The sequence below is a fragment of the Ambystoma mexicanum genome, chromosome 2p (assembly GCF_040938575.1).
Source record: "Ambystoma mexicanum isolate Mex_15411 chromosome 2p, UKY_AmexF1_1, whole genome shotgun sequence".
Classification (NCBI taxonomy): Eukaryota; Metazoa; Chordata; class Amphibia; order Caudata; family Ambystomatidae; genus Ambystoma; species Ambystoma mexicanum.
The window spans coordinates 697939965-698084143 of NC_090923.1; positions in this window are offsets into that span (position 1 = coordinate 697939965).

Sequence of the window (144179 nt, forward strand, 5' to 3'; positions counted from 1 at the left end):
ATTTTGATTAAGAATGTTTTGCCAGAACCAGTTTTGCCACTGTAGTATAGGTTTGTAATTTTGGCAGGTGCATTCTTTGTTTTCATGTTGTATACCATGTGCAATTTATTTTGTTACTTCTTCAAAAATGCTACATTGCTCATTGTTTAGTTTTGATTGTAGTATAGTTAAGTCTTCTTTATCTTCATACTGACACATGGTGTTTTCAACTTCTGTCATAGCTAATTCTGCCTCATTTGTTATTAGTGGCTCTCCTAGTGGTTCTTGGCTTCCTGTTACAGAAGGTTGACTACTGTCAGGAGTCTCCTTATCTAGTTGGGCCTGGAGTTCTTCTTCGTGTTGCTGTTCATTGTGTAACATTGTTTAGTACTGTGTAAAGTTCACATCAGTTATAGTGCTTTCTTTTGCTTTGAAAGCGTCTTCAAAGGAGTCATAGTTATCTAGAATTTCTTCTTCTTTTCTCCATGGTTTAAAGAGTTATAGCAGGGACATGTCATATAGTTCTTTATGTTGAGGAGTCTTTAATGACAATTTGATCTGATTAATTAAATTTGGTTTAGTGAGTTTTACTAAGCTGCCTTCACAATTTGTCACTCTGTATTTACCTTTTTTTTCATCAGGTTTTATATTATTTGTGTATGTGAAGTTTTGGGCTATGTGGTATAGACACATGGGGCCTCATTCCGAGTACGGCGCTAACCAATGGCGCTATTAACGCCTTAGTTGACGCCGAACCCGGACCGGCAGCGCCTTGGTGGATGGCGGAATTACCGCCCCATTCCAAGGGTGGCGGGGCGGTAATTCCCCAATCCCCATTTACCCTTCCCCATTCCCATTTTTGCCCCATAGGGCATAATGGGAGTGGGGAAGGCGTTAATTACGCCACCGTAAATTACGGTGGCGTAATTAACATCAAGGTCCCTTGGCGCCATGGTTTTTACCACCTGCTAAAAGCAGGTGTTAAAACCTCCATAGCGCAAAGGGAACTCGGAGTATGGCGGTAAGGGATTACCGCCACCGCTCTCGTTAGCGGTGGCCGCTATCCCTTACCGCCATACTCGGAATGAGGCCCATGGTTTCCAAAGTGGTACTTCTATTTGGGTAGTATGTGTCTAGTAAATTGTTTTTTAAAATGTCTTGGTTGTTGGGATCATGTTTGACTATTGTTTCTATATCTTCGTATGGTTTTAGAACTATTTTTCTAGATTTAGCAGGACCTAGACTTAGCCATACTATATTTTCAGATTTTCCATACAGAGCAGTACCAGTTAAGCAATCTCTTGCTTCATAGGAGCCACATTCTTTATGGGAGAGTATTTTTATGCCCAAGCTGTATAATTTTTGAGTCAGTGTTTTGTCTGATGACAGGTCATGCGAGAGGTCTTGGAGCTCTGTTTTTTCTGCTTTGGTTAAGTATGCTGTAACATATTGTGCAACTGCAGTGGAATTGCCTGCAATGTACTGCACATCTATGTTTGCATTCCATAAGTGGGCAATGATTGCATTGTAATCATTGATATATTTTCTTCTTCTGTTCTTTTTATGTAATATGTATTTTTAGGTGATTTACCTTTAACACTATGGGCCTCATTACGACCCAGGCGGTAAGTTACCGCCTGGGTCGTACCTTTACCACCATGGCGTAAACTACGTTTACGCCATGGTGGTTGGCGGACTTACCGCCCCATTCCGAGGTTGGCGGGGCGGTAAGTCCCCAATCCCCATTTACCCTTCCCCATTCCCACTTTTGCCCCATAGGGCATAATGGGAGTGGGGAAGGCGTTAATTACGCCACCGTAAATTACGGTGGCGTAATTAACAACAAGGTCCCTTAGCGCCATGGATTTTAACACCTGCTAAAAGCAGGTGTTAAATCCTCCATGGCGCTAAGGGACCTCGGAATCAGGCGGTAAGGGTTGGCGCTGTTTACGCTGCCGTAAACCCCTTACCGCCTGGGTCGTAATGAGGCATTATGTCTAACTGAAGACATGAAGTTGTTCACTTGACCTGTTTTTGTAACCGGTCTAGGGAAACCAAAGCAGCATTTGGTGTAGTATTTCCCTTTGTTTTTGTATTTGCAACGAAAATATTTGCCACATTTGTGTCATTGAAATTGTAAAATGTGTGCATGAAGATCACTATTTGTTGCTTCTGATGGAATTTCACAAGTGACGTATTTTTCAATAAACTGTAAAACAGTGGCGTCACTGTCTTGACCAAATTTAGGAGCATCTTTAATCCATAAAAGGATGTGGAGATGTGGTGCTCCTCTGGCTTGGTATTCTTTTCTCCAAAAGAAGTGTTGCACATCTCCGAGGGGAGGAGCAGTTTTATGACAAATAAAGTGTAGCATAACAATGAAGCGATGGTTAAAATATCTTGAAACATTAACAGGATCTAGATAACAAAGTTGTCCAGGTGTTAGTGTTACGCTCACCTGACTCCCACGGAGGCGCTGGCCTGGTTCGCGCTGCTGTGACCTCTTCTAAGGTGATGCGCAGGCTTCGGAAGACGGACTGGACCGGGCCCCCAAATCTGGCTTGTCTGGCTCACAGAAGTATCCTTCTTAGGGTCTGGAAGGACGAGCTCACCATCCTGCTTCTTATGCAGGGGCACGTTGGTATCCAGTTACTTCACTGGATTTTCGGATTGGTGAGAACCAAACTTGTTTGGCTTCCAGGTAAGTTTTTTGATAAGAGGTTCCCCTTGTTTCCATGCATTAATGTACTAATGCTAGTGTCTTTTTCCCCATAGGGGCCGGGGTACGGAATGCCGGGGAACAGGCACCGACCCGAGATGAGAGGTGAAATCCTTGTAGAAATCAGGTAAGTATTTAATGAGCGTTTTTTGGTAATGTCTTTTCATTCGCTCATTAACGCTGATGTCTCTTTTTCCCCCTAGGGGCCGGGGTCCGGAAATGCCAGGATGCGGCGCGGACCCGAAATGAAGAGGGAATGAATCAACAGGTAAGTCTTAACATGGAGATTTAGCTTTCCTTATTCCCTTCTCTCTCTCACCTTTTGTTCTGGTGTTTTTCTCCCTAGGTGCTGGGGCGTGACTGCGAATCCGGATGATCGCTGCTGAACATGGAGGCGCCCTGTAAAGGTGAGTGGAATGCGGCGCTGCAGCGATCGACGCAATGAGCTTTTAAATTAAAGTCTTCCTTTTCAGGATTGTCGGCGAGATGTCTCCGGGATGCGGATTTAGCAGGTAAGGACTTTTCCTTCTTCTGTTCTCTTCTTCTCTTCCTTTGCAGGTCATCCAGGATGCTGGCAGGCGTGGCAGAAGTCAGGATGCAGGAACAGACACGGTGAGCGTCCAGCTGCTAGATGCAGAACAACGCGAAGCACGTGTGTCTGTTTGGGTGGGGTTTAAATAGCCTTGGAAGAAGTTCCAGGTATGTATCCTTCCTCCAATCAGGTATGTATCCTTCCCCGACCACGCCCGGATGGTAAATTAGTCCCACAGTTACAGTAGTTCCTTTCAGGCCTCAAAGAGGCCGGGATCTTGCAGCATGGTCTGCATCAGGTAAGTGCACCCAAGCATTCCCATAATGAGCCTGGCGCCTATGGCGCCAGGACTGATGTCTTTTATGAGCCTGGCGCCATAGGCGCTAAGACACTTTCCAAAGGGCCCCTATATGGGGTTGCTGGGTCCTTCCTTGGGGACTGGATGTCCGCTTTCGGGGACGCCAGGCTTGAAATGGCTCCCCGGGAGCGGGCATCATGACAGTTAGTATATCTATGCTTGTTTTGTTTTTGTTTGATATGCGTAGGAAATTATATAAATCTTCCCATGCATATCCTGCACAACTTAATGTAACAAACCAAGTGGGTGGGCCAAGATTTCTTATCATACAACGTACATCTCCATGACGTTGAAACCAGTACTCTTTAGTACCATGCATATTTGCTAATAGATTTGTAATATTTGATTGTAAAACCTCATCTTTTTGTTGCACTTTTTGTAATAATTGTGTAGCTGACATATTTTGAAAGTGGGATCCTGATTTTAATGTGTATGCAACTTCATAACATAAAGTTGCTAGTTCACTTTCAAAAAATAGGTGGAATATGTATTCCACATTTTGTCTAAATCTGGGATCTTCAAAATACATCCTTAATGAGCGGTATTCTGATGCTGTTATTTGAATAGGTCTATCATCATACCTTCCTCCTTTGCCAGTAGGAAAGAGTAGAGGAAAAGCATGTGCTTCTATACTTTTTACCCGTATGCTGACTGGTGATCCTTTTGTTTGACGCATTTGGTACGTTTCTAGTGCATCTTCTACATTGTCATTAGAGTGCAATGGGTGAATTGTATTATGGTCTAAAGTATTGCATATTGTAGCAGGATCTAGGTGCTCAAATTGACCAGCTTCTTGTGTCTCTTGAATTATTTCAGTGGTATCCCTCAAGTTTTCTTCAATATTATTTTTTTTGTAGTATTCATTATTGTCTTTTAGACTTGTCTAACTTTATGTAAATCTACCAGTTGTTGCCAAATGTTTTTTGTCTTTTGTAGGTACAACATTTACTAAGATAATTAAAGATTGCTCCATTGGACGTTGCACTCCTAGAGTGTGCACATTTTCTTTTATATCTAATGGTAAATGCACTACTTTTCCCCGAAAACCTTTCACTAATTCAGAGGGAGGTAATTTTGCTGTTTTTGATTGAAGGCGTATTATTGCTTGAAATGGATGCACTGTTTGAATTATGATGCTCTCATATAAATTGAGTTGTTGTAGGGGTTTTGGTAGTGGAAATAATTCCAAATTATTTGTGATAGCACGTGAAGGAGTTTGGTTGTTGTCAAGTTTTGTAGTGCAGTAACTGCAAAGTATTAAGGGGTCAGTTATTTTGCAGAAGAATGTTATTTAAATTGGCTAGTGCTAAAGCAGGACTTTTAGCATAGTACAGTTTGTAGACTAGATTTCTTATAGTTGAATGATGTGTTGGTATCATTTTGATATAATGGAAGGTGGTTTTGCAAGTAGGTCCTGAAATGCAGGCCAATGAATGTCCTTGTAGTGCTGTGTACTTGCGCAATGGACAGGTATCCATATTTTGCAGTAGTTTAATTTTGATTTTGTCTTTGCCTTTCACATATTGATTGAGGAATTGGCATAAAGACTTGAAAGATTTTTTGGGAATGTTACACATTGACGTGCATGGCCATTTGTATACTAGATGTTCTGATTCAGTTGAATGGAGAGGTAATTCTAAGTTTTCTGGGGATATTTTTGTAAGCAGTATTTCTTGTTCCATTGTGGTATTATTAACTTTTTCATAACCTCGTCCACTGCTATGTATGACAATTGTACTTGTTTGCTTTTGTTTGTATGCCTCTTCATTAAAGTATGGTTCTGTGCTCGTAGTGTGACTCCATTCACCTCCACAGATACTTAAGAAGTTATTTCTGTTGACATTTTGTTTATTGAGAAGTCTTTTTTGTAATTTAGTCATTAGTTTTGTTAGTGGTTTCATTTTGTTTAACAATAAATAACTTTCTTTAGAGAAGGATTGTACTGTCTATCAACGCTTCTAAAATTAATTTCCTACGATAGGTTTTAAGGGTTGAGCCTGATTTCTCTCCTGTTTTTATAAGATTTTGAAGGACTCTATGACGGAACATTTTTGCTAAAATACTTTTTTGGTATGCTTACTTTGCACTATATCACGATTTATAGGAGCAGTTTTATCTGTAGAGGTAGCTGATTTTTTGTTAATTGTTTTGTGGTTTGTTTTACATTTTGATAGAGGAGGCACAGTTTCTTTAGTTGAAGCTTGTTTTGTTTCGCTAAATGACTGTATTAGCTGTTTTGTTTTAACTTTTCTTTTACAAATTCTGCTAGAGATGGATGCTTGTTTTGGACACTTCTATTTTCATTTGCTCTGCTTCACGTTGCTTTCTACGGACTTGATTTTTGATAGGCATTCTTTAGGGTCTGTTGAAAAAATAAAGAAGGCATGGGTTGGGGTGTTCTCAATGTACGTGTGCTGTGTGCATGAGTGTCTGAGTAAGATGATAAAGATGTATGTAATGGTGTGTGATTGTGCATTGGGCAACTACAACTAGTTGGGATGGGTTTTCTTGAATTTATGTGCTACTAATCTGGGGTTCAGATGACAGAAGAAAGTAAGCTGGTGGTGTGGAGAAGTAGAAATAGTAAATCTAATGGTATACAATTAAAACAGTTGTTTGTTCTATAATATCAAAATTCTAGGGGCTGAGTTGGGTCATTTCTGTGTCGAAAAATATGAAATTGTGCGCCATTCTGCCTGTAAATCTCTGTTTAAGAAATGGGGATTTGTAGACAGAATGGTGCACAATCTCTATTTTTAGGCACAGAAATAGCATGAATTAACCTTACAGTGTGTTTGAATAATAGTACAAATAATATGGTTGTATTCAACTTACTTTTTTCCTGAAATGAGAAGGTTTCTTCTTAGTTGTTCTTTGTACTTCAAATTTGTCTGCTTCTTTTCAGGAGAATCGTCTTCACTGCAATTGTAAAGGAAACAAATTAGTAATTGTGTTTGTATTTAGCACTGTTTTTAATTTAGACATTGATTTTTTTTTATTGATATTGACCCTCAGCACCTTCCTCAAAATCATGAAAACTATCTTATTCACATAAGATGTGTCGCACCAGTTGAATACATATCATATGTTCTTAATGCATAAACTGTATTATAATGACTAACTGTACCAACCAAAATATCATTTGTATGCCTTGTGGAATTCATAATGTACCACTGATTACCACTATTTCTGTAACTAAACTCTTGTAAGTAACAGCGCCTCAATGCCATGGGCTGCTTGTGCAGTATATAAATATAAGTAAATACATGTTTATGTTTTTGTGCAAGTATTGTTGTTTGATATTTTAACATACTGTGTGCATGCAATTTTGTTTGAGTATGTTAACTCTTCGTATTGTACTTTAACTATGTTAGTTCAACATGCTTTGAAAATGTGCATTTAGAAAGAAATTAAGTAGCAGATAGGTTTGGAAGTGACAGTTGATTTTAGGAGATGGAAAAATGACAGTAAATTCATTTTATAGATTATACAAGCTAAAAGTCAGTTAATCTGTTTATATAAATTTATAAGAATTGTACATGTACTATACAGAAAATATGCATAACTGTAGTTTGTGTTCATGCATATGGATATGCAGGCAGCTGCAAGTAGAAATCTTGGAGACTTGTACAGTATTTCTGGTAGAATGTGCTTTCCAATGATATGACACTTGTACTCAGACAGATTAACAGTACATTTAAAGTACTGATCTATGATGATGCAGTTAGATGTAGAGGTCTTGGATGTGATTTCTGGATGTTCATGTGACTTCTTAGCTATATCCAATGAGGGAATGGCACAGAAAGTGAAATGGAAATGGTAGAAGGACTGTCCATGTTACGATATGTCCGCAGACATGGCGGTAGTCCGCGGACATCGGGTGTTACATCTGGGGATTTTGGGTTGGGGAGCAATGCAAATGAGAATGAGCAGAGAAAGGGATTGGTCAGGAACGTTTAGTGGGTGTGTTGTGCCAGGAGAGAGTTTTTTAGATACTCTTTTTGCTAAGAGAAGAACAGGTAGCTATGGCTGTGTGTTTCAGAAAACAGATTGTTTGGATTTTGGGAGACTCATGGATACATTGGATACATTGGTTGAAGGTGCATGCAGAAAACTGTGGAGTAGCTGTAGATCTTGGATTCCCACATGTGGAAGTGCACTTGCATGGAGTACGTGGAATGAAGTTGTTGGACTTGCTACCTTGGAGACAGAGCAACATCCAGACATAATTGTAATTCATTGTGGAGGGAACAGTTTAGGACATGTGTCTGGAATTGCTTTGCAATTTTCAATGAAAGAAGGACTTGGGAAGGTCAAGGACATGTTTCCAAATTCTCAAGTATTTTTTTCATGGATTGCGCAGAGACAAATGTGGCTTCGCTCTTCTTCATTTGGTCCACAAATGGAGAAAGCAAGGCGCAATGTCAATAAGGCTGTTTGTGCCTTTCTAAGATATTTGTCATGTCCTCTTTTCACAATGAAAATATTATTTTTCGTAGTACATCCATTTTTCACAGAGATGGAGTCCATCTTACTTATGCTGGCAATCAGATTTGTCTGAGAAATGTACAAAATGCATTGCGACCTTTTTTGGAATTACAACATCCATTTTGTAGTAGGTGTTGAGCATTTCACATTTTTACAACCTTGCGAATGGCCCCGGTGTGGAATGACTTTCGGTGTCGCTTCATGGTAGTTGTCCCAAAGCTGTATGAACCATGCCTCCCCCGACTGAGTACCATTTTGCACTCGTTGCAGGTGACTTGGTTCACACGCGCATTAGGACCATTACCACGAATGGTAAATAACCGCCACACCCAAGACTCACGCCGAGTGCTGGTAGTAGGGACTTCCACTACCTCATTCTCGTCATCCTCTTCATCCTCCTGTGCATCCTCACTCCTGTTCCCCTCTTCAGGCCCTTGGGGAGGTGGTGGTGGTGGAGAGGGTGGGGGTGGTGCTGAGGCAGATGCAGCACCAGGTGGCATGAGTGGAGCCATGGAAGCCATCAACTTGGAGCTGAAAATCTGCAAATTGTCAGCAAAATGTGCTGTGTTCTGTAGGATAGCCAGCAACACAATGAGAATAAGCTCTAGGGCGTGGTCTTTTATAGGGGTGCATGTGCGCCGTTCGCGGACATGCGCGCTGTCCGCGGACAGATCAAACAGATAAAAGGGTTCAAAAAGTCACAAAAAGTATGTAGAAACTCAGGATTACTATGTGGGACTTGTTCTATGGTGAGTTTATTATTGAAAAATATTGTAGATTACTTGAAAATGTAGTTTTAAATTCTATGGGGACACGAACAGTGTTCACAATCAGAACATACGCTGATCGTGGGCGTGGTCAGATGATAGGTTCGCAAACATGTTCACGAAGGGAGCGGGTGTCCGCAGGACAACAAATGCACTGAAACTGTTTTGCGCATGCGCGTTGGTGTTCTACTGACACCGTTCGGGTCCTGAAGTGATTAAAAGTGTGTCACAAGTAAAACGGACAGTTATGGACAGGCGTTTGTTCTTAGAACAGTTTCAACTTGCCTTTGAACAATATGGACAGGCATAGCGTCCTCAGGACACCCCCATTTTGTTTATTTACAAACATCCCAGAACACTTGATGTGTTCTTAGAACAGTTTCAACCTATCTACGAACAGTAAGGGCAGGTATAGTGTCCTCAGGACACCCCCATTTCGCTAATTTACGAACATTTCAGGACACAACACAAAAACAGGAGATTTGAGGGTTTCAATAGGATTAATATGAAAAAGGGATGGAAGTCTCATCAAAACGTTTTGGTTCATGGAGAGGGTTTGGGGATAATTGAGTGGGATATGGTGAGGTGGGACAGGTACATATGGGACAATGGTATGTAGTTGTTTGTTTCAAGTGATCCTCCACAAAGTTTTTTAAATTATTAAAATTTGCCAAGAGTAGGTCAATTTTTTCTTCTATGTGCTGAAGAGCCTTATCCAATACTGCTTTTTCTTTAGTATTTTCAATTTGTTTATGGTATTTACAAAAATATATATATGTTAAATGTATATAAAATAATATTTATTAATTGGTTTATATAGTAAAGTGTCTACCATTAGGTTCACTACCTTCTGACATTTCCTCACGTGGGAAATGCTCCTCTAGCCACTCCAGAGTGCTAGACATTTCTGTGAGAAAAAAACATAATATCATTTTTTTTTGTATCTAATACAGAAGGTTTACAAACATATGAGTAAAATGCAGTACACTTACTAGCTTCTGGTAAAATGTGTTCTGAGTGGTCTGTAGATCTGCTGTTGCTCTTAGTTGTGGAGTTTCTGTGAGGTAATCATGTTGGAAGCCTATCTTTCTTCTTTTGGTATATTCCATTTTAGAACATATTGTATTTAAATGAATGGGTAGTGTGTTATATATATATATATGGGTTACAATTCTTATTTATTACTACATATAAGGTGGATTTGTGCTGGTTTGTGAATTTGTAAAATGTTCATATGTTATGATATAACAATTAAACATGCCCCCCAGACTTTTTGGGTAGTGGTGCTGTTGTCCGCATCTGTCCGCGGACATTAAAAGAGTTAACGGACATCAAATTCAGTAGAGGTGGTTCAGTATGTTTTATGTTAGTTGTACATAAAGTCAGAGTTATTAGTTTAGTTGCGCTACTAAAAACCTATGAAATTCAGTAAAAACATATTGTTAAAGGGACGTTATGGTTAAGTTGCGCTACTAAAAACCTATGAAATTCAATGAAAAAACTTAGTTAAAGGGACGTTATGGTTCCAAGTAAAACCGAAAAACCTGTGAAATTTGCCAGTTATGGTAAGATAAGCAACCATAACTCGCGCCACTACCATGCACTGCTAAGACTAACAACCCACAACATCAATGTTTGTATGTTTTCAGTTCAGTTAATTCTCTGTATTGGAAATGTTGCCAAAGGTTGACATTTCCTATGCTGCCAAGTGTTTTTAGTCATAGTTTGTGCCCTAAGGTTTTAAAAATAGGTTAACCTTTAACTGGTGTTAACTGAAGAAGATCTCTGAAAACTGTAATGTGTTTTCCTCCAAAGAGTTCTTCATAGTCTGTTTTCAGGACCTCTTGTAATCTGAGGTGAATGAAGGCTAACATTAGATTGGAAACCATGCTTAGCTGATCTATTAGCAGCATTTTAATTGTATTATCTTTGTTATTCTACCTGATATATTTTCTTTTTGGTTTTATGGCTGCCTTGCCTTCCTAAACCATTAGGGGAACGTGATTTTGTGCTCATAACATGATGTGTTTATCTTAAACTCACCTTTCTTTTATTTTATTGTTCCTATAGATATTGCATTACTCACCCCATTTTTTGCCTTTTCCCCGTATCTGTTATTCTATAAGGTTCAGCAGCATCTAGATTTTATGTTAAAACTTAGGGTGTATAATGCTCCTATTAACACCCGAGCAGACATCCATATTTACATATGGATTCCTATGATAGGAAGATACCAGATTTTATATGCACTTGCACTTTTATGATTACCAATCCTTCTGAGTATTTATTGCTGCTATGCCGATATGTCTACATAGATATGTAGTTGTATTTTATGCTGTAGTTATGGGTTGCTTTTCTTATGAGATCTTCCATTATTGCATTTGCACTGTATGGCTCTTCGTTGAAACATGTTTTAATTTGTTGGTTGCATTTATTGATTGTTTGTATTTATTTTGCACTGTCAATAGAGGCTCTATACTGATAGTGCCACTCTATATATGGACCTGTCTAACTGTATATTGCTGCTATGTCGATATGTTTACTCAGTAATGCACTTGCACTTTATGTTGTAGCTATGGGTTGCATTGCTTTGCTGCTACGTCGCTATGTTTACATAGAAATGCACTTGCACTTTATGCTGCAGATATGGATTTCAAACTCTCTTTGACAGTGATGCTCTCATGTTTTAACATTTTAAACATTTAAAGTATGTTTCAAATATGTAATGTACTATACTGCAATCCTCAATTTACTTTACAATTGGCATATGTGGGATTTCACTCCAGTCTAACATGGCCACCCTGGTTTTACGGCATAGCTGTTGACCTGTGGAGATAGGCAGATGGGAGAGTGACTACACTGCAATATGTATAGTAATTGTTTTTGGTGTAAATCCGTCCAGTAGTTTTTAAAAAAATGACAAAAATGCAAGTGAAAAAAATGAGTGATATCTGTGTTCGCTTCGCGGACACAATTCCCTGTTCGCTCTGCGGACAGGACGATGATTGGGCAAGCAGCTTGCGTGATGTCTGCAGACATCTGACGTGCTCTATCATTGGATGCGGTGAAAGCGTGCAGTGCGTCTGGCTTCAGAGACGCCCGCCATCTTTGTTCCTCGCATGAGAGGCTTTGTCAGCAGGAGCGGGATCTGCCGCCTGCACAGTAAGTCCGCCCGTGTCTGTCTCCTGTTCCTTCCACCCCCGCTCATGCCCTGTGTGTCCTTCTTGACTCCCCCACCCCACTCATGCTCCGTGTCTCCCCTGTTCCTCCAGCCCCCGTCCACGCCATCGGCACACAGTGGCCAGCGGAGGGCCGAGGAGTGGGATCTGCTGCCTGCACACGAACGCTGTGTGTCTCTCTCCCTCCCCCCACCCCCCACTTATGCCCCGTGTGTCTCTCTCCCCCCACCCACCCCTGCTCATGCCCCGTGTGTCTCTCTCCCTCCACCCCACCCCCGCTCATGCCCCGTGTGTTTCTCTCCTTCCCGCCCACACCCCGCTCATGCCCCGTGTGTCTCTCTCCCTCCCCCCACCCCTCGCTCATGCCCCGTGTGTCTCTCTCCCTCCCCCCCACCCCCGCTCATGCCCGGTGTGTCTCTCCCCCTCCCGCCCACCCCCCGCTCATGCCCTGTGTGTCTCTCTCCCTCCCACCACCCCCGCTCATGCTTCGTGTGTCTCTCCCCCTCCTGCCCAGCCCCCACTCATGCCCTGTGTGTCTCTCCCCCTCCCGCCCGCCCCCCGCTCATGCCCTGTGTGTCAATCCCCCTCCCGCCAACCCCCAGCTCATGCCCCGTGTGTCTCTCCCCCTCCCGCCCATCCCCTGCTCATGCCCCATGTGTCTCTCCCCCTCCCCCCCACCCCCGCTCATGTCCTGTGTGTCTCTCCCCCTCCCGCCCACCCCACGCTCATGCCCCGTGTGTCTCTCTCCCTCCCGCTCATGCCCCGTGTGTCTATCCCTCCCTCCTGCCCACCCCCCGCTCATTCCCCATGTGTCTATCCCTCCCCCCGCTTAAGCCCCATGTGTCTATCCCGATCTGCCGCCCACCCCCCCGCTCATGCCCTGTGTGTCTATCCCTCCTGCCGCCCACCCCCGCTCAGGCCCCGTGTGTCTATCCCTCCCGCCGCCCACTCCCCGCTCATGCCCTGTGTGTCTATCCCTCCTGCCCACCCCCCACTCATGCCCCGTGTGTCTATCCCTTCCTGCCCACCCCCCGCTCATGCCCCGTGTGTCTATCCCTCCCACCGCCCATCCCCCGCTCATGCCCCGTGTCTCTAGCCCTCCCGCCCATCCCCCGCTCATGCCCCGTGTGTCTATCCCTCCCACCGCCCACCCCCCGCTCATGCCCCGTGTCTCTATCCCTCCCGCCGCCCACCCCCGCTCATGCCCCGTGTCTCTATCCCTCCCGCCGCCCACCCCCCGCTCATGCCCCGTGTCTCTATCCCTTCCGCTGCCCACCCCCCGCTCATGCCCCATGTCTCTATTCCTCCCGCCGCACCCCCCCCACTCATGCCCCGTGTGTCTATCCCTACCGCCACCTGTCCCGCTCAAGCCCCGTGTGTCTATCCCTCCCACCGCCCACCACCTGCTCATGCCCCATGTGTCTATCCCTCCCGCCGCCCAGCCCCCGCTCATGCCCCGTGTGTCTTTCCCTCCCGCCGCCCAGCCCCCCACTTATGCCCCATGTGTCTATCCCTCCCGCAGCCCACCCCCGCTCATGCCCCATGTGTCTATCCCTCCTGCTGCCCACCCCCCGCTCATGCCCCGTGTCTCTATCCCTCCCCCCGCTCATGCCCCGTGTCCCTAACCCTCCCACCACCCACGCCCCTTGTCTCTATCCCTCCTGCCGCCCACCCCCCGCTCATGCCCCGTGTCTCTATCCCTCCCACCGCCCACCCCTCGCTCATGCCCTGTGTCTCTATCCCTCCCGCCGCCCACCCCCTGCTAATGCCCTGTGTCTCTATCCCTCCTGCCGCCCACCCCCTGCTCATGCCCCGTGTCTCTATCCATCCCGCCGCCCACCCCCTGCTCATGCCCTGTGTCTCTATCCCTCCCGCTGCCCACCCCCCGCTCATGCCCCATGTCTCTATCCCTCCCACCGCCCACACCCCGCTCATGCCCCGTGTCTCTATTCCTCCTGCCGCCCACCCCCCGCTCATGCCCCATGTCTCTATCCCCCCGCCGCCCACCCCCCGCTCATGCCCCGTGTCTCTTTCCCTAACGCCGCCCACCCCCCGCCCCTTCCCTGTGTCTCTATCCAACCCTCCCGCCCACCCCCCGCTCATGCCCCGTGTTTGTCTCCTGTATCTCCACCCGCTCATGGCCCGTGTCTGTCTCCTGTTTCCCCCAACCCGCTCATGCCCAGTGTCTGTCTCCTGTTCCCCCCACCCGCTCATGCCCCATCAGTACACTCCCTTTCGGCGTCGCCGGTTTCGTGACGGGATGTTTTGGCGCGCCACACACCAGTGCACATCGCCTGCTGTTTAGGGAAACGTTCAGTGCCGTGCACTGAAAATGCGAGTTTCAACTTCACCCCACACTATTTTAAAATGAAACTGTTCTAGAGTGGTTTCATTTTAAAATAGTGTGGGATGAAGTTGAAACTCAAACTTTCAGTGCACTGCACTGAACGTTTCCCTAAACAGCAGGCGATGTGCACTGGGGTGCAGTGCACAGAGCAGAATTGATCTGCCTGGCTCACGAGGGTGGGGGCTGTGCTGCTTGGAGCAGACTGCTCCGAGCAGCACAGCCCCCACCTTCGTGGGCCCGGCGGTCTACTCTGCGTGGCTGTGGTGCCTGCATGAAGAACTTGCAGGACAATTATGTGCGGCCAGTTCGGCGCCGCTGCCGTGCCGAACCGACTCCTGCGCTGAACCGGCCTTGCCAAATCGTCCCGTGCCAACTGGCCACCCCGAAATGTCCTGCTCCGTGCCCCGTGTCTCTCTCCTGTTGCCCCCGCTCATGCCCCGTGTCTGTCTCCTGTACCCCCCACCCCCTGCTCATGCCCCGTGTCTGTCTCCTGTTCCCCCCACCCCCCGCTCATGCCCCATGTCTGTCTCCTGTACCCCCCACCCCCTGCTCATGCCCCGTGTCTCTCTCCTGTTGCCCCCCCGCTCATGCCCAGTGTCTGTCTCCTGTTCCCCCCACCCCCGCTCATGCCCCGTGTCTGTCTCCTGTTCTCCCCACCCCCCGCTCATGCCCCATGTCTCTCTGCTGTTGCCCCCCACCCCCTGGTCATGTCCTGTGTCTGTCTCCTGTACCCCCCCGCCCCCGCTCATGCCCCGTGTCTTCCTCCTGTTCACTCCCACCCCCTGCTCATGCCCCTTGTCTTCCTCTTGTCACCCCTCCTATGATGCCCCTGTTGAACTCTTGTTCCCCCCACCCCCCGCTCATGCCCTGTGTCTCCTTTCTTTCCCCCCACCCTCCGCTCATGCCCTGTCTTCCTTTCCCCCACTCCATGCTCATGCCCCATGTCTCCCTTCTTTCTCCCCCCACCCCCCGCTCATGCCCCGTGTCTGCACTGTTGGAACAGGGCAGACACGGGGCATGAGCGGGGGTGGGGGCCCCACCTTGCCCTACCCCCTCTCATGCCCCGTGTCTCTCCTGTTAACCCCCACTCATGCTCCGTGTCTGTCTCCCTTGTTTTCCCCCCGCTCATGGCCCGTGTCTACCCTGTCCACCCCCGCTCATGCCCCGTGTCTCCCTTCTTTCCACCCCCTGCTCATGCCCAGTGTCTCCCTCGTGTTACCCCCCCACTCATGCCCCGTATCTCTCTCCTGGTTTTACCAACCCCCTGCCGATGCCCTGTTGTGTTCTCTTTATACACCCTGCCTTCCCTTTCCCTGGTGTCCATCTTGGTAAAAGATGTTCCTTCCTACACCGGGACGCCTGCCTGCGGTGTCCAGGTTTGGGAAGAAAAATCTTTTTTTTACCACCCCGGGTTCCCACTTTGAGAACCTAGGATGCTAGTGGTCTTCCTCCATTGAAAAGGACGTTATGGTTACATTGCACTAATAAAAAACTATGAAGTTCAGTAAAAAGAAATGTGTTAAAGTGACTTTATGGTTAAGTTGCACTAATAAAAACCTATGAAATTCAGTAAAAAAACTGTGTTAAAGGGACGTTATGGTTAAGTTGCACTACTAAAAACCTATGAAATTCAGTAAAAAAACGTTGTTAAAGGGACGTTGTGGTTAAGTTGCGCTACTAAAAATCTATGAAATTCAGTAAAAAAACTTTGTTAAAGGGACGTTATGGTTAAGTTGTGCTACTAAAAACCTATGAAATTCAGTGAAAACACTTTGTTAAAGGGACGTTATGGTTCAAAGTAAATCCGAAAAACCCCTGAAATTCGGCAGTTATGGTAAAATAAGCAACCATAACTCGCGCCACCGTGCACTGTTAACACTAACACCCAGGACATCAAAGATGACATCACAAATGTCATTGATGACATCACTGATGACATCACATGTGTATTTACTTTTCATGAAAACTCTGTAAAAGGGATTCTTATAATGCTGACCAAAAACTGTCAAGGATCATTGGGGATAAATATCATGAGCTAATTAGTGCATTAAGCAATGCATTGATATAAATAGCATTCTATTATGATGCTCTATCCAGTATACTAAGCTACTCATGGAGAAACATAGGCAGTGTGTGCAGCATACATGATGAAGGTGCAATATTCATAATCTTGCCATGTTGAATAGTGAAATGATAACTGCTTTCTTATTAGAGTTTTGCGTACTGTGAAACATGTAATAAGTAGATAAAAAAAACCACTTAATACATAATTATTACAGACAAAACACAAAGAGACAACAACACATACAAATATGAGTATATACAGGGACAGTGAAGTAAACAAAAAAGCAGAAGTAGTAGCAGAAAGAGTTCATAACCTAACTGATTGTTTTTATGCAGATACATTATTGCTCTGTTTCAAAGCTGCTACTTACCACATGTATGTGTATCACATGATGTGACTGCACCCTAAGGAAAGGAGAGTGAGTACAATGTATACAAATATGAGCATATACAGGGAAGGTAGAGTAATAAAAATAAAACTATGAGAAAGTGCTGATAACCCTAATGATTATCTTCATGCACAGGAAGGATTGCTCTCTTTCAAGCCTGTGTCTTCCGCTATGCATATGTTTCATATGATATGACTTGACCCTAAGTCTACAAATATAGTACCTTTTCAATTGCTACTTTCTGACTGTTACTGAAGAAAACTATGAGGCCTAGATATGTCAGTCAACGGAAAAAAGGGAGAGCCAGACATGTGATGTCATCAGTTATGTCATCAATGACATTTGTGATGTCATCTTTGATGTCCTGGGTGTTAGTGTTAACAGTGCACGGTGGCGCGAGTTATGGTTGCTGAATTTCAGGGGGTTTTCGGTTTTACTTTGAACCATAACGTCCCTTTAACAACGTTTTTTCACTGAATTTCATAGGTTTTTAGTAGCACAACTTAACCATACTATCCCTTTAATAAAGTTTTTTTACTGAATATATATATATATATATATATATATATATATATATATATATATATATATATATATATAAATATATAAATTGCTGTCTCTACTGGCAACAGTATGCCAACTAAAAGCAGTTCTTTACAACTTTGGAAGTAAACCCTTCTAAAGGGACGGTCCTATGGTTATTTTTAAAAAGCGCTGAAGAGAATGCCAGTTGTACCTTAGAGAACAGCAACAAGCTCACAAAAATATCTTAATTTACCCAAAAAATAAAGCACTCAAATTTGATTCTTCAGGACCCCACATCTCGCAGTAATTCTTTCTGAATCCCAGTGTTGTTTTGAAAACAGAAGACTACGTCTGCAGAAATGTTGCTTTAAAATATTATGTGTCACGATTGGAATCATATTCTTCAACTCTGACATGCAATGATACAGTTCAAAGTTCAAGAATGACTTTCATGCACTGAAGTCTTTTATTGCTACTTAGTGTGAACAGTCACAGGACCATAACAATGTTTTCAAAGCGAACAGAGTGTGCGAAATGTTCACTGCAAACTATCGCCAAAGGGACTATTATTGTTCCCTAAGGCACAATAAACAATCCCTTCCAATTTCTTAGCAAGGAAAATATGCTCAAGATTGTTTCCTTAAATGTCTGGCAGTCCAGGATTAGATTGAGATCCATTACAATCTTCTAGACTACCCACGTCCCAGGCAGGAATGATGCAAGGATTTCTGTTAGCTATGGTAAGGTGTCATTTTGGCACCGCCCACCCTATCAACAGGGCTAGATTTTATACTTTGATAGGCAAAAGGGCAACCTCTGGTGACCACTGGCCATTGACGTCCTAGGCGGCTTCTTAGAAATGCCTTTCTGTTTCTTCTGACTTGACCAAAGCACTATTTTCCTTTAATACCACATGGTTGCCTCCTTTATATAGTACAAAAATAGTACTCTGCATCCTAATCCTGATCTCTCTCTGCAGTTGGCTTGCTTGTACATGTTCATTGTTGATTCACAGAATGTCTTTTGTACAATTTCAACAGCTCACTTAATGATTGGTCCAAAGGGTCCAGACTACAAAACAAAGCCCCATGGGCCTACAACACCCATGACTTTGTCTGCAAGTGTGGAATGCTTCTGGAACACTATGACTGGCTCCAAGAAGCACATACCTTCCTTATTTGGTTGTCCCCTGTGCATTCATCACAGGTGTCAGCAGTCAAGGGCCAAAAGCAGCAAACAGCATCTTGCTGTTTGGGCCTGTTAGGGCTGGGAAGGGCATTGGGATTGAACACCTGCTCAAGACAGGACCTCACCAAGTTCACCAATTTCCTGGCTTCTACTTCCACCTATAGGCTTTCAATTGACCACAGAGCTTCCGTTACCCCATAGGACCAAAGAATATTGCTGTTTTGGCTTGATTATCTGTCATTTGGTTACCTATAGGCCCCATATAGCCCAACTCAGATTTCCCAATTCAATGACTAAGATGAAATTCAGACAGGAGTCTCTTGTCTCTTACCTTGAATATGTGAGGACGTATATCCTCTCTCTTTCCCCTATTCATGCTTCTTCCATATATTCACACCTTCCTGTCCCTGTCCCAACCTTGGAACACCTATAAAATTCAAACCCTCAAAACAAACATGCACAGTGCCCTAGGTCTGTGGTGTAAATCACGGACACCTTCCCTTCTCCTAGCCTACAATAATTCCCTTGCTGCCCTACTTCACAAAAATAACTGCCTCCCTTTGCAATCGCACCCACAAACTTTCATCTACCCTTCAATCATTGCTCAGACCTCCAAAGACAATATCCATTGCATCCTCCTTTTTGCTAATGACATTGCTCACTACTTTTCCTCTCTAAATTGTGTGACACTATCATAGCCCCCTCTTTCTAGTTCTCTAGCCCTGATTATGTCTACCACCTCTCCCCTACTTCCTCTAAGGTTGATTTCTGCCACCCTACCCCTCTTATTGAATTAAGACCCATTATTTGCAGTGCCAACATATCTTGTGCTACTATCGACCCTTTTGCTCCCCAAATGGTCAAAGACTTAGGGGGTCATTACAAGTTAGGAGTAGCTACCCCCTTGCCGGGTACCGGGTCTGGGTTCCGTGAATGAGGAATTACCGGGTCATCCCGACCTTGGAGGGCCCGGTAATTCCTCATACAAGTAACCCATCCCCATTCTCATTCCCATTTGAGCCCCCCATAGGACTCAAAGGGAATGGGGAGGGTTAACAATGGGCACGTTAATAACAGGTTTATTGTTTGCACCCTGGTCTGCTTGCGGGACCCGCTAAGGGTGCCTGGTAAAAACCAGGCATCCTTAGCGGGTTCCCGTGAGCAGGCTCGTAATGAGGCGGTAAGGGGTTGACGGATCCGGCACCTTTACCGGTGCCGTTAACCCCTTACCGCCTCACTCATAATGACCCCCTTAATCTCAATCACTTGCCATTATAACTCTAAGCTCTGTAACCTCTATCTCTGCTTGACTGTTCCCTGCCTCCTTCATATCTTACACCCACTGAAAAAACCTTCTGCTGACCCAAACGTTGCAGTAAACTATCGCCCAGTTTCTCTCCTTCCCCATTATTAAAAAAGTTCTTTAGGGGTTGATGTTTGCCTGGATAATTAAGCACCTTGAGGACAATGGACTTTGAGATCCACTTCAATCTGGCTTTCATAGTAAACACATGTCTTTAACTTTCGCTCTAATACTCACCACTGCAAACTCTCGTCTACAGTCATCCTTTAGAACTTTTCTACCACTATTGACACTTTCGACCACTCCTCTCTCATTATCACTTTCCAGGGCCTTGGGATTTGCAGATCTTCTCTTCCCTGGATTGCCTCCTACCTGGAAGGTTGATCCTTTAAGAGCTCTTGGAACTTGGAAATCCATTACCCCATCCCTCTCCCTGTCAGCATCCATCAAGGATCAGTCCCTGAACCTCTGCTCTTCACCCTTTGTATACCTGTACTATTAAGACATATCTCATCCTTTGGCTTTCACTAAAACCTTTTTTGATGAGAACACTCAAAAATTCTTTCTCATCTCCCTCCTTCACCCCAACCATCTCAGAACAGATTTCAAACTGTATCATTGCAATTTGTCACTGGGTGGCTATATGCTTCCTCATGCTGAACTCTTCAAAAATGCAAATCATCTTTCTCCCATTATCCAATGCCATCACTCCCTTGCCCTCCCTTCCTTCCCGCATGACCTTTTTGCTCCCTCAGACAAAGCTCACAATCTTGGGGTCCTCTTTGATAGTGACCTACGACTGCAACAATTCATTTTTACCACTGCCAATGCTGCTCATATTAACCTTCTCAACATTAAACAAGTGTCATTTTCTTACTAATCACTCTTCACAAACTATAACTCCATTCTTGGGCTCATCAAACTGATTGACTGCCCAAGCTTCCTCATTGACCTTTTACTCTACTCTTTCATCCCTCTGGACAAAGTACTCAACTTTGCTACATACACTCTGCAACCTAACCATATTCTCCCACTTCTACCTCCTGAAAACATACTGGTTGGCTCTCCATGCACAACTGCTCTTTTTCAAATTCTTTCTCCCAGTCTACGAAGCTATCAATGGTCTTGTTCCTCAGAGACTGTCTTACTGTATCTAATTTTTGTCAACATCCTGTTCCGTCCTATTCTCCTCTGCACTCAACCTTATTATTCCATACCTGTGCCTATTCGCGCTACCGCTCTTTCTCCCCGTTTGTCCCGCTTTACTGCAACCCACTGCCCATTTCAATCAAAGCCAGTCCAAGTGTGGATCTCTTTAAAGCTCTGCTTAAATTAAACTTCACTTACTTGCCAAAGTGGGAGGATCCACTGCCATATCCACCATCCACCCTGCCTGACCCCATCAGTGCCTCCCGTGAAGCTTAATAATGTAATTTTGTATATGTAGTTAGTATTGCTCTTTAATTTAAAGCACTTGCCCCCCTAGGAAAACATTGCCTGTTTAAGTCACCTGTTTTCTTATATAATATTTAGTTTCTGTTTGTTTAATTTTTGTCCCTGGTATATGTCCTAATGTTTTACCCATCATAAACTGCCTCATTACGTGTTCTCATCTGAAGGCTATTGTGCAGGCACCCTTGGTGGGATTGCTTCCGCCGTCTATAAATGTGCTGTCTGATCGAAATTGACATCCCTGTTCTACAAATAAATACAAATACAAATCCATACTTAAACACACTGTCACAGCACAGAACAGCAAACAACTAAATCAGTGTTAGCATTCAAGATCCACAATCACAGGAAACTGAGGCTCTGAGTCTATATCACGAGTTCCACACTTGCATGTCAAAATGGGTTGTGTCAAATAAGTAATTCTCTATTGCTTGCACAGCTTGAGTATTCATCCTGTTGCACATGCTCCTCCATATGCAGGAGCTTGACCATGGCAATTTTGCTTTGCGTCCCTAGCAACAGTGCAGCGATTCCCCTCTCTGCTTTCCCTCGTTTTTTCAAAGCATTTTCTATGCAGAGCAGTTGAAATGTAATTGCAAATAGGTGTGCAAATAATGTTCAAATTGATGCTTTATCTATAGAGTGCTTTCACCAAAGTGCCTTACATCGAACATTTACATACAACTATCACCAACCAACTTAAGTTGGAACTCATTTATCGACATGGGACGGATGAAAGTCTGAGTTTCTCTTTCTGGGATTCAAACCTGCGACCAGCAGATCAGACATAGATCACAGCAGTGAGCGTTCAACCCGCTGAGCTAGCCTACCAACTTATTAGCTATTGCTTTGTTGCTGGAGATATTCACAAGAGCCGGAGGAATTCTCCGCTGTGCTTGGTAGCTTTCTGCAGACGTGTGTTTTTAATGTTGATTTTTCTTGCAAAAACACCTTTCATTAATGATCTGTCAAATACTTTACATGAATGTATTTTCAATGTGTTGCAAATGCATGGCTTTGCCCGATTACAATGCTCATGTGCCCAAATCTTCATAGAACTCTTCCAGAGAAACCCTGCTCGCAGAGAAAAGAGACATGCAGAGATATTTTTTGAAAAAGGTAGCAGGTGCCCCTCTCCAGAAAGAACATGGCATGATAACCTGTTCTGTGGTTTTTTCCCACTTTGAGAGTTTGCAGCCATCACTTTTTGCTCACTGTACCTTTCACAGAAGGGAAATATTCATTTGCATATCAGTCTTTGTCCCGCCCACATAGGCAGTCCAGCATCAAAATGCTTTGGCAATTCCCTTCTGAAGAAGGGTACCAACAGCAACCCCATACACGTGTTTCAGCGTGTTGTGCCTCATCAGTGAGGTGGAGTTGTGCCTCTCTGAGCACAGTGCACAGGGAGTCCAGGTCTGGGTTCCCCCAGGTAACTAATGGTGACCAACCCCAACATATTGCCATCTCAACCCTCTCTAGAAAACATAATTAACCACTTTGAACAGGTAAGAAGACAACCCTCCGCCCAGCCCTAAATGTCGCTGTTACTGCCAGGTAAAAAAGGGAATCAACACTTGCTGAGCGTTGCGCTACCCTAATAATATATTAAATGCAGCATGAAAGGCCAGATGCCAGCAGGCGACCTGTGACCAATGGCGTTTCTACTGGCATAAGCAGACTTGGCAGGGATTGTCGCATCAGCAGACTTGGCAGGGATGGACTGTGACCACTTCACACTGGGGACTTGTCCCCTAATGCCATGATCGGTTAACTCCATTTCACTTGATAACTTCAATGGCATAAGCCACAACTATGCTTGTTAATACCGCACACCATTTAGGGATCTGTTCTCCTCGTGCAGGGTCTTCATATGACTGCGAGTTAGGGGCGGGGTTAATCAGTGAGTACTTGCTGCTAGGTCAACCATTCTTCCCGTGGCCCATTCTGCTCGGTATGTTGTATTTAATGATGTGTTCTAGGCTCCTTTCAGAAACTCAAGTGTGTGGGGGCCTGGACTCACGTTGTGTTGTCATCTTTTGTAATTTGATTGTAATGTATGTCTGGGGGTGGATACTGGCGGAGTTATTGCACATGGATGCAATAACCTATTGTTGTGATGTTTAGTGGGCCACATGTAACGCTATCTCTGCTTTCTCATTGTCGCAGCTGTGTCTGTTCTAGGTACCTGGTCATTACTCATTGCTGTGATAATTTCCCTGGGTGAGCACATGCCTTGTATTTTCTTTGTGTTAGCAGTATCCCTGAGACTATGGGGGTGGTTGGTATGTAAGTAATCTAATCAGTACAATTAAGTGAGTAATTTACAACCAAGCTGCAGTTTGTGTGCTTTACTGAACCTGCAATACACGGTGGGTTGGCGCTCATGCATGTTTTTGTGTAACCAAGTACGAAACCTGTATACTTTTTCCTAGAACCACGAGACTATGAAATGTCTTTAAATCTTCGACCTTTGCATGTTCCAGCACCTGATGAAATTGCTGGCAGCATGGTAGTAATAATGTTTTGGTAAGGTGCTTCCTTGCCATTCGACACCTCTATTTTCTCACTCCAAAACCTACATCCGATGACCCATTCCACATTTGCACTGATTGCGGAATATCTCAAGTTGACATGGCTCATACTGTGCACCATTTTGTGACAAATAGTGGTCCACGGAGTCAAATTGCCAGCGAGAGGCAATCTATCTGGTGTCATGAACGAATTTGCGAATGTTGTGGCCTATCACACCTGCCTATTTGTGAACGACATGCTGCACAATCTCATGTCATACATTTCTCTCTTTCTTCCAGGTGACAGCAACCCATGTAAAACATGATTGCTCACACTCATTTGGCTCCCAAGGACTAACATGAAGACAGGTAAAATAACTCCCATACAAGGACTAGGTACATGATTGCTCATCCGGCTCCCAAGGACCAACATGAAGACAGGTAATATAACTCCCATGCAAGGACTAGGTACTTGATTGCTCACATTCATCCGGCTCCCAAGGACCAACATGAAGACAGGTAAAATAACTCCCATACAACGACTAGGTATATGATTGTCCACATTCATCTGGCTCCCATGGACCAATATAAAGACAGGTCAAATAACTCCCATATAAGGACTAGGTACATGATTGCTCACACTCATCCAGTTTCCAATGACCAACATGAAGACAGGTAAAATAACTCCCATATAAGGACTAGGTACATGATTGCTTACACTCATCCGGCCTCCCAAGGACCAACATGAAGACAGGTAAAATAATTCCTATAGAAAGACTAGGTACATGATTGCTCACATTCATCCGGCTCCCAAGGATCAACATGAAGACAGGTAAAATAACTCCCATATAAGGACTAGGTACATGATTGCTCATCCGGCTCCCAAGGATCAACATGAAGACAGGTACAATAACTCCCATATAAGGACTAGGTACATGATTGCTTACACTCATCCGGCCTCCCAAGGACCAACATGAAGACAGGTAAAATAACTCCCATACAAGGACTAGGTACATGATTGCTCACATTCATCCGGCTCCCAAGGATCAACATGAAGACAGGTAAAATAACTCTCATACAAGGACTAGGTACTTGATTGCTCACATTCATCTGGCTCTCAAGGATCAACATGAAGACAGGTAAAATAACTCCCATACAACGACTAGGTACATGATTGCTCACATTCATCCGGCTCCCATGGACCAATATGAAGCCAGGTAGAATAACTCCCATATAAGGACTTGGTACATGATTGCTCACACTCATCCAGTTTCCAATGACCAACATGAAGACAGGTAAAATAACTCCCATATAAGGACTAGGTAAATGATTGCTTACACTCATCCGGCCTCCCAAGGACCAACATGAAGACAGGTAAAATAATTCCTATAGAAAGACTAGGTACATGATTGCTCACATTCATCCGGCTCCCAAGGATCAACATGAAGACAGGTAAAATAACTGCCATACAAGGACTAGGTACTCGATTGCTCACATGTAGTCAGCTCCCAAGGATCAACATGAAGACAGGTAAAATAACTCCCATACAAGGACTAGGTACATGATTGCTCACACTCATCCGGTTCCCAAGGACTAACATGAAGACAGGTAAAATAACTTCCATACAAGGACTAGGTATATGATTGCTCACATTCATCCGGCTCCCAAGGACTAACATGAAGACAGGTGAAATAACTCCCATACAAGGACTAGGTACTTGATTGCTCACATTCATCTGGCTCCCAAGGAGCAACATGAAGACAAGTAAAATAACTTCCATACAAGGACTAGAAACATGATTGCTCACATTGATCCGGCTCCCAAGGATCAACATGAAGACAGGTAAAGTAACTCCCATACAAGGACTGAGTATATTATTGCTCACATTCATTTGGTTCACATTCATATGAAGACAGTAAAATTACTCCAATATAAGGACTGGGTACATGATTGCTCACACTCACCCGGCTTCCAATGACCAACATGACGATAGGTACAATAACTTTCATATAAGGACTAGGTACATGATTGCTCCCACTCATCCGGCTCCCAAGGACCAACACGAAGACAGGTACAATAACTCCCATTTAAGGACCAGGTACACGATTAAAAGAGTGTTTGACTTACCAAAAAGTTGTTTCCGTTGTCTCAACATCACTGGTGGTTACTTGGTGCATCCTTCAGACAAACTGTGTAGGTTACTAGATGAATGGTGCAAGTTTCAGAGCCTTATCATCTGTCACAGCATCCCTATTCCAGCAGATTATGACTGAAGGTCTGTCCCTAAATGAAGATTTGTGTATTGCAACAAGGTGTGGCAAGGAGGTAAGGAAACCATGAGCAACATGAACAATTTTACTTTACTGATTTATTCAGAGCTACTGTCCAATATGCAGATTGAGAACACTCTGAACAGCTCTTGTGCTTTTTGGTATTTTATCATGTTGGTTTGTTCTGACTCCCACTCCAGAAAGTTCATATAAAATAATCAAGGCAACACTACAAATATTACATGGCATGCATTGAAATGGCAGGTTTTAGAGGGATCTCTGAGATTGCAAGTACCAGGTGGCACACAGAAGTCAGTCAAAAACACCAACCACTGTATTCTGAAATATTTATTTAAACTATTGATGATGGAAGAAACACATTATCATGAATGTTTTAGGTATACATGTGTATAAACAAATATTTATGGACATGGTAAATCGAGGTACGTGCATCTAAGCAATAATCTAGGGGCAAAGCATACCCAGTGCAACTATGAGTCGCTGTACTTTTGCAACATCCTCCATTTCAGGAATATCTCCATATTCACTCAAACACTCAATATTTCAACGTAGTATTTCCGTACCCATCAAAAACAATAGTGCCATCAACTCCTTCTGTGTTACCATTTCACCCAGTAGTGCAGTTGCAACACTTGTTAATAAAGACTGCTTCTTGTGTTGAGCAACTGCACACAAACAGCACAACTTAATAAAAAGGGCCAGAGAGGATCAGACGAATTACCGCCGAAAATACTTGTTAGATGCAACAGGGAAGATGTTCGCTAAAGTAGTACTGCAACCAATACTTTCATGGGTAACAATGATTTTATTAGTCACTTGGCGGCAGCCTTTCTGGCGAGCAGGAGTACAGTGGATCAAGGGTTCAGGCTATCTGTAATCATCCAGAAATATGTCTCTTTGAGAAAGGCATGCCTTTATGCAAGTTTATTTGATTTCAAAAACGGTGTTTAATGGGGTCCCCAGGGTAGCTCTTTGGGATGTGCTCAAAGGAATGTGGATACCAGAATAGTTGTTGCAGGTTATTGATTATCTGGTCACCTATAGTGGGATGGCCATCTACTGTAAAAAGATCAAGGGTCATTCCAGAATAAAGGGACCAGACACAACTGGAAATGACCTAGCTGATCAGCTGGCCAAAACCGGAACCATCCAGGGGGATCTCCTTGAGATCAAGTCCCTGTTGGGGGAAATCCAGGTCACTGTTATCACTAGGTCCCAGACAAATGCTCACAACAAACTCTCAAATGCCCAGTGGAGTAAGGAGACCCCAGATGCTGATTTAATCACAGCTCAAAAAGGGGATCCAATCATGATAAGTTTTATCAACACATTGAGGTTGAAGAAATGTTCAAAATGTTCGAAATCCAAGACAGTTTGTTGGTGAGGAGATCCATATCTAGCTGTGAGCAGTGGGTGGTCCCTACCTCATTCCAAAGTCTGATGCTAAGTGACGCCCATGCCGGTCATTGGGGGTTTCATACTACATTATAAATCTTGCGAGAGGTTGTATACTGGCCACACATGGGTCAGGACCTCAACAAATACTTGAAGGGGTGTCTTGTGTGTGCACAGTTTCAGCCAACATCACTCACACACCGAGCTCCCCTCCAAAAGAGGGGGATGACACTGCCTTGGTCAGATTTACAAGTAGATTTCATCAGGCCCGTGGTTTGCTCCTCTAGTACATGTTAACCGTAACATTCTTGTTTACTAAATTGGTGGAATGTCTCCCGCCCAGCTGCCCTGATGATCAATCACATCTTCTCACATTTTGGACTACCCCAAAGGATTTAGTTAGATCGAGGTAGTCACTTCACCAGCGAAGTGATGACAAAGATGTGGGAAATACTTGAGGTAAAAAGGAAAGTACACATTGCCTACCCGAAGTCCTCTAGTGGTGGAGTTGAGAGGTACAATAAAACATTGTGAGCATACTAAATACGTGTGTGGCAGACTCTGAGCCAAGTTGGGATATCCGATTACCACTTGTCCTGATGGCCATCAGATCTACCCCTTCTTCATAAACCAACATATCTCCATTTGAGCTGATGACTGGACGAAGGATGGTGCTACCCAAGCATCTGCTCTACAGAACACAAGAGCTGACACTAATAAATGCCTCCACAACTCATGAGTATATTGAGAATCTGAGAAAACACCTTCAAAATGCTTTTGTGTATGCTCAGCGGAATCTAGAAAGATTTGCAGACAGCATGAAGACCCACTATGATCTAAAGATAACCAAAAAGGAATACCAAGAAGGCGAGAGTGTCCACTTGTACAATTTCCAAAGGAACCAGACCAAAGAGTGAAAATTCCTGCCTAGCCGACGGGGACCTTTTGAAATTGTGGACAGAATCTCACCAGTTGCCTACAGAATCTGCATCCCCAGGGTGACTTGACAGAAGAGAAGTGGTCCACATCAATCAGCTAAAGAGTTGCCACCCCAGGCACACTTTGCAGCAAATAGAGGAGCCTACAGAAAACCCAGTGGGGGATATAGCTGAAGCATAGGAAGATTTCAAATTGTCACTGAATGCGTGCGTATATCCGACTGCTGTCATCCCGATTGGAGGACAGTTAGTTGGAAAATTGTCATAACCGGTTTGTGTTCTATTTTATAGATTTGCACTGATTATACCATCATTACTAAGGAGGACCTCCTCGGGGACCCTGAAAGGAGACACCCAAGGAAATCTGGAGTGTCACTCCACACCAGAAAAGAAAACCTAAGAGAAGGCTAGAAGTATTGTTCCACACTCCAACCAGAGGCAGGGAGGAGAGCATGTTGCATCGTTCGTTGATGGAAGAAGGACTCATACCCGATTGAACCTGCTTTTTCAAGAAAAGAAAAATCCCACTTGCCCGTCTCCTCCACGACTTCAAGTCCAGACGAAGTCGGGGGGGGGAATCTATGGGATATTTTGACCCACTCAGATGTGCCTCACTACATCACTTTACTTCTTTGGTGCAAAACCAGCACAAAATGGCCGTGCTGACTCCTGTGCACGCCAAGATCTCTAAGCTGCATTTTGTAACAACCGGAAAATGTCTGCACTACCCTGCCACCCACATTTCAGGTGGGGGGACAGAGTACTCACTGCAGGAATGTGCCAGTGTGCTCTGCAACATTTAACATGGAGTAAAGTGAAAGAGGCAGCATCATTGTGCTGAAAACCCCAAATGTCTCTTTAGTGCTCTATGGGGCTAAATTCATCAATTTCTAATGAACCACTGTGATTAAAAAAGGGCCTGCAATGCCCAGGATCATTCATTGTGTCTCAGAGGCACGGGGCTCATTTGAATGACAGCTCCTGTCAAATGTATCCTTAAAAAATCAACCTGAGGCCTTGTTTTCATTTTACATGGGAAACACAGTTATTTCTTTGCAACACTATCAAGAATCAGCTGTCCAGAGAAAGACTCCAAATAGATGCCTGCAACTGTATCCTTGCTGCAAAACTACTCCAGCACTCAAGAAAAGAACTAGAGTTGCAGAAAGTGTATATATGCAGGAGATAAAAACCAGATTTAAAGAAATAGTAAAATGTGTTTTTTTTCAAACTGAAGGGGGAAAATCGCCTATTTAAAGTACATTGTTGTGTAAAGTCCTGATTACTTAGAAATGTAAAAGGTTATTTGACTGTTAAAAATACTGTTATAAACTGTTTTAATTCTATAGGTTTAAAGTTAAGATTTAAAAGGAGAAAATCAAAGCTAAAACCCAGGCTGAGTTGGCAAACTATATAAAAAGAAAAAAAAAACACGGTCTTCCAGTTGCTAGCCCTGAGAAAGGGTGACAGCTCATAAACTTCTGGTACAGGAAAGGCTAATTGCTAGCTTGGAGGCTTTGAATACCCAGGACAAGGGACTTCTCAAGTCGTCATCAGACATTTGTCTTTGCTCAGGCTGAGACAATAGCAGGCTGAGACTCTCACCTGTCAAATGTGAAGGGCAGTAAACTTCAATCAAGAGAGAGGCCCCTCATCCTGATTCAAAGGAATTGATATTTGCTTACAGTTGGGGAAAAGAAAAAAAACTGATGAAGTGACCATAGACTTACTGTTGGTTGTAAAAAGCCTATTATGTAACTGAACTTTAAAGACATTTAACTTTGCAGCAACAATGATGACAAATATGAAAAGTTTATAGTTTTAAATCTGATTTAATGTTATTTCTTTGAAAACTTGGTAGAAGTCATTACTGCATAAGGAACAGAAGTTGTAAAGAATGACAGATTGTGGGGAAAGTATTGATATTGCACACATAACATTGTGTACACATATCTCAGGGGTAAATCTGCATCTGTGTACCAAGTTGGGAAATTTTAGGCCAAGTCTTTCATGGTTAAAATTGCCAAAATGTAATAGAAAGGCAAAACCAGGTCCCACGGACTTGGCGTTTGGATTGGAGTATGACCCACAAAATATGCAACCTGTGTGTCTGATTTTCTCAGAGGTTATAACTGTATTAATATGTATCTGTGGAAAAGTTTGATTTTGGTTCCAGTGGCTAGGGGAGGTTTCTAGTCATTGTAAAAATCATCCTATAAACATGACATCCTTTTCTGTGATCTAACCAACGAAGAGCAAGTTAGAAACTATGCTCTTGATCAATCCTAGCATTTTGGGTGTGGGTAGTATGCCTGCCTCTACCGTATACTTTAGTGATGTCAGTTGGCATGATAAATAAGGGAACCTGACAGCACGCAGGGAGACACTGATTCCTGATATTCTTCCTGATTTCCTGTGTGGCGTCATGTTCCTGATTTCTTCATCCTGCTTGATCCTGATTCCTGATTTTTTTGCAAAGCCAAGGCCAATGCATTGCTGAACTCCTTTTCAGCTAGGCTTCAAATACAAAAAATCCCAAAAACCCAAGGGATGTATTCTGATCCAGTCTGGCTTGCTACTACCAGATGCATGCCTGCTGCAAACTCGCCATACCACTGATCTCCAGTATCCAGTAACCAGAAGGGCCAGTCCAGTGCAGTGCGGTGCTGTCCGGTGACCAGAACGTCCTAGATGATCCTGTCCCACCAGAATTGCCCAGTTGTCCTTCGTTAGACATGATCCGTGTGTGACCAGAACCCTAGACAGTCCAAAATCCTAAATAAAAGTGGACTGTAAGTATTAATAGGAATAATAGAAAACCATAGCATACCTTGCCTTGCCTTGTCCCATCCCAATCTCTAAACCATCCTATCCTTGCCTTAATAACTTGTAACATTGTCGGAATCCTTATTGCAATCCTGGTCTTGATTTCTCTTGCTAAGCGCCATTTCTTAGGCATTTTTATCTTGTGTTAATCTTAAACTATCAATCCTACTTCGAATGATCTGACTGGTTCCGCCGGGGCGGACAATGGGGATCTGATGTTAAAGTCATGAATCAACTCTAGAGCTTACTGTGTCCCTCCTTGGTATTCTGGCCGGAACGCTCTAGCATAGAGTAAAACTATAGTAAATATTTTCTTGTCCAAACTGAGTTTCTTTTCTGTTTTCACTACCCGATTTTTCTAAAACCGCCTCTTATTCAACCTTGCATATCTTCCTCAGTTTAATAGCTAGAGACTCCATTTCAACTCTGGATTATACCTAAGACCTATAGCTACATCCCACTCAAAATCAATGTATTTCACTAGTTTGTCTTAAAATATGTTTGGTTAATTTTAGGTGGGAATCCGCAATTTTGCAGTTTTATATGTGTGATTTTTATTTTAAATTCTTTTTCCATTCAGATTCAAAGTGTTTACTTTTGCTCATACTATGTTAGTATCTTTCCCATGTTGCTCCCATAGAGATTTGTACTGATTTAAGGATTTATGCACACATTCATTGTTTTACCCAGCCATTTCAGAATGTCATTTTAAAGAGTAAGATTTCAAACCTGTTTTTCTCTCTTGTTTTGGGAGGGATGTTGGATTTGAATTCTGTCTTCCATTCCTTATTACGGATTACCTGCTGCTTCCTTATATCTATTTAGAATTGTTTATTTGTGGGTTGAGGAATATTGCAGGGGGAAATCCTATCTTGAGTGCTATCTTTCCAAACAAGCCAAAAGTGTTCTTTTATCTGGCGTTTTATATGTGTGTTGCTAAAGAGTGACTTTAAGTGCATTACATACCTTCCTATCTGTTATTGTCAACACCTTGGTGAGTGCTGCTCCCTATTAAAAGTATTATTTTGATTTGTATTTTAAATAAATAAATAAATAAATAAATACATCTTACCTTTACCAACCAGCCTGATTCCTGGTCCATTGTGATCCGGGGTATTTGAATAAGGGGTGTGATATGAGTGGTATATCACTCAAAATGTTGAACCTATATATATAACAAAATAAGCATTTCAGCTGTGTGCTGCATACTATGCTGAGACCAGGGTGTATCGCCTGATTGAAATGCTTAACATCGGGACATCACTGAGCAAAAGAGAAATGCCTCTCTTCTTTGACCTCAAACCAAATAGAGGACAGGCAACCATCAGGTAAGCCCACCCCTACTAGAATTACCAACTAACTGTTCCTGACAAACGCCTTACCGAAACCTTACTAACTTGTGTTCACTAACTTTTCCTTCCCTGGTGCTCTCCCCATGCTCTAATCTACCAATGAATGTTATTATACAAATTATTTTAATTATTTAAATTGTGCTTCCCAACTGCAATATAACTGAATAATATTGATGCGTGGGGTTATACATATCTGACACATACATACCACCTACTGCTATGTGTTCCATTTGCTCTTCTTGTGATTATATTATAAATTTGTCCCACCATTGAAATGCAAATATACAACATCATCACCATGTCACATCACTCAAAATGGATCTAAACCACTCACTGTCAATCACAATCACCCTGCACTAAACACCTATCATGATAATGCAATATTTGATATTTTATGGACCTGTTGAATCTTGGTAGCCTTGATAAAGACATGTATGGTCGAAGCACATGTCGGCACCATCTTAAGAAGAATGTCAGTATACTTTAACACATTATTGTATTGACAACAGTTTAACTATTCATCAAGAAGTAACCTTGTGGACTCTACCTACCTACTCAACTGAGTGGCCACAAGAACCTACTGTATATCAATCATAGCACGTGCACCACATGAGTAGAAACTAAAACCAAAGTAATAATGGGTTTATACCATGGGGAAGGGGAGGTTTTCAAGGAAGAGGTTTTCAGACTAATCAGGGGAACTTTTGGAATAATCAAGGTCGGTTTCAGAACATGCAATATTTGATATTTTATGGACCTGTTGAATCTTGGTAGCCTTGATAAAGACATGTATGGTCGAAGCACATGTCGGCACCATCTTAAGAAGAATGTCAGTATACTTTAACACATTATTGTATTGACAACAGTTTAACTATTCATCAAGAAGTAACCTTGTGGACTCTACCTACCTACTCAACTGAGTGGTCACAAGAACCTACTGTATATCAATCATAGCACGTGCACCACATGAGTAGAAACTAAAACCAAAGTAATAATGGGTTTATACCATGGGGAAAGGGAGGTTTTCAAGGAAGAGGTTTTCAGACTAATCAGGGGAACTTTTGGAATAATCAAGGTCGGTTTCAGAACATGCAGAATTATGATGATTTCGAGAGGGGGGACTTCAAACTCACCTGCATATTTGCAGCAGAATGGAGATGGGTTTGCTCAGAATCAAACAGTGCAGCAGACATAAGCGCCGAGAGTGCAGCAAGATTTACAGACGCAACAGACAGCATTGAATATGCCACAAGGGCAGTCACAGCATTCACCCATGCTAAAAGAGTAGGGGCTGTCAGTGTCGATGGAGGACATCCTTTCACAGGTACATGGATGAGGCTGTATCCACAATAGGACAGCTCACTGGGAGATTTGATGTGTTCAATGCTATCAGTAATGCCAAATCCTCAAAGGAACCAAGGGTTGATGTTAACATAGGAGGCAATTCTTTTTTGGTTTTAGTAGACACGGGTGCAACACGCACATGTATATGAGAGGGGACATTTTCAATGTCTGGAAATGCCTTGAATACTCAAGGATTTACAGGAGCTACAAGCAGAGTTCCTTTTACTCATGCATTGCCAGTCTCTATAGTAGAGGGTGACATGTCATTGCTATATTCAAGGCAGATACCTGTTAATATAGTGGGTCGAGATTTAATGGCCAAGTTAAATATGACAATTTCATTCACCGATGAATGCAAAGTGTGTTCAACATCATGAATGCATTATTTAAATGTGAGTGAATTTATTATGGCATTTGCGGACAAGTGGCCATACGAGGAGTGTCGTTAGAACCAGAAGTGTTTCACTATGATGTACGCATTTCGTTAACATGGCTGCCAGGCTTATTGGGCAGGACTATGAGAATGCCTGATGTATTCTAATTAAGGCCAACGATACCTATGGATGAAGAGGAAATGTGAATCTTTCCTTTAGAGTTACAAGCAGCCATGGTGCGAGGAGAAATGGCTTTGCTTGATAGGAATGATTATGATGGCAGACAATGGTGCACAGTGATTGCCATTGGCGAAGGTTTCAGCATGACTGACATCACTGATAAGGATATGTTTAGAGATCATCCATCAGATGACAAAGTGATATTTGAGATGAGTATTATTGGGTGAGAGCAATTAAACAAGAGGTTTCTCAGAAAATGATGTTAGCACAAAAATGTCCCAAGTATTTTGAGAGAGACATGGCAAAAGTGCCAACTTCATTATGGATGACAGGCCCCTATGATGTAGGTCTATTGAAGGTGTTTGGAGAAGTGAAGATTAAAATGAAACCAGGAGCAATTTTTCCTTGCGCATGACAGTATCCTATGTCTCGAGAGACAGATGAGGGTATTTTCAAGACAATGGGCCTCATTACGACCCAGGCGGACTTCGCGGTGCTAAATGCACCGCGAAGCATGGCGGAAAGCCGCCGATAGCGCCATGGGGGTTGGCGGATTTACCGCCCCATTCCGACCTCGGCGGAGCGGTAAATCCCCAATCCCCATTCTGCCCTTCCCCATTCCCATTTTTGCCCCATAGGGTATAATGGGAGTGGGGAAGGAGTTAATTACGCCACCGTAAAATACGGTGGCGTAATTAACAACGAGGTCCCGTAGCGCCATGGTTTTCTCCGCCAGGGTCCTAATGAGGCCCAATATCAGCTATGATGGAACAAGGCATCCAAGTGACATCAGAGTCATTGTGTAATACCACAATCTATCCTATGAAAAAAGGGAAAGGGGGTTGTGGCATTTAATTCAATATTTATGCCCGATTAACCAGATTGTAGAGGCAGAGTTCCCTCTCGTTCCTCATCCTGCGACAATCTTATGTAATATACCTGTTGAGGCACAATATTTCACTGTGATTGATTTGAAAAATGCATTTTCTCAATCCCATTGCATAAAGACTTGCAAGATGTAATTTACGTTCAGACAGACTAAGTTAAAAAGCACCAGATTACCCCAGAGGTACTGTGAGTCTCCATCGATTTCCAATAGGGTCCTTCAGATGGAATAAAGCAATATTGATTTAGAAAGTCTTCTGTTGCAATACGTAGATGATATATTGGTCTGTAGCACCACAGAGGAAAAGTACAGATGCAATTCTGTTCAGCCAATGATTATTCTTGCTGACAAAGTATATAAAGTCGATAGAGAGAAGTTACAGCATTTTCAACAAGAAGTGTTGTACATTGGCTAGTTAATTTTGCATGAAGGAAAGAAGGTTACTCCTGAGAGAGCTGAGGCTATTGTAAAAACAGTAAAGCCACAGACGATAAAACACATGCAGATATTTTTGGGGCTATGTAACTAGGTGAGAGCATGGGTCTTTGACTATAGGTCCTACATAATGCTGTTATTGCAAGCTCTGAAGAAAGCATGTGCAACTCAAGAGAACATTGTTTGGACTGAGGAAATGGAAGAAGGGTTTGGTGAATTGAAAAATACAATTTGCACAGCTCCAGTTTTTGGGATTCCTAATTTTGCCGAGGAATTCTTTCTGTTTTCGCACACGGATGGCACTGTTATGACAGCAGTCCTCATGCAGATAACCACGTTGGGGTACAATCCCTTTGCATATTCTAGTGGGATTCTAGACCCAGTAATGAGGGGTCACTTTCTTTGCGAACAGTGTTTGATAGCTGCCGCATTCACTATTGAGAAGGCTGCTAATACAGTAATGGGTTGTTCCATGACTTTATTTGTTGAACATGTATTATATGCCATTTTGGAGAAACCTAAAGGCACGTTGACATCTCAAAGGGCTTCTGCCTATCAAGTAGTCATATTGAAGCCGGCGATTAAAATAGTCTGATGCAGAATAGTGAATCCTGCCATGTTTGTAGCTGAACCACTGTCAGAGGAAAACATTGCATGTGATTGCTTGAACTATGAAGAGTTCTATGATTAAATTCCAAGGGTAAAAGAGAATGCGTTGGCAGCTGGGGAGATTCTTTTTATTGATGGTTCTTCAAGAAGCAATCAAAATGATGGACAAATATATATACAGGTCCCGCTGTGGTAAAGCACACAGCCAATGGGGTATTTCAGGTACTGATAAGTGCATGACTACCGTTTCATTTTTTGGCACAGGCTCCAGAATTAGTGGCGCTGATTGTGGCGCTCGAGAATCACGCAGACCAGGGAGTAGCAGTGTACAATGACTCCGCCAATGTGACGTTGACGGTGCATTCAGGAAAAGGAGGGGCTACCTCCGAGCAGACAGCACTGCAGTGTAGCATGCAGCCTTATTAGACAGGCTTATTAAAGCACTACAACTCCCAGAAGCCATCACAGTCATTAAATGCACAGCTCACACTAAAAGGGCAGATTTTATTTCACGTGGAAATCAAACAGCAGATGAGGAAGCCGAACGTGTTGCATGCTTGGATGACTTTATGTTGTTTTAAACACTGAATGTGAATGAAAGCATGGTGGTGATGGTGAGTGTGTGAGTGTTATAACAACCTGTCTAGAACTTTATTGATAGAGAGCCACCCCACGAGGAGAAGGACTTGTGGACATGGAAACGGTGTTCTTTAAAACCCTCCGAAGCGATGTCGCAACAAGACAGTACTGGTAAACTAGTGATGCCTGTAGCCTTATTAAGGGTGGCGTTGGACCAGCTACACTACCCTGCACACATAACTAGAGATAACCTTGCTGCAACTATTGCAGCAGACTGGTTTGTTCCAAATTCAGTACAACACATTGCATTTTATTAAGTTAATTGTATTGTATGTCAAAGGTTTACTGCTGGGCACACTTTGCACACAAATGGGGGAGTTATTCCTAGACCTAGTGGCCCCTTTCAGCATTTGCATATTGACTATGTCAAAATGCTTCAAGTATGTAATGGATATAGACATATGATTGTAGTTATATGTCCTTTTTCGAGGTGGATTGAACCTGGACCGAGTACACACCCAGACTCTACCTGTGCAGCAAAATTTCTAGTACGAGAAGGATTTTCCAGATGAGGAATATGTGAAATATTTCGATCAGATAATGGCCCTCATTTTGTTAACACAGTTTTTGAGCAAATAAGCTTGTTGCTTGGCATAAAGCACAAGTTTTCATCGGCTTTTCACCTTCAAGCGAACCGTGTCTGTGAGAGACTCACCATAACAGCCAAGTTGAAGCTTACTTTGAAAAAAGGATGGTTGCATTGCCTTCCACTGGCATTGTACACGTTGAGAAATCAGCAAGGGTGAGACCACCATCTTACCCTGCACGAAATAGTGACAGGGAGGCGAATGAGGACACCTCTCTCACTTCTGGCTAGTTTTAGAAGTGATGCCCAGTCAACTGTAGAATTGTTAGGAAAGGAGTTACGTGATTACCTTATTTGTATGACTTCAAATATCCCTGTCATTTCAGATCAGCTCAAGCGAAAAGCAAAAAGGGTGTGGGGCAGTGCAGAACACAGAAGGATATGCTTCAGCAAGGGGAAGTAAAGAGTTATGTCTTCCAAGCTTTTCCCCAGAGATGCAGTCCTAATCTTCAATTTCACTAGAAAGCGGCACAAACCTCGCTTTAATGGCCCTTTCATTGTGGAAGACATCACACCGTCTGAAGTAAGGTGACGTAAAGGTCTATACTGGAGAACTTCTTCACACCCACACCCATCAGAAGCAAGCATTAGGGAAGAACCCCAGCACGGGCAGACTAGATCTATGGTGATGAAGAAGGACGCAGAAGGTTCTGAATATGGGAAAAGAGTTAATTGGACTGTGGCTGATTTTGGGGCACCCTTTTCAGTCATTTAAAAAGGAGTTAGGGGAAGTTAATGTATTCTTGAGCCATAGGAGTTTGTTGACATTGGACAGAGGCATGCCTAAGCCTTGATTGAAAAGGAAAAGATATGCCAAATCTGGAGTTCCTTATGACAACTGAAAGAGGGAGCAGTACCCAGATTCATTTTTCACTGAGTTCCTGTTCAGAGACACATATGGTGGTGCTAAATTACAATGTTTCACAGGTAATTCTTGTAGTTTTCGTGCATACCCTGCGCTTGTCGGCAGAACTACTGGTGTTCATGTTTTCTTGCAAGATCCTAAGAATGGTCCAATTGTGAGGAGATTGCTCATAGCACTTGTTGATCAGATTCTCCAGCTTCCTGAGTTCAGTGGGGAGAACACAAATGCTCCTGTCCCCGCATAATGCACACAGACTGGTCAGCCTAGTATTCTACTACCTGATTGAAGAGTGCCTGCATCTTGTTTGGAGGCAAATCGACTTCCAAACATTCCTGAGAGACCCGAGAAAAATGCAGCGCTTAATGAAATTCTGAGAGATTTTATCATACAAGTGAACGGTACTCTGCAAGAACATTAAGAACTAAATTAAAATTTCTTTCAAGGGACAGATCCAAGGTCTACTGGTTAAAGAACGTTTGTTTCATGCTGAAAGAAAATCATCATGTGTCTGGTGAAAGGCCAATTCATGTCATTCATTGGGAATTTGGGTTCATCATCCAGTAAGCAGGCTGCTGACCAAGGAGAGTTACAGAACCAATTCAGCATCTTCTAGAAGTAGTGCATAAGGTTGTCCCATTAAAAAGTTTTTTCCGTCCTTAAAAAAGAGAAAAGGACAGCATTAGTAGCAATATCGCCATGTCAGATCCTGAGAGACGTCTGCGATGTGTAAAAAGTCAGTGCTATAAGTGGACCTACCTCTGTATGATTTATATATGCATTTTGTTCATAGTAATATTACTCTCACTCATAGACATAAGTGGAGCAAAGACTCCTGTGTATCCTACTATACAACAGAAGTGTACCAATGTGGCAATTACAAGGCAGTCAAGACCTTATGTAATCATTCCTACTTTAGAGATACATATGAGAGCACCTGGTCCTGTGATGAATAAGCTTGGATTACTTTTTAGAAAGAGATCACGTATTGCGATTATGCAAGACATTTTGATGCCCAAAATCTGTGTTGATAGGATAAAACTTCTGTAACTTTCTCCTACACAAATAGTACATGAAAACACACTCAGTCCACTGACAAATGTGTCTATACGTGGTCTAGTAAAGAAGAACTATGCTGACATGTTACATGAGATGGTTAAATAAGCTTGTAAGAAAAGAACCAGACCTAAGAGAAGTGCTTGGGAGGATGATAATTAGCTAAATGATTACCTGGACCGCACAGCACACTTGGGAAATAACATATGGTATCAGCATATGAAAGAAGTGGGAAGGAATTCCCTTGTATGCCTTGTATGTGCACTTCTGCCTTATAGCATGGGGAAGTCTAAAATCTTCATAGTTATTGAAATAGATGTCCAGACAGCACATTGTCCATCAGACATAGCACTTTTGAATGGACAGATCCAGATGAAGATGACTATGTACAGGACATAAAGAAAATAAATAGGGCGCCACAACCAAGAATCATGTGATCAGATATCAAAAAACCTGGAGTGAAAGAAGCTGGAATCAGATGGGAAGTATATAAAAGACTTGAGAGTCCAGGAAAATATGCAGAAGAAATTCATAGATGGAAGAACAGAGGCCAAATGCAGATTTGGGGAACAGTGCTATCAGCTGATGGATGGGAAGAAGGAGTGGTCATCTGCAGAGACTGTGTGGTCATTGGTTGTTCTCAGCCAGTCATTGATATAGTGCAAAATGGATGCAAGCCACTATGCAGATTTAACCGTGGGGGGGCCCAACCAGACTGATACACGTGTCTGGGGTTTCTGTTGGTACTCTTGTTCAGAGGAGAATTGCCTAGCATTTCGGTGCTGGACTGCCCCAGGGCAGGACAAAGACTGATATGTTTGGGATATTTCTTCTCTGTGAAAGATAGTGAGCTAAAGACTCTGGGTAAGTCTCTCATAACCAGGCCAAATGCCTGGCAGAGGGACTCCCAGGACCCCCCTTGTTAATTTGCATATTTAAGTAACTTTGGGTCTCACCCTAAGTTACTAGGGGAATCCAGACGTGTACCCCTTGCTCACTATTGTTAGAGAGGCTCAGATCCACCCTACTGATGAGGTCCAACCAGACTGAAGCACGTGTCTGGGGTTTCTGTTGGTACTCTTGTTCAGAGGAGAATTGCCTAGCATTTCGGTGCTGGACTGCCCCAGGGCAGGACAAAGACTGATATGTTTGGGATATTTCATCTGTGAAAGAGAGTGAGCTAAAGACTCTGGGTAAGTCTCTCATAACCAGGATTAATGTTTGGCAGAGGGACTCCCAGGACCCCCCCTTGTTAATTTGCAAGCCACCATGGCCAAGACTTGCTAAGCTACTGACATAGATCAAAGACAGAGGAGGACCTTTGAAAATAGTGCCTTTGGAGAGTGCAAAGCTGTGCTTCAGAAATAATGGCACAAGAAAAGTTGGAGAAAACCAGAATTGTGACCACATCTTTGATTTACCAGGAATGAAACTTGGAACAGCAGTGATCATTCATCATTATTGGGCTTGTGGATCCAGAGCACATATGAGGTTACCCAAGAATTGGGGAGGATGATTTTCACTGGTGAATGTTCATGTTCCAGTGTTGGTGATTCCTAAAAGTGACCTGAATCTTGACAGTTTGTCAAAAGCCGATGCACAACTAAGTAAGAAGAGATTAGTGGAGCTGATCAATCTAATGAAGAGGGGAAATAACTTCTCTGCCAGGTCAATAGAAGCTTTTGATGCTATCCCGTATGAGCACAGACTGTTCAGTCAGACTTCGTCAGTCTTCACATTGATCTTCATTCCGAGAATCCAGATTGGAGCAAATACAAAATGGCTGCAGATTACCAGATGGGAAATGCTGCAAACGATAAACACAACCATAAAGGAATTCAATTCTATCAGAGAGGAGATGAGAGCCATACGACTAATGACTCTTCAGTAAAGATACATCTTGGACATGATCACAGATATGGATGTAGGTGTTTGTGCAAAAATCAGAGAATCATGTTGCACATTCATACCTGCTCATAATAATAATAATAATTTGGCATTTATATAGTGCTACGAACCCTCAGTTATCTGAGCGCAGCTTATTATCCCACAGTGTGTGGTGATCATTTATTGACCTCGGAAGGATGAAAGGCTGAGTTTGGCCCTGACGGGCTTCGAACCTGTGTTAGCAAGCTCTACACGGATGTCAAAGCGAGCACTCTACTCACTGTGCCACTTGACCGGCACATGACGACGAGAATGGAACCTTGATGGAGGCTATAGAGATGCTGAAGAAGCTACACGTCCAGATGATAGATGAAGTAGAGGACATTGTTGATGACAGTTGGTTTGGATCACTTTTTTCATGGGTTCCGCAATGGATGGTAGACATGTTTAAGTTCCTTGGAGCCCTGATTATGTTCGTGCTTCTTGGATTCTGTGTAATCAAGATAATAATCACACAATACATGTAGACAGCAAAGAAAGCCATAGGGATGAAAACCATGATCAATGTTGAATCAGGATGGAAGGCCAGAGACTTGACAGATGAAGAAATCAGAGACTTTGTGAAGGCCAGTATCCATGCACCTGAGGGAAAGAAATTCCTGTATCCAAAGAACCATAGAAAGTATGTGGGAAGATGGATCTATTGCAGTCCAAATGGACAGTGCATGCTCATGACATGGAACAAAGATGAGCATGTAAAATTAGCAGGATGCCTGAAGGGAATCATAAAGATATGGATCCCTAAGAAGCATTTCTTCAGCCAAGGATGTCTAGATGTGAAGGATGATGGGAGAGTGGGTGATGAATCACCCATATGGGGGAGTATAGAGACAGAGCCAAGTATCCCCACCTGTTGGGAGCCAGATTGTGAGACATGTGTGATAACAGAAAGAATACTGATACCAAAGATAATCCTGGAAGCAAGGTTCCCATTGAAAAAACATACCTGCGTATGAGAAAATATGATGGCCATTTCAATGAAATCCCGGAATAAGCAGAACAAATAAATGACCAAGACGAATCTTGACATAATTCAGATTCGAGCTGATGTACATAGAAGAGATGCAGAGACAAGAGAATGCAGTTATTCTATAAGGCATTAAGAAAGTATCAAGGATAAGTGACATCTTGGGACCAAGGTGAAGAAGCTTATGCCACAGAAATGATGAAGATGTCAAGCTGTTTTACACCTGTAAAGATGCAGAGAAACGCAAGCAGATGAAGTATTCTTGAGGCTAGCTTTGTATTAAATAGATTGCGTTGTGCGCCAATATATACATATATGCATAAAGAATAAAGGATGATTGTTTCCACTACCTGTTATAGCAGAGCTGAACTAAAAAAAGAAGGCCTCTTTTTCAGTGTGTCACAGTAAGAAAACAAATTAATTAAAAGTGAATCTCAGAAAGGCGAGGTTGGATGAGCCATGAAGCCAGGCCAAGAAGCCATGGTCTTATCAGGCTGGGGTGAGCTGACATTGGATACAAAAGTGTTTGAAAGAACAAACTCCTGTTCAGACGGCAAACATAAAACAAGGAAGACGTCAGAGGTCTATTAGAATATAGTATTTTAATACACTAAAGGTTTGAAATCATGGTCTACAGTCACGTGGACAGATGAATTGGGACGAACAGGATCACACCTACGCATGAAGGCAGAGCGTGCCTTCACTCCCCTGATTTCTCCAGATCTAAGAAAACTCCCAAGGACGATTTCAAAGTCTTAATTGCCAGCAGATTTCTGAGGTGTCAATAGATGGATATGCTAATTGGTGGGAAGCTCTGTTTTAGACGAGCTCACCAGCACCTGGAGGTTGAGTCTGCATGCTGCTAGACAGTGGAAAACTACTGACGAAGGTTAGAGTGCCAACCAATTGTAGGGGACCACAAAATTAAGAGTCCTATAGTTTTTAAAGCCAATGGGACGTTGTGTATTTAGTGATGTACACAGTGGCCATTCTGAAGGGAGGCTTAGTTGCCCCACCTGATGTTAAGGAACCAATTACTTTCATTCACTGTCCCATACTACTATAAAACATACACTTAGATATCCCTTTAGACCCAATCACTTTCTCCAACAGGTTTTAGTAGTTTTCCACATCGGATGATGTTAGTGATATGTAGGTTAACATCATCAATGATGATTAATTACTATATAAGATTGCTTTTTTTTTGCAATGCATTGAGAGAATTTGAGCTGAGACATTCGTTGATGTCCTTTGTACTCCCTGTTTTAGATAATTGATATTAAAACAGTCATCCTTTTGCCACCTACATAAGTCATTTTGATTATTGATGTATGAGTAAGGTCTGCATCCCCATCCATCTCCAGGGTATTGCAACTCATCTTAAAGGGCTGGAGATCACCCAGTTCATGGTTGGAGGGAACGAAACGTAACAATTAAACCCAGCCCTACTTGTTTGTTTGTTTGTTTGTTTTATTATTTGTATTGCGCACCAGACCCAAAGGTATCAGGGCACATATCATAAGATAATTTGCAGCTTGGTTACACATCACGATAATATAATACATTATATGGGTAATAGATACATATGAAATATACAGAGCAAACATAGTGTACACGGAGAGAGACATCAAATGGAATCAATGACATGACATAGTCTTAAAAGAGGACAGATACAGAGGATGTGTTAAGATGGATTTCTGAACTGGGACCTAGAGGGGCAAAAGTTCAGAAGGCCAGCCTAGTTTCTTGGTACAGGGTAACCTCTGGACAATCCAGAACAATCAGGGTAGCGATGGAGGCGGTCAAGACTAAGTCTCAAGAGGGGTGAGAGTGACTGAAAGACCTCAATGAGCACACAAAGCAAGGACACTTACAAATTAGTCCAGACAGGTGTTATATTAAAAATATAGACACGTTTATTACAAGGCCTTTGTAACATCGACCATAGCAAAGAATCACAATAATACTAAAGTAAACCAACACATCACAATCAATACAATATGTATACAAGACCGAGGCTTCTAAGGAGTTATGAGCACGTAATATGTAGACCACCTAGATGGGGAGGAAAACAGGCAGTGCAAGTAATCATTAGATCCAGATTGACATCAGAAATACACCTAACTAGGAGGAAGTCAGAGCCCTACGAAGAGAGGAGCCTTATGCTCAAAAGTACCTGCACGTGCTTGTGCCAATGGACAAAATAGGGTCTCTTCAAGGGTCTCAGGCAGTTCAGGAAGGTGAGTGAAGCGACGAAGAACAAGTCCCCACTACTCAAGCAAGGCCTCCACTTGTGGGCAGAGACAGGGTGAGAGTGCGGGATAGAGTCACTATTTTGCAACAGCGGTAGAACAGAAACGGGCTCCTGCACGAGGGGTCACCGGTTGGGGTATGGACTACTCACCGGTCCCCGACACAGGCAGACCCAGACTTCTACAGTTGAGTTCACGTTGCTGGCAGGTTCAGATGCAATAATCAGGACGTCTCAACACTGTTTAGATTCCGTGTATTAGGATGCAGGGTCGAGGGTGTCCCAAATGCAGCAAACGTGCACAGGTTGCTACCCCAGCAGGGCAACAGGGCAACCGTGCTTACTCTGGTCCGGGCGCACTCGTCTCACTTCAGACCTGGGAATGCCAAGTGTACGAAATTTGGTGTGAGGGTGCCGTGGACACAGAGCAAGCAGTAGATCAAGTTTTGAGGGCTTCCCCGTAACGGTGGCGGTGGCAGTGCAAAACGTCCTGTGTAAGCTAGTCAGCCCACTGGTTGGCCCAGGGACACATCCGGAGAGGCTTACTTGCAGGGTTTGATGAAGGTGCCGAGAATAGTTGATCCCACTATTCCAATGGGTCGAAGCGCCTTTGCAGACCTTCTAGGACGATCAGATGCAGAGGGGTCTCGTAGGACGACAGCGGCTCAGGGTGCCAAACCTTCAGCGGGTCACCAGCAGTTCCTTGACTCAGCTTCTTGTTGCAGGATACTTGGCTCCTTATCCCTTGTTCAGTGTGAACTCAGGAGATCGACATGATAGTGGTGTTTCTAGCCTCCTCTTATCCAAAGTTCCCTTCATGCCAAAACGGAGAGGACCCAATGGGAGATCTGCTCACAAACACTCACATCATATGTGGACCTATCACAGACCACGGTGGTCCCAGGCATTCAAGACACTCCAGGATCTCTGGCACCCAGGATGTGTATTGGGAACAGACATCCCAGCCCACATCCTGGAGGCATACACACAAGGCATGCAGAAGCCCGCAACAGCTCTGGGTTTCGCGGGAAAGTGCATGACCAAATAAGGACTGACTCAGGTCGGCTCGACCTGGGGAAAGTGAAGAGGCAAGATGGCCAAAGGACAGGACAAAGAACCTCGTGGCATGGCCATTTTGGAGCCAGGCCACTCGTTTGTGCCAAACGTGGTACGCGCGAATAACATGGCGAATAAGGGTTCAGAACACAAGAGAAACGATAGCTGCCACCAGTCCTGTCTGTGATACACTTGCACAGTTCATAATAAGTCCAGCGAGAGTTTCTAGGGCCTTTGGAATGACTAGAGACCCAAGAGCACGGTAAAGTAAGTTACAGTGCACTCTTGTTTCATGTTGCTCAAAAGCTGCAACATGAGGAAAGGACTCAGGGAAACAAAGTCTCCCAGTAGTGACTGTATTAAGGGCATGTCAATTTCCCCATAAGAATTGAGCGAAAGCCCAGAGGAGCGTGGTGGAAGGCTTTGCTTCTCTGGCAAAGTCTAGATCGGGGTGTAAAACAGCAGCAAAACATTTGGGGGTTGTCACATGGAGAGAAAATTACATACAATCATGAAATCTTTCCTAACAGGATGTAGAGGACAGTCAATAATAAACTTATAGCTATGGAAATAATTTTACAAAAAAGGCAGAGCAGGTTTTCATGGATGTGCGAGCCGGCCTAGATGTCAGAATCTTAGAGCCATCTTATTATACTCTTGCAGAAGTTTATATAAGATTGATCTGCCCTCAGTGGGGTAGGTAGAGAGTTCCACAATTGGGCTGCCTTGACCGGGAAGCTACTCCCCCACTCTAGAGTGAATAAATCTAGGGACTAAGAGGCAGTTGCTGTTAGAAATCTGGTGGTTCTTGTCGAGGATTTCATGGTGAGTCTGTCTATCAGGTAGCAGGGTGCCACATTGTTCAAACATTTGTGTGTAAGTGAGGCAACTTTTAACTTGATTTTGTCGGATGTTGAAAGCCATTTATTAGTTCTTCTGGTCTTGGAGATTTGTTCTCTCCTAGGGATTCCCAGTGCTGCTCTAAGGGCATTATTTGGAAGGAGTGGAATTTTCTTCATAATTTGTTTGTTTGCCCATATGTACATTGTGTTACAGTAATCAAGCTTTGATAAAATAAGCGCCCTGGCAAGGGTAATACAGCTGTTGTTAGACAAGAAAGGTCTACCTGCACTAATCAATTTACAGGTGTATGCTGTAGCCGCGGCCATGGCATTGACCTGCTTATTGAAAGATAGGGTTGAGTCCAAGTAGAAGCCCAGAGTTTTCACCTCCTTGGTGACAGTGATAATATTGTTGTCAATGTTGAAGGCAGAGTAATTGGGGCTCAATTTATTGAGGGTTGAGGTCGTGCCCAGGATGATGATCTCGGTCTTGTCATCATTCAGGCATAGTCCATGGTTGGCCATCCATGCCTGGATGATGAGATATACCCTATTCACCAAGGCCAAATCCATGTCATAATCCCCAGTAAGCGGTAGGAGGATCTGAGTATTATCTGCGTAGTTGGTGTAGGTGATACCATGGTGATCCAGATCATCAAAAAGGGACTTTGTGAAAATATTATATATATAGGGTAGGTGAGACAAAAGATCCTTGAGGCACTCTGCAAGTGATGGGGATGCAGTAGGGGAGAAGACTATCATAGTCCGATTACTTAGAAAGGATTGTATCCACGCTCTAGCTTCTGCTGAAAAATGTGCTGCGGAGTCCAAATGGCTGCATAAGACCCCATGGTCCAGAAGGTCAAATGTGGCTGATAGGTCCAAGAGCAGAAAAAGGGCTCATTTCCCTTTATCTCTAAGTTTGTCAATCTGGGCCTTCAGATCTATTAAAGCTGTTATGGTCCCATGCTGAGGCCGAAAACCGGACTGCTGTGCTCCTAGCAGAAGGTTGGATTACAGATATTTTAGTATTTGTGAGTAGGCCATTTTGTCTAATATTTATAGAAGAAAAGACACTGTGGTAATCGGGCGGTAATTGGTAGGAATCAAAGGGTCTATAGTCTGTTGTTTCAATAAGGGGAGCACCCACGATTCCTTGAGATTAGATGGGATAGTGCCTGATGAGAATGAGGCATTAATAAGTTTTGTGATGAATCGGGCCAGGTCTCTGGCAGCATCGTTTATGAGTTGTGTCAGACATTGGTCGACCTGACAATTATAAGATTTCAGCGATAATTTGATTTTTTCAGTTTCAATTATAGTGACTTTAGAGAACTTAAAGCGCAGTGGGTCAGCACTGATATTGGGTGGTGCAGGGGCGAATATAGGCAGAGTACCACTCACTAGTTAGTGAGGCTTTTTTCTTAGCAATACTTTTTTGTAAGGTCGCAACTTTATTGGCTACTGCTTGGTGTATGTTAGAACACCATAGTTTATCTTTTATACAGTTGTCCAGCAATGGAATAGGGGCTTCTAGCTCTTTCAGGATAACAAATAGCTCCTTCATACTTGATTTGGCCTGTGATATTCTGGCATTATAAGTTTCACATTTAGCTAGGAGTATTTCACTTTTGTTGAGGACTGATATATTACAGGGGTTAATCTTGTTTTCCTCGGATGGTAGTAATCTCCAGGATACCTCACATTGTCTTTTTTCTGTTTGTAAAGTGTTCAGGTGTGGTGGTTACCAGGAATTAAGGTGTGCTTTAGGTTTGCGTTGTCTCATTTTAAGTGGTGCTATTGCATATAGTGAGGTGGACATAATTTGATTATATTCCTTAACCAATGTGTCAGGACCCATATTTTCAGCAAGCTCATTAAGTGAAGGGAGAATAGGAGGGAGTAAGTTGTCATAGGTAATGTACTTTTTATTCCTTGTGGGAATGGGTGGAGCTAGCGATATACGTATAGAAATGGGTTTTTCAGTTGCTAAGGACCATTATCTACCATAGGTTATGGTTACAAGGTGGTGGTCTGTCCAAATCTGAGGGGATATGGATGAAATTGAGGCATTACAGTTGTGTCTGCTACCAGTCAAGTGTTCTTCCTTTGTTATGATAAGGGTGGAGCACTCTCTGGATGAAGCCTAGTCCTGTTAAAGAATTGGCTACATTAGACGCATGTGAGCCTTTAGGGTCATTGAAGCCTAAATTTAGGTCTCCTAATAGTTGGACTTGAGAAGAGTTTTTTAGATTGTTAGATAGGACATTGGAGATATCTTCCTCGAAGTTACCAAATAAGGCCTGGATCTCTATATATCAGATTGATTGTGAGAGTCTGGGATTTGTTTATATTAAGCTTGGCTGTGAGATTCTCACATGATTTAATGTCATGGGGTGCTGCCAGTCTGATTGGTAGATTATCTTTAGCAATGAGGGTAATGCCTCCTCCTCGAGTTTTAGTTCTGTCAGATCGTAAATAGTATAGCCATTAGGGATAGCCAGAGAGAGGGCAGGTCCTGCAGCAGCAGGTAACCATGATCCTGTGATGGCTAGGAAGTCGAGGTGTCCGGACTGGATGATGTCGGATATTTCAGTTGCATGTACGACCAGAGATCTGGCATTTATGAGAGCACCCTTGAGGTTAGAATTGGCAGAAATTGATGCAGGTGAGACTTCTATGCTTTGGGTCTTGGGAGTATAGTGGTTAGAAGACGCATAGGCTGGCTGAGAACTGTGGTAACATTTTCCTTTGATACTGGAGGTTTCAGTGTGTGGGTTAGATCTCTTATTGGGGATTGCAATGGTTCTTGCTAATGGTTCATATAATTTGCCTAGTCTTGAGTGGAGTCTTCCATTTCTCGCATTAGTGTTACAAGGCTGGGAGTCATATATAGGCAGTAGCAGGGAGGCCATGGTAGATTTCACTGATGGTTGAATGTGACGCAGGCTATTAGTAAGGGTGGGTGCATGGGCCGTTCCACCATAGTGGATGGGATGGTGTTGGGGGTCTGTAAACGTTGTCATTATACCGCCAGTAACTATTACTGTGGTGAGGGATAACAAGAGGCTCCTTAATCTGTGCATTTTAGGTATTGGTGCTGTAGGGATCTAATCCAAAGCACGCTAAAGTAGGAAATGCAGAAATTTCTAATTACAATTTATACAGAGTAAGCTAGTTTTTACATGAAATTAGGCTATTTCAATTGTAGACAGCATAGGCTGATTCATATTGCACAAAATAGCTAAGGCAAATATACTCAGAATAGACTAGTTCCAGTACTTCCAGAATTTAGCACGAAGTAGGCTAGTTCAAGTGTATTCAACAGTGTCTGCTTCTGAATAGCACAGGACACGCTAACTCAAATAAACACAAAAAAGGCTAACTCAAATTAACACATAGGAGGTTGACTCAGATTTTCATGATGGCAGGTATGCATTTTACATGCTGCAAGTGCTGGTTCATATCACACAGTGGCAGGTTCTGGATGAACTAAGCTAATTAAATAACGTGTGATCTATCTCTAGTTAATATAATGTTAGTACAGGTGACATAGAAGAATGCATAATTGTAACTAGTACTTAAACATACCTTTGTCAGGGGATTAAGTAGCTGCGTGCAATGGTGAATTCCATTAGTATACGCAGGTGGAACATACGTTAGCATAGCATTATCACAGTGAAGTAAGTTTATTCTTTACAAGTAGATAGGCTGGTTGCAAACTCTCAGACACAACTTTAAATTAGCTCGGTATAGAGCTACATTAGTCTAGATGGTGCAAATCATGGTCATAGCATAAAGTCACAGGTGGGAATGTCTTGGTTGTGGAGCATCAATCCTGCTGGGTCAACCCAGATGTCTAGGGGAATAGTAATCTTGCATGATCAACACAACGTAGTTTTAGAAGGGTGTTTTGCTTGTTCCGCACTTGTACATTTTGGACACAGGGGGTCATTCCGAATTGGTCGGTAGCCATGGTGCTATTAGCACGATGGCTACCTCCCACACCGGGACTGGGTCCGGTCTAGTTGAATGGGGACTTACTGGGTCATTCCAACCCTGGAGGACCTGGTAAGTCCCCATTCAACCAACCATTCCCCATTCCCATTTGAGCCCCCATAGGCCTCAATGGGAATGAGGAAGGCGCTAATAACAGGCCCGCGAATAGCAGGCCCGTTATTAGCTCCCGGGTCCCTTAGCGGGACCCGTAAAGGACGTGTGGTCAGACCACATGTCCTTTGAGGTTCCCACTAAGGGACCTCAGAATTGGGAGGTAAGGGATTACCGGCACCGGTCTCCTTACCGGTGCCCGGTATCCCTTACCACCCAACTTGGAATGACCCCCACAGTCAAGGATAACAGTACTTACGGTTGTTTAGCTCACCGTACGTCGTGCAAAAATATGAGCTGACAGGGGTTAAATACTACAAATACACACAGCGCCCACGTGCGAACAGGCGAAAACATGCCCTTAGGTGGCCTTTGGTGAGCCGGCTCTTCTGCCTGCCGGCGGAAAGTGAGAAATTTGAAAAAGATGGTTGCTCAGCAACCGCGGGGACGCCTGGCCTTGTTGTGGTGCTGCCTCACGCCCGACATTTTGTTTGTATTCAAATGTCGGTGCTGATGCTGGTGCGCTGGCACGGGCTGCACAGGGTGAAAATGGGCAGCAAATGGCTTCAGGAGGGCAATAGCCCGAATTATGGGCTGAATACGAGCAGGGTCTTGAAATCTCAGATGTCGAGCAGGCCATCACACATAGCAGGTGTGAGTCGGGGATACTCAGTGTGGATGGGTCCTCCAGTGCAGGAAGGTGGGGCCTCCTGCCCTCGCCACGTGGATGGTGATGAATGCCAAGTAGGGGCAAACAGGGCCTTAAGTGGCCTTCGGTGGGCCGGCTCTTCCACCTGCCGGCGGAAAGGGAAAATGTTTAAACAGATGGGACATAATACCCATGCCCCACTCAGCAGTTATCTATCTATCTTCTCCAAAAAAGCATGAATTGCTGCAGGCCCAGCTGTCTGTACAGGTAATGGGATAGTGTGTGTGGCTATTTATTGAGCATGTCCCTTAAGAGTTGTAAATGATGAGCAATGGGAAGGTGTAGGGTACATAAAACTGCATGCTGAGGGCGTGGAGGTACGGTTACTGAATGCAATGGTGGTAATTTCAATGCATTTACTTTCACTGTATTTTCTTTGGTGTTCATAGTACTGTTGTAAAACCAAGTCTTGTTGGGTGGAATGGAGGAAATTGGAGTGAGCAGGACCCAGGAAATGGATTTTCAACTGGGGAGCGAGAGGGTGTATAGGGTAGGTGGGGAGCAGGACAGGGATAATGGTGGTGAGTTGGAGGGGGCCACACTAATGGGGAACATGGTTCTATTGTTTTTTTTTTATTTTAAGCGTCGGCCCCTCCTTAAAATATTAAAGTGCTGCAGGGGTTTTACATTGGTGTCAGGAATGCGAGTTGGGGGTTGTGGTAGGGCAATTCCACTACTTTTTTTATATTACATTTTGAATCCCGCATCACTGAACGCGGAGGTGCCTTTAGTATCTCTTGCATTGCATCTTGCCCCCTCCGCCTCCCGCCCATTCCTTCCCGCTCAGACGAGACGCCATGTTCGTCCTATATAATTTTGTGATTATAGTCCCGACTTCCCGCGTGGAGACAAATATTTCTATGCAGCTCTGTAAAAATCCCCACTTACGAAGCCGGCTGCTTACAATTAATGCTGCTTTCTCCGTCCACGGGAGAACAATTTCTGCAGCAAATTACCTACCTCGCTTTGAAGCAATAAAACCACTCCGGGGTCTGCCTGAATAGGCGTAAGTAGATTCATCCCAACCTGCGAACTCATGCGTAATCTTTAATTGCTAGTCATGGAAGCTGTGAAGTGTTCGACAGTCGGTGCTCCTGAGCAGTCTGAGCTCTGACCCAACAGATTGCAGAGGGAGGAAGAGGTGAAGGGGCGTGGGTTGGATTATAAATATATGACATGGGAAAGTCGAGCTGCCCCAGCACTGAGACGGTGAAGAATTGGGCTGCCTAAAAATCAGAAGTCATGACCTGGTTGACAGCCATACTTCACAAGGGACTTAGATGATTGAGAAAGTCAAGGTTGACACAAGCCCTGGCGTCTTCAGATGACTGCCCTCAGCAGCAGTCATGGCAATGCGTTGTGCCACTGGATGGGTGTGATGAGGCAAACCAGACAGTCTCGTGTTCACTGTTAATTAAAAATGCATTGACGTAAATTTGAGTAATCGTGTTGTATACTATTCCACTGTAGGCTGAGCATAATTACAACTTTCCCAAATGTGCCCCTTGACCCACACCCTTTCCCAACCTCAGAGTCTCGTTTCATTCCCAGTACCATCGGCATTGCCGTTTCCAGAAGTGATCGTTTCCAAACAGTCCTTTGTCATGTTCACAGTCCTTAGTCTCCAATCTGGTTTTACAGATACAAGCCATATTATTGATATCATACTACTCTTTTCTTAACTAGCCGCCCGCCTGCTCAAGGGTAGCGACTAACGCCTCAATTATATAAGTATTCCCCATTAACCAATACTTTTGACTAATAGAAAAAAGAAACTATGACAAGTTTCAATATGTTGAAGAAAAGTGAATTGTCCTCCTCTGCTTAGAAACCCTCAATTCATCACTCTTCACTTCCTAAGTGGAAACAGTATGCATGAATATGCATCCTGGGATTGCTATGCCTTGATCCCTATCCACAACTCACTCATGGGGTTGCTTGTGGTCTCATGCAGAAAAGATGTTTAGTTTAGTTTATTATTTATATTGCGCACCCCACCCTGAGGTATCTGGGCGCTTTACAATAATATGCATGTTCATGGTTACAGAGAAGATAGTACACACAACGTAGCAGGAATAGATGGTGACTAGAAACTTGGTGTGGCCTGTCCGTTTTGATGTGTGACCAATCCTATCTGCTTCTGTTTTCTTCCTCTTCTGTACTAGCACAGAGAGATGAAAAAGGGTTAGGGGGGGTTGCCCAGAGCAATCCGAGTGGATATGATCCATTGATAACTTTCCATCCATCACAACTCAGTTTTGCCTAACTCCCTGAAGTATAAAAACATTATCCTCAACATGCACTATCCTTTCTAAAGGGCAGGTGGGTGGACTTGTACTGAATGATGGTGGTCTTCGAAGGGAGCACACGGGTCCCCTGCAACGTGCTGAAGTGTGGCCAAGAGCTTTTGACACTCATAGGGAGCACATTCCAAGGGGATAGAGACACTGTCTCCAGCAGGGAGTGCTGGATTCCTTCTTCTTCACCAGTCCTTCTTTAACAGATCTTCGATGGTGCCCCCTGTGCAGAGCAGATGCTAACCAGTTATAAGACAAGGTGTTTTTTTTTTGTTGTTTGGCCCATTGCCATATTGCTTTGCGACTGTTCTACCCTAATAACCGTATTATTGTGCCGTGTTCGATCAACAGGCTGAGTTACAGAGAAGTGGTGATTAAAAACCTCTCAGCACAGCCATCCCACTTACGCATAGTGATAGTAACAGCATTGCCTGGAGAGAATTGAATGCAATCAAAAGGAAACCGACAGAAATGGAAATGCGCTGCCTAGCATTGTTAGAACACACGCAATTACCGCTGCCGCTGAGGGGCTTCGTGCTCAGATTTACCTATCTAGATAGAGGCGTCTCAAATGCTATGGATGACTTTAGAAAGCCGGCAGGCACGCGTTCCAGAATCCCGCAGTCCTCGCTGCGCAGGCCCTCGGAAACGGAAGTCGCACAGTAGTTATATTGTACAAGCAAACTGTACTCAGGGGGATCTGACTATATTGAGTTCGAATTGTTACAAAAGAACATTTGGTGTTTTTCAAGATTTCCAAACAGTCGTGTAAAAACGTTGACAAAGGTAGGCAAGACTGTGCCGGGTCACAAAGGACACAGCCGAAGTCTCCTTGGCACTGGACAGGAGAACACCCATTAATATGAGTGCCTGAATCTGGTCCAGTTCCTGTGTATAATTAGGACATAGGTCATGGCAGCAGAATAAGAAAACACATTATAAAGAGAACCGGCACAGAGCCAGAGAAAAGGGACCACAAATTCGGAATTACAGATCAAAACAAGCAAGAACATATTAGAAAATATGATTATTCTATTTAAATGCCATTATTTGTTTAAAACGTACATATTAAACCTTGTTATGAGCTCATATCTAATATAAGCATATTATTTATAGAAATAAAGTGCATAATCAAACAAAGTGCTTGTGTAAAAACAAGACGGTCAATTCAATCAAAACTAACATAATGCTACCAAGCTATCTGGACACCAAGAGGGTGAAGGGGATCACCCGAGTGGGGGTCAGAAGCTTCGGATGCATTGGCAGCAATACAGAGCAAGCTTAAAAAGAATCACAAATATATACTCAAAACAGTGATGATTTCCTCAAAAACGAGTAAAGGGGTGCCGTACGTCCTGTATGCCTCTGATTTGTGGGACTCTCAAGGGCACACCATTACAGGTTTAAGCAGACTCTCCCCTTCTTTTCATATTTTGCTACCTGATGGTGCCAGCTGTATCCATCTTCTCTCACGCAATGTATCCATTACGTACAAGACATGACAGAGCTCATTGATCATAATTAGAACATCACTGAAATCTGCCAGGTTGCCTTGACTACTACTTTAGCTATATATATTTTTCAAAAGAGATAGATTGATACAAAAAGAAAAGTCAGTGCAGATGTAGGAGGTTTATTGGTTTAGTGTTGGTGGGAGATATGTATGTGTGTGTTTTAGTTTCATTTTATGTTAACTAATAACTTGCCAACACACATAACAGATCCCGTCAGCATGCAAGGGAAGGCTGAGAACAGGGAGCCTGAGGGGAGCAAGGAGGAGCAAGAGGCACAAGCCTAGCCTTTGATAGGCATAGCCGCAGTGCTGGCCAATGTGCCGGCTCTCGCCGGATCCGAGATCCAGCATCAGATGTGTAGCCGGATCTTGGGATCTGGTCAGCCCCAGCCCGAAAGCGCTCGATGATTTAAAAAAAAAAAAATCAGTTACTGGTAAGCAACGCAACGAATAGCGCTTTGTATAACTTAAGCAAATATAACAGACAGTAATGTAATGTGCTCTGTGGCAGATTACATCACAAAGCCCAGCCAATGTGGGGACTTGGTGATCTAATCTGCCCTGTGAACAGTCACAGAGCACATTACATTGCTGTCGGTTATATTTGCTTAATAATAATAATTTGTCACTTATACAGCGCTACAAAACCACTGTGTGCAGTGTTCATTTATCGACCTCGGAAGAACGAAAGGCTGAGTTTGGCCCCACCAGGAAGTTTGACCCCGCTGGGAAGTAGTGTTCATTTATCAACCTCGGAAGGATGAAAGGCTGAGTTTTGCCTGGATGTTAAAGCAAGCGCTCTACTCGCTGTGCCACTTGACCAGCTGTGTTATACAAAGCACATTTTCCATATCTTTCGAAATGCTGTTGTCTAAAAGCACTGCATTGTACTGAGTGTTGAACACTATACTTAATGTTTTTTTCTTTATCGTCACCTAGCTAAGTGACCTGAGAAACAGGTCACTTAGGTTGGTGCTTATCAGGATGTACTGAGATCACTGTCGGTTAGCAGTGAACTCTAATATTTCCCTAGGGTACTGCTAGGAGATGTGGGGTGGGAAGAAGGCATGTGTGTGTTTAGTCTAGGGTCAGAGTATAGTGAAGAGTTTGGAAAAGAATCAGCATGAAAGAAATTCTACTGTTTTAAAACTATTATTTTGAACATTTACTTTGATCGGAGGTCAACTTCCAGCCCCTCCCCCCTTTGTGAACCCTGCCTCCTCCTCCAATCTCCCACCAGATCCCTTGTGGGAATCCCCTTACACTTTTTTTTCCATTTCCACCACGGGGCCTAGGCAGCCATTTTCTAGAAACTATTGGCATGTAACTTATGGCAGACAGATAAGATCATAAATTGGGACCACCTTACAAGTCCTATGAGGTTTGGCCAGGGATAGGCATCTTCACTGCAGCAGTTGAACCTGTGTTACGTTTCGTATGTCTTCTGTTTAAGGATATCTTTTGGCAAATAGTGTGAGTGTATTGGGCCTTGAGTGGCTATTAGTTTCCCTCCTATTCTCCATTTATTGATATTCAATTTTGGAGACACTCTGAGTGAATTGATTGGAGTTCTCTCTACGCCTGCTAGTAATGCAGACAGTCAGATGGTTCCTGTGCCCCCACTTTCTAGTAACATCTGTGAATTATGCAGCATGACTGTATCTGTATTCTCTTCTCGATCCAAACATATTACTTTCAGTGTTGCTCACATACTCTAGTGGGTATTCATTCCGTAAGGGATATTTGCAGCCATGTTTAGGAGGAGTTAAATTTGTCTGAGGACATTTTTTTTAACAGCACATGTAGGGTACATTGAAATTATGTAGTCAGCTAATGGAGCGTCTGCTTGTTGTGTGGTTTGTTATGTTATCTTATATTTGTATAGTGCACCAGCCTAATCTCCACACTGAATCTGTTGGTTGTCTTCATGACCATCAGTCTGGCTTCGCAGCTGCCAGAAGCCCAGAAACTGCTCTCCTGAACATCCATGAAGACCTGTTCTCCAACTTTGACTCTAACACCCCTTGCGTCCTCATCCTGCTTGATCTCTCTTCTGCCTTTGACACTGTCAACCATGCCATCCTGCTCAACCATCTCTGTGATAACCTGGGTATCACTGGTTAGGCTCTGGTGTGGCTGACTTCTTTCCTCTCTGTCTGACCCTCCCAGGTCTAACTTAAGTCCTTCCTCTCTACTATCTTTTTTCTCTACCTGTGGTGTCCCCAAGGGGTCTAACCTCTCTCCCTGCCTGTTCAACCAATACCTGGCACACCTTGCCCACTTCATCGCCCCTCTCTGCCCCAACTTTCAGTTCTATGCGGATGACACCCAGCACATCTTCAGTCTACCCTCGGGCTCCTCCTCTTCTTCCCTCATCTCTGACTGTCTGTCTGCTATCCAGGAGTGGTGTGCCTCCAATGGCCTCTGCCTTAATGCCAGTAAGACTGAGATTCTCCTCATTGGTACACCCGCTCCCTCCTTTCCTGTAGCTCACTGGCTGGCCTCTCTTGGCACTATTCATGCTCCCACCTGCAAGGCTGAAAACCTTCGGGTCATCTTCAACTTCACAATCTCCTTCTCTCCTCACATCTCCGACGTCTCTAAGAAGTCACACTACCAGCTGCACCTCCTTAGATGTATTCTTCCTTTCCTTTCCTTCCCCCAGAAGCTCACTGTCTCCAGAGCTCTGGTTCTCTCTAGGCTGGACTATTGCAACAGCCTCTTTCTAAATCTGCCTGTTTCTACTCTCCTCACTCTGCAACTTATCCAGAACAGGACTGCAAGACTTGTCCTTGGCCTCAAGCCCAGGAATCGTATCTCTCCAGGACTGAAATCTCTCCACTGGCTCCCAGTGGCTGCAAGGATTAAGTTCAAAACCCTCTGCATCGTCCAAAAGGCCTTCTGGGTCCTGGGACCTCAATACCTTCAACTCTCTCTTCCGAAATACCTTCCTTCTCAAGAACTTCTTTCATCCGCCTCCAACTCCCTCAGGGTCAGTCGTTTCTCCAAGCAACAAGTTGGCGAGAGATCTCTTTCTCCGGCTTGGGCCTCCCTCTGGAACAGCCTCCCTGCCTCCCTGAAACTTGAGGAGAATCATCTTCGGTTCCAGAAGCACCTGAAAGTCTTTCTCTTTGCTTTGGCTTTTTCTCCTCCTCTACCTTGCTGACTTCCTGGCTGACACTGAAACTGCACTGGTTACTTGGTCACCCTCTGATCTCTGATCTCAAGCCCAGGTCCCCTCCCCCGCCAGTCGCACTCCTGCACTGCCTTCATGGCAACCGCCGCACTTGGGGACTGTTTTCTGTATCCCTACCGTCCCACTATCAGCACTTGACACCTGATGTCTGCACTTATCCTTGCACTTGCCACCTGCTGGCCATACTTTTGCTTATTGTTTATTTATTTTGTTATCCCATGTACTGCACTGTGCCCTCTCCCTTCCCCCCCTTTACTTCTCTTCCTTCCCCTTCCCATGCATTTGCGCAACCTGAATGGCACCTGGCCTAGTAGGATCGCTGTCTGTCCTCCCTCTGCTCCCTCTCCATTGTCTCATCTCGCCTTGAAACACTTGTATATAGGCGTGTTACAAATGCCATATCATATCATATCACTACCTACCATAGGTTATGGCGTCAAAATGCTTTTGCCTGTCAAAGGAACAGCATGATAAGACATTTAGTAGTGGTAGGAGGGAAACAGGGAAACAAGTCAGGTGGAAAGCCTTTCTCTCTACTGTTGTACAACAGCCAATAGCCCTGAATCACTATTTTCTTAGTGAAACTGGGTGAAATTATATATTTCCACGACCTGCCTTTTATCTATGGTAGGCAAGGTGAATTCTGGTTTATCAATCATGCCATCAATTGTATACCTATGTTTGTTGTAGATGGAATAGTATGCCCATGTGAAAAAGATGTATGTAGGGTATATCATGTGGCCATTAAAAGTGAGAGTGTTGCAACATTATAGAGCTATTATGAATAAGGATTTTAACTATCGTTCTGCTGTCCACTTTAAAGAATTTCATGAAAGCCAGCCTGCGTTGTTGAGATTTTTTGCCATAGCTCATATGCCTGAACACAGGAGAAAGGGTAATAGAGAGAGGAGATTGAGACAGTTAAAGTCCAAATTATTGTTGAAATGAACACGAAGAAACCTATAGGACTTAATTTAAATGACAAATTATCAGTATGTTTGTTTTGAAATTATGTTTTCTGTATTTCATCTTGTTTTCTACCTTGGTTTTAATAAATTGCATGGCTTACATGTTAGACTAACATGTTTACAACTATTCTGGGTCTTTGAAACTGTTGCACACACTTTAGAATGAATTTTGTCCCCTTAGCATATGCTAGCACGTTATGTAAATATGGTTGAGAGTTCATTCTAAATACATATTCTTCATAGTTTGCTGCTTTTCATGAGAGGCTAGAGATTATTTATTATTATTATGTTAGTTGATTCAGGAGAAGATGTGAGATTGTTGCATACTGGGCCAGAAGTGTTGCTATGTTTTACATAATTTTGACAATCATAATTTTTGGTGGTATGGGTTCAAAATATATGGACATCAAACTGTGAATTTGAATATCACTGTTTCAGCTTGTCGATCAGATGGCATCACATTTCTCTCGGCAAGTCATGAACTATTGCGTAGTGAATTACGTAATGTATATTTATTGATAAGTTGCACTTGCATTTAGCCTGTTTGGAAATGTTTTAATCAGAACAAGGTAGATTGTTGGTTCATCTATATGTGCTTGTTAAATTTTGACAATTGTCTATGTCTTTAAATAATAGATGACAATATTAACTACTTTGGGATTAAATAAATATTAAAGGGGAAGTTAACTCAACATTTTTATTGTCTCAAAAGATGGGCCATAATAAAAAATATATACCAAAAATATTTTTAAAGAAAGTTCCTATGCAAAAGTTTGAGCAAATGAGGCTCAAAGTAAAAAAAAAAAAAAAATTCAAGCACTAGGAGACATCCATTTTGTGAAATGAATGAGCCTCCTCTGGTCATGTTAAGCTCTGCTCTGGTGGCAACAAGCAAGCAAAAGCCCCCTACTCAGAGTTTTTGCTGACTGCTGCCAGGAGCAGACCTTAACATGAAGAGAGAAGGCTGCCTTGACTTTCATTGTATGTTTTCTGTGTTTCCCTATCCCAGGGAAGCACATAAAACCTAAAATGGAAGACTTTCTTTTCAAGTTTTTCGAGCACGAGAAAGTAAAAATGAAAGTTGCGGCAATTATGAATACTATGCTGGCGGCCGACAAAGTTTTCATAAATGCCTGGACTTTCTTTTCAGGTCTACCCGGCTCCCCCAGGCATGGTCTCCCGGGCATGAGGGAGCACGGGGGACCTATAAAGAAAGCCACTGCAATCATAAATACAACGCGGTTGTAATGATAATTGCTGGACCTTCGCTTTAAGTCTCACAGGCTTCCCCGGCTCGGGGGAGCTCAGGAGACTAGAAACGAAAGCCATGATGATCATAAATAGAACGTTTTATTTATATTTGCTGGTACATTCTTTCTAAGTCTCCCGGGCTCCCCTGACACGGGAGAGGCTGGGAGACTTAAAAACAAAGCCATGACAATCATAAATACAGCATGATTGTATTTATAATTGCTGGTACTTTCGCTTTTAGTTTCCTGGCTTGGGGGAACTCAGGAGTCTTAAAACAAAAGCCCAGGAAATCATAACTACAAGATGTATTTAGAATTTCCGGGACTTTTGCATTAAGTTTCCTGGGCTCCTCCATCCTCCATCTCACTGGAGCACTTGAAAGCATGACAACAACAGCACAAAGAAGCACTCAGCAGCAGCATGGGGGAGGAAGGAGCCTGAAAGCATTCCCCGCTCTCCAGCTGTAATAAGCAAAAGCTAGTAGGTGGCATTTGCTTCATTATTGCAGCAAGAGCAGAGCTTAACACAAGCACAAGAGGCTCATTAAATTCAAAAAATGGATGCCTCCAAGTGCTTGAAATGTTTTACTTTGAGCCTCATTTGCTCGGAATTTGACATAGGAACATTGTTTAAACATATTTTTGTAATTTATTTTTATTATGGCCCGTCTTTTGTGAGAATAACATTTTTGAGTGAACTTCCCCTTCAATATGACTACCAAAGTAGCAAGTAGCATGAGAACATGTTGTAAACCCTGATCCTACGACCAGTACTTTGAAACTTTGTGTATATATATATATATATATATATATATATATATATATATATATATATATATATATTATAGTTAATGCTCAGTTAATGTTATGTTTTGTTGATTTATTACCGTGTACTGCTACCACCACCTAGGGGCAGTCTCCAGGCACTCATGTGGCCCTGCAAGAGAAGTGGGATGGGTGTGATAGTGGGGATAGGATGTTCTGATAGGTTCCGAACCGGGAGAAATTGGAGTCTGTGAGCATTATCTTGCATGTGGGAGCTGGTTCGGGAGGCCCTGTGTGAGGTAACCATATGGGTAGGACTCAGTGCTTCAGATGTGTGCTATTATTTGTGTTGGGTGTGTGTGTCATGTGATGCTAGGGTGATGTTTGTGGTTGTGCACACTAGTTAGTTGTATCACTAAGGGTTCCAGAGTCATGGATGGCTATTAGGTGTATGGGTATAATGTGTTGGTGTGCATTTCTGTAGTGTTGATGGATTTATGGACTATGCGAAAGGGGTTTCCTCTAGTGTTGTTTCCAGAGTCCCAGGGTTGGCAGCTTGCGAGTGTTAGATTGATTATCTCTGTGTTTATGTGTAGTGTGGCTAGCCACTAGAAATCCATAGATTTCTAGTGGCATTGGTTTTGTTGGAGGAGCAGGAAGGAGTAATGGGGTGGGTAAGTTGGTCGGTTTGACGATGCCTCGGCATGAGTCTTTCATTGCCGCTCAATGGTACCTACCAACGCTCTTGGTTGTGGTTTGTTAGCCAATATCACCTCTTTTCCAGGCCTGGAGGCTGACAGTCCCTGCGGTTTTGGTGGCAGAGGGTTGGTTATACCTAGTGTGTTCCTGGTTACTCGTCCGGGTTAGTCAGTGCACTTGGGTGAGGACCTGTTGTGCGACAGCTGCTGAATCGGTATGCAGCTGGTGTTGTAACAATTAAGTAAGTGGTACTCCACCTGGTGGATGTAGTTGTGTGTTTGGGCATGTTAGGGTGATGCTTAGGTTTTAATGCTTTACCTGTCTGACTTTTCCTTTGTGTAAACATTGCACAAGGGTGTAACCCCTAAATCTGTCTGTTGATTGGGTTGCCTTCTCTGATCATTCTAGTTGAAGGGCATGCCTGCAGGGGATAGGAGGTTGTGCGGTGTTAAGGCAAAAAAACCTATCACAACAAAACCCTGGAAATGCAGCTAAAGCCACCTTAACTTCATGCCCCTGGTGCACAGCCTAGGACTGCAATGATGACATCACAGATGACTTCACTGATGACATCAGCTCTCCACTCACCAGCGGCCAGAGTAGAACTCATGCACATGGACACAGTTTTCTTCCCGTATATGGGTGGTACTTCAATCAGAGACCCTGTCCTTGGACAGCCAGTGCTGATTCTATGATGGACTTGATGTATCTCTCCAAGACGCTGCTGCGCCCTGCTTTGGCCCCAGTTCTGGGACTCAGTTTCTTGTCTATTGCCATTTAACCCTCCTACTCCGTTTAATCAAACCCTGGGTGGTGAGATACGACTCCTGGGGGCACTGGGTCTCCTCTATCTCTCACTCTTTCATACGTATAATTCATATATCACCTTTTACCAAACTATTACAAATGAAAGCTTCACAAGTAGTTATATGATATATTTGGAGCTGTTGACTATCTATCACAATGTACTCATTGTTATGAACTACTCTAAAATGCTAAAATCACAAATGTAGAAATGTAAGGGTGGTCTAAATATGTGCAAATACCTAGAGTGATAATATATCTGATGCCATTAGTTAAATATTCCTTGTTGTCATACATGATGCTATTAGTGATGGCACAAGTGATGTCATCAGTGATGATGTCATCCGTGAAGTCATACATGATGGCAGATGTCATCAGTGAAGTCATCAGTGATGTTATTATTGTGGTCATAGGTTGCGCAACAGGGGGTGCGAAGATAAGGTCGGTTTAGATGAATTTCCAGGGTTTTGTTGCAATATGGTTTTTACCTTAACTGATGTTTTTCTCATTGATTTTCAAGGGTTTTGTTCTAACATCGATTTTTCTGCTGTACACACTCTATATTTAAAAACAACTTGAAACCAATAGCTCAAAGACGTTCATCAATCACATACTGATTTTGACCTGTTTTGATATTGGTATTGCTATGTATAACGGATGGCTGGCTTTGATAACTCACCATTTTCTTGGGCAATGCACAGTGAGATTAAATTATTTGCCAAGGATCACACACTTTGGTTAAGCAGTGTGCTACAATCCCCTTGTTTTATGTCCGGTCTCTTGGTGACTCTTGTGATGCATCGCACAACCGCAACTAACCGCATTTAAGCAGCATGCAAAAGGGACAAAAATAACAGGCTGCAAGAATTACATATGCCCAGGTACTTTTGCCCCCACAGATAAAATCAAAAGCTGGCACCCGTGGATATACGTACAGTAAGTAAACACAACTTAAAGTGAAATATATAAATGTAGTTCAATTGACCTTCCCCTTAGAAGACAGTGCACAAAACAAGATAGCATTGGAGTTTAAAAATAGTAATGAACAACAGAAAAATAACTTGAGAGAGGAAATGTTCCAATACATATGCTGGCAAAGTATGTAAGGTGCTCACCTTTTAAACCCAGCAATCTGTTGTGAAATAATCCCTGGAAAACAAAATCCATTTTATGCAGTTTGTGTTGAAGACGAGTGGGAGTAGGGTGAGTAGGTGGCGGTAGAGAGGTTGCGGGTAGGGTGGGTGGGAGTATAGAGGATGGGAATATGGTGACTGGAGGTAGAGAGTGGTGTGGGTAGGGGAGTAGAGAGGGTGGGGTAGGATGCATGGGTGTGGGTACACAGGGTGGAGTAGGGTGGGTGAGAGTACAGATACTGGGAGTATGGTGGGTGGGAGAACTGAGAGTATGGTAGGGTGAGTGGGTGAGGGTAGAAGGGGGTAGGATGGATTGGATATTAAGGTTAGGGGTTTGGTGGACAGGGGTAGATAGAGGTGGGGGCAGGATGCATGGGCAAGGGTAGAGGAAAGGTGAAGGAAGGTGGGTGGGTCGACAAGGGTTGGGTAGGGTGGCTGGGTGAGGGGTGGTAGAGAGAATGGTCATAGACAGGGTGGGATAGGGTGGCTGGGGGTAGGAAGGGTACAAGTAGGGCAGGTAAGGGTAGAGAGGATGGGGGAAGTATGACTGGAGAAACATTGTACATGTAAATACCTCAGGTTTAACTCAGTGTATTTCCGTTGATATCCACCTTAATGTTATTTTCACATATTGCGATTTTCTATGTGATTGTCAATCCATTCTTTTCTAATATATATGGTATTGGGCTTCGGAATGGGAATGTGCCAAGTTAAGCTTGTCCAGAGCTCCCCAATACGTTGAATTCCCAGGGTTTATTTGCAATACGTTTCTCATCTTATCCACTCTAATGCTATATCACCATAATTCCATTTTCTATGTGATTGTCAATCCATTCTCTTCTAAAATATATGTCCTATTTGGCTTTGCAACAGTAATGCACTAAGTTAAGCCGGTCCTGAGGCCCCAAGGCATCCAGTGCATTTGATGATGTCATCAGTGATGTCATACATAATGTAATCAGTGATGCCACCACTATAGTTGTGGCCATAGTTGGTTGCATAGTTGTGGCTATGGTATGGCTACATACAGTAGGCACAACCGTAGACCATGCCCCCAATCATCTGGACACTGGCCATGGCTACAGTGATATGTGTACAGTGATTATGTAATGAATATGAACATTGTAAATTGAATAATGTTGTTATTGGGCTTACAAAATGCAAGACCATGGGCGTAGGACATGGGGGAGAGGGGGGGCAAATCCCCCCCACAATTTTAAGTGAGGGGGATGTAATGTCATTTATCGCCCCCAGAATATGGGTTTGGTGTGTCGTGCAGGGATCTGTTTTTGAAGTGGGGGGGGCTTACTATGTAAGCTGCCCTCTCCCCCCTGTCCCCCAAAGCATGGGGGCAATACCCTGGGAGCAGATGGGTGATCTCTTCCCCCAGGGAAGGGGGGCAAACAAAAAAAATGATTTTTCTTTTTTTTTTTTAAACATACTTTTGGGTGGGGTGGGTGCGGGTGGGACCACTAGCCACCAGGGATTTTTGCAAGAGGGGTGTCCCTCTCCCCCCCCATGCTAAGTGGATGGGGGCCACCTTATGTAGCCCTCCTTGGGGGCAGATGTCTGCCCCTAGGAAGGGGTACACGAGATGCCCTTCATCCATTTGGGGTGGGGGGGAGAGGCCACTGCAAATATTGGCAGAGCCATCCCTCCCAAGCATGGGGCAGTACATTTTGACTCCCCCCCGGGGGCAGATGGCCACACACATGTGCCCATCTGCCCCTAGGGAAGGGCAAAACAAAAAGATATATATTATAACTTGTTTTGAGTGGGGGCGGGGGAGGGCCCACTAGACCACCAGGATTTTTTGTGTTTGAAAGGCGGTGGCCCTCCCCCCCACCCTACATGGATGAGGGGGCACCTTATGTAGCCCTCCCTGGTGGCCGATTTCTGCCCCTCGGAAGGGATACTTGAGATGCCCCCATCCATTTCGGGCGAGGGGAGAGGCCACTGCAAATATTGGCAGAGCCACCCCCCAAGCCTGGGGCAGTACATTTTGCCACCCTCTGGGGGCAGATGGTCACACACATGTGCCATCTGCCCCTAGAGAAGGGCAAAACTAAAATAAATATATTATAACTTGTTTTGGGTGGGGGTGGGGAACCACTAGACCACCAGGATTTTTTGTTTTTGAAAGGGGTGGTGACCCTCTCCCCCCACCGTAAGTGGATGGGGGCACCTTATGTAGCCTTCCCTGGGGGCAGATTTCTGCCCCTAGGAAGGGGTACATGAGATGCCCCCATCCATTTGGGGTGGGGGGGGGGAGGCCACTGCAAATATTGGCAGAGCCACCCCCCAAGCCTGGGGCAGTACATTTTGCCCCCACCAGGGGGCAGATGGCCACACACATGTGCCTGTCTGCCCCTAGGGAAGGGGCAAAACAAAAATAAAACAAATTATAACTTGTTTTGGGTGGGTGTGGGGGGCCACTGAACCACCATGGATGTTTTAGTGGAAAGGGGGGTGGCCCTCTCCCCCCACCCCAAATTGATAGGGGGAATCTCATGTAGCCCTCCCTGGGGGCATATTGCTAGCACAATCTTCCCCTAGGAAAGAGGCAAAACAAAAATAATAAAAAAAATGATAACTTGTTTTGGGTGGGTGTGGGGGTCACGAAACCACCATGGATGTTTTTAGTGGAAAGGGGGGTGCCCACGAGTATCTTCTTTTCGGAAATCCATGGGGTACTCTGTTTTCCTTGGAGGCTTCGACACCCGAGGCCCAAATCTGTAGGTTGTCCACATGAGCAAAATCTGCTTTGCCGAAATGCTTGGGGTCATAAGTGGGTTAGCCTTTTCCCTTTGCGCCGAGGTAGGTGCATCCACACATGTGAGGTACGGTTTTTGTCGGGAAAACTGTGGGAGCACAGGAAGGTAGGACATCTGTTGTTGGCGGCATGTTTCAGTGGGTGGGCAGAGGGAAATGTATCTGAAATGTGGTGGAAAAAAACAAAATTTTCAGACATTTCACTCTAGCCACCCACTGAAAGACGCTGCCAACAACACATGTCCGACCATCCTACGTTCACACAGGTTTCCTGACGAAAACGGTACCTCACATGTGTGGGTGCACCTACCTGTGCGCAAAGGGAAAAGGCTAACCCACTGGTAACGCCAAGACTTTCGGCAGAGCAGATTTTGCTCATGTGGCAACATACAGATTTGGGCCTAGGGTGTCAAAGCACCAGGGATTGTGGGTCATATATTATGGGGCGATTCGCGCAAGTCAGACCTCTGTGGATTCCCACGGGTGTCTTCTTTTCGGAAATGCATGGGGTTCCCTGTTTTTCTTCGTGGCTTCGACACCCTAGGCCCAAATCTGTATGTTGTCCACATGAGCAAAATTCCTGAAAATTTGATGTGCGAAAAGACTTGGGGTTACCAGTGTTTTAGGCTTTTCCCTTTGCACCCAGGTAGGTGCACCCACACATGTGAGGTACCGTTTTCGTCGGGAAACCTGTGGGAATGGGGGAAGGTTTGCCATGTGTTGTTGGCTGAGAGTTTTCATCGGTGAGTGAACAGAGGGAAATCTGTGGAAATTATGGATTTTTTTCAGTCATTTTCCCGATTTCCTCCCAAACTATGGAATCTTTCCCTGCATAGTTGTTTCCAGACCTGCGCAAATCACCCCTTCCTAAACTTGGAATATTGTCTACTTTTCAGAAATGTATGCCTTTCTGGCTTCCCATTCAGCTTTCCTACCCTTTTCTTCCTTTCCGTCCACGCATGTCCTTTTGGACAAAAAACGCCAAAATCTCCTACCTCTCACAAAACAGCTGATTAGCATATCAAAATATCAATCTGTTCTTGAAAGCCTGGAAAATGGTGAATCCAGCACAGCAAACCATTTGTTCCTAGCTCTTACATGGAAAACACTACAGGCTTCTTTGTATAACATTTTATTGGCATTTTTATTGGCATTTTCTGAAGAAAAAAAAACAAATGTTCTCCTTTTTGGTTATTTTCTCTCACCCCCCTACAGCAAACTAGGATTCCTGGGTGGCATTACGACCGCCAACATGTGGGAAAAAAGCGACCAAGTTTGGCCGAGATATCTCATGTAACAAAGAAGTTACAAGGGATTGAATGGCGACATACCGAAATCACCAAAAAGGCCTGGGCACTGGGGGGAACTACCCATGGCAGTTAAGGGGTTAAGGCAGTAAAGCCCCAGAGGAGATATCATTTGTAAGATAGCTCAGTTAGTTAATTCTCCAAATGCAGATTGTGCACAGGAATATGTAACACCTGTGTTCAGCACCTGGCTTAATCTTCCCGTGGGATATTAGAGTGAATGCATTCAGCTTCCGATGCAACACAGCATTTTCCAGGTCAATTGGTTCAGAAAAAGTGGTGGTAAACACTGTTACTGTCACTTTTCTAATTGCCCATATTTTTGTGCATTTTCTGGGTAAAGCAGGGCCCCCTGTATTTCCCGCTCCAACAGACAAATGCAGCCTTACTGCCATCATGGATTCTCATGCTGGAAATAAGGAAAAGGATTCTGCTTGGAAATGAAACCTGGTAAAAGCGGGCGGAGTCAGAGGAAGCCATTGTCAATTCCGCCAGCAATCGCTAATTGTGCGGGGTATTTACACTCTTCCAAAGTGAAAAAGCAATGTGATTTCACCTGCCTTTTACGCTAAAATCTTCCATTTTGTTGCAGGAAAGTAAAAACGTGCACCAATGGAAGTGGTCCACGCCATGCAGTTTACTTTGCGCCTTGATGCTTAGGGGTTTTGCGTGATGCTAGACATGTAATAAATAAATAAATACATTTAACATGATCCAGATAAATGCCAATTTGTGATCAGAAAGAGTGAGCATGGCATTTCGCTGGCAAGAGGGTGTCCTGTGCTTCTTGAGTGTGTTGGCAATTTCCCTTAATTGCCATCTCGCGTTAAGCAGGTGCTTAAACCCATCAGTGTGGATTGCGCAATAATAAGTCGACAGAGGTATTTCAAATGGCCCATTTCGCTCTTTGGGTGACATTGTCAAAATGGGAGAATGTTGCCCAGCATGTGCCACTTTCTCTGCAGAGTGAATTGTGCCCACCCCGAGGAAGAAGTGTGAAAATCCTACAAGGGCACTGTGCCCTGCTCTTTCTGTGTGTGTGTGTGTTCCCCACAGGGCGACAGATGCCAACTCAGACATGAGTAAGTCTCAGGTGACAAGCCTGTACTCTAGTTGATGTGGCAAAGGATTCCAGACTTCTGAGGCTGATAACATTAGTAGCATTGAGTTACATGCCTCCTGACAGGTATGTGTGATAAAGTTACAAAGCAGAGCTTTTAGTGGGCTAAAGCAGGAGGCAAAGTCTGCCCACCCTCAAGGGTACATACAACCAAAAGTAATAGGCCCCTCCCCCAATCATGGCTGTAGGGGCGAGGCTCCAAACCAGGGCAAGAATGCCCTCCAATCATCCATGCCCACGAGTAGGGTACCCCTCGTGCTCCAGGAACCCTGTTGAGCAACCTCTGTGCTTTCCAGGTGATACTAACGTTATTTAAAGCCAGAAGTCTATTAATTGCTTAATTGCAGCTGGAAATTAGCTCCTGGCGTGATGAAAATGTCTTAACCAAGTGTGACATCATCCCCTTAATGTATAAGCAATATGTGTGTTCTTGCGTTTCTTCATCCACTGAATTACTGTTAGAAACAAAGGCAAGAGTTGTGTCTCTTGTGTAGGCAATAGGAAGGCAGTTGCCAGCCTCTGGCATAATATGTCATGTTCTTCCAATATTGGCTAGCTGTTGCCCTCTTATGGCCAGGTAGAACCATCATGGCAGTGACTGGCAAATGCCTTTCCCCTGCAGACATAAAAGCGTAAATCAGAGGCCAATTCAAGACACAGAACAAATAGAAGTTAAGACAGACTGCAGTTGCCTTTGCTGTGTTAGGGAGAATATGTTGAGTGTTCAAGCAAGGAAGTATGTATTAAGCAAGCAAGCAGTGAGACAAGGGAGAGGCAAAGAAAGGTCAGAGGGGCTCTTTGAATAATGTAACAGGGCAGAGGACCCATGCTCTGCCGTCCTAGTAACATATGAGAGAATCAAATAGATCAGGCTTTGCAGGAAATGTTAAACAAGAAAGGAACAGAGTCCAGCTCTGCATTCAGAATAACAAAAGCAAAGAAAGGCTAGGCTCTGAAGCCAGCAGAAGATTGAATAAGAGGGACCATACTCATCATGAGAGGTTGGCCCGGCCCTCGCAGGGGCGCTGCCCCTCTGGCCACCCTACTGGGTCAGAATACATGCCACCTACTAGGCATCCCCCGGGTCCGAAACATCTGGCCGCAGACCTGGGGAGTGCTTATAAGGGGGTGGGCTTGCGATCGCTCATCCTCCTTGTTTGCTGTACCTTCCCGGAGGACAGTCAAAGCAGCAACATCACACACCTGGTCCCTCTACTCCCATAGCAGGGCTTACTCAGAGGTACAAACAAGATTTCCTCTTTCTTTGAAACCCCCATCTTTCCATTCCAAGAGACACACACACACGTCACCTTTCCCCACACCAAAAAGTAGCAACTTGCAGTTGGTAGAAAAGGCTTCAATTCCTTTATTTGGCAGGAGTCCACTTACAGGTGATCTGCCTCTTAACGAGCTGGCGTCCTAGCTGTGGCCCACTGGAAGTGATTGTTATTTCCTCTCTCTTACCATGAGCTCATAGTCAGATGAAAAATCCAGAAATACAACATACAAAGACATGTTCTTTGCTGCTGCATCCTTTAATTTTCTTATGTTTTCTTTTCTTCTTTTCTCTTGTTTTATACAGTGATATTTGTAGTTTAATACATACTGATATTTTAATTCTAATTTTGTGAAAAGTCGAGTTCTTTGACTAAAACACAATAAATAAATAGATAAATAAATAAATAAAGCAAAGTCCCCCAGATGTCCCCTGCCCCCCCAGATTTTATGTGTCTCCTATGCCCCTTTGCAAGACGCATCCTATTCGGTATGGAAACTTAGATATGGTAATAAATGTATAATATATGCTTTTCTGTCTTCATGGCACAGGTGCCATTTATTGGAATGCTACTATCGCACCGGATCTCTCTGTTCATCCTTCCGTGTGCTTTTTAAAGGGCCTCATTATCAACGTGCCTGACTCGGGGGCCATTCCTTTTCGGTTCTGGCTCCACTTTATCGAACAGGCTTCATCTCTTCCATAGGGAAATTGAGGAGTATTCATTCGCTTTTCTGCAAGGCTCTTGAAACCCATTTGTTTTAACACCGTTTATTCTCTTTATTTTACAAATTTTTCCCCATCCTTTTTAGCCCTCCTTTGTCCATATACCTTTTACGTTGTCCTCTCATTTGTTCTATTTGACATTTCATTATGGTAGTCAGTTATTTTCTTTTTTAAAACACATTTTTACATTTTTAGTGGCATTGTCCTTTGTGTGGTATCTTTTTGATTTGATTACATTATCCTCCCAGGTCAGGCATTGTCCATCATGCCTGACCACAGCAGTAGCAGTAACAATGTAATCTGGGTCCCAGAAACATCCACCCTGGCAAAATACTGTGCAGGATGAAAAAAAAAAACTGCAGACAGCTGGAGGTACTTCACGGTGGAGAAGCACCATTTGAGGAAACAGATAGAACAGGTGCAGTGTTGTGGTCCCATTTTATTTGCAGATAACGTTTAGGACAAATACAAGCAAATAAACATATAACCTCAGATTAACCTTAAATCCTCCACAAGACTAACATTGTACATGGATCAGTGCACCAAAGATTTCTAGACTTTAATTTCACCAAAACAGAGGAACATTGCATGATGTTGCTTAAGAAGAAAAAGGAAAGAGTTGAAAATGTAGATCTTGAATTTCCAAATAGAAATCTGTAAGAGGGTAAACAATAGTTTATGATAGAGCAGGCTCTGAATCACAGGACAAATGCACTCTTAGAGCCTCCACTGCAAATAAACCTTTAAATATGTACTGACACGTACTATCTAATAAGTTATCTGTTAAAAGATAATTACCATGTAGCACAACTTATCATTTTAATTGAAAATCTAATTAGTAAACTTCAGAAACAAAAACAAAATACTTAATATAGCTTACACACACAACACAGCAAAGCAACCTTTGAATATGTAAATGTTTGCTGACACTTTCAACAAATGCAAATGTTGTTCGCATCAGCCATAGAGTCAGCATGTGCACAGTGTGAGTTCTGCAAAAAGAGGACTATAGTAAGCAAGCTACTAAAATGGCTGACACATTTTCACTAGAACCAATCACATGTAAGTGCACAATTGCAAACACCATCAGTTTTTTTGAACCATCTTTTCATAACCACAGTCATTCCACACGCGGCTATGAACACCTTCTAGTAGCTGCAGATACACATACATTTTTTACATACTCAAAAACACACATTGTCAAGGATTCAAATTTCAATTGACACAAGGTAGAGGTGAGGGCATGGAATCACATGTAAAATTGTGTGGTCTACATCCACAGAATAAGATGATATTTGTGCCTTGATACCCATAGATATTTGGCATAGCCCTGTTTACAATAATAACCAATCAGCTGGAGTGGTACGCTAACACGGCTATATATGCCTCACATGGTTTTTCTATTTTATCATAACCGCGGCTCTCATGAAATAACAGAAACAAAATATAATAACTCCCCTCCTCTCGCAGACCCTCACCAAGTGCCTCCCACACGTGTGCCAGCTCCCCGCACTCCCGAGGTGGCCTTGTCACCTCATCTACTGTCTCCCATTCCCCCTATAACACTCATTGTTTCTGTAATGCAGTGGCAGTTGAAATGTTGGCTAGCTGCGGGTATACCCCATGTTGTAACCAGTGCGATGCTGAATACCTGCGTGTATCCCAACAACCAATGAAACCAAAGGGTGTTGGGTACTAGACTACGAACACTCCGATGCTGATCTCTTGTAAATTATTTTTTGGAGGTTTAATTGGAGGTTTATTTGGTTTTGCAGGGTCACATGTTGGAAGAGGTACACCCAATACCTCTATTCCAGAAGGTATGTCGAGAAGACCTGGTTACCTTGCAAATGGGGCATATCAGTTTAACCCTTTAAGAAGGTGGTCAGCTGACACGTGTTTCAACCCCAAAGGTCATAGGCTGTTGCCTGTATGTGTTCAAGCTCCATCACCAGACAGAGCATGAACACATACAGGCAACAGCCTATGACCATTTGTAAACTTGGAAAACAATCCTGCCCGTGCCCATTGTGAATAATTGCAATTTTCCCATGAACTTTACTTTCCTGCCTTGATAAAGACCCTCCGGGGTTGAAACACGTGTCGGCTGACCACCTTCTCCAGACAAATGTGTCTATACTATGTTCCAGTAAAAAGACACCAGTAACAACCACAGCGAAACGCGCGAGATCCATATTTTTTTATAAAAAGAAGGGTTAATCTGATATACTCCATTTGTAAGGTAACCAGGACTTCTCGACAAACCAATGAAACCAGTTATTTCTATTTTATCATAACTGCAGCTATAATGGAAAATGGTGAACACAAATAGCTTACCTGCTCTCCCAAACCCTCACCAAATTTCCCCCAAATGTGTGCCGGCTCCCCTCACTCCCCTGATGGCATTCTCACCTCCCCAGCCCTCTCCCATTCCCACTATAACACTTGCCATTTCTATAATGCAGTTTAATTTTAAATGTCGGCTTGCCGCAGGTATAAAGCAGGTTGTAGCCAGTGTGGTGCTGAATGCCTGTGTGTATGCCAACAACCAATGAAACCAGACATTTTTTTTATCATAACCATGGCTATTGGGTAAAATGGCAAGAAATAAATGCTTCACTGCTCTTCCAGGCTCTCCCCAAGTGCCCGCCACATCTGTGCCAGCTACACCCACTCCTCTGATGACCTCCTCACCTCCCCTGTCCTCTCTCATTCTCCTTATAACACTTGCCATTTGTGTGATGCAGTTTCCACTAAAATGACGGCTATCCGTAGGTATACCCGAGTTTATAACCCGGGTTATAGACAGTGACATGCTGAATACCCGCACATATACCAAAAACCAATGAAGCCAGTAATTTCTATTTTATCATAACTGTGGCTATCGAGAAAAAGAGCAAGAAAAATGCTTCATTGCTCTCCCAGGCCCTTACCAAGTGCCCCACACCTCTGTGCCAGCTCCCCTCAATCTCCTGATGGTCCCCTCACCTCCACAGCCCTCTCCCATACCCACTATAACCCTCATAGTTTCTGTGATGCAGTTTCAGTTGAAATGTCGGCTAGCTGAGGTTATACCCAAGGTTATAACCCAGGCTATGGGATAAGTGTCTGAGCCTTTTGTTGCAAACTTGGTCCCAACTCCCAATGTCACTTGGTGTCCTCTTGCCTCCCCCAGACTATTGGCATTTGCATGTTTTTTCACCTGTAAATTACTTTTTCTTTGTTGTATTTTCTGAACCCCTCAGCTATAACCTGGGGCATAACCACGGCTATTGCTTGCATCGAGAAAAAACCAAGATGGCTGTTGTTTCATTTATAAAAACCTGGTTTCTTGGCAATTTACCCAAGATATAGCTATCTATATTGAAGAAGGGGGCACTCGCTTTTCCATAAAATGCAAAATAAAGTACTGGACGGAATAACTCCAAAGCACAAAAGGATCGCAAGTCAATGCTTTGTGCCCAAGTTGTTTTGAACCTGATCCAAATCTGTCCAGCGGTTTTGGATGTGCAGTCTGGCAAAATGTACCTTTTTTTGCCTATGGGAAAATTAATGCAGATTAAATCGAAACTGCATTTTTTTGTGTTCTTAATAACTTTTTTATTTTTCAAACCTTTTAAGTCTGGGGGAGCCCATGAAAAACTTCTTTGTGTGTAAAGTTTCAGCAAAATCTGTTGCACAAATCAAAAGTTATTAGCAATTTGTTTTTAGGATTTCATATATATTGTGACAAATCCCAAAGCATTGTCAGTGCTTCCATGGGCGAAGCCCCTTTTCATGATCTGAATAACAGCCCTTTCCCTTGCAGAGTCATGAAATATTGCCACCCTACCATTCCTATAGTAAGTACTGGGACAAGGAAGAAGCACAAAAGAATGAGGATCACCTTTGAGAACCACAAGAAACCGTGTAGTGAATGCTGGTTTCCAATTGGTCCCTCTGGAGTATAAATAGAAGCAGGAAACCAGGTATTGACAAGCCTACCCTGGAGGACCAGGATCACGAATCATGTGCAGGAACAGAAGGGCCTGCACACTACTCAGTGAGAGGGTGAACCCTTGAACCTCAGCAGCCTTTGGCAAACTGAGGCAAACTGGAGTCTCCCTGACTGGGGGAATCAAGAAAACCAGCATGCCCCCCCGAAGAAGGGGGGAACCCTTGAGCACCAGTGGTGTGCAAGGGACTAAGGGAAACAGGAGACTGCCTCATTGTAAGACATCAGCTTGTGAGCCACCGAGGGAAATCCACAAGAGCCCAGGGGAAACAGCAGAAGCTTTTTAGTGTTGCCGAGGACCGGACCGGAACCCAGATGGACCAACTTCAAAAGTACGCGGACGGGGGCCGGGAAGACTTGGGAAGGGGTGAAAGAGCACCCCAAAGAGACTAAGAGAGAGGCCTAGCAGAATAGTGAACTGGGCCTAGTTAAGAGACATTATAAAGCTGAAACAGTCTGGGACCCACATTAAACTGGTGAAGCCATGCGAGAATACAGAAGGGTCAAGGACCCTTTTAATATGCAAACAAACATGGCTCTAAGCTACAAGACAAACATGAGAGAAGGATCTGAGACCCATATGTGAAAAGCCAAAGAAGTGGGGTCTGGGACCAAAGGCAATCCCTGGCAAGAGAGTATACCAGGGCTGCCAGCTGATCTGTGCAGCAGTCTTCCAAGACACAGTACCTTGGTGAAAGGCAAACTAAGTTGACTGTGCCACGAATAGCAAATAAGGGATCAACACATATTACCCATGACCAAGTGGGAGGAAGAAAGAATGACCTAGCTCCTGTCAGGATAGTATTCAAGGCAGGCTTGGGGTGGTGAGAAGCTAATGAACTGCACATTAAGAATTCTGTGAACATTGTAACCAGGGGAAAAGAGCTATTATGTCTGGTGCTGTTTGTAATAAATCTGGAGAAGCCAAACAAGAGAAAGTATTCTCTTGGTATTGTGTACTTTGTGGAGAGCCAGGAGAGGAGAAACCTCTTGACATTGTAAATACTGTGACCAGGGGAAGGGAGTCATGCCGCCTGGCTTTGACTAATGATCTTTTGTTAGAGATTGGAACTTTTGTGGAACTGTGAACTTTTTCTTTGATTGAACCTGGAACTTTATATCTGCCTTTTTGTGGAGTAATGAAACCGGGAGAAGGGAACCATTCTCACAGGTGAGGTTCCCATGTACAATTGGAACCTGTCCTGAGGAAGGGAGTCATTCCTCTTGAACAGGAAGTCATTCTTGCCTTTATTATTAAGTTAGAAGTTGGAGAGTTGGAAATAGGCATTTTGACACCGGATGGTGGGCTATTTTGATTTTTTCGACTGACATCCTGAGTCCTTAGTGTTTTTTTTGAGGTAGGGCAAACTCTCTAAGTCATAGGGACAAGTATGGTGTTTCCTTATTTCAATTTGAATAAACATTAATACAACACTCCCGTGTCCCCATATGGGGTGGTGGGTCTCTGCAACGGTTGTGCTGCAATGCCATGGATGCCGTGTGGATTTCGAAAATTGTATTATAGTTGTTTAGTGGTATGGGTTCTAGTAAAGCAAAAGAGGTGATGGCAGAACATTTTAGAATTACTCTTAACCTCTTTTGTTGCTCTGGGCAACCCTTTGGACCATCATTCTTCTCCTGCCAAACCATTACAAAAGGGGAAAGACCATATGAAAATCAGGCTTGGTCCCAACCCAAAAGGGACAGTTCAGCCCAAATTGCTTAATCACACCCCTTATGCATGAGAACACATGCATCCACAGACATGTTTTGTCCTCATCAGTGAGGAGTAGCTTAGGTCTATAGGACCAGCAGGTATGGGAACCACATCTGGGCATACCCGTCCCACTCAGATTTCTTTAATGGGTATACCGGCATCCACGTGATGCCATGCGGATTCAGAAAATTGTATTACGGGTGTTTAGTGGTATGGGTTCTGGCATGGCTGAGGTTGGAATGTCCATGGCCACATGACTTTGTATGATCAGTGCTTTATTTGGATGAAGTCTGCTTTGTTGAATACGATCTGGAGGTTTTGTTTTACGGTTGATGTTGTGTTGTAGTAGTGTGTCCCAAAGCCTCTGGAAGTTGTAAGACATCTGGGTGCATGTGTAGTTCATTATGTGGACTGCACAGTTTCTTTTCCTGTTGTTCATTGTAGTTGGTTGCAATCCCTGTGCTATGTTTTGCCATAAATTGTAGGGAGGGGAGCATGGCGTATGGTTCTGTGTGAGAGGGTGCTGAGCTGAGGTTGTGTGGGTGTTGACTCAGTTTTCTGTATTTTGGGCTCCTGTAATCTAAGCATTTTGGACATGTTTTTGTTAAATGTTGGAGGAAAAGGTTTAGTAGTCTGTTTGCCAAAAAATGTGGGCGGGTGCTGTGACAAATCGAGGAAATGTGTCCCTTCTCTCCAAGGGGTAGCCACTGCCTGTGAGGCTAGGTGGTGAGCCTGTTCTGCAATACCCTCCCTATGGGTTAGGCAAATGGGACCTCACCGGAAGAGACTCTCTCTTAGGAAACAAGGACTCACATTTGTTTGAGAAAATCCCTAAAACATTTCACATGATAGCAAACATTGGACTATCTAATATCCAAAGTAATGTCAAGTTTCGAGACCTGGATGAAGAGAAAGCTATTTTCTGCCATCACCTGCCAGAAAGAAAACAAAAATGTCTATTAAATACAAATCTCCAAGTAAGTTGAAGAGAGAGTGCAGGCTGAACGAAGCAAAGCGAGAGGATCACGTATGCAAAGAGGGGCATGGGGTGATTGGGAGCATAAGTGCTGAAGGAGGTGGATCTGGAGAGAGCTGCAGTGCCTGTGATGTTCAAAAGTGCTCTCAACACAGGAATCAAACTCTGGAAGATCAACGTGTGCAGAAAGCAAGAAGCAGGTTCAAGTGGAGCCCCAAGTGTGGCGGTGGCATGACCACGAGGATGTTGTGGAGGGCAGGCTGCCCGTCTAACATTGCCAACACCACACCAATCAGGAATTGGCAATCGCTCCGGTCCCTCACCGAGAAACAAAGATGCTAAAAGATAGTGAGAGAACCGCAAGGAGAATATATTTGTGAATGAAATCCGACGGAGGAATCAAGCACAGGAGAAGGTCCGTCACCAGTACAGGCCCTGGAGACATTCACCCAGTACAACAAAGGTAACAGGGACAAAAGAGGGACAATGAGGTTGAGCGGGACTCAATATAAAAACTAAGAAACTGATCTCTGTACAAATGATGGAATTGTAAAACTAAATCTGATGAACCTGAACAGTGTTAATATAAGAAGAAGGATCATAAAAAATCCTGAGAGAGCATCAATGAACGTGGATCACACTATCCTACAGCGAGGGGAAAAACTCCTGTTACTCAAGGAACATTAAGGGGAATGAAACAGAGAAAGAATATTATAAAGTGAAGAGCAGAGAAGAGTCAGGAATAAGTGATATACAAGACAGACTACGTCAAGAAAGGTTGAAGCATAATTGCAAACAACACATAGGAATAGACACTTTCCACAAATACCCAGAACATATTTGCACGAATAAAAGGATTTGACAAAGACCAAAGAAAGTAATCCTTGAAGAGGAGAGAGAAGCCAGATGTCTGCAAAGAGAACTACAGGAACTGGTAAAGAAAGTAACAAGAGAATAGTAGAAAATTAAATATTAACAAGAAACTCCAAAGATTCAAGAAGAGAAGTGTGAGAAGAATCCATCAGGAGAAGGGAGTCCTTATACTGACCTTTGCTGGAATAGTGGTAGGGTCAGTTAGCATAAGTTTTGAACAGCAGCATTATTTACTGATGACTGATGAGCCCCTTAGTTAGTAAAATAGGTAGGAAATACTCTTTAATAAACACATATTGGAAATGTCTTTGAGTGTCTGAGTATTTCTTCTGAGCCTCCACAGTGCATGGAATGCACAGATGGAATACCAGTGAGTCTGGGTGAGTATTCTGATAATGCATATGAAAAGAGAGCTTAGTGAGGTGTGAATGGTCCAGTGTTGCTGTGCTCATACTCATTTACATGGTACTGGACTGTGAGGAATTGCCACCTGGCACAAGTGCAAATAACTTTTTGTTAAATGTTTGTTAGTGCAAACATGATGCAGGTGATTCCTTCTCCAAAGGGGTGATCTGCTAACCAGATCCCCCATGTTGCAACTCCATGCCAAATGCAAACTGAACTTGTTCCCTACTGCATCAGTAGCCTGATCTGCAGCACACACTCTGCTCATGGTGCAGAACAGGTTCAAAGTTCAAAAGATAGCCACTCGACCAGTGGAACAACATCAAAGTCACTGCAGCACAGGGGTATCATTTAATATACGCCCCATATACACAATCTACGATGATCATGAGCACCATTCTGGTGGCATGGTAATCTCTGAGCAAAAGCTATGCCTGAATTTAGGCATAGTGCAAGGCGATACTTATGATCATTTCTGCCACATCCCAATTTATATTCACATGCATCCCCTACTTTGAGTCAGTTCTGCTTTGGAAGGGAATGTGTTTTCGTGTCAGATGGGCTGATACTGCCGCACCACAAGCCCCGGGTATCAAAGGAGCACAACAATTCAGGAGGAGTAGCCTCACACCAGGGTTCTCCATACTTTAAGGTATTTGTTGTCAATAGAGGGAAGTGGGCAGGAGTAGGATAGACAGGAGTTCTCTGGACCCTGTAAGAAGCCTTCCACCATCTGGTTTATCACTGTCTCCCTTTCACCTTCCTGTCTACTCCACTTCCTCTGGAGCAAAGCACTTTGGGTGTAAGATCAGCAGCGCAATGTCCACTCCAGCCAGGGACGGGTAGGAGTTCCCTAAAACAGGCTAGCGTTAAACCAATTACCTGGGGACCTGTGCCTTTTAAATTCTTGCACCTCTTCAGCAGAATTCCCTCAGTTCCTCAGGGATCCTTTAAGGCTGAAGAGACATTATGAAGATTATAACCCTGACACCTTTGGGTCAGTTTCACTGTCCAAAGCCCTCTGCTGGAGGAGCAGAAGGAGCCGTCCAAGACAGAAGAATGATCTGTCCCCTAACCACTCTCAAGGAACATCAGGAGTGACAAGTGCTATAGACCACGACCAAACATTCTGCAACTAAACCTCTGTGCCAGAAGAGCAGACCCTGAATCAGAGTATCCTGTCCTTGAGTTCTTTGTAAAGGCCTCACAGCAACCGGAGGATAGACCAGCTGATGCTCCATGTTCTCCTGCAACAAACCGGTCCCGCTGTGTTCCTCAAATCCTGAAAAATAGGTAAGGCACTGGTGTCTGAGTTCCTTCAAACAGCTGAACGCATGTCACTTGTTCGGCCTGAAGCGACTGTTGAATTCCAGAAACTGAATCAATTCTCTGGAGGGTCACTAGCCCACTTTAAACGGGGGTTAGAACCACTGCTTGCTTGGCCCAGCTAGTCCAAGAACCGCTGCCTCATTGATTGTACATGGACACACCTTCAATCACCAATTCAATGACTCTCGCTCACCGACTGGAACCACTGGAACATCACTTGCCGATCTCTCCCAAGGACCAAAGCCCGACTTCACCTGGCCAACTCTGGAACATTCTTGGGACTGCGTGACCTGCATCATTGAACCTCTGCCTTTTGACCACACTGAGCACCCGCATTCAACCCTACTCAACACCCGCTCGCTGCCAGGGCCTCCACGATACTCAGTGCCCGACTGAGCCTGATCTGCTTGCATCAACTTTCAAACCCGTGCCTGATGCATCAGCCCACCAAGATCTGAATCCAGGTACTGTGACACTGAACTGACCCACATCCACTGGGACCCTAGAGAGTGGTACAGTCACTATCTCTCCTGCTTTCAGCTAAATATCTTTTTTATGGTAGTATATTACATACTACTCCTAGAACTATGCTCAGAGTGCTACTTTGTCCACCCTGTTTCATTTTGTTTCTCTAATTAGGGGTGGTTCATTGATGAACCCTTATGGTCCTTTTAATTAAAGTAACACATCGTATGATGGATCGGATGGAGAATAACTCTCACACCAAATAAGAAGACCAACTCAGGAGGTTGGCAAAGTTTCTGTTTTATTCTCAGTTATCTAAAACAGGGAGTACAACGGACATCAACAGATGCCTCACAACATGGTCTCAATGCATTTAATAAAAAAACATTACTTTAATTGCAAAAACCGTCATACGTGATTATACTATGTGGCAAACTACACAAAACTACATGGGATTGTGATCGGACTAAGGGGAGTAGTTAAGTATACTTACTATAAGGGATGGAATTGTGATTGGCACTCTACAGTCAGGTGGACAACTCATGCCCACCGCCCGTGCAAGTCACCTTCAACAGTTATTAGAGACACTGTACTTCATTGGCTCTCAAACTATAAGGCCCTTCATTATATGGCCTTCTACAATTGGTTGGCACGCTTTTACCCTTCTGGAACATTCAACATGCAATTCTCAAAGCAGCACGTAAAATGATACCCCATGTGCTGGTGAGTGGACTTCACTATTCCTCCCCACCCAATTAGCTTATCATCTCTTATCACTCAAGCCTTCTGCCAATCTGATTGTCTTTGAACTTTGCCTTGTATTAGCTTTTCTTCTCTGGGAATATAAGGGAGTGTGAGCATGTTCTTATCAAGGTTCAGGCTTTCATGCCCACATCTATTTCCACCTTTCTCGTGCCATTGTTTCTGAAACACAGAGCTGCACTAGCCAGAGGTACTATCTTGACCAGTGGTGCTTGCATTCATTCTCTGCAGTATGTATAACTGGCTCATATAATCCTGTTAGTGCTGCTGCCTTGAACGTAATCAGGTGTTGCGCCCATCCTTTCCGGAGTCAACACGGTTCCTTTATTTGTTATTGACCTCTTTCCTTACATCGCCGTATCTCTTCTTGATTCTTGCCATAGCAATCTAGCATCTTGTTTTCTTCTCTTCTGATTCCTACTCCGTTCATTCCAGGCTTTTCATATCTTATCACTGAATTCCGTGTTTCTGGTCTCTCTCTTGTTTTCAAATCTTGAACATAGTTATCTTCTCTTCGGGATGTCTTTTCAGTTATCCATATCAAGGGTGCTGTTCGACCCTGGAACTGTCCTTGTGTCTGGCAAAGCGTGAGATGCATTAGGCAATGAGTTTTTTGCACTGGTACCCCTCCCTGTAGCTATGAATATATTGGTGATCCCCATAGCATATGGTATGAGAGCACACACATAGCAATTCTCCTTGGAAGTCCTCTATCCCACCTTTTTCATGTGCTGATACCACATATTTATACCCACGTGTCCTGTACTGTCTAAATATGTGTTAATCCCATTGTCATCTTCCTTTGCACTTCTCCTGTGCCTTACCATTAAAATGTTAGCAGCCCATGGAAACAACTCTAAAGCATCTATGCTCTTGGCAGAAAACACTCAAGACCTTCACTCATCGGTAATAGGTAAATCAAAATGAGTTCCTGGGGTGGTGTAGAAGAAGAGCCAAGTCCCTCTACCGAAAGTTCCACCCTCATCTTGCCTATATGGTGGAAACAGGAAATTGCGACATGCGTAACACCAGTAATGGTACCTATACCACAAAGAGTCCTTGAAACAATGTATCCATTGAGAAAACCCTATATGATGTACCCGTGGAGAAATGACAGTCTTCTGAAGGAAGTTCCGGAAGAAGTGTGAAGATAAATGAAAGAGAAGACTGGTAATGTCACATGATGCAGAAATGACGCACCCAGAAGAGATGCCAATGAAAAGAGTAGATAGACCTTATATAATCTGATGGCGAAAGAAAAAAATGATCCATCTTTGTGAGCAAAATGAAGATTGCACGTGCAGAGAACACTGAAGAAAATGCAAAGCCGCTTTATAATTGTACAGATGCTGTAACTCAAGTCGACTAAGCAATCATGAGGCTGGCTATATGCAGTGAATAGAATGCAGGTGATGCCACCAATTGCCATATATATATATATATATATATAATGTGGATGTTCCACAACGCATTTTAGCAAACTTGCACCCTGTGAATAGAAAAGCTGAAAGTGTGGTGCAGTACACGAAAACAGCTGATGCTGAAGGAAGATTCGAGAAGGCTTGTCTGGCCCAGTCTCAAGGGTTGGGGCAGCCAAGAAACTGGTTATTTATTTGAGGAAATACAATGAACGCGAGAAGCAAGACAGGCTCCTGTTGAGGTTTAATGGAAAAACACTAGAAGTGTCAGGTTTTATTCATTTAATAGTGTTAAATGTGAAGAAGGAGCTCAACACACAGTCTCCTGTCACATGGTCAAGTTGAAAATAGACTTTGGGCAAGCTACACCGAGTCCAGAAGATAAGGCTATGCTCACACTCCCTTTTATTCTCAGGCATAGTGATCCTTTGCAAGGCCGAGTTCAAAGGACTAATTGAATGTCAGACAGCAGGAATGATGATGGATGTTGGGGTAATTGGGTGGGGAGGCATAGTCATGTCCAACTCTCCAGCACCTGGGGTACTAGCTTGCATGCTGCTAGCGAGAGGAATATTCCAAAGGGTACAGGTGTGCCAACCAATTGTAGAGGCTCACATAGCAAAGAGCCCTATAGTTTGAAAGCCAATGAAACATGTATTTTTATGACACTGAAGATGACTTGAACTAGTGGTGGGCATAGCTGTCCACCTGATTGTGGAGACCCAATCACAACCCATCGCTATGTAGAAAGTATACCTAGATGTTCCCCGTAGACCAACCACAATCCAACTTGGGTTTTCTTATTTTGCCACGCAGTATGACGTCACGTATGATGAGATCTTTGCTATATAAACTGTGTTTTTTCATATCAATCGGAGAGAGTCTTATGCTGTGGGTTGTCCGTTGGTGCCTGGTGTACTCCCTGTTCAGACAATTGCAATTAAAAACAGTTATGTTTTGCCAACTTCCTAAGTCGGTCTGATTACTGGGGTGAGAGTAAGATCTGCATCCCCATCCATCCATAGAGTGCCACCTCTCTTAAAGGGCCTACGGGATCACGTGGTAGCAGAAGGAGGATGGTTCTATAAAACCCATCGATTAGTATGTCTTTAGCATTTGCAAAAAATCGGACACCCTTCTGCCATGCAGCCGGAGGATAGGGGACGCGCCCCTCTTTGAGGTAATCCCTCCTGTTTTCCAAAGGCGCTTAGTGGACTGTAGGCAACATTGGTCGATTAGAGGAGGGGGACGATCCTAAAGGTCTTCAACTGAAAAGCAAATGGTGAGTAGATTGAGGGGACTGGCAAAATAAAGGGGATGGGATTGTGGTAATAGAGAAAAGTAACAGGGGGTTTGTTTAGTATATGATGAGAAGTGTTTGAAAGAGGAGTGTTGTGTAGAGCCCGGTTTTCCTTCCTCTTGGCAGGTCGAGAAGGAGCCATTTCGATACCCCAAGTGGGTAATTAGGTAGCACATCAACAGGTTTATGATAGGGAATGGGTCAAACTCCAATCCGGGTATTTAGGGGATAGGAGAAAAGGAGTACCATGATGAAAACGTGTTAAGTCGACTAGTCTGTCTGTTTGTGTATTTTGAAATTGAAAAGAGGTGTTGAAGAGCGACGAGAGTAAAAATTGTGAGGTTAAAGAAGAGATAAAATGTTGTTACCTATTTTTAGTCATTGTCAGTTCCGACTGAATAGATAGGTTGAGATCATTGAGAAGTAGAGGCTTTGAGTGGCGAGGTTGGAGCGTGCTCATATCTGTTGCTTTTCTGAAAACGTATCTGTGTAACTATACGGTAAGCATTGACACTCAATGGAGACTCAATGGGGGATGTTACTCCACTAATGCATCTATGCAAGATGCTGTCAACGCATGCACCTAAACTTAAACAGTATAGTGTAGAGTGGGTAAAGGGCACCGCAGACAAGATGTTCATACCATGGCCACAAGGGGCATTGCTGTCAAAGTCGGTTTTGCAACACATGACCACATACTTGCACGCTGCATACACAGGGAAGAAATTGGATCATAGGTTAGCTAGTTTAGAGCTTTGGAAAATGTACCGGGAGGAACGGACGAACCACCTCCTATGGATGGGATGCTTAATCAGTGTAGGGAGGAAAGTGCTCAGCCTTCAACTCCCCTTACCCTGCCCGAAGTAAACGGCGATAGTACAGGAGAATTCTATCCGTTAAGAGAAATAAAAGTGGCGACTGGACATAGTAATCCGACATATGACCCACCTGCTTATAGCACTGACGATAGTCCAGAAGGGACTAAAAGAAAGGAGGAGATATTTAAGGTCTCACAGGACCAGGAGGAGAAAAGCTAACAACCAAATATATCCGCAGACATAGAACGAGATATTAAGAGTTGGAAAGAGAAAAGGATAATGCTGACAAATGGATGGGTGGACAGATATTACTCAAGCTCGATGGGAAAAAGCATCGAGGAAGGTGGGCAAAAGGAAGATCAAGATGAAAAGGATAGAAAAGACAGTGAATGAGAGAAAAGATTGAAGGAAGATGAGCACAAGAGAAAGAATAGGCAGAGATGAGAACTGATGTATCAGGAGGAGCAACAAAGAAAGGAAGAAAGGACAGAGGAGCAAAGAAAATATGACAACAGACAGAGAGCAATCAAAGAATGAGACAGCCAAGACAAGAAGAGACAAGAGGAGGAAGCACAAAAATTAAGGGATAAAAGGATGCAAAGACGAAGGGAAAAAGAAGTGCGTAGAGAGAATAAAAGAAGGGAAGATAAAAGACAAGAAAAGGAAAGGTTTAGATAGGAAGCGAGAAAGCAAAGAGAATTAAATGATGAAATGGAGTGAAAAAGAAGACAATGCAAACGCGACATTGATTGCATTCAGAAATAGTTAATGGATCCGAGTCGGGTAATACCATGGGGCCATATAGCAAGGTTCCTCCCATCACAGGGAGCAACAGCAGGACCATCTAGGATAACCCTAGAGGAGAATTTTCACATAGGGAACATCGGAGAAAGGATCGATAGAGCCTATCAAGACTTAATAGAAAGCAGCAAATTGGGAAGCCGAGGGAAGAGAGAACTATCCCTGGCAGTCCAATCACGAGTCAAAGAAAAAGACCTGTTTAGTCTTGAGCAAAGAGCCTTGTCTTTGGACAGGCTGACTTTAAACAAGGGTGATGGGGACGAAAGCAATACTAGTTGGGGACTAGATATGTCAGAAGAAGAGAGAGAAACCTTCCATGGAGAGGAGGGAGAAAGTGCATGCGGTCCAAAGGGATGTCTGCAGACAGACAAGGAAGTGAGACAGTCTGATGTAGAGCAGCATAAGAATAGAATGCCAGATCTTATAGCATATCCAGAACACCCTAAAGTACAATCGCATAGTGAGAATGGAGAGTCGCCACCATATGTGAACAGGCTGAGTTCATTGCCAGGTAGAAGGCGATCAGGAACCATTTCCCCCACTATGGATAGACAGACAATGGGAGCCAATTGCGGATTTGGGTTTCACGCAGTTCTCTTTATTGGAGAAAGGAAGAGCCAGACCGCAGTATATCCTGTGGCCACAAATTGATAAGGATAATTTGAGGAGCAAACTTCCCACTTTAACGGCTGGGCCTGGGAAATTGATTTATGAGCTAGAAAAGATGACAGGTGAAATACTCGGGCAATAAGGGACATTAAGGGTCTCCTAGCAGCCATTCTTGGGAAAGGGCTGATGACATTTCGACAAGAGCAGGTTACTCAAGTGTAACGGCACAGAACACAGCACATGACGGAGCGCCATTTAATAATTGTAGAGCAGATGTCTGGAGAGCGCTCAGGGTACAGTATCCTGATACATCAGACATTGATGCAATTATGGCACGTAAGATGAAAGATGACGAAGATCTGCTTACTTGCATTCAAAGTATTCAGGAACGCTGTTCTTTGGAAACGAGGGAGCCATGAGGGAAATCAGTGCCAGTATTTTACCACATTCTGTGTCAGGGATTACCAGTGCAGGTACAGAGCTTGAGAAATTAGTGGGAATGGAAGCGAAGCCATGGGCAGAGATACAGTTGACTGTAGAGCATCACTTCCGGCTATTACATGAGAAAAAAAGAAGAAGGAAGATGCTAGAGCCAAGTTAGTTCAGAAAAAATTGTCAAATTACCCCATACAAGGGGCGGTACTGGCAAGTGGAGGGGGACTGGGAATGCAGCAAGAAGTGGATATATCGCAGGCGAATAATCAACGCCAGATTGATCATGGAGGGAATGGGTTTATGCCAAAAGGCAGAGGATTTGGCGACAGAGGAAGGGGTGGTTTTCAGAATAATCAGGGTAGTTTTCAAAATAATCAAGGTGGGTTTCAGAATATGCAGAATGATAATCAGAATGTTCAAGAGGGATTTAACCAAAGGGGGCTAGTCAGAAGAGCTCCTCCTATAGGTTGTACATGTGGAATGACAGGGCACATCGCGCAGGCTTGTGGAAGCCAAGGGTTTGTACAGAATGGGCAATTCTCAAGTGGGGGGGCAGCTTATCCTTCAGCATTTAGTTCACAAGCTAGGGATGGGATTGCCCACGATCAGATAGTATATCAAGCACAAGCACCACAAATGCAGCAGGCATTGAAACCACAGCAAGCACCATTGAATCTTGTGCAAGAGCAGTCACAGCATGCACCCATACAGATAGAGCAGAATGCACATTGGGACAGTTATTGACACCTAGAGTAGCTGGTGTCACTATGGTGGGACGAAGATGAAGATTTGGAAAAAGTGCCAAACTCCTTATGGACTACAGGCCCCTATGACTGTGGCCTATTGAAGGGGTTAACGGATGTTAAGATTAAGCTGAAGCCAGGAGCAATTTTACTGCGAGCAAGGCAGTACCCAATGTCTCAAGTGGCAGACAAGGGTATTTTCAAGACTATTTCAGCACTAATGGAACAGGGTATCTTAGTGACGTTAGAGTTAATGTGCAATGTGCAATACCTCGGTGTACCCTGTGAAAAAATTGAAAGGGGGGTCATGGAGACTAATTCAGGTCATGAGACCAATTAACCAGATTGTAGAAGTAGAGTTTCCTTAGATTCTAATCTGGCGACAATACAATGTGTTTTCTTTTCACAATCGCGTTGCATAGGATTCTCAAGACCTTACTTCATTTATGTTTTGTGAAACTAGGCTGAAGAGCACTCGTTTGCCCCAAGGGTACTGTGAGTCTCCATCAATCTTTAATTGGGTCCTGAAGATGGACTTAGGCAATATTGATTTTAAAAGTGTTGTGCTGCTGTATGTAGATGATATTTTGGTTTGTAGCACGACAGAAGATGAGTGCAGGCAAGATTTGATTCAGTTGATGGTCATTCTAGCAAACAAGGGATACAAAGTAGAAAAGGAGAAGTTGCAATATTGTTAAGAAGAGGTGTTGTACATAGGTCAGTTAATCTAACTTCAGGGGAAGAAAGTTACACCTGAAAGAGCTGAGGCAATTATGAAATATTGATTTGAAAAGTGTTGTGCTGCAGGATGTAGATGATATTTTGGTTTGTAGCATGACATAAGATGAGTGCAGGCAAGATTAAATTATGTTGCTCATTCTAGAAAACAAGGGATACAAACTGGGCAAGGAGAAGTTGCAATATTGTTAAGAAGAGGTGTTGTACATAGGTCAGTTAATCTCACATGAGGGGAAAAAAGATACACCTGAAAGAGCTGAGGCAATTATGAGAACAGTAAAACCGCACACGGGAAAACAAATGCAGTTTTGGGGATTGTTCAACTATTTTAGAGCATGGGTATTTGATTATACCTCATACACAAGACCCCTTTTGCAGGCTCAGAAGAAACGGCAAGTGAACAAGGAAAAAATAGATTGGACTGAGGGAATGCAGGCAGGGTTTGAAGAATTAAACAAAGCAATTTGTACAGCTCAAGTTTTAGGAATTCCCAACTATTCTGAGGAGTTCTTCTTGTTCTCGCACATGAATGGGATATTTATGACAGCGGTGCATACAGAGAGGACTACATTTGGGTACAAACCTCTGGCACTAGATTTTAGATCCAGTTATAACAGGGCACTTTCCTTGCAAACAATCGCTGGCAGCAGCCAGGTTCACAATAGAGAAGTCATTGTTTGTTTAACATGCTTCGTTTGCCATTTTGGAGAAACCTAAGTGTACATTGACATCTCAGAGTGCTTCCACATATGAGGTAGTCATATCGAATCCAGCAATCAAAATAGTCAGGTGTAAAATTGTGAACTACCATGTTTGCAGCTGAGCCTGTGGCAGAGGGTTAGCATGTGCATGATTGCGCTAATTCCAAGGAGTTCTACCATGATATCCCAAGAGTAAAGGAGAATGCTCTAGCAGGGGGGATTCTTTTTATTGACGAGTCTTCAAAAATGTATCAAATTGATGGGGAAAAAGGTTCAGGTTCAGCTGTGGTACAGAGCTGATGAGGAATTTGAAGTGGGAGAAAGTGCAAGACTACTGTCTCGCGTTGCGGCACAAGCAACAGAATTAGTGGCGCTTATTGTCACTTTCAAGAAACATGTAGGGCAGGAAGTGATGGTGTACAATGACTCTGCCTATGTGACGTCAACCGTCCACGCAGGGCTAGCATGTTGGAAAAGTAGGGCCTACTTCTGAGTGGACGGCACTCCAGTGCAACACAAAGCATTATTGGGCAGGCCTATCAAGGCACTACAACTCCCAGTAGCCATCGCAATAGTTAAGTGTGCCACACATACTAAGCAAACTGACTTTGTAACTCACGGGAACGACGCCGCAGACGAAGAGGCCAAAATGGTTGCATATTTACCATATATTTAAAGTTTTGATTCTCCAAATGTAAAGAGAAAGTAGTCACAATTATGATTGTAAATGAAGGGCTTAATCATTTGTCAAGAACACAGTTGACGGAAGTTCAAGGCAGTGCTCCACAGGAAGAGCAAGAATTGTGGAAATGGAGGGAGTGTTCTTTATCCCTCTCTTAAGCATTGTGGTGACAGGGCAGCACTGGAAAGCCGCTCATGTCTGTAGCCTTATAATTGGTATCGCTTGAAAAGCTGCATTACCCTGCACATGTAACTAGGGAAAGCGTTGCAGCAACTATTGCAGAGTACTGGTTTGTATCAAACCTGTTAGAACACGTTGCATTTTATGTAGTAAATTGCATTGCATGTCAAATGTTAACCACTGGGCACACACTGAACAATCAGAGGAGTGATTCCTTGACCACATGGTCCTTTTCAGCATTTACATATTGACTATGTTGATATGCTCCAGGTATATAGTGGATATAGATATATGATAGTGGCGGTGTGTCCCATTCCAAGATGGATTGAAACAGGTCCATGTACACACCCTGATGCCACTTGCTCAGCAAAGTTTTTAGTACAGGAAGTATTTCCCATATGGAGAGTTTGTGAGGTGCTGAGGTCTGACAATGGGCCCCATTTTGTTAATGAAGTATTTGAATAGATTAGCCAATTGCTTAGTATAAAACACACGTTTTCTTATGCTTATCACCTGCAAGTAAATGGAACATTTGTGAGAGACTCAGCGGTCTTCTCAAAGAGAGAATTACTCAACTCAAATTGACACTGAAGAAGGGATGGCTGTATTGCCTGTCCCTTGCATCACATGAATAAAGGAATCAACCTGGGCCAGACCACCACCTCACACCTCACGAGCTAGTGACAGGGAGGCCAATGAGAATGCCCTTGTCTCCTCTATTGGGGAGCAGAAGTGATGTTCAGATGACTGCAGAATTGTTAGGAAATGAGTTATGTGCGTATTTGACATGTATGACCGCTAGTATTTCTGTCATTTCAGATCAGCTCAAGCGCAAGGGGTGTCGGTCTCAGGACACAGATGAAGACCGTTCAGCAACCAGACTTCAAGAATTATTTCCTGTACCTAAATTATTAATTGGAGATGCAATCCTAGTGCTCATTGTCACAGTTTATTGTCGAGAACATTACCCCCTCAGCAGTAAAAGTCCAAGAAAGCCACGCCTGGATACACCTGGGCTACGTGAAGCCATATGCTGGTGAGACCGATGCACCCCAATGGTTGATATAGGAAGTAAGACAAGAAGAAGTTCAGCATGTGCAGACTCGATCGATGATGAGGAAGAAGGACACCAACATTGCTGATTAAATAAATGCAAGTGTGCATTTGGACTCTGGCTCCCCCTGGCCAATCTTTATAGATGTTTCAGCAGGAGTGCAAGAAAAAGTTCTTGAGCAGCAGGAATCTTGGAATTGGACTTTAATAAGTGTTGAAGTGCTAAATATGCCAAATCGAGAATTTGACTTTGATGACTCGAAAAGGGAGCAGTTTCTTGATTCATTCCTCACTGAGTTTCTCTTTGGTTAATCTCGTGGTTCTGTGAGATGTCGATGCCCATAGACTACATCTTGCTGTCTTCATATAAATACTCCAAGCCTATCCTGCTCTTGTTTGGCATATTATTTATATATGTGTGTTTTTACAAATCCTAAGAATGGCCATGCAATTAGGAGGTTACTTATGGTGATAGTTGAACAGATTCCTTCCTTAAAGTACTACACAGGCACAATGTGGACTGTCAATAATAATGCAGTTCTAGAAAATGAGCAAAATCAACGACGTGTGAAGAATAAAACAAAGTGGAGGGGTCTCATGTATTGGTGCATAATATATGCATGCTCATAATTGATTATTGTTTTTCTGATTTTGCTATTCCATACTGTCTATTTCATTGGTCAAAGTAAGGTAGAAGTCTCTTTGATTCTTCCCACTCCAGAGGCTTATTTATTTATTTATTTCGTTGATTTAATCAAATTAATGATTTTTACAAAACATAGTTGAAGAAATCAGTAGAAAAATTGAAATGAGGAAACATTTACAGTCAAAGTAGAAGACTCTTAACAAAGGAAATTCATAAAGACAAAATGGACTTTAGGGTTTGAGTGGTCGCGATTGTCCAGGTATTTCGTTCTCCGCTCATTAGGCGACCCCACCAGAATTCTTCCTCCCTGATGTAGGATGCCTGGAGATGTTGTTGCAGATACTTTTCACCAATATCTTGGGTACCTGGACAGTTGAGAAGCAAATGCCGAATAGTTTCGACTTTTGAGCTATCTTTACAAAAACGACATGTATCTGAATCACTCAGTCCTCTTCGTTTCAGAATCTCATTTGTCTGCAGTAGATTTAAGCGTGCTCTCAAAAAAAGGTTTCTGGCGGCTTTGTTTGGGAACCTGCTCAGATAGTTAGGGACCGTGTTTAATTTGCTGTTATAGGGCGGGAGATGTTGAACTGATTTCGCTTTTTCTGCAAAGTCCAGAGTCTTTATCCAATCACACTCTGCCATTTTATTTTTTATTTTTGAGGGATTTCGCACCAGCTCTTGTTCCGAGAAATGGAGTTCCAGTAGTTTTGCTTTTCTTGCTGTTTCCCAAGATTTTAGCTCCAAGCATCGCGTCCTTTTGACCTCAGCGTGGATCATCGCTAACACGCGAGGGCAATCGGGTAACAGCATTTTCCTGTAGAGCATCATAGATTTAATCTCCACAGATCCTTGCAGTGAAAGTAAACCTATTTCCCTTCTGATTAAGGGTGCCGATGTGGATTTTGGCAACCCCAGAACCGTGCGCCAAAAGTACCCCTCTAATTTCAGCCATAAATGGAAAGGCACATGAGGGAGAGCGTCCGCTGCATAGGTGATTGATGGAACTACCTTTGTACAGTAAAATTTGATCACTGGAAGCAAAGAAAAACGCCCGTACTTTCTGTCTAATGCTCGCGCCTGTGCTGCCAGTTTCTTAGCCTTATCTATCAGGCACATCTGGAATGCTACATTTGTTCTAGAACTGTCCAAGGTGACTCCTAAGCATTTTATAGTTGACACTTTCTCGAGAACCTTGCCTTCCAAGTACCAGGAAAATTTTTCTTGTCGCCGTTTGAATTTTTCCATCGTCAAGATTTTGGTCTTTGCAACGTTGATGGATAAGTTGTTCTCGCCGACATAAGCAGCAAGGTTATTAAGCTGACGCTGTAGACCGATTGGGGTCAAGTCCATTAGGATTAGATCGTCTGCATAAAGTAACCTTGTAGTTTTGCAGTCTCCCAATAACGGTGGAAAGGAGCGAATTAATTGCTCTGAATCTTTGAAATCACTGAGGTAAGCGATAAAAAGTGCAGGAGCAAGTGGATATCCCTGCTTTACTCCTCTGTCAACCAGAATTTCAGATGATAACAAGCCTGCTTGATTTAACCTAACGCGAAGCTTGGTGTTCTTGTGTAATGCCTGAATTGGTTGGAGTATTTCTGCTGGACAATTCCACTGGGACAGTTTCCTCCACAAGTTTGCTCGATTGACTTGATCAAAGGCTTGCGCCAAATCGATAAAGGCCAGGAACACTCTTGGAGCTCCTGCTAGCACCTTACTTTTTAGCGCACTGAGAAACATAATATTTGTGGATGTGCCATTTTTCTTGGTAAAACCCGTTTGAAATGGGTCTAAGCGATCTGTGTTATCAAACCATCGATGAAATTGCTGGAGTAGTAAGGAACCAAACACCTTTCCAATCGTGTCCAAGAGAGCTATAGGACGATAGTTCTTGGGATCGTCTTTTAGCCCCTTTTTGAAGATAGGGACGACTATTGAGGTTGTCCATGAGAGCGGGATTTGTCTGGCCTTTTTGCATCGTCTGAAGATGCCACTGATCAATGCAGACCATTCTGTTGGAAATTGTTTTAGGTCCAGGTTTGCAACACCGTCCGGGCCAGGGGCTCTGGACGGTTTAAGCCTACGAAGTATTTTAATAATCTCTTCTTTATTGCTCAGATCAACCCACGGTTCCAAGTTTGTATTTTCCAGTGAAGGCCCCGAGTGTATGGGTGCCTGAAAAAGGTTTGAGTAGAATTTTATCCAAGCAGTTTCACCAATTGGGTTTATTAGTGGTTCGCCGAAAGGCGAGATCGTAGATCTAATTAAAGCCCAAAATTCTCTTGGATGATGACCACTGACCAATTTTAGCATGGCTTCCGCGTCTTTTTGGTAAAGATTACACCGTTGCTGTTTAATCCATGTTCTATAGGTTTTCTGCACTTGCATAAAGAGCGCCTGATTTTCTGGCGTAGGGAATGCTTTTACCCTTCTTTTTGCTTGTCTTAATTGACGCCTTTTCAAAACCAGTTCTTTACTGTACTCGTGTGAGGTAACTTTGTTTTGTCGTCCCTGACCCTTGAAGTCTGACCTGTAAGGTAACAAAAGTGGTTGGTAATCTGGTAATCGCAGAAACTCCTGTTCTTTTTGTTCTTTGCCTGTGTTCTCGTACTGAAACTTTATTGCAGAAATAGCAGCTGCTGTCAGTTTTAGACGTGTTTGTTGGCTGTTTGCCTCGACAGGAGCAGGCATAACCAAACTGTGAGTTGGGTTTGTCTTCCACTTTAACACCAACAAGTTGTGATCACTCTCCTTGGTTTTTAGTACTTCAAATGATGTTGTAAAAGTAGACAAATGTCTACTAATGAAGATATGGTCAATGTCCGCGTGCGAATTTCCTCTTTCCCAAGTAAAGGGTCTCCCTTGTCTAGAGAAAAGATCACCTGCACACAGCAGGTCGCACGCTGACATCAAAGATAACCATTTGTCCCCTCGTTTGTTTCTGAGGGATGAAAAGAGAGGGGGATGCTCTACTACTTCGAGCGGCACCCAAGTAGCATTTAAGTCTCCACAGATAACCAACAGTGCTTCCGGATTGTTCACCAGGACTTCGTTAATGGTCTCACTAGACAGGGCAATAAAAGAGACATCGCTCAAGGCTGCGGGATTCCAGTAGATGTTTATAATAATTAGGGGCTGTGTTTTGAAGTTGCCCCCGTCCTTCTTACCAGTTATCCAGCTGACTTCTGTGGCCAGCAAGTAAGTGGATGAATGTAAGATTTTTAGGTGTTGTAGTCCTGAGCCGCACCGGATTGCCGTAACGAGGCCTGAGGAAGGGCGCCCAAGGGAACCTTTGATTGCTGGCGCATGGGCCAAGTCGTAGCCATCGATGGATGGACGTTCCGTCATCCAGGTCTCTTGTAAGCAGATTATATCCAAGCATCTCAAGTTTACATCCCCTTCGTTCGTCAGATGTTGAAAACCGCGCGTATTCCATGACCCCAGGGAGAGAACTTCTTTTCCCCGTGTCTGTTGTATGGGAAGGGGTGTGAGGATGTGGCTGGCGGATTGCTATTGAATCTTATGTTGTGTGAGAGCCTTTGGTAGCCATGCCCAAGATTGCAACAATGGGGCTTGTTTTGAAGTGTCCTTCATGTCGGAGCCTTCCTTACCCAAAGATTGGGTTATTGTCCGTTGGATTGTGGCCGTAGGGCCGCGAGGGCGTCTTCCTATTCCCAACGGGTCTTTGTAAACCACTTCCTCTCTTGTGGGTTCTCCCCAGGGTCGTTGACTCCCAAAATCGTAGCGGCTTGTCTGCTGGATTTCTGCTGTTAGATCCGCGTTGATTTTTCCAAAAGAGCGAACCTGTCGCTCCAAGCCTCTGTCCTCCAGATCTCTTTTAGACAACTTCGGTTTAATACTCACATTTTCAAGATGCGGGGGTGTATTTAATCCCAACTGTTCGGATGATTCGCGCCCCGTAGATGAAGGCACACCTTCTTCTAGTTCGAACAAGTCGAATCCCAGCTTTAAAAGGTGTTCGGCTGCCTCTGCTAGTCTGGTTTTTGCCCAATTCGTATGGACATGAAGGTAAGCACTCGCTAGTTTCCCTTGATGGAATGGTTCTACCCTCGTTAAATCCTTGGTTTCGACTTTCCTGAGGGAAGGAATACATTTGAGAAGTTGCAACAAAAATCCTCTGTTTAATATAATATATTTGTTGTTATCTGGTAATTGTTCAATAAGGAAATTACGTTTGGTTCTAAGAGGCTGAGCTCCAGGCGTTACCGATTTTTGTTTTGGGCTAGATCTGGGGTTATGTCGATTCTGCTTGTCTTTTGCAGATGCTTCCGCATTTTTTCTTGTTGCTGGGGCGTCTTTGGACCTTGTCGCATGCACCCATCTGGACCCTTGGGGAGAGTTCCTTCTGGAAACAAAGATGTTGTTTTGAGACCCATTTCTCCCGCGGACTTTTAACGGACTGATCTTCGGCCGGTCGTAATCTAGATTTCGTGCGTGTTGTCTTTTTTCCGGGATCTTTTTCAGCACTTCAGGCCCCCCGCTAGCTTTGTTTTGCAGGTTCCTACAACGACTCTCTAGGGTTTGAAAATGGAGGTTTTCCTCCATAGTACAATTTGGATCTGGAGTCTCATCTTGGTCATCAGACAGTGTGTAGACACTGAAGTTTAACAAATCCACGTCTGTTTCTCGGTTGTCCTCATTAGAGGCTATTTGAATACCGGCTATGACGTCGTCTGTTTCCTTAGTTGAGGAGTTCACTTTATCTCCTTTTCCTTGAACTGTACTGCCCAATAGTTTGTCGGGCAATTTAGGCTTTCCCTTCTCATTTAGAGGCACTTTTTTGCTACTATTTGCTTCTGCAACGGGAAGCTTGCTTGTCGTTTGCTTTTGTTTAAAGAAAGGGCCTTTTGATGCTGATACACTGTCGATTTCAGATGAAATTGAGATTTGATCGTTGAAAATCGATCCATTGGATTTTGCTGCCGTGCCCCCTGCTTTGGTTATTAAGGAACCCCTAGCAGGGGACTCCTTATCTCCCTCCGGGATAAAATCCTCAAGGTCGACAATCCGCCCATCTTCGAAGGTCTGGGTACTGGAGTCTGAAGGAAGAGGTCGTGTCTCGAGTGACCTAGCTCTCGTCTTCCCCGGACATTCGTCCGTGTTGATTTTTCCCATTTTGTTGTTCAAGGCGTTAATATAGCCTTCTAGGAAAATCAAACGACTGTTCATCATCGCTGTAATAGATGTGTGGTCTTTCAAGGAGTCGTTTATCAACTCGTATAGTTTACAGAACGGTGCCATCGCCAACGTTACTGTAGACATAATTAATCTTAAGTCAGTCTTCTTTGGCGAAGGGTCCTTAGGTGGATTTCCTATAAGTTCGCTGGAACGCCGATTTCTCGTTGGACTAGGCGCCGTATGGCTATTACAGTCGTTTGTCCCTCCTCTTGAAGTTGAAGAGGTCCTTGGAGCGTCGAGGCTAGGTCTCTTTCCCAAGCCAATTGAAGTTCGATGGTTCGAGGCTTGGACTGGAAAAGGAATATTATCAGGCTCCGAATTGGGCTGGGTATCCTCTTGCCCTAGTCCCAAGCCCGCAGTCTTTGTCGCGGTCCCCTCGGCATTTGTTTCAGTCGAGCAGGGATTAAATATGAACAAAGATTGTTCGGACTGATTGTCTTCTGCGTCACTTTCCACCTCACTGCAAATTGTCAGGGGGCGTTGGGTCTCATCAGTCTGAAAAGTACTCTTGAGAGTAGAATGGCTTTGTCCTGCATTTTGGGCTGAGGTCACTGAATTTCCAGTATCAAAGTTTTTGGCCAAAAGAGGTTGTGTGTCTGACCCAGGCATTTGGCCGAGACCACTTTGCCCTTTCGATAGGTTTGTTGATAAGCTTGGAAGTTGCCTCGGAGATGGAAGGTGTGCAGGACTTGGGGACCCAAAATGCCACCTAATGTTCGCGTTTGGGACCATGTTGGAAAAGGAAAAGCTCACCGGTTTTAACGAAAGCACGGTTCTCTCATCATTTGTTTGTGCAGGTGCTGTGACCGGGATTTGGTCCGAGACCGCTCCCAAAATCTCGGCATCCGAGATTTCTTCCGGGGTTGAAGGTAGCTTCTTTAAGAATTTAGCAAACAATCTGTTGGTTATAGGCAAGTTTGGTTGGGCGACCTCTGATTGATTTGCAGACCTGTCATCGGCGTTCGTAGATTTTTGGCGTTTTGATATCAAAACTTTCAACCCCATCTTTGGCTTTTGGTGCGCGCATCGTTTCCTACGCAACGGCCCTCCCTTTTTCCTGTAATAAACAGTATTTAACGAAACATGGGAGGGTTTGGTTTGGCTATCCTTTGGCCTCGCAGCCCTGGGGGTTTTAGATGATTCAAGGTCCAGGTTCCTCGAGACGGTGGGCTGCACGTCCTCTCCGGGGCCAAACCGCGGCAAAACCTCTGCATCCAGCACAGTGCAAGACTCCGGCGGAGAATGTTGCAAAATGACGACCTGTATAGGGCCATTTAAGACAGAACTGTCCGTTTTTCTTTCAAGTGAATTTATCTGGGGCTGCCGCCCAGATTGGTCGTTGCACCCCTCCACCACGAAAGGGGCCAGGGGGGCTTTGGCTGGCAGAAGGGCTCGCAGCTCTAGTCCATTTTCCGGGGAAGCACAAGCAGACAGTCCGACCAACACGTTCACCCCCCCCCACCGCCCACTAATACCTCCTCACCTGGAGCGAGCGGCGTTTCCTCTCCTCCAAGGGGCCGCGCTAAGCTCGCGTCACTCGGCGGGGGACAGCTGGCGGCTGACGGGGGCTCCATCTCATTTGAAGGATTACCGGAACCAGAAGAGACAAAGACGTCCATCAGGGAGGTTGCAGCGCCTGGCTCCGCCAGTCCGAGTTCTGTATCTGCTTGGCTTGATACAGGCAGCTCCAACATTTTGTCTGACTGATGAAGAAGTGCCGTGCTTGTTTTAGCGCTGCGTAAACGTGGCCCAAAAGTCTCGTTTTTTTCCACGAAAACCAGTGAGTGCACAGCACTATTTTTCCTACTAGCGGAGCGTGCAGCTCTAGCTGCCATAAACTACGGAGATTGCCACTCCGCAATGCAGCAAACAGCGAAACAGTCCTCGTTTTCTGCTTCTCGCCCTTTACTCACTCTGGCTTCACGCCACAAGGGTGATGCTCTTCCCCTTTTATGAGTCACTTCCTATGGGCGGTACGTCTGCAGGCCAAATGTTTAAAGGCACAGTGCCCCAGCCCTCACACACGCGCCGCTCAACACACAGCCTCAGTGTGGGCGCGCAGCTCTTCCAACGGGCTACGGGGCTGCAAAAGTTCAGGGAACTTGAAAAGGCAGTCAATAGAGATCCAAGCAGCACAGCGAAACAGTCCTCGTTTTCTGCTTCTCGCCCTTTACTCACTCGGGCTTCACGCCACAAGGGTGATGCTCTTCCCCTTTTATGAGTCACTTCCTATGGGCGGTACGTCTGCAGGCCAAATGTTTAAAGGCACAGTGCCCCAGCCCTCACACACGCGCCGCTCAACACACAGCCTCAGTGTGGGCGCGCAGCTCTTCCAACGGGCTACGGGGCTGCAAAAGTTCAGGGAACTTGAAAAGGCAGTCAATAGAGATCCAAGCAGCACAGCGAAACCCACTCCAGAGGCTTATGCACAATTATCTGTTGCAGAAAGACCAAGGCCATATGTGATTATCCCTACACCAGTGACACATGTACGGTCACCCATTTCTCTGACAAGTGTTCCTATGATTCCCCCTGTAGGAAGGACCTTTACTGATATACTTCATGATCATAATGTACAAGCTCACTTTGAAAGAGGGAGACCCAAATAAAAGCACAAGGGAAGATGATTATGAGTTAAATAATTATCTAGACAGTACAGCACATTTGGGGTAATAACATGTGGTATCAGCACATGAAAGAGGTGGGAGAAAGATCCTCTAAGGAGAGTTTCTATGTGTGTTCTCTCCTACCTTATGCTATGGGGAATTCCAAGATATTCATAGCTATAGAAATAGCAGTCCAGGCAGCTCATTGTCTGACACACCCTGAACTATACCATACAAGAGGTCAGTTCCAGGTTGGAACTGCATCCTTGCTATGGGTGACTGAATGGGCAGCTTCAGAAGAAGATGACTATGTGCAAGATTTAAAGACAAGAGAATGACCACACAGCAAAGATTATGTGATATACGAACAGCATGGAAAGAAGGGAGCAGGAATGAGATGGTAAATAAATAAAAAGATCAATTGTCAACAAAAAAATGATGAAGAAATACAAAGATGCAAGGAGAGAGGCCAGATGCACATCTGGGGAACAGTACTTTCTCCAGATGGTTGGGAAGAAGGCATAGTTGTATGCAGAGCTGTGGAAGTAACAGGACATTACCAGCCAGTTATAGATTGTGTGGAGAAGGAATACAAAACCCGCTGGCCGAAACTTGCAAAGCTGCTGACATGGGTTGATGATAAAGGAGGCCCGTGGCAGATAGTGCTTCTGGCTAGTGCAGAGCTATTCTTAAGAAACAATGGCATGAGAAAACTTGGAGAGAATCAGCAGTGCGGTTAAATCTTCGATCTACCATGAATGAAAGATGGGACAGTAGTGATAATGGACCACTACTGGGCCTGTGGATCCATAGCATACATGAAGCTGCCCAAGGACTGGGAAGGGCTCTGTTCTATAGTGATTGTCCATGTTCCAGCATTGGTGATTCCGAAGAGTGACCTGAACATTGAAGAGTTTCCAAAAGCAGCTCTTTGAAAAAAGTGGAGATCAGTTGAATTTCTCAATCGAACAAAGAGGGAGAACTACTTTTCAGGTAAATCAATAGAAGCCTTTGATTCTATTCCGTATTAACACAGGTTGTGCAGCCAGACTTTGGCAGCATTTGCACCAATCTTCATAGCAGGCACCCAGATGATGTTGAATGCAAAGTGGTTGCAAATCACACTCTGGGAGCTCCTGCAGACGATCAACACTACCATGAAGGGATTCTATGCTATGAAGGAAGGACTAAAAGCCATAAGACTGATTACTCTTCAGAATACACATGTCCTGGAAATGATTACAGCCATGGATGGAGGTGTTTGTGCCAAAATCAGAGAATCATGTTGCACATTCATACCTTCTCACGATGAAGAGAAAGGAACCTTGACAGAAGCCATATCGATGCTGACAAACTTGCACATCAAGATTGATGATGAAGTAGAAGATATTGCAGATGACAGCTGGTTTGTGTCAACCTTCTCATGGTTTCTGCAACATCTTCAAGTTCCTCAGAGCATTGTTGGTGATGATCATGTTTGGAGTCTGTGTGATCAGGATAATAATCACACAGTGCAAGAAGACAGCAAAGAAAGCAGTAGGAATGAAGATCATGATGTGAAAACAGAAAAATAATATGAGGCCGGGAAGCCCAAAAACAAACACACCAACACAGGTTACAAAGAAACATACAAGTGCTTTATTTCAAAGCTACAACAGTTACCAAGTCAATTGACAAACGAATAGCTATTTGGCTCTCAGAATAACATAACGAACTTCAACGAGGGTTCGATGTGTTAGTGAGAGACCACACATTGGAATACCCAGGCTTTTTATACAGTTTGTCCAGCCCTTGGCCAACCCTCTTGCGGGTTAACCATTCTGTGAAACAGGTCTATGGGTTCCTTGCCAGGTCAATCCTTTAATATATGCATTTTGATTAGTTTCACTGATATAGTTGTACATTTACATATAGGTCAATGGTAGGACAAGGTCTCAGTTCGCGACCCCGACAAGTGGCCTGCAGGCATATTAATTATTCATGTGTACGGAGGTCACAACGGCCAGAGTTTTACTCAGAATGTCATTTGGCCTCCATCTTGATGTTCAGGGTGACTTCCAAAGAACCTAAAATGGCGGCTTAATCCAACATGGCGACTTACATTACTTTCTCTAAGATCAAGACCTTGCTGTGGAGTTTGTTCGCATATGATGTCTAGACAACTTGGCGTAGGCCAATACACATACAATTGTTACGATAGGAGGCATAATATTGTTTCTATTCCGACAACGATCAATGTCGAGTAAGAGTTTAGACCCAAAGAGCTGACAGATGAAGAAATCAAAAAAATATATAGAATTCAGCATTCTAGCACCTGAGGGAACAAATGTACTGTACCTGAGAAACCACAAGAAGTATGTAGGAAGGTGGATCTACTGCAGCCTGAATGGACAATGTACTCTCATTACCTGGAGGGTTGATAAGCATGTAAAATCGGCAGGATCTCTGAAAGGATTGATGAAGATATGGACTCCAAAGAAGCACTTTTTCAGACAAAGATGTCTAGATGTGAAGACTAATAGGAGAGTGGTCGATGAATCAACCAGTAGAGGAGGAGCCAACTGCCTCTACTGAAAGTCTGGCCCCCATTTTGCCTATATGTTGGAAACTGGAAAATGCAACATGCGCAATGCCAGTGATGCGACCTATACCACAAAGAAGTTGTGGATTGTGGAAGAAGTGGGAAGATGAATGAAAGAGAAGACTGGTGATGTCACATGAAGCGGAAATGACACACCCAGAAGCGATGCCAATGAAAAGAGTACATTGACCTTATAGAATCTGATGGCGAAGTAAAGAATTGAGCAACACGCCGTGAGCAAAATGAAGAGTGCACATGCAGACAACACTGAAGAAAATGCAAAGCCGTTTCACAATTGTACAGATGCTGTAATGCAAGTAGACTAAGCAATCATAAGGCTGGCTATATGTAGTGAATAGACTGAAGGTGGTGATGCCAATATAGATATATACGTGTGTATAGAATCTGGATGTTCCATGATGCATTTTAGCAAACTTTGACACTGTGAATAGAAGGGATGAGCGTGTGGTGCAGTACAAGAAAACAGCTGATGCTGAAGGAAAATTTGAGAAGGCTTGTCTTGCCCAGTGTCAAGAGGTGGGGCAGCCATGAAACTGGTTATCTATTCGAGGAGATACAATGATCGTGCAGACGCAAGACAGGCGCCTGTTGAGGTTTGATGGAAAAACACTAGAAGTGCCATGTTTTATTCTTTTAATAGTGTTAAATGTGCAGAAGGAGCTCGAAACACAGTCTCCTGTCACTTGGTCAAGTTGAAAATAGACTTTGGGCAAGCTACACCAAGACCAGAAGATAAGGCCATGCTCACACTCCCTTTTATTCTCAGGCACAGTGATCCTTTGCAACGCCGAGTTCAAAGGACTAATTGAACGGCAGACAGCAGGAGTGATGATGGACCTTGTGCTATTTGGGTGGAAAGTCATGGTCAAGTCTAACCCTCCAGCACCTGGGGTACCTGCTTGCGTGCTGCTAGCTAGTGGAATATTCCAGAAGGGTACAAGCGTGCCAACCAATTGTAGAGAGCAACATAGCAAAGAGCCTTATAGTTTGAAAGCAAATGAAACGTTGTTTATTTTTATGACACAGAAGATGACTTGCACTAGGGATGGGCATAGCAGTCCACCTGACTGTGGAGACCAAATCACAACCCATCCCTATATTGAAAGTATACCTAGATGTTCCCCGTAGACCAACCGCAATCCAACATAGGTTTTCTTATTTTGCCACGTAGTATGACATCACGCATGAAGATTGTTTGCTATATAAACTTTGTTTTTTCATATGAATCCGAGAGAGACTTATGCTGTGGGTTGTCCGTTCACACCCGTTGTACTCCCTGTTTCGACAATTGCAATTAAAAACAGTTATGTTTTTGCCATTTTCCTGAGTCGGTCTGATTATTGGTGCGAGAGTAAGATCTGCATCCCCATCCATCCATAGAGTTCAACCTCTCTTAAAGGGCCTAGGGGTTCAGTGAGAAGAATCAATGGAACTTCTGCCTCTTTTGGATTATTATGATAAAAAAGAAGGATCATAAGAAACAAAAGGACACAAAACATAATTGCATATGTATATTGCAAACCAACATATTAATCCCCACCACTTGTGCCATTCTGGTATCACTTGAGCTTTCATTTTCTGAAAATGTATCATTTTCAAGATTCCTCATTTTTGCTGTACTCAATTAGGAAGGAAAAACACTAAAAAGGCAATTGTAATATATGTGGTATTTGCAATAATTCCTCCTGGATTGCTATAAACAGCATCCTTATTATAGGGCCATGTTTAGAATCCTGGAATAAAGTGTGGATATCCACATCCCTTCTAACAAGTGCAGGGTAACCGCGAAGAATAAACACAAAAATAGCAAGCACGATATGATGCACATTTCTTTCGGGAGAACCATAAAGTCAGTCAAACAAGTATTCAGTAACAAATTAATCGGGGTACTGCTCCCTTTTGCAATTATCAAAACCAACTTCGAAATCCAGTTCAGGCATATTTTTGATATATCAACAACTTTCTAAAGTTAATTTGCAAAGAATTCTATGATTCAAGAAACATATTTGCACGCCTGTTATAAAATCTATAAGGAGTGTCCAGTGAGAATCACAGACCAAATGCAAATCTGAATTTATTGGTCAATCCGTTGGTTTATCATCCTTCTCCCTCGTCATCGATCAAGTCTGCACACGCTTAAATTCATTTTCTTGTCTTCCTTCGGGATCGTTCATTGGGGTTGTGAAGATCTCACCAGTGTAGAGCTTGAAGTCATTGAGGTGAATCCAAGCTTGTCGCCTTGAACGTTTACTGCCGAAGGAGTAATGTCCTCCACAATGTACGGTCCGATAAATCTTGTCTCCTACCACTTTCTAGTAAAATTACAGATCAGCACTGAATCTCCAGCAAACAGTTTAGGTGCTGATAATCATTCAGAAAATGTGGTTGCTTAATGGCTTTCATCTGTGTTCAGAGACCGACTCCCCCTGATGCTTGAGTTGATCTGAAATGACAGAGATCCAAGCGGCCATACATGTCAAATATTCATTTAATTAATTTCCTAACATTTTCACAGTGCTCTGGCCATCACTTACACTCCACAATGGAGGAGTTAAAGCTATTTGCATCCATCTTTTTTTTTTTTTTTTTAATTTTTTTATTTGTTCTAGTTGAAATTAATCAACCTTTCAAAACAAAATTTAAGTATAAATGCATCAATATTCACACATTTAAAACATTGTAATACACATTATACAAAGGCAAAAAGAGAAAAGAAAAGAAATATAAAACATACATAGCAGAATTATGCGATACCATAAAATCAAAATTAATCCAACGCATCACAGGTTTAGCTAATCACTAAGTACCAGAAAAGTGAACCAAAATATCGCAGCATCAATTCATTCTGATTCCAATTCTAAGTGTAAACTTTGCAGAAAGTTTATAGCAGCAATCTGTAGAGGGAGATAGTTTGATCCTATGATTAAGGACCAAGTTAGATCTTCGGATGCAAGCTGTAAATAGTTGCAATGTCGTGCGAAATGTATTTCACGAAGTGGACGGAGAACAGGGCATTCTGTGATTAGATGCCTCATGGTCTCTCGTACCTCCGCCAACAAGCAAAAACGACAAAAGTTTTCTGCTTGAGTTATTAGTTTTCTTTTTGCCAACAGATCTTTGGTGTCCCATAAATTAAGACGCAATTTCATAATGAGGCGTCGGCATTTGGCTCAGGGACAACGTATTAAATATGCAGGCAGTATGCACATTTTTTTGTGAGGAAATCGGATTACATCAGCATCAACATATGTGAGACATCTCTGCCTATTAGCAATCCAGTCTGTTTGATATATTTTTGATTTCGCTTTATCTGGATTATATAACAAGAGGTTTAATGATACCTCTGCTTCAATTAACACATGATAGACAGATGATAGCCATGATGTAATAAACTGATGCTTACTTGAAAATAAATATGATGAAATAAGTTTCAAGAATGCTTCAGTAGCGGTAGAAACTAAGCATTTTCTAAGAAAAGCACATTTTCGCCAATTTATGACAGCTTGTAGTGAAATTAATCCAAGCTCATACCTCAACCAGGGGACTGGTATACAGTTTGGCAAATGCAAGATACGGCGCCAGTATCTCCCCTCCCATTTTGTTAACAAGTCAGATGGGATATCTTGAAAGGTGTCTAACCCATATATAAGTGCTGGGATAGCTTTTGATGTCCAGAAGTGCCAAGCTGGTAGGACCGAAAATTTGCCATATTTATGCATCAATATGATAGCCTGTGATGTGAGGGATGTTAATCTCATTTCAATGCGCAAAATATGACCCTTTGGGTGTTTACCAGTCTCAAACACAATACCCAAGTAGTCATACTGTGGCACTCTCATGATCGGTATGTTATTCATGGACCATACATATGAGGTTCCACGTCTTTTGGGACAATACACAACAATTTGTGTTTTAGTGAAATTCACTTTCAGTTCATTGGAAACAGTATATGTCATAAATGCATTTAAAAGGCGCTGGAGTCCCACTTGTGTCCTAGCAATTAAGACTAGGTCGTCTGCATAAAAGAGAGTTTGTATGGGATAACCGTTCAGTTTTGGTGAATCCGAGACAACATTCTGCAGTGCAAATCTTACATCCTGAATAAAGTAATTAAATATGGCAGATGCTAGTAAACATCCTTGTTTGAGCCCTCTTGCGGTCAAGATTTTTTGTGACAGAAGGCCCCCCAGAGTCAATCGTACCATGATTGATGTATCTGAATGAAGGGCATGTATTATATCCATAAGCATTGTAGGACAATGATCTCCGCGCAGCTTATTCATTAGGAGTACCCGGCTAACAGAGTCAAAGGCTGCATGGAGATCAATGAATGCAATAAAAACTGACTGCTCCCCATGTAGACACTGCATTTTAATTGCATTTAAGCAAAAAAGGTTTATTGAAGTCCCCATGCCCGCCACGAAACCCGTTTGATGGGGATCGCGTAAGTTTGTACGGAGTGTCCAAGCATTAAATTGGGATAGAATGATCTTTGCAAATACCTTCCCCGGCGCATCGAGGAGGGCTATCGGTCGGTAACTAGCAGGTAAACACCGATTTCCCTTCTTGAAAATTGATATTATGATTGACGTTTTCCAAGTTGATGGTATTTTATGGGTATCAAGAATGTTTTTAAATATGAGATGCAAAATATATGCCCATGATTTTGGGTCTGATTTGAACATGGCATTCGATAGTCCATCTGGACCTTGAGCTTTTGATGAGCTGAGTTTTGCTATAATCGACAAAATCAGCTCCTCAGACACATCAAGTTGCCAGGGATCATTTCTAGCCGGTTTGTATTCAAAATTGGCAAAGGCTGGGTCATCATATAAGTTAGAAAAATGCATGCACCAGTCTTTTTCGGAGACGCCATTGATTTGGGCGTCACCTTGTAGAGTGTCATGCTGATTGTTGAACATTTGCCACATTTGTGCTGAATTTTTATGTTTCATGGCTGCCAACATAGTGAGACTATCACGTTGAAATCTAAGGGATTTCCTTTGCCTGAGCCAATTTTTATATCGGCACTTGGCAGTGTTCAAAAGTTGTCGACAATGTGGGCCATTCTGGAAGAGTATGTTTTTCCTTATTCTCCGATATTCCGCTTTTATGATCTTGATGGAAGAATCGTAAATATGCGGATGGCTGACATGATTATGTTTTACAATGGCAATAGTGCGAGTAAATGGTTTTAAAAGGTCTGAATATGAGACCCCATTGGTGCGCCATGCATCATCTTCCAGAATGGTTGTAAAAGTCTCCATCCCCCGAGCACTCCACTTGAGTCGATTTCTAGCGTTGTTAACCAATGGTACAGCAGTGTGCATCTGATGTGGTAGGCTGTGTTCACAAAACCATGCCAATTGTGCTACTAAGAGACAATGATCACTGTTCGGATGGGGCATGATTGAGAAATAGAGGACACATTGAAACAACATTGTGCTCACGTAGATGTAGTCTAGCGTGCTTGTGCTAGCTCCCCGATGCCAGGTGAAATTGGAATGTGTATCCCCTTCTACTGACCCATTTAGTTTATGTAGATTTCTGTCTGCCATCAAAGTTGCCCATTTATGGGCCGCAGGGGAAAGATTGGTACCATCACAGCAGTCCAGATTGAGGTCTCCAGCTACGATGGTGTTAATAATCGATGTTCGAGCAGAAATTAGATTCAATACTTCTTCCATACCATCAAAAAAGACTACATCACTCATGGTGAGGGGATTGCGATAGATGTTCAATAGGGCTAATTCTTGTGTATTGCCCTTAATAAGTACTAATTGGATCTGAGTGCCTACCGTAGCCCACGGAGCAAGGGAAAACCCACTAGCACTGTGAACACCCACTAATAGACCTGACGAGGGACGGCCTCCACTTGGAAGCGCAGGAAGTAGAACGATATCATAGCCGTCCCAGATTGGAGGAGCAAGGAGCCAAGTCTCTTGAAGAGCTATGAACTGATATTTATCATTAAAATCTGCAAAAGTACGCGGAAGATGATGATAGCCCCTCGTATTCCAACTTAATAGAGAAATGGTACTTGCCACATCCTCTATTGATGGTTACTGTTGCATATAATCATCAATCGGGGCATCATTCAGCTCATACTTCACACCACCATAAATGTTCGATTTAGGTCTTAGGTATTGGGTTTGCTCAGACATTTTTTTAGGTTCTTCCGCTAGTAGAAAGCCCATAGTGAACAGTTGCATTCTGCATTGCCAAATTGCATCTCTAACCAGTCCTGAGGGAATCCATAGCCTAACAATTGATGTTGATAGCTCGGAAATGAATTCTATTTGTTCAATGTCATTAGACACAAGTTTTTTAAGATCGTTGATGTCTCGGAAGATGTTAAGAATGCTTTTACGGTTCAGATCGTAGGTAGGAAAATTTCCCTCTCTGCATTTTAGAATAAGTGTGTAAAAATGTTCACGTCGTGGATTAAGATGACGTGACACCGTCTCCCTAATATTTTTCGGGGGGGCCCATTGCAAGCTGGGCATACCCTGTAGTTTATACTCACGGTAATCCTCGTCATCTTCTCTCTTTTGATTTTGAGTAGAAGCCAAAGATGGAAGCTTTCTGTCTTCCATAGCACCAGAGGACTTAATCAAGGCATTTTTCGCCTGAGCAAGACTAGTGGCCAGGTAGTCATCAATCGTTTGTTTAAAGTTTGCTAACTGTATGGGCAATACATAATCAGTTGGAGTTAATTTGAGCTTTTGTTTATTTTGCACATCTGAGTATGGTACAGTACTAGTTGGAGGCATCATTGATCTCAGCCCACTTTTTATATTCAATGTACCTTGACTCTGCTCATTATCTCCTTCTCTGATATTCCTTATGTCAGGAGTGCAACATTTTCCAAAGTGTCTTCTATGTGCATCATTTTGTGATTTTAGAACCAAATATTGCTTATCGGCCTCAATATTCCGCTCTATGGAGGATACCAACTTTGACAAAGGTGACGAAGAATCTTCCAATATTTTGTCATTAGACTGTGTCGCTAATATCACAGGTCCATGTGTGTACTCTACAGAGGATTTCACAAGATCAGAGTGAAGCAAATTTTGTTGTGTGATTGATTTAGATTTAGCAGTCTGATCTGCCAGAGATGCCGAATTTGCAAGAATCAACTGAGCCTCCTCATTGATTTTTTTCAGAGAGTAATCAGTCCGTGAGGCACCTGAAAACATCAGGGGTTGCCCATCCTTGAAAGGGAGGTTTGTATGTGGTATTTCTTTACCTTGTAATGCAGATGACTTACCCAGGGCTTTGAAAAAGGAATTCAAGGTTTTTTTTGTTTGTTTTACATTGACCATATTCTTGGTCTTTTTTAAGGCCAGTGGTTTCTTTGGAGCAACCTTGGGGTTCCTAGCTTTTAATGCATCCAAATGGCCCACACATTGTATATTTTTTTTGCTATGAGACGACTCAAGTAACAGAGGTACCACTTCAACAACTGATGTAGTGTCTGTTTGAGCCGTCAAATTAGGTTCATGTTGCACTAATGGGCTACCAGTCTCTTTTTCAATTGGGCGAATGATGCCAGTAATAAAGGTAATGCAGTATATTTTACGTTGTCTGGAACCGGCACATGAATAGGGGTAGACTCAGGCATTGCCGACTTCGACGTTTCGCTCCTCCCTGTGTAGTCAGAGTTCGTTATAACACTTGATGGTAAAACTATGTTTTTTTCTACAGATGAAACATAATGGGCTGATAGCCATTTCATTAGATCGTTGAATTGTCTTGATTGTTGTGACACCTTTGTGTCTAAGGACTCAAATAACTTACAAAGGCTCATAATAGTTGTATTGATGGCTAACATAGCCGGTTGTATCATAGCTGCGTGTTGTGAGAGTAAGTCAGTCTCAGCTATTTTTGGGGGTCTCGGTGTAGGCAATGCAAATGAATGTAACATAGAAACAGAGGTGTGTGATTGAGACAGCGATTGAGACTGATCATTCGTACATAGTTTACTATGCTGTTGATCTACAGGTGGATATATTGACATACTCCATGCGATTGGAGACTCACTTAGATTAGACTCTGCAGTAGAGTTTGTATGATCTTGCAACAGGGAGGGAAAGAAAATTGGAGAAGTGCCAAGCCGTGGTGAAGATAAGCGAGGACAATTTCGCGTTGACGCCAGCATTGTAATATCTGATAATGGGCGCGCGTTCGCCGCCGCATTCGGAGTGCTGAGAGCAAGAGAATTGCTCTTTAAATTGGAATGAGCCCCTTCCTTTGAAACCTTCAAATGAGAGGTAGACATTGAGGATATGGATACAATAGAATCGTCTGTATTCACATCAAAACAAAACTTAGGTGTTGCTGATGTAGTTTTACCTGTGTCTATGGAACAGACAGAATGGGCAGAGAGGAATTCTTGTGGATTTATATTAATTCTATCATCCAAAATCGGATTTGTGCAGACTGTGGATGGAATATACATGTTTGCAATTTGCGGAGGCATGTTAGTCGTGAGCCGATATGCCATAATTTATTGGAGGTGGATATCAAAACCTCCAACTCAAAATTCACTTTGTATGGACAAGTTTGAATTATGACACACGATCTCACATAAAACAATTAATCAGGGCCGCCCCAGCCGCAGCGCACCTCGCACAGCGAACAGCCAACAGTACTCGTGGTACTCGCTAGGTGCGCAGCGCGGGTGCGCAGAAGTGGCGGTTTTTGAAGGAAACAGGAAAAGGTGCGGCCAAATCTGGGGCGGGCACTCTGAAAAATAAACACAAACAAGGGTGGTAAGTATGGTGTCTATGACATGGGTATTGTGAGTCTAAGCACGTTATGGACGTTTTGTGGGCGTACTATACAGATATCTGTGACGCCCCTTTGGGGCGTACTATACAGCAGTCACCAACTAGAGAAGTCCAATATTAGAGATAAACCCAACACGTGGTGGTATTGTCTTTGCAAGTGTCTCTGAAATCACCTTTCAACTTCCTGAATCGAAGTCAGGCAAACAAGTGTTGCCAGTAAAGACGTCCTCCGGCCGAATTGTCACGAATTGGAGGATGTGAAGGATTCCCAGGCAGCCGGTCCTCACAGCCAACAGTACTCGTGGTACTCGCTAGGTGCGCAGCGCGGGTGCGCAGAAGTGGCGGTTTTTGAAGGAAACAGGAAAAGGTGCGGCCAAATCTGGGGCGGGCACTCTTTCAACTTCCTGAGTCGAAGTCAGGCAAACAAGTGTTGCCAGTAAAGACGTCCTCCGGCCGAATTGTCACGAAGTGGAGGATGTGAAGGATTCCCAGGCAGCCGGTCCTCACAGCCAACAGTACTCGTGGTACTCGCTAGGTGCGCAGCGCGGGTGCGCAGAAGTGGCGGTTTTTGAAGGAAACAGGAAAAGGTGCGGCCAAATCTGGGGCGCGCACTCCGCTTTCTGATTTACTGCAATTTCAGTTTTCAGCTGACCTCCCTTCGTTTTGGTGGGATAGTGTTTTTATTGCTTTTTCTGCATCACTTTCGAACTGGAGCTGAGCTGTCATGATGAAGAGCCTGTCCTGACTGCCATGACTGCCTCTCTGTTCCTGTCTGCTCTGCTCCACGGTCTCAGTCAGTGCTCCACCACAGTTCTGTTTTTTCCCCCGACCCCGGGTATGGAGTCAGCACTGCGCAGAGCCTCAAGCGGATATGCAGCAGGAGACGAGAACACAGACGTCCAAGCACTGCAGGTTTCAGTAGGTAAACTCTGCGGCAGAATGTAGGATCCCAACAACCACCTACAAACACTGCCAAACACCACTTGTGTTCAGTTCGTTATGCTTTGCCATCCATCTTCTTGTCACTAGCTCATGGGGTGTGAGGTGATGGTCTGACCCGGGCTGATTCCTTAGGGCATATAAAGCTAGGGCTAGGCAATATAGCCATCCCTTTTTCAGTGTCAATGTAAGCTTGGTGACGCTTTCCTTAAGAAGGCTGTTGAGTCTCTTGCATATCCTCTTCGCTCGCGGGAGATAAGCAGAAGAAAACGTGTGGTTAATTTTCAGCAATAATCCTATTTTTTAAAATACTTCATTAACAAAATGTTGCTCATTATCGGATCTCAGTACCTCACACACTCCCCATCTTGGAAAGACTTCACATACTAAAAATTTTGCTGCACAAGTGGCATCAGTGTGTGTACAAGGATCTGCTTCGATAAACCTGGAGAAGGGACGCACCACCACTATCAGATACCTGTATCTACTACCTGTTTGCAAATTATCAACATAATTGATATGCAAATTCTGAAAAGGACCATTCGGTCAAGGAATTACTCCTCTAATCATTTGCAGTGTATGCCCAGCGGTTATCTTTTGACATATGATGCAGTTTACTATATAACATGCAACGTGTTCTAACAGGTTTGGTATGAACCAGTCTTCTGCAATTGTTGCAGCAAGACTTTCCCTAGTTACATGTGCAGGGTAGTGCAACTGTTAAAGCACTACTGTTAACAATGCTACTGGCATCACTGACTTTCCAGTGCTGTCCTGCCGCCCAATGCTTCTGTGGGGGAAAAAGAACACCCCCTTTGTTTCCTTAATTCCTACTCTTCCTGTGTTGCACTGCCTTGAACTCCCATTAACTGTACTTTTGGTAAATGATTAACAGCCTGATTCATGGAATTATTTGGGTGAAAAACGCAGATTTGCACACCTTTCTGCCCGAAAATCCTTGTTTGAAGTATGGGGATTTTCAGGCAGAAAGGCACACAAATCTGCATTTTTCACGCAAATAATTCCATGAATCAGGCTGTAAATCATCCAATCACCACCATAATCATAACTACTTTCTCCTTAACATCTGAGTGTCAAAACTTGAAATATCTGGTGAATACTTAACCCTTTTGGCTTCTGCATCTGCGGCTTTGTTACCGCAAGAGATAGAGTCAGTTTGCTTAGTATGTGCTGCACATTTAACTATTGCTATAGCTACTGGGAGTTGAAGTGCCTTAATAAGTCTGTCCAATAATGATGTGTGCTGTACTGGAGTGCCGTCCGCTTGGAGGTAGCCCCTCCTTTTCCAATGCGCTAGCCCTGCTTTTATGATTGATGTCACATAGGCAGAGTCACTATATAGGTCACTTCCTGCCCTTCATGTTTTTCGAGCGCGACAATAAGCACTACCAATTCTGCTGCTTGGGCTGAAAAGGGAGATGGTAGTCTTGCACATGCTACAACCACAAATTCACTGTTTGCTCTATGCCTCACTACAGCTGCACTAGAATGCCTTTCTTCACTTGTTTGACCAATTCTCGAAGAACCATCGATAAAGAAAATCTCCGCTCCTGACAATGCGTTTTCTTTCATCACATGTTGTATGTCGTCATAAAACTCTTCATAGTTCACACAGTCATGCACATGTTCAACCTCTGCCACTGGCTCAACTACAAAGGTGGCAGTGTTAACTATTTTACATCTGGCCATTTCAATGGCTGGGTATGATATGATTACTTCAAATACAGACACTTTCGGAGATGTCAATGTACCCTTAAGTTTCTCCAAAATGTCAAACAAAGCATGCTCCACAAAAAGCGTCCTAGAACAACCCATTACAATGCTTGTAGATTTCTCAATTGCGAACGCATTTTCTCAGTCCATTCTATTTTCTCCTTATTCACCTGTTCTTTCTTTAAAGCCTGAAAAATGTGTCTTGTGTATGAACTATAGTCAAACACCCATGCTCTCACATAATTAGATAATCCTAAAAACTGTCGCATGGTTTTGAAGTTTTCATGATTGCTTCAGCTCTTTCAGGTGTTACCGTCTTTGCCTCAAGTGAGATCAACTGAACTATGCTCAACACTTCTTCTTGACTATACTGTAACTTTTCTTTGTCTACTTTGTATCCCTTGTCTGCTAGAAGAGTCATTAATTGAATCGAGTTTTGTCTAAACTCGTCTTCTGTTGTGCTACAAATCAAGATGTCATCTACATACTGTATCACAGTGCTTTTCAAAACAATATTGCCTAGGTCCATCTGTAGGACTCTATGAAAGATTGATGGAGACTCACAATACCCTTGAGGCATCCCTGTGTGTTTCAGACGAGTCTGGCGGAATGTAAACATAGTCTGGTCTTGTGAGTCTTTGTATAACAGGAATGAGAAAATTGCATATTTGAAATCAATAACCGTGAAATATTGCGCTCTTACTGGGATAGTGCATAGTATCATTGCAGGATTAGGCTAAATGAAACTCAGCCTCTACAATCTAGTTAACTGGTCTCATATCTTGTATAAATGGCCATGACACGCCCTTTGATTTCTTCACATTGTACCCCACGGTATTGCATGATGATCCTGACGGTACCAGAATACCTTGCTCCATCAGTGCTCTCATCTGCCTCTCGAGACCTTGGGTATTGTCTTGCTTGAGGTAAAATCGCTCCTGGTTTCAGCTTTATTCTAACCTACCCTACTCTTTTTAATAGGCCTACATCATGAGGGCCTGTGGTCCATAAAATGCATGGCAATTTCTCCAAGTCTACATCAAAGAATACTGGACGTTGCCGCATTATCACAATGCGCTGTGAGATCTCCCTTTTATCTATTCTGATCCAATATGTAATGCTCATAAAGAACACCACTTCATCATCTGATGGATCATCTCTAAACATATCATCGTCAGTGACGTCAGTCAATCTGCACCCTTCCCCAATGGCAATCACTGTTCTGCATGGCCTACCCTCGCCATCTGTTCCTTCGAGCATTGCCATTTCCTCTCGTACTATGGCTGCATCTAACTCTAGGGGGATGGTCTGTCCCCCCTCCTCGTCCATAGATATATGTGGTCTAAAAAAAATAATTCATCAGGTATCCTCATAGTCCTTCCCACTAAGCCAGGTAGCCATGTTACCAGAATGCTCACCCCATAAAAGAAACATTTTGGGTTCTATCGGCACGCCTCACAGAGCCAATTGGCCTGGGAATGCAAATATACATTCTCCCACTTTCATACAGTGTATACTAGGAGTGGAGCACACTATTCCTTTGTCAGTAAAAGAAATTGTCCTGTTAAGTTTTGTCATAAAGTCTCTTCCCAAAATATTAACTGGTATCTGCCGTGAATACAACAATGGAACAGACATGTCAAACTCTCCTATAGAGACTGGTAATTCATCAGTAAAAGGAACTCGACTCGTAGCTCCAGAGAATCCTTGAGCATTCATGGCATTTCCCGACATTAGATATTTTCCCTCTCGTATACATGAACGAGTTGCACCAGAAATATTTGCCTCCTATCGTCATATCATATCAACCCTTGGTTCCTCTAGGGGGTCTGGTGGGTGTACCAGATAGCACTGAACACATCAAGTTGCATGTGAGCTTTCCTATTGTGGATACATGCATACCCCTGTACCTGTGAAAGGATTCCCTCCCACCACAGTGACACCCCCTATTTTAGGTGTCAATAATTGTCCTGTGTTTGCGTTCTGCTGTATCTGCATGGGGTTGTGCTGTGACTGCCCTTGCAGTGGATTCAATGGTGCTTGCTGTGTTTGCTGTGGTTGCTGTGCCTGTTGCATTTGCAGCCCTTTTGCCTGATATACTGTCTGATCTTGAACAAATCATTCCCTAGTTTATGAGCTATATGCCGGAGGATAAACTGTCCCCCTCTTGAGAACTAGACATTTTGTGTATACCCTTGGCTTCCACATATACGCGCAATGTGCCCTGTCATCCAATACGTCCAACATATAGGAAGACCCCATTTGACTAGTCCCCCTTGGTTGAAATCTACCCCTTCCTCTATAGCCCATGTCCCTACCTCGTGGTACAAACCTGTTGGCATCCTGAAGTTTTCTAGCATCGTCTTTTTCCTGTTTTCTCCTATAACAGCTGACTGTGATGCACTATAGCCAACTGTATTTCAGCCCATGGCTTTATTTCCATTCCCACTTTCTTCTTGAGTTGCCTTTGTACCTGTTCAGGCAATACCTGACATAACATGTGGTAAAATACTGCCACTGTTTTTCCCTGCAGCTTGCACGTTTCAAGAGTCCAGTGTTCCTGTATGTCTTGATTGTAAGCAAGCAGATCCTCATCCTCTTTCATTTTATGTGTCATAATCACACCCATGTCTGATACAACAGGATACTGTACTCTCAGAGCTCTATAGACATCTGACCTACACTTATTAAATGGTGTGCCACTGTGCACTGTATTTTGTGCCGTGACACTTGAATAACTTGCCTTGCGAAAATGACATCAGCTCTTTCCCAAGAATAGGTGTTCGGAGACCCTTAATATCTCCGATTGCTAAGATATTTCCTCCTGTCATTTTTTCCTAACTCATGAATCCATTTTCCTGCACCCACCATTGTTTGCACCTCAAATTATCCTTATCCATCTGTGGCCATGGAATATACTGTGGTCTCGTCTTCCCTTTTTCCAATAATGGAAACTGCATAAATCTCAATTCTCAATCGGCTCACATCGACTGCCTATCCATAGTGAGGAAAATGGTTCCTGATCGCCTTCTTCCTGGCAATGACCTTAAGCTGTTTACACATAGCAGTGATTCTCTCTTCTCTCTATACGATCGTCCTTTAGGGCACTCTGCATATGCTATAGGATCTGGCATTCTTTCTTTAGGTTGTTCTAGATCAGACCAACTTACTTCCTTATCTGCCTGCAGGCCTCCCTCAGGGGCACATGCACCTCCTTCCTCTTCCTCACGGAAGGATTCTCTCGCCTCGTCTGACATATCTAGTCCCCAACTAGTGTGACTCTCATCCCCTTCACCTTTGTCTAAGGTCTGTCTACTTAAAACAAAGCTCTATGCTCAAGACTGAATTGATCATTCTCTTTGCTTTGTGATTGGAAGACTAGGGTTTGATCTCCCTTCCCTCTGCTTCCCGATTTCCCACCTTCTCTTAAGTCCTGATAGGCTTTATCAATCCTATCTCTGATGCACCCTATATCAAAGTTCACTTCTAGGGTCTCTCTTGATGGCCCTGACATTGCTCCCTACAATGGGAGGAACTCTTCTATGCCGCTCCATTGTATTACTGGACTTGGATCCATTAATAATGTTTAAGTGTGATCAATATTGCATTCCCGCTGTCTACTTTTTTGTTCTAATTCTTCAACTACTTCTCTTGGCTTACTTGCTTCCCATCTAACTCAATCCTCTTCCTTTCTTATTTAATCTATTCTTGCCCCTGCTCTTCTTTATTCCTCCTCTCTTTGTCTTTGTATTCTTTTGTCTCTTAATGTCTGTGCTTCCTCCTCTTCTCTCTTCCGTTCTAGCTTATCTTGTTCTTCTGTTGCTCTCTGTCTGTTGTCATATTTCCTTTGCTTCTCTGCCCTTTCTTCTTCTTTTGTTGCTCCTCCTGATACATCTGTTCTCGCCGCTGTCTGCTCTTCCTTTTATGCTCGTATTCCCTGAATCTCTTTTCTCGTTCCCTGTCTTTCCTATCCTGTTCGTCTTGATCTTCCCTTTGTCTAACCTCCTCAATGCTTTTCCCATCTAGCTTGAGCAATATCTGTCCTCCCATCCATTCGTTCTGTACGAGCATTACTTCATTAGCTTCATCCATCGCTCGTTTCCATCTTTTGATCTCTCGTTCTATCAATGTTGATAAATTCGATTGATCGCTTTTCTCTTCCCAATTCTGTAAAACCTTAACATCTCCTCTTTTCTCCTAATCTCCTCTGGATAATCATCACTACTATAAGCAGGCGGTACATATATCGGATTACTCTACGCCGTCGCTGCTTTTAATTCATTTAATAGATACAATCCTACATCTTCTGTGCTATCGCTTTTTACCTCAGGTGATGCAAGGGGAGCAGAAGGCTCAACGTCTTCATCTTTACACTTGTTAAGCATCCAATCCTCAGGTGGCAGATCCTCTCTCTCTTCCTGGTGCATCTTCCAAAGCTCTAAAATAGCTAACCTTTTTCTCCAATTTCTTTCCCATGTACGCAGTGTTCAAGTATGTGGTCATGTGTTTCAATACTGCTTTGGACAATGATCCCCCTTGTGGCCATGGCATGAACATCTTATCTGCTGTGCCTTTCACCCACTCTGCACTGTACTGTTTGAGCTTGTATATGTGTTTTGGCAATGTCTTACATAAATGCATCAGAGGAGTAATGTCTCCCATTGTGACAAGTCTCAATTGACTTTCAATACTTCCCAGTGCTTACAAAAATATGTTTTATGAAAACAACAAATATGAACGTGCTCCGGCTATCACAGCTCAAAACCTCTATTTTTCAATAATCGTAGTCTACCCCTGAGTAGGTACCGACAGTTTCTTTAGATAGACGCTATATCTCCTTGACCTTTTCTCAATGCTCTTCGACACCTTAATTTACCACAATTACACAAACAGACAGACTAGTTGACTCTCTACATTTATCCTCATTGATCACTCCTTTTGTCTCTGCCCCTAATAATAACCTGATCACAGGATTTGAATTGTTATCTTATACGGACCGGTCCAATACGCAGCCTAGTTTACTTCAACTGAAGTGTGACAACTCCTTCTAAAACCCCATGGGTTAGGACTCCCATGCTCTCTCTCTTATTTACACACAAACAAATCACTTGTTACTTTTCCCATTACTTTTAAACTACCCGTTACTTTTCCCTATTACTTTTAAACTACCACAATCCCATCCCCTCGGTTTGCCATTTCCCTTAGTCTCATTTCCCATTCGCTTGTTCAGTTTGAGGCCTTCTGTATCGACTCCCCCTCCAATCAACCACTTTTCACATTCCATCCGCAAATCTCCTGTGAAAACCAGGAGGTATTTTGTCAAAGATGGACCCGTCCCACCATTTCGATTTTCTTGCAAGAATTCTATATTGACCGCTCTCCACAGGAAACCTCGCCATCTTCCGGCTAGATGGCAGAGGGCGAGTGGCACGGTGTGACACAAAGAAGGCTCTTTTCAGAATTGAAGAATGGTAGTGTAACCCCGCATTTATTCGGGGTTTCTGTTTAATGAAGGGAGTGTGTGTGATTGTTTGTTTTGGTGGGCCACCTTCCCATTCTGTCATGTTTCCAGCACAAGGGTGGATGATGGTATGCTCCACCAGCAGGCTGAGCAGATGTATGTGTGATGTGATTACACCTCAGGTCGGGCTGGAGCTCCCGCGCCGGCAAACGCAGGTGGAAGGTGCCCAGGGGAAATAAAACCACGAGGGAATAATCAAGGGTGGGGAAACAAGAGCAAGAGAAGAGAGGGAACATGGAGGGCAGTGACACCATCTTCATGAAGGGACGTATCTAGAGGTAATTGTTTTTCCTTGCAGGCCGTTGCTCTCCCCTTCACGTGGTCGAGACTGTGGGCCGTGGGAGAAAGTGGGCAGGTGCTAGTATCACTTGTCAGCACCTCTTTGTGAGGGAAAGAGCCTGTCTGCTTTTTTTCCTTGCCAGTTGTGGCATCAAGGTAGGAGACGGAAAGTGTGTGGGGAGGATCATGATATCCGACGGCGTGTGTTGCCGTATTTTCCATCATTTTGTCATTTCCGACATTCTTGACGCCTTTGAACAAGACTGGTCCGTGTGGGATTCAGAGCAGCCTGTCTTGCTGTCGGCCGCTCGTGACGTGTGGCTGAGGGATTTCTCCTCAGCCCAGTAATGGTGCCACCTCAGGGGCACTGGGGTACTGGGGTTCGGTAGGAGGCCCAAGGCGAGCCATAAAGGGGAAGAGAGGGAAAGGGGTGGTCACTGACCCCTTATGTGTTTTACTTACGGTGTCTTCGGTGGCCAGTGTTGGCCCGGGGTGTTGCTGTTGAGTCCCTCCCCAGTTTTCTCTCTTATTTTTCCCTGTTGAGGGCAAAGCGTGGTTGTGTCTGAGCCCAGAGAAACTGTATAGGAGCTGTCAGTTATGGCCCACCAGGCCCATTCATTCTAGCGCACCTTAGACTGTGAGGCGGTGCCTTTCTGATGTTGAAATAGTGAAGCGTTAGGAGGAAGACAGGTGGTGAGGGAGAAGGACAGTTGGCTTAATATGATTCTGGCATTTCGCACCTTGTGTATAGGCGTGTTACAAATGCCATATCATATCATTTTCATTATTTAACATAACCCTGGGCTCCTCATGGTGGTAAAGCAGGCAAGTTGTCATTGATCTACTCATCCTCTGACCCTTTATAAGAGGCGATTTCCGTGGGGAAATGGTATGCTCCTCTTTGGACATATTATACACCACACCCATCAAGAGATAAAAGTGGGGGAATTTCCCTGTTTAGTCTGATTGTGTACATGCTGGTCTGTGTCATAGTTGTTGCGTGTCTTGTGGTAGTCTGCAGATACTAGAGGACCTAGGAATACTGCAGTGGGCTCAAGTGAATACAAAGGCAGCTGGAGGCCAGTACTCCTACACTGAATGAATTGATGCTATTTATGTATTATCAGATGTCAATGAATGCATGTCACCTAGATATGTATTCATGTATGAGATATAGTCATTCAAACAACCCTCTGCCCATGTCACTGAATTGATGGTATTTAATTATTTATTATCAGATGTCAATGAACGCCTTCCAACTAGCTACTTATTTATTTACGTATGAGATATACTCATTCAAACACCTCTCTGCCCAGGTGACTGAATTGATGCTATTTAATTATTTATTATCGGATGTCAGCGAACTCATGCCACCTAGCTACTTATTTATTTATCCATGATATATAATCATTCAAACACTCCTCTGCATAGGTAACTGAATTGATGTGCTTTAATTATTTATTATCAGATGTCAATGAACTCATGCCACCCAGCTACTTATTTATTTATGTATGATACTAACTTATGCAAACACTCCTCTGCACAGGTTACTGAATTGATGCTATTCGATTGTTTATTATCAGAGGTAATGTATTGATGTCATTTAAGTATTTATGTATGTCATGTATTAACAGAGAGCACCCCTCTCGAGGGGCACAGAGGTGAAAAGTTACTCAGTTGAAAAAGAAAACCTGTTATATACAGTCAGTTATATAAATAAAAAAACCTGTTCCAAATCCCCCTCAGTGCAGCCTGCATATACTGAGGTCTGCAATAGGCCTTTACGAGATAAAGAATATCGTAGTTCGGGAGGATATCTTGCGCTCACACCAAACACTTACAGGGTAATTCATAGAAATTTGCACAAAAGTGGCGCACGCGACTGGCGCACAGCGTGCCCATGCGAATGTCTGCGCCAGCCGCGTGCGCTAAAATCGATTTCCGTGCACAGCGTATTCATGGATTTTCGCATCCAAAACCAGCCGTGGCGCAGCGTGGCGCAGCGACCCTGCAGCAGCGCCAGTTACGCCCCCAAGAACGCCCTCGCGCAAGGAAAAGCCTTCAAAATCCCCAAATAATCGCAAAGGGCTGCGCTAACCCTGGACCAGTTCACAGGGCTGGCAAACAGCAAACGCCAAGCGGGAACGTGTATTTCAGTGGTTCGCGGGAAGTTCCACACGCGATTGTCCTGTGTACGTGTGCATCAGGGGTGCGCGGGAAGTATCACACGCACAATCAGCTGGGTACGTGTATTTCAGGGGTGCGCGGGAAGTATCACACGCGATTCCAGCAGGGTATGTGTATTACAGGGGTGCACGGGAAGTATCACAGGCAAAAGCAGCAGGGTATGTGTATTTCAGGGGTGCGCGGGAAGTATCACACGCGATTCCAGCAGGGTATGTGTATTACAGGGGTGCGCGGGGAGCACCACACGTGAATTGCATGTGTGGGTCCTCCCAGGTGTTCCCTCTACACCCTCCACGGCCCCTGCAGGTGGCCCACACCACAGGGGCCTACCCTGCACATGTCCTGCAGGCACCCCATCCACCATGGCCATGCCCCCCAGCCAACCCACATGTCACCTTGCACTACTGCCCACCAACGCATGTCCCCCTGCACCCCCAGCCACCAGGGGCAGCCTCCACCAGGCTCCCACCCATGTCTACCACCACCCCCGCCCCCCAGCAGTGCAGGGGCAGCCTCCACCAGGCCCCCACTCATGTCTCCCACCACCCCCACCCCCCAGCCACCAGGGGCAGCCCCCACCAGGCCCCCACCCTTGTCTACCACCACCCCACCCCCAGCAGTGCAGGGACAGCCTCCACCAGGCCCCCACTCATGTCTACCACCACCCCCACCCCCCAGCCACCAGGGGCAGCCTCCACCAGGCCCCCACTCATGTCTCCTACCACCCCCACCCCCCAGCATCAGGGGCAGCCTCCACCAGGCCCCCACTCATGTCCCCTATTACCCCCACACCCCAGCAGTGCAGGGGCAGCCTCCACCAGGCCCTCACTCATGTCTCCCACCACCCCCACCCCCAGCCACCAGGGGCAGGCTCCACCAGGCCCCCACTCATGTCCCCTATCACCCCCACCCCCCAGCCACCAGGGGCAGCCCACACCATGCCCCCACCCATGTCTACCACCACCCCACCCCCCAGCAGTGCAGGGGCAGCCTCCACCAGGCCCCCACTCATGTCTCCCACCACCCCCACCCCTCAGCCACCAGGGGCAGCCTCCACCAGGCCCCCACTCATGTCTCCCACCACCCGCACCCCCCAGCCACCAGGGGCAGCCTCCACCAGGCCCCCACTCATGTCTCCCTGCACCCCCACCCCCCAGCAGTGCAGGGTGATAGGCGGAAACCTGTGCAGTTCCCTCTGGGACCACTGCAAAAGATTTAGGACTACAGGTGTTTGGCAGTAAACCCACTTGGTAGCAGTCTGTACCACACAGATTCACTTGGTAGCTGTGGCTGAGCAGTCAGACTTCCCTCAAGAAGAGTTAAGCAGTATGTGGAGTATACAAGATAGGGCAATTCTTCACAGTAAGACAAGCAAACACGCAACGAGGCTTAGTGTAAAGTTATTAAGGCATTTATTTATAAATAAACATCTATCGAAAACACTATGGCACTATCACGGCAAACAAATCAAATACAATTACTCTACGAAGAAGAAACGATCAATCCCCCTAACAATATTTTGACAAGTCTAGGTTCTACCGGCACCACTTATTTGCAGACAGAGGTGTATGCCTCAACCTAGATGGCACTCTAATATTAGTTAGGACGGGAGAGAAAAATAAGCAGGTTATGAAATCAACACCGTTCAATACTTCACGGGAAAAATGCAAGAACCACAATAGATCATAAAGTTCAGAGGCCAGGCCCACTCGGAGAGAGGCAAGGTGATTTGTCCCAAAAAGTCTCTTGTGGAGATGCGTTCGAGTCTTTGTAGCAAATTGTTATCGGCACATTGAACTAGTTCAGAACAATACGTGAGAAAGCTTGGAGGCGACCCAACGGAAAGGAGAGGATTAAGACACCTCACTCGAACTGATCGAAAGGGAAGCCAGGCGGACACGGTACCTTGTTTATGGAGGGCAGCTCCGGCGGGGGCAGTTGTTCCTGGTGGTGGATGCACGTCGGGTCTTTGCCAAGAGTAGAGATGATCTCGTCGTCGAAGAAAAGTGAAGTCCGGTGCACTACCAGGGAAGAGACCAGCCGCAGAGTGCTCCGTCACAAGGCACCACCTTTTGGTCGCGGTACAGGGGTAGTGGCTATCCGGTTGCCGAGGTGCTCTGCACGGGCAATTCGACCACTGCGTCCTGAGGTGAATAAAAAGCAAAGGGGACACGGAGGTGTCGTCGTGCAGGTCGGCTCAGCGTTACCCTCGTCGGATTCTTAGCTCCTGTGGCGACTTCTGAAGATCCAGTCCCAAAAGCCCTGCTTTTATGCAGAAAACCCCCATTCATTCAGCCTAGCTGTCACTCAACACATGCTAAGTGGTGAGCGGGGAGGCTCACCACTTGGGCCAATCACTCCAGAGTGCGACCGGAGTTGGCAAGGCAACTCGGTCCAGGGTGCCTAAACCCCCTCCCACACCCCTGTGGTAACCCAGACAGAATGGCACCACTTTGGAGGGTCTCTGTACAGAGCCCGCCAAAAGTGGAACAAAGGGCTCGACCTTTGGTTTAGGAGTCACAGAGACAAACACAGACGCCATTTTACAAACCGAGTTCTGGCAGAAAATACCATCCGATAGACTTATTTAAGATAAGTAGACCGGTGGTACGTTAGAGATTAACGAAAAAAAGTATCAATCTCTAACAATGGGAAGAATCCCATAGGGTTATATTCGGGGTCGAATATAACAAGTAGTTTCCACTGCCATCAGCCAAAACTCGACGAGGGGGGACGGGACAGTGCCCCCTCGAATAACAGACCTAGGAGTAATCGAATTACCCCTACTAGTACGTCCACAATAGGATGGTTTGTACTAGTTCTGTTAGTAAATTTAGGTCTAGTAAAGCCAATGGTGACTTTACATGCCCGGGGAGACAGTAGTCAATCCCCGGGTATGGAGTCTATGATGGAGGTCCGCTAGGACGCCCCAGTGTTACGGCACGTAGGGTGCGGTGTAACACACATAAAAAACAATTGAGACCCTATGGAGTAAAAGACCCCATAGCCCATAGAACACATTGACATTCACAGGAATTACACACATTCATGTCCAAGAGTGGGAGAAAAAGAGTCTCACTCTTGGCAGGATGGAAAAAACAAACTCCAGAAATCCAGCAAAGCTGCTGGGGGACTCACTAGGTTAGGAAATTCAGCCTAAACAGAGAATTCTCCGTAACACTCGCCCCCCTAGACTAAGGGACAGGAGAATTTAATCCACTCGTGGATGAATCTCATACCTCTAGTCGATGACATACATCCTAGAGAGACCATCAGCATTTTGGTGGTGACACCCTGACCTGTGCTCAATGGTGAAATCAAACCCTTGAAGGCAGATCGACCATCTCAATAGTTTTGGGTTTTCCCCTTTCATTTGCATTAACCATCTCAAGGGTTGGTGGTCAGTCTGAATGACAAAAGTAGAACCATACAAGTACGGCCTAAACTTCTTCAGAGCCCACACGATAGCAAAGCACTCTCTTTCGATTGTTGCCCACCTTGTTTCAGGATCCTCCAGCTTGCGGCTGATGAAGCAAACGGGGTGCTCCCTACCTTTCCCATCCAGTTGACTGAGTATGGCACCTATTCCTACATTTGAAGCATCTGTCTGCACAATGAAGTGTTGGCGGTAATCAGGAGCTCTGAGTACTGGGGCTTGGCAAAGAGCCTTTTTCAGGTTTTCAAAAGCCTGATTGCACTCCTCGTTCCATCTAACCTTTTTAGGAAATTTGGGCGGGGAGATGACATTCAGTGGAGAAGCTATGGTCCCATAGTTCTCTATGAAATTCCTGAAATACCCAGTGAGGCCTAGGAAGGCTCTCACTTGGGTTTGAGTAGTAGGTGTTGTCCAATTTTGCACAGCTTCAATCTTACTGAGCAAAGGCCTTATTTCTCCACCTCCTACCTCATGTCCAAGATAGACTACCTTACTCTGTCCAATTTGGCATTTACTCGCCTTTATGGTCAGATTGGCTTGTCCAAGAGCCAGCAAAACATCTCTCAGGTGGGTTACATGCTCTTCCCAGGAATTGCTGAACACTGCGATGTCATCCAAGTATGCCATGCAGAAGTCCTCCATCCCATTCAGAACCTGGTTTACCATCCGTTGAAACGTAGCAGGTGCATTCTTCAATCCGAAAGGCATTACCTTAAACTGGTATAAGTCAACGGGGTAGAAAATGCAGTTTTCTCCTTGGCATGGTCTGTCAGGGCTATTGGCCAATAGCCTGACGTCAAGTCAAATGTGCTGAGGAACTTGGCGGCGCCAAGTTTATCCACCAACTCATCTGTTCTTGGCAAAGGGTGGGCATCAGTCTTGGTGACTACATTAAGAGCTCTATAATCCACACAGAATCTAAGTTCTTTAGATCCGGCCTTTGGTACTAACACAACTGGGCTAGACCATGGACTAGTAGAGGGCTCTATTACCCCGAGATCGAGCATCTTTCTGACCTCACCTTTGATGTGGGTTCGTACGTTCTCTGACATTCGGTATCCTCTGCTTTTGACCGGCAGACAGTTACCAGTGAGTATGTCGTGCTGGCCCCAAGGGGTCAAGCCTGGTGAAAGCGAGAACAGAGAGGCAAACTGATTCAACATAGATTTGCACTCTTCTTGTTGCTCGGGTGTCAGATTGGAGGAGAGATTTACTCCTTCAATTTTTTCATCTAAAGGTAAGCCTCTGAGGAGATCCGGAAGAGCTTCACTCTCTTCTTCTTCCTCGGATGATGCTAGAAGCAACGCTCCTACATCGGGTCTTGAGACATACGCTTTGAGCCGGTTGGTGTGAAAGACTGTCGGAGCCTCCTTGGGATTGCCCAAGTCCACCAGATAGTTGACCTCTCCGGGTTTACCCACGACTCTGAAGGGTCCCATCCACTTATCTTGCAAGGCCCTCTGCCTTGTTGGGATCATAACGAGAACGAGCTGGTCTTGAGCGAACTCAACCATGTTAACCTTTTGATCGTGCCAGTGATTGACCAATGCTTGTCCAGCTTTCAAGTTATCGCTTGCTTCCGTCATCATTTGCGACATTCTCCTCCGGAGACCTATCACGTAGTCAGTCACTCTGACTGGCTTGGTGGAAGGAGCACTCTCCAACCCCTCCTTAATCAGGGCCAAGGGACCTCTGAAGGGATGACCATAGAGAAGCTCGAAGGGAGAGTAACCTACTCCCTCCTGAGGGACTTCTCTATAAGCGAAGAGAAGGCATGGCAGTAGAAGGTCCCACTTATGCTTAAGGGGTTCTTCTAAAGCACCTATCATGCTCTTCATGGTTCGGTTGAACCGTTCTACCAACCCATTGGTTTGGGGGTGGTAAGCTGTTGAGAACTTGTAAGTAACTCCACGGGTTTTCCACATGGCTTTCATGTAGTGGGACATAAAGTTTGACCCCCTGTCAGAGATTACTTCCTTAGGAAACCCGACCCTAGTAAAAATACCAAGGAGGGCCTTAGCCACAGCCGGAGCTGTAACAGTCCTCATAGGAATTGCCTCAGGATACCTAGTAGCATGGTCTACTACAACAAGTATAAACCTGTTGCCTGAGGAGGTTGGAGGATCAAGGGGACCAACAATGTCAATCCCTACTCTCTCAAATGGGACTCCCACAACTGGGAGAGGCACTAAAGGTGCCACATTCTTGGAGCCAACCTTACCAGAGATCTGGCAGGTGTGGCAGCTCCTGCAGTGTTTTTCCACTTCGGCCCCCATCTTCGGCCAATAGAAGTAGAGAGAGAGCCTTTCCTTAGTCTTCTTGAAACTCAAGTGACCATCCAAAGGAATCTCGTGGGCTAACTGCAAGAACTGTGGTCTGTTCTCTTGGGGTACTACAAGTCGTTTGTAGTCTCCAGGTGCAGACTCGGTCGGTTCACTGTAGAAGAGGCCATCTTCCCAGTGCAACCTGTATTTCCCAGGCTCTTGCCCTTCAGCCTGAGCTTCTGCCTGGTGGCGAAGACCTTCCAGAGTTGGACATTCCCTCTGTCCCTTACTGAAGTCTGCCCTGCTGGGTCCACCTTCTGCCAGTAAAGACTGCAGCTCAGGATGGTCAACAGGATCCAGATCTCCAACGAGTTCCTGGCCTTCCATTAGCTCTCCCTCAGAGTCTAATTCTACCACACAGGGTTGTACCTCCCTCTCAGCCTCGGCTGAAGGGGGAGTTACGGGTGTAACTTTGGACAACCGCGGGGAAGTCCGTGTTGGCTGCACTGGAATGCTGGCTGCTGGTTTCGGGATAGAAGTCTTAGGTTGCCCTTTCACTTCTGATTTCTTGGAGACAGCGGCCGACAATTCCAGTGGAGCAGGAGTGATTTCTTTCTTCATCATCTCCTGGAGAGTACCGCGCATGGTCCTCTCTCTTACGGGTCTGGTTAGCTCCTGTAACCGTTTACTAGGAAGTCTGGGAGTATGCGATACAACTCCGAGAGTTTTCAAATCGTTACCCAACAGTATGCATCCTGGTACCTCACTCTGTATGCTGACAGGTATCTTCACAGTCATGTCGTTACACTGGATGAGAACTGGTAATTGGGGAAGCATCTGCACAGGCCCTCCAGCTAACTTGGTGAGGCATTTGGGTGCCTTAGCAACATCCTCAGCCTGAAAAAACGATTTATCCACCACAGTTATGCTGGCCCCAGTGTCCCTAATGGCAGGAGTCTCCTGACCATTCACCTGGACACTGTCCTTATAATACTCTTTAGTATTATCGGGGATAGAATTATAGACATCTAAATTCTGTTGTTCCCACAACCCCAGAGATACTAAAGAAATGCTGGCTGAGACTCCAATGGGTTCGTCAGCTAGCAGTAGAAAGTTTCCACTTGCCATTTGGACTTCCTCCTCTGGAGCGAAAGCTAAGGAGACAAGCTGGACCCCTGAAGGTTTACCCTTACATCTCGGATCTCCTTTCACGTGGTCAGTCGAGCCACAAACAAAGCATTTACCGAATGCTTTCTGGAATGGTGGCTTGTTCTGACCTCCTTCCGGTTTGGCACCAGAAGACACACTATTCTGCTGTGGTTTTCCTTGTTGCTTACCCTTCTGGTTTTGTTTGGGGCCCTCTTTGGAATGTGAGTTATTCGAATTCTCTTTTGAGTCTTTTTTAGGCTGTTTTCCCTCATCCTTTTTCTGAGTTGCCCCAGAATCCTTATGAGTAGCCCTGTTGGCAACCCACAAGTCAGCAGCCTTAGCTAGCTTCCGGGAATCTAATTCCTTCGAATCAGCCAAGTGCTGTCTGAGCTCAGGAGAACAGGCATCATAAATAGACTCCAACATAAAAAGATTCCTCATACCCTCATAAGTGTTCACTTTGTAACCCTTAATCCATCCCTCTAAGTTTTTCAACCCTTCACTCACCCAGGTAGCCCAAGGGGTACCATCATGCTTTTTGAGGGTTCTAAACCTCTTAAGATACTCGGAAGGGGTCTTCCCGAATCTAGCTATCAAAGCTAGTTTCACACTTTCGTAATCCGTCTTATCCGCCTCCCCCAACTCCATTACCACATCGGTCGCAACAGGAGGGAGCCTAGAGAACAACCAGGGAAGTAAATCATTCCCGGTGATGTCCTGGAGCCAATGATTGTACTCAAACAGTTTCAACCAATCCAACACATCCAATCTCGGTTCATACATACCCACTAATTCCTTCGGCATCCAGGGTCTTTTGGGACTGGAGCTCCTAGAGGAACCAGAGGAGAGAGAAGCATTTTCCATAGACAAATTTTTCATCTCTAACTCGTGATTAAGTTCTATTTCCCTGAGTCTTAACTCAGCTTTCTTCTGCTCAGCCTGGGCATTCATCTGTCTGAACTCGCGCTCTTGGTTTCGTTCAGATTGAGCCAAGAACCGTTTGTATTCTAATTCGAGCTTCATTTTTTCAAGTTCAAAATAAGCAGGGTTACTTGTGGGACCTGGTATGGGCCCCGTAGGCACAGCTGGTAAGGAAGGTAGAGGAGCAGGGGAGACATTTTCGTTAGCCTCTCCGTCCTTGTCAGCCTCTTCATCGCTATCATCAGAATTATGATTTAGATCAACACCATCACTGTTATCTACATTTGCTGGAGAAATTGGTTCCTCTGAACCAGTACCCAGACTTTGGTTCGCCAGCAATCTCTCTATTAGTTCTAATTTCCTGCCTCTTACAGGAAGATTCCCTTGCCTACAGAGAGCTCGCAAACTCTCAGTATTTTCACCTGACAAGGACTCTTGACTGTAAGTTTCCATCGCAGACATGTTTTTGAAAGTTGCTTTTTAGTGCTAAGTTTTGTGGTTAGTTATCCTAAAGTGTCGAAAAGCACTCTAAACTGTACACTCGATACAAATCCCACCGCTGTACACCAGTGTTAGGCAGAAACCTGTGCAGTTCCCTCTGGGACCACTGCAAAAGATTTAGGACTACAGGTGTTTGGCAGTAAACCCACTTGGTAGCAGTCTGTACCACACAGATTCACTTGGTAGCTGTGGCTGAGCAGTCAGACTTCCCTCAAAAAGAGTTAAGCAGTAAGTGGAGTATACAAGATAGGGCAATTCTTCACAGTAAGATAAGCAAACACGCAACAAGGCTTAGTGTAAAGATATTAAGGCATTTATTTATAACGAAACATCTATCGAAAACACTATGGCACTATCACGGCAAACCAATCAAATACAATTACTCTACGAAGAAGAAACGATCAATCCCCCTAACAATATTTTGACAAGTCTAGGTTCTACCGGCACCACTTATTTGCAGACAGAGGTCTATGCCTCAACCTAGATGGCACTCTAATATTAGTTAGGACGGGAGAGAAAAATAAGCAGGTTATGAAATCAACACCGTTCAATACTTCACGGGAAAAATGCAAGGCAAGAAGGCAAGAACCACAATAGATCATAAAGTTCAGAGGCCAGGCCCACTCGGAGAGAGGCAAGGCGATTTGTCCCTAAAAGTCTCTGTGGAGATGCGTTCGAGTCTTTGTAGCAAATTGTTATCGGCAGATTGAACTAGTTCAGAACAATACGTGAGAAAGCTTGGAGGCGACCCAACGGAAAGGAGAGGATTAAGACACCTCACTCGAACCGATCGAAAGGGAAGCCAGGCGGACAAGGTACCTTGTTTGTGGAGTGCAGCTCCGGCGGGGGCAGTTGTTCCTGGTGGTGGATGCACGTCGGGTCTATGCCAAGAGTAGAGATGATCTCGTCATCGAAGAAAAGTGAAGTCCGGTGCACCACCAGGGAAAAGACCAGCCGCGGAGTGCTCCGTCACAAGGCACCACCTTTTGGTCGCGGTACAGGGGTAGTGGCTATCCGGTTGCCGAGGTGCTCTGCACGGGCAATTCGACCACTGCGTCCTGAGGCGAATAAAAAGCAAAGGGGACTGGTTGTTCCCACCAGTCAGGGGAAGAGACTCTCCGGCAGGGAGATCTCCTCTGTCGTCGGGAAGTGGTGAGTCGGTTCCGCAGGGCTCCACCGGAGGTGTCGTCGTGCATGTCGGCTCAGCGTTACCCTCGTCGGATTCTTAGGTCCTGTGGTGACTTCTGAAGATCCAGTCCCAAAAGCCCTGCTTTTACGCAGAAAACCCCCATTCATTCAGCCTAGCTGTCAATCAACACATGCTAAGTGATGAGCGGGGAGGCTCACCACTTGGGCCAATCACTCCAGAGTGCGACCGGAGTTGGCAAGGCAACTCGGTCCAGGGTGCCTAAACCCCCTCCCACACCCCTGTGGTAACCCAGACAGAATGGCACCACTTTGGAGGGTCTCTGTACAGAGCCCGCCAAAAGTGGAAGAAAGGGCTCGACCTTTGGTTTAGGAGTCACAGAGAAGAACACAGACGCCATTTTACAAACCGAGTTCTGGCAGAAAATGCCATCCGATAGACTTATTTAAGATAAGTAGACCGGTGGTACGTTAGTGTAACGCTCATCTGATTCCCGTAGAGGCGCCGGTCTTGACTGGGCGTATACCGTATCTTCAAAGGTGATGTGTAACACACGGCTGGCTCTTTGGGCTGGACCTCTGTGCACTGTATGTCTGACTCGAAGGGTAAGATGTCTTAGGTAAGTGAACGCCGTGCTCTCCATCTGCCTCGGGGCAGGGTGCTGTAACCAGTTTCTTCACTGGATAAGGGGAGCAGGCCTCTTGACTTCAGAGGACTGCTGTCCGTCGTTTACTGCACGAACGGTAAGTTTCGAGTAATTCTAATGTCTTTAAAAGTCTTTAGTAATGATGTCTCTTGTTTTGCAGGGTTCCGGCGATGGCGGATGACGAGCTGAAGTGAGTTGAAGATGGAGCCCGTGTGATGAATAGAAGCGCCTGGAAGCACGTAAGTAAGCGCTTCTTGCCTGCTTCACGATGCGCTCTAACTGTCTTTTTATTTTGCAGGTACAAGTTCGGAGCGGCTGCAGGGTGCCGGAATACCCACTGGGTTAGATGTGGAAAGGAGTAATGGCACGTGAGTATTAAAGTTCCCCAATGTCTTTAAACGCACCTTGTTTTGTCTTTCAGATGCGGGATGCAGCGCCGAAGGCCTCCGGAGCGTGCGAAGAGTTGGCAAGCTTTTGTCTTTCAGATGCCGGAATGCAGTGCGAAGACCTCCGGAGCGCACCAAGAGTAGGTAGGCCTTTGTCTTTCAGATGCCGGAATGCAGCGCGAGGCGTTGGTGACAGCTGATGGACCAGGTAAGTGAAGCGCTGTCACTGAAGACCGTAATGCTAACCTGTTCTTTCTTGTCTTTATAGGTGTTGCTGAAGACTGGATTCAGGATGGTAAGCCTTTTTCCTTAGGCCCAGGATCAGATGCAGAAGACACGATGAGCGTTCTGCTGCAGAGGATGCAGAATAACGCAAAGCAAGATTCATCCATCGGGTGTGGTTTAAATAGCCTCCTGTAGTGCTTAGGTGTCTCCTTCCACAGCCACGCCTAGGTAAGAAAAGAGTTCCTGCTTTCCAGAAGAGTTCCAGTGTTCTGAACCTAGGGAGTGGCTCCTGCCCCACCCAACAGGAAAAGTAGTTCCAAACAGAAGAGGATCAGAGGCTCAACTGGCAGGCAAGTAAGCAGCATGGTCTGCTGCAGGTAAGTCCACCCAAGCATTATGAGCCCGGCGCTTCCAGCGCTGGGACTGGGCATATTTATGAGCCTGGTGCCACTGGCGCCAGGACTGGGTCCAAAAGGTCCCAATTGGGACTGGTTGGCACTCGGAACCTGGGTTATGGATCTGCTTCCAAGGGAGTTGGGAAAACCCTGACCTTTTGGAAGCAGAGATCATGACAGTTAGAGATTAACGAAAAAAAGTATCAATCTCTAACAATGGGAAGAATCCCATAGGGTTATAATCGGGGTCGAATATAACAAGTAGTTTCCACTGCCACCAGCCAAAACTCGACGAGGGGGGATGGGACAGTGCCCCCTCGAATAACAGACCTAGGAGTAATCAAATGACCCCTACTAGTACGTCCACAATAGGATTGTTTGTACTAGTTCTGTTAGTAAATTTAGGTCTAGTAAAGCCAATGGTGACTTTACATGCCCGGGGAGACAGTAGTCAGTCCCCGGGTATGGAGTCTATGATGGAGGTCCGCTAGGACGCCCCAGTGTTACGGCACGTAGAGTGCGGTCTAACACACATAGAAAAACATATGAGACCCTATGGAGTAAAAGACCCCATAGCCCATAGAACACATTGGCCCTCATTACGACCCTGGCGGAAAGGGTTTTACGCCAGCGTAATGCATGGCGTACCCTTCCGCGTTACTACGAGTTCCCGTAGCGCCATGGCGGTTTTCTCGCCTGGTTTTTCCTGGCGGAAAAATCCATGGCGCTACGGGACCTGTTGTTAATTACGCCACCGTAATTTACGGTGGCGTAATTAACGCCTTCCCCACTCCCATTATACCCTATGGGGCAAAAATGGGAATGGGGAAGGGTAAATGGGGATTGGGGACTTACCGCCCCGCCAAGGTCGGAATGGGGTGGTAAGTCCGCCAACCCCCATGGCGGAGTTGGCAGCTCTGCGCCATGGTCCATGGTGCAAATTGCACCATGGACCTCCGCCAGGGTCGTAATGAGGGCCATTGACATTCACAGGAATTACACACATTCATGTCCAAGAGTGGGAGAAAAAGAGTCTCACTCTTGGCAGGATGGAAAAAACAAACTCCAGAAATCCAGCAAAGCTGCTGGGGGACTCACTAGGTTAGGAAATTCAGCCTAAACAGAGAATTCTCCCTAACACAGGGGCAGCCTCCACCAGGCCCCCACTCATGTCCACTATCACCCCCACCCTCCAGCCACCAGGGGCAGCCTCCGCCAGGCACCCACCCATGTCTACCACCACCCCCACCCCCCAGCAGAACAGGGGCAGCCTCCACCAGGCCCCCACTCATGTCTCCCACCACCCCCACCCCCCAGCCACCAGGGGCAGCTTCCACCAGGCCCCCACCCATGTCTACCACCACCTCCACCCCCCAGCAGAACAGGGGCAGCCTCCACCAGGCCCCCACTCATGTCTCCCACCACCCCCACCCCCCAGCCACCAGGGGCAGCCTCCACCAGGCCCCCACTCATGTCCCCTATCACCCCCACCCCCCAGCCACCAGGGGCAGCTTCCACCAGGCCCCCACCCATGTCTACCACCACCTCCACCCCCCAGCAGAACAGGGGCAGCCTCCACCAGGCCCCCACTCATGTCTCCCACCACCCCCACCCCCCAGCCACCAGGGGCAGCCTCCACCAGGCCCCCACTCATGTCCCCTATCACCCCCACCCCCCAGCCACCAGGGGCAGCCTCCACCAGGCCCCCACCCATGTCTACCAACACCCCCACCCCCCAGCAGTGCAGGGGCAGCCTCCACCAGGCCCCCACTCATGTGTACCACCACCCCCACCCCCCAGCCACCAGGGGCAGCCTCCACCTAGCCCCCACTCATGTCTCCCTGCACCCCCACCCCCAGCAGTGCAGGGGCAGGCTCCACCAGGCCCCCACCCATGTCTCCCACCACCCTCACCCCCCAGCCACCAGGGGCAGCCTCCACCAGGCCCCCACTCATGTCCCCTATCACCCCCACCCCCCAGCCACAATGGGCAGCCCCCACAAGGCCCCCACCCATGTCTACCACCACCCCCACCCCCAGCAGTGCAGGGGCAGCCTCCACCAGGCCCCCACTCATGTCCCCTATCACCCCTACCCCACAGCCACCAGGGGTAGCCTCCACCAGGCCCCCACTCATGTCTCCCTGCACCCCCACCCCCCAGCAGTGCAGGGGCAGCCTCCACCAGGCCCCCACCCATGTCTCCCACCACCCCCACCCCCCAGCCACCAGGGGCAGCCTCCACCAGGCCCCCACTCATGTCCCCTATCACCCCCACCCCCCAGCCACCAGGGGCAGCCCCCACCAGGCCCCCACCCATGTCTACCCCACCCCCACCCCACAGCAGTGCAGGGGCAGCCTCCACCAGGCCCCCACTCATGTCCCCTATTACCCCCACCCCCCAGCAGTGCAGGGGCAGCCTCCACCGGGCCCCCACTCATGTCTCCCACCACCCCCCCCAGCAACCAGGGGCATCCTCCACCAGGCCCCCACTCATGTCCCCTATCACCCCCACCCCCCAGCCACCATGGGCAGCCCCCACCAGGCCCCCACCCATGTCTACCACCACCCCCACCCCCCAGCAGTGCAGGGGCAGCCTCCACCAGGCCCCCACTCATGTCCCCTATCACCCCCACCCCCCAGCCACCAGGGGCAGCCCCCACCAGGCCCCCACCCATGTCTACCACCACCTCCACCCCCCAGCAGTGCAGGGGCAGCCGGCAGCCTCCACCAGGCCCCCACTCATGTCTCCCACCACCCCCACCCCCCAGCCACCAGGGACAGCCTCCGCCAGGCCCCCACTCATGTCCCCTATCACCCCCACCGCCCAGCCACCAGGGGCAGCCTCCACCAGGCCCCCACTTATGTCCCCTATTACCCCAACCCCCCAGCAGTGCAGGGGCAGCCTCCACCAGGCCCCAACTCATCTCCCCTATTACCCCCACCCCGCAGCAGTGCAGGGGCAGCCTCCACCAGGCCCCCACTCATGTCTCCCACCACCCCCACCCCCCAGCAACCAGGGGCAGCCTCCACCAGGCCCCCACTCATTTCCTCTATCACCCCCACCCCCCAGCAGTGCAGGGGCAGCCTCCACCAGGCCCCCACTCATGTCTCCCACCACCCCCACCCCCCAGCCACCAGGGGCAGCCTCCACCAGGACCCCACTCATGTCCCCTATCACCCCCACCCCCAGCCACCAGGGGCAGCCTCCACCAGGCCCCCACTCATGTCCCCTATTACCCCCACCCCCAGCAGTGCAGGGGCAGCCTCCACCAGGCCCCCACTCATGTCCCCTATTACCCCCACCCCCCAGCAGTGCAGGGGCAGCCTCCACCAGGCCCCCACTCATGTCCCCCACCCCCCCCACCCCCCAGCCACCAGGGGCAGCCTCCATCAGGCCCCCACTCATGTCCCCTATCACCCCCACCCCCCAGCCACCAGGGGCAGCCTCCACCAGGCCCCCACTCATGTCTCCCACCACCCCCACCCCCCAGCCACCAGGGGCAGCCTCCACCAGGCCCCCACCCATGTCTACCACCACCCCCACCCTCCAGCAGTGCAGGGGCAGCCTCCACCAGGCCCCCATTCATGTCTCCCACCACCCCCACCCCCACCCCCAGCCACCAGGGGCAGCCTCCACCAGGCCCCCACTCATGTCCCCTATCACCCCCACCCCCCAGCCACCAGGGGCAGCTTCCACCAGGCCCCCTCTCATGTCTCCCACCACCCCCCAGCCACCAGGGGCAGCCCCCACCAGGCCCCCACCCATGTCTACCACCACCCCCACCCCCCAGCAGTGCAGGGGCAGCCTCCACCAGGCCCCCACCCATGTCTCCCACCACCCCCACCCCCCAGCCACCAGGGACAGCCTCCACCAGGCCCCCACCCATGTCTCCCACCACCCCCACCCCACAGCCACCAGGGGCAGCCTCCACCAGGCCCCCACTCATGTCTCCCTGTACCCCCACCCCCCAGCAGTGCAGGGGCAGCCTCCACCAGGCCCCCACTCATGTCCCCTATCACCCCCACCCCCCAGCCACCAGGGGCAGCCTCCACCAGGCCCCTATCCATGTCTACCACCGACCCCATCCCCCAGCAGTGCAGGGACAGCCTCCACCAGGCCCCCACTCATGTCTACCACCACCCCCACCCCCAGCCACCAGGGGCAGCCTCCACCAGGCCCCCACTCATGTCTCCCACCACCCCCACCCCCCAGCCACCAGGGGCAGACCCCACCAGGCCCCCACCCATGTCTACCACCACCCCCACCCCCCAGCAGTGCAGGGGCAGCCTCCACCAGGCCCCCACTCATGTCCCCTATCACCTCCAACCCCCCAGCCACCAGGGGCAGCCTCCACCAGGCCCCCACTCATGTCTCCCTGCACCCCCACCCCCCAGAAGTGCAGGGGCAGCCTCCACCAGGCCCCCACTCATGTCTCCCACCACCCCCACCCCCCAGCCACCAGGGGCAGCCTCCACCAGGCCCCCACTCATGTCCCCTATCACCCCCACCCCCCAGCCACCAGAGGCAGCCCCCACCAAGCCCCGACCCATGTCTACCACAACCCCCACCCCCCAGCAGTGCAGGGGCAGCCTCCACCAGGCCCCCACTCATGTCTACCACCACCCCCACCCCCAGCCACCAGGGGCAGCCTCCACCAGGCCCCCACTCATGTCTCCCTGCACCCCCACCCCCACCCCCCAGAAGTGCAGGGGCAGCCTCCACCAGGCCCCCACCCATGTCTCCCACCACCCCCACCCCCCAGCCACCAGGGGCAGCCTCCACGAGGCCCCCAATAATGTCCCCTATCAACCCCACCCGTGGGCATCATCGAACTCCTGCTCAATGTCCCGGAGGCGCTCCTCCTCCATGGCCCCGAGGGTCCGCAGGGCCGTCCACATGTTCCCCCCAAACTCCCTGCGGATTGCCTCGAGGCACTCGGCACGCCTCAGGGCCCTCCGCATGGAGTTCTCCGCCCTGACCATCGTGAGCCGTGCCTCTTCCGCCCGCTGCCGCTCCGCATCTATGGTGTGGCCCAACCGCTGCCACACGGAAGACACTTCCCGTCCTGGGTCCTCCTGCCCTCCGGCCGATGCCTGCCCCTCCGAGGTGGAAGGCCCCGAGCCATCATGGCTCCCACCACGTTGCTGCTGCTGCGGCTCTGCCCGTGCACTGCCTCCTGCTGCCTGCACATCCTCCGCTGGCTGGGGTGCAGTCGTTGATGTGGCCACCCCGGCTGGACGTCCGACTCCCGACTGTGGCAGGGATGCCTCCTCCACCAGCCTGGCCGCACCGTCAGAGGCAGCTCCACAGGGCACCCAGGTGACTGATGGGTGGGAAGATGGCACAGAGGACGACTGGCGCATAGGGGGTTCAGTTGAGGAGGGGGTCGTACCAAGCCCCATCAAACGGAGGAATCCGGCCTGGGTGACCTGTCCCAGTAGGCCGACGCGGTCAACGAGCCATTCGAGATGACGTGCAGTCTCCTCATGAAAAGACTGCAGGTCACCTTGCATGGCCTGTTGACGCAACGCCACACCAGTCAGGACAGGCTCAACCTGGACCCGGATAGCCACGTCCGCAGGCAGAGGAAGGCCAGTTGTCGTGAGCTCATCCCCTGCCTGAAAACGGGTCTGGACGTAGGCATCCCTGCTGGTGCAAGATGATCCAGTGACAGGATCAGAGACAGGATTGCACACAGTCACCTCCGTGGCGACCTGTGCTGCCTCCTGTCCCTGGTCCTGCACTGCACCACTAGCACCAGTGGAAACCCCACCTCCAGACCCTGTCTCTGTTGCTTGCACGGCCTCCTCCTCCACCAAACCCCCCACCAACCTGGATGACTCCGTGCCATCTTCCCCCATTGGGCCCTGTGGGGTCCCAGCTGCCCCTTCTGCTGCCGAGGAGTCCAACTCCGACCTCCGCCTCTTGGACCTCCCCCGGCAGCTGTGGCCTGGGACGCGGCACCGGACTCCTCACTCCCCGACGAGATCACAACTTGGGAGGGGAGCCGGGCCTTGCGTCTCCGGCTGGCGGTGCGATCCCCGCCACTGTGCTCCACAGCACCTTCTCCGCCCTCTTCATCAGTTGACGCTGCAGACAGGGAGAAATAAAACACAGGCATCAGGGCACTGTACAATGGACACATACACACATGACAGTTGCACATGAGTGGCATTGGCAAACCTCAGACATGGCATCACAATCGGCAACACACATGTCATTTCAACTTGCACACATGAGCCATACCACAGCCACATCGCAACTGCCAGCACCATCCATACACATACAACAGCATGAGCAGGCAAAGGTGAGCCAGACATCACATGCAACACAGGGAGTGCACTACACATGCACGCCACCACCACACTTGCATGCATGTGTACACCTCAGCCAACTGTTGCAGTGTTCCGATGGGCATCCATGTCACATCTGCTAATCAGGCTTCCACATCCAGCTGTCACATGCATCCATGTTGCCTCACTGTTGCACCCTTGTCAAATACACACACACGCACATGTACACAGTGCTGATACATGCAGCTGAAAACAACATACATGCGTGACATCACGAACATGCCCACTTACATACACATTCATCCAAACATGTGTGCCCATGCAACTGCATTTGGCATGCAAGCCTACACACACAAGCACCATCCATGTCTCACACATGACAGCCCTCACATGTGTTAGCCTCACGGTCCTGTACACCCCCACCCATACTCGGCCCCGTACAAACAGATGTGCAACCGGCACACTACTGGCACATTACCACACGCACAGCTTACAATCATGATGCATGTACACTTACCGCTCGACTCCAGACGGGACTGCCTCTCAAGGACCTGGACGTGGAGCGCTGGGGATATGCATTCCAGGACCCTCATCTGATCTTCCGACAAGTGGCCCCGGCGCCCCTTAGCATCCGCTGCCTTCAAGAGGCGCCAGGCCTTGTTCAGGGTCCTGGACCTGAAGTCCTCCCAGCGCTTCTTGACATGTTGGAAGTCGCGGACTGCCACCCCCTCCGCGTTGATGGCAGTCACGATGTCGGTCCAGATCTGAGTCCGTCCTTCCTTGTCGGCGCGCACACTTCCGTAGAGGGCATCATACTGCCCCAGGACTTGCTCCACCAGGACACCAACTTCCCTGGCACTGAAGCTGGTGCCCCTCTGCCTCTCTGGCCGGGGGTTGTCAGTGGTGCCAGATGTTGCAGTGCCCGACATGACAACCCCAGAGGCAGGAGTGGGTGGGCAACTGGGTCCTGGGGCTGGGCTGTGGAGCGATGGAATCCCAGTCGGGAGTCTTCTGTTCCAGCAGGGGTGGTCACAGCAACAGCACCCCTGGCTGATGTGCAGGCAGCAAATGGCAGGGCACGTGGGCAGCAGGCAGTCAGGCAGCAGCAGATGGCAGGTGGGAGCGTGCTCGTGGCTCTGGGGGGCAGTAATTCGGCCTTGTGGGCAGGAGCGTGGTCTTCCGTGTGCTTACGCGTGGCCAGCTTGATACGGAGTGATTTGAAAATCCTGCACGTCTGCGTGTAAATCGAGGAAAGGCCCTTAGCGCGTATGCACGTCAGCACGCATATGCGATTTCATTGGACCAAAGGCCCTTAGCGCGTGAGCGCGTCTGTGACGTGAGGCGCGCGGGTGTTTCCCTCATTACACGTGATGACAGAGCACACGTGGATTTCCACCAATCGCGTGTGGAACTTCCTGCACACCCCAGAAATACACGTACCCAGGCCAATCGCGTGTACACTCACGTCCCTCCGATTACACGCGATGACACTCGGATGTGCAGTTTTACCACGTGTGCTCGCATATGCGATTTCATTGGCCCAAAGGCCACCATGCGCAGCTGTGATGTCACGCGCATGGCCGTAGAGAATGTCGCCTGTAAAAATGAAGAGATACACGTCCGAGTGTCAAAGCGCGTAATTGGTGGAAATGGCCTCATCGCGTATGCGCGTCTGTGACGTGTGTATAAAAGGTACGTGTAGAACGCCATTTCCTTGTACGTGCTTTTCGTGGAGAGCGAGTGGGTGAAATCTGTACTTCTTGTCGGTTCACACGCGATTTACTTCACGGCGTTTCCAGTTCGTACTCCCTGTTACCTCTGACAGCTTTTTCTCTTTTCCTCTTTTTCCTGGGCCTGTTTCCTCAAACAGCGTTCCCTTCTACTGTTGTCCTGTCTCCTCAGACAGCGTACAATTCTTCTTTTGGCGGGGTGTTGCCAACGCGCATACGCGCATATTTTTCACACTTTTGTTCCTGGCAGACGGTGAGTCGCGCATGTATTTAACATCTGTGCTTGCCCTTTGTGTCGCGTACCCCTTCAGAGGTCATTCTAGGCTGCGTGTGACACGCATACATTCATTCTTGTGTTCCTGGGTGCCACAGCGTAGTGCAGGTTTATTTTTCCACGCACGTGGTCTAGGAGGGGTTGCGTGCACCTTACTTCGCTTTTTTGGGGTGCCTGTGCATTGCGTGACCTGTCATCTTTCCCCAGGGGTGACATACAGCCTTGCTAGAGCACTAGGTTACGATTACCATCTGGTACCCAACCCCTTTGACCCCCAATTGCCCAGGACAATAGTTCACATCGACTCCCATACGCACAATAACATCAGTGCCATGGCTGGGAGGCGACCAAGCCGTAAGGGTGGCAAAGGTGGCCGAGCCCCAAGTGGTGGCCGTGGTGGATCCAGTAGGGGACGTGGCCATGACTTGCAGGGTGCCCCAAGCCCCCCATGTGTGGAGGAGCAGTCAGGGACACCCATGCCCCCCCCCCGGTTCAGGTTACCGTGGCTGACACCATCCATGCTCAGCCCTTGTTGGACCAGCCCACTGTGGATCCAGACCTGGCACAGGGTGACTCCATGGCTGACTTCCAGGTCAGCAGGTCTAGGCCATGTGCGCCGGTGAACGTTGGTGTCATCAGGCCACGTGGATCAGGGGCAGCTAGGTCATCTGCTGCCCCGCGTAGGCAGGCTGGGGAGGCTGCAGGGGCAGCTGCGGCTCCATCCACCCCACCTCTCACACACCCATCCAGGACAGGGTTGGTCCAAGTCCATCATGCTGACATTCCCCCTGACACCATCACACTTGAGCTAATGCCTGCACCAACTCCCATGCTGAGTGTGCAATCCCACGCTCCTGCCCCTAGTGTCCAGAGCGGCGTAGGACACTCAGGATCCCCACCACCTTCCAAGCGGAAGCGGAAGAGTGCTCGTCCAGTAGAGGCTGATGCCCCAGACACGGCTACACAGTCCGGCCCGTCAAGGAAGCCCAGCTTCAATGAGGCCGAACTGAATGCACTTGTAGAGTATGTGTCCGCACATGACCGCGAAATGGTGATTGTTGCAGGATCCAAGACCACACCTGCACAACGTCAGGCACACTGGCAGACCATTGCGGACATCATAAGTGCCCTTGGAATCGTGAGGCACACAGCTAATGAATGCTACAAGCGCTGGAATGACCTGAAGCGCAGGGCAAAGAATAAGCTGGCCTCAAGTCATGCCGCAACTCTAGTGACTGGAGGTGGCTCTCCAGCAGACGACATAGAACTCACTCCACATGAGCAGGTTCCTGGGACCTACGTCACGGAGGAACAGAGCCAAGGGGTGGAAGAACTGGCAGATTACGAGGCATTGTCCGGTGAGTGCACATGCATGTGTGTGTCATCCATGTGCATGGTGTGTGTGGGAGGGCTTCTGTTTGGGTGCCAGGGGAGGGTGTGTGTGCCTGAGTGGTTCGGCTCACCCATGTGCCTCTTCCTATACATTCTTGGCACCAGCATTTGGGTATAGAAGCATCCCTTCGGCCAACATTAGACATCCAGCCCAACACCACGCCAGTTGCCCTTGGAGTGTAATCTTGCCACAAACTGTTGCTTATTTACCTCTGTTTATTCAGGCAGATTGTTTGCATACCACCACTTTTACTCGGGATTTCTCAGTCCTATTGTCACATGTCTGACATGGCGATGGTACAGTGGACTGGCTCAGTTTCGTGGACATGATTAGTTTGGACATGTCCCTGTGCTATAGGACCATTTTTGACTGGCAGCTGCAGGTTAAACATTTGAACCATTACAATGAAAATAATCAATTATATGAGCAAACTGGACTGAATGAACAATTGGTGACCTCCTCTCCCTCTTCACTTCATGGCTAGGGTACATGCCATCTGTGTGATGGCATGTGTATTTGACCTGCCAATCACTGGCCAATGTGTGATGCCACTGCTAGGCAGCATGCAGCAAATGTGTTCATCTTCCATCTTGGTGTCATCAATGTGTGCCATCTGCCTCCCCATCACACGCAGTGACGGTGCATGCATGTGAGTGTTTTACTCATGTGGGACATGTGTCAATCAAGTACTGTTTCTGTAGCCTCTCAGCCCTAATTGTGTGCCATAGTGCCAATGCCTGTTTCCATTTGTTTTCTTTTATGTCTTTGCAGGGGAAGACGCACTTGATACTGCTGGGGTTGTGGAGATGGTGCAGACCCAGGAGGGGTCTGAGTGCCGACCGACCACCAGTGAGGGACGTGGTGTGGTGGTGGGTGAGAACCCACAACTGCTGCAGGTCGTGCTCTCAAGGGGTATCTCTGGCTGCACCTCCCCCGAGATGTATTCAGGTGTCGATTCGGATGATGAGACCTACGTGCCGTCGCAGGTGAGTGTTCCTGGGAGGGATTCTGTTCTGTCCGACCCACCTGCACCAGGGTTAGAACCCTCAATGGGGATGTCAGTGTTGGCAGGTACGCCTTTGGTGGTTACGGATGCAGGGTCACACTCCGCGACATCTGATCCTGTTCCTGGGCCAGCAGATCAGAGGGGGAATGCAGTCCTGCAGCCTCAGGCAGTGTCAGCACAGCAAGGCGCAGTTCGCCTTGCCCCAGACAGGTGTGGTGCCTGCCGACGTGGTGGCCGTACGCCACCTGGCAATACCGCATGGGAGCAATCCATTTATGGTATGGCAACCCAACAGGCAGCATCATCAGAGATGATGGCTCAGGCCATGGATAGGGTGGCCACTTCCATTGTCCCCCCCAAAAGGCTGATGGAGCGACTACAGCAGGCAACCGACTCCATCTGCCAGTCACACAGGGAGGACATGTTGGCGTCCGACAGGGACAGGCGGGCGGCACTGGCGACTCTGCAGGAAGCCATCTCCATAGAGTCCCAGGGCCACAGGGAAGCCCTGAGGCTGGAACTCCTTCACCTCAGGACAACTCTTGTTGAGCTTGAGGCTTCAACAAACTGAAGGACAGAACAGCAGCTGGAGCGTCTCACCCGTACGCTCTCAAATGAGATG